The 144179-nt window shown below is 43.1% G+C and overlaps 4 protein-coding genes across 8 annotated transcripts; 2 read left to right on the plus strand and 2 right to left on the minus strand.

The window, feature by feature from the left end:
- Positions 1-13594: 13594 nt before the first annotated feature.
- LOC123995608 (ubl carboxyl-terminal hydrolase 18-like) lies at positions 13595-17249 on the minus strand. 2 transcript variants are annotated; one of them, XM_046299236.1, is made up of 11 exons: positions 16918-17074; positions 16606-16749; positions 16046-16142; positions 15784-15914; positions 15597-15676; positions 15338-15472; positions 15072-15167; positions 14813-14977; positions 14507-14635; positions 14356-14399; positions 13595-14236 (listed from the first exon to the last, which is right to left on the minus strand). In XM_046299236.1, exons 2-11 carry the CDS (start codon positions 16670-16672, stop codon positions 14155-14157), a joined length of 1026 nt encoding a protein of 341 aa, XP_046155192.1. In that variant the 5' UTR covers positions 16673-16749; positions 16918-17074; the 3' UTR covers positions 13595-14154. The 2 variants fall into 2 exon arrangements, 1 of the variants encoding a protein (XP_046155192.1); XR_006831866.1 differs by lacking the exon at positions 13595-14236 and having other exon boundaries at positions 14781-14977; positions 16918-17249.
- A 2590-nt stretch (positions 17250-19839) lies between these two features.
- On the minus strand, positions 19840-36187 carry LOC123994503 (protein mono-ADP-ribosyltransferase PARP12-like). 2 transcript variants are annotated; one of them, XM_046297174.1, is made up of 13 exons: positions 35695-36187; positions 27669-27804; positions 27087-27420; positions 26056-26214; positions 25729-25779; positions 25506-25632; positions 25147-25312; positions 24907-25027; positions 24592-24688; positions 22458-22542; positions 22156-22286; positions 21156-21307; positions 19840-21013 (listed from the first exon to the last, which is right to left on the minus strand). In XM_046297174.1, exons 1-13 carry the CDS (start codon positions 35967-35969, stop codon positions 20514-20516), a joined length of 2334 nt encoding a protein of 777 aa, XP_046153130.1. In that variant the 5' UTR covers positions 35970-36187; the 3' UTR covers positions 19840-20513. The 2 variants fall into 2 exon arrangements, with proteins under 2 accessions (XP_046153130.1, XP_046153131.1); XM_046297175.1 differs by lacking the exon at positions 35695-36187 and adding an exon at positions 31317-32293.
- A 1625-nt stretch (positions 36188-37812) lies between these two features.
- On the plus strand, positions 37813-55300 carry LOC123994504 (transcription factor ETV6-like). 3 transcript variants are annotated; one of them, XM_046297177.1, is made up of 8 exons: positions 37813-38327; positions 39729-39861; positions 50475-50639; positions 51706-51840; positions 53367-53954; positions 54102-54244; positions 54354-54454; positions 54764-55300. In XM_046297177.1, exons 2-8 carry the CDS (start codon positions 39825-39827, stop codon positions 54864-54866), a joined length of 1272 nt encoding a protein of 423 aa, XP_046153133.1. In that variant the 5' UTR covers positions 37813-38327; positions 39729-39824; the 3' UTR covers positions 54867-55300. The 3 variants fall into 3 exon arrangements, with proteins under 3 accessions (XP_046153133.1, XP_046153132.1, XP_046153134.1); XM_046297176.1 differs by having other exon boundaries at positions 37813-38168; XM_046297178.1 differs by lacking the exon at positions 37813-38327 and adding an exon at positions 38564-38686.
- Positions 55301-55440: 140 nt separating this feature from the next.
- LOC123994505 (chemokine-like protein TAFA-2) lies at positions 55441-113810 on the plus strand. Its single transcript, XM_046297179.1, has 6 exons — positions 55441-56746; positions 94225-94328; positions 98761-98913; positions 107771-107895; positions 110038-110095; positions 112592-113810. The coding sequence occupies exons 2-5, from the start codon at positions 94226-94228 to the stop codon at positions 110065-110067; spliced, it is 411 nt and encodes a 136-aa protein (XP_046153135.1). The 5' UTR covers positions 55441-56746; position 94225; the 3' UTR covers positions 110068-110095; positions 112592-113810.
- Positions 113811-144179: the final 30369 nt, after the last annotated feature.

Raw genomic sequence — 144179 nt, forward strand, 5'->3', positions numbered from 1 at the left:
CCTATTCCCCTAATCATCATTTAGTCTTCCCACACCTGTTCCCGATCCTTTTCCCTGATTAGAGTCCCTATTTCACTCCTTGTTTCCCGTACCTGCCCTGTCGGATCCTCATTTATATTCACCGTGCTGTGTCTATGTTTTGCCCTGTCGTGTCGTGTTTCCCTCAGATGCTGCGTGGTGAGCAGGTGTCTGAGTCTGCTAGGTTCAAGTGCCTTCCCGAGGCAACCTGCAGTTCTCGATCAAGTCTCCAGTCTGTTCTTGTCTTTACGTGTAGTATTATGCTTTTTGTTTTGTAAAGTTTATTCTGGATTAAATACTCTGTTTTCGCCAAGTCGCTTTTGGGTCCTCATTCACCTGCATGACATGCGAGGCACGCTGAGCCTCTCGCCCTGCCCTCCATTCACCACCCAGACTGTCTCGCATAAATATATGGCGCACCAGCGCTCTCAAACGTGGCTGAGAAGGCGGGAGACGGGCACGTGCCAACACGCTCAGCTCTGCCCTCACTTGTTTGTCATACTCTAGGGGTTTTCCCAGACGTGCCAACTGCAGCGAACATGTTCTCACAACATCTACAGATAACAACAAAGATGAGGAGGAAGCTTATGCAACATTTCCACAAACAACAATATCACAGAATCAACATGCCTCGCCTCTGGTGTTGCCTTCAACAACCACATAGCCGGAAACATGGTGAAAAGCTCTCTGTACAAACAAATAGGATCCTTTGCAAGACAGAGGTGGATGGCTGGCCAAAAAGAGGGCAAAAGCATGCTTTTTTCACATATTCACTGTAGCCAATTCGCCTCAGCTCACATTGCCACAAAAAAATGGCTGCATGTTATTGTCCCACTGATGTAATTTGCGTCCCCAAGACACACATCTAAACCGTGAACAAATGCCTAATCTTATTTCCAGATGTGTAATCTTCCTACCATCACCAAACATGCACTAAGGGTTTCAGAATAAGCGGTGCATGAATGCCTCGTGGACCTTTGTATTATTAAGACCAAAGATACAAAAACATGCTCCCTGCACGACGTTATGATGTTTGCAGCCGCTTTGAAACGGCGATACAGAGTGTTGCTTTTACCATTCTAGGCCTATTGACCAGAGAGATCTACAGAGGTACAGAGCTCCAATGCAACTTTAATGGAAAGCTGTGTGGGTAACTGTGCACTCATTGATGTATGCCTAGCTCTGATTCCACAAAAGCATCCAAGAACACATGAAAATCCTTTCTGCCATGTCATAACATCCAGAATAGGCACAGCTCTATCCGCTCTGACGTCGACGACAGCGCCACATTGTGAATCAGATCAAACGTCTGGGCTAGCCTGGGGCGCATTATATCAGATTCAATTTTGGGTTGAGGCCCCTTCATTAATTTCTGACATTTACAGTTGGAGCAGCCCCCTCTCGGAGGCCTCTTGTATCTGGCTCTCTCTGTGGCCCCAGTCAAGTCAGCCACTCTGGAAAAAACCCAGCAGTGCATCTGACTTGCATTGCCTGGCTCCGCCGTGTGAGTTCCGTTTGGCCCGCATCGCTGGTGGAGTAGAGAGCGGCAATTACCAGCAACTTCTCCCTCCGAGACGAGCATGATGTCATCCCCCGGTCCGCCATAACAGACTGCAGATGAGCGGGGGTTTGGACTAGAGAGGGCTGGGTCTCAAGCCGAATGAATGTGCCTCACACAGGCACAGAAAAGGAGGATTTGAAGGCTTAAAACAAGAAGGATTTGACTGTACAAACTGCAGAAATACAGACTTCTAATACATAATTAATATTTCCTCAATATTAAAAGGTGCTTGCATCACTTTGCGGTGCAAAATCAAAGGTTGTGTAAGAATTGAATTACAAACACGCCGAAAGTAGATATTAGTGCACCAGCTGTCTCAGATAACAACCCAGGCTACAGATGAGTGTGCATGACTGATGTCATAGCTGTGAGAAAGCACAAAATGCCTCCAAGGCAGGACCTCTATAGAGGGCTTCAGCTATAATGAACCACACCCCTGAAGACACAACACTGTGTAAAGGAGAGAAAACAACTGCCTGATGGGGTGTGCTCCCCTGGCCTCTTCTAGGGCTCTGGAGGACATACTGTGTGTGTGTGTGGGAAGCCACAGATAGCCAACTGTATCCTCAGATATCAAAGGAAGGATGAACAATACAGCATAGTGAGGCACACACACACACGCGCACACCACTCCATTGATGACTGGTTTTGGTATCATCCCAGGGGGCTTTGCGCTTTTTAGGAAATGTTATAAAGCCACATCAGAGGCTGTCTCCTCTCCCAGAATGGACCTGTGGGTTACAGCAGGCCTCCTTTCATTTACCCATGTAATTCATCCAGAACTCTCCAACCACACACTCCACACACACTCCCCACCAGGAGTATAAGCTCTTTCTATAACCCCTTTCTAAGAAATAAATATTTGTTTTGCACTATTTAGGAGTGTAATGGCCGTTCCATGATCTCGCCATCACGGTTGACAACTCCATTGTGTCCTCCTCCCAGAGCGCTAAGAACCTTGGCGTGATCCTGGACAACACCCTGTCGTTCTCAACTAACATCAAGGCGGTGGCCCGTTCCTGTAGGTTCATGCTCTACAACATCCGCAGAGTACGACCCTGCCTCACACAGGAAGCGGCGCAGGTCCTAATCCAGGCACTTGTCATCTCCCGTCTGGATTACTGCAACTCGCTGTTGGCTGGGCTCCCTGCCTGTGCCATTAAACCGCTACAACTCATCCAGAACGCCGCAGCCCGTCTGGTGTTCAACCTTCCCAAGTTCTCTCACGTCACCCCGCTCCTCCGCTCTCTCCACTGGCTTCCAGTTGAAGCTCGCATCCGCTACAAGACCATGGTGCTTGCCTACGGAGCTGTGAGGGGAACGGCACCTCAGTACCTCCAGGCTCTGATCAGGCCCTACACCCAAACAAGGGCACTGCGTTCATCCACCTCTGGCCTGCTCGCCTCCCTACCACTGAGGAAGTACAGTTCCCGCTCAGCCCAGTCAAAACTGTTCGTTGCTCTGGCCCCCCAATGGTGGAACAAACTCCCTCACGACGCCAGGACAGCGGAGTCAATCACCACCTTCCGGAGACACCTGAAACCCCACCTCTTTAAGGAATACCTAGGATAGGATAAGTAATCCTTCTCACCCCCCCCCTTTAAGATTTAGATGAACTATTGTAAAGTGACTGTTCTACTGGATGTCATAAGGTGAATGCACCAATTTGTAAGTCGCTCTGGATAAGAGCGTCTGCTAAACGACTTAAATGTAAATGTAAATGTAATGGAAATAGTAAAAACAATACTGCTGGTGAAGTGACTTCCAATGACTGTTGTGTAGTCTTATATGATAGGGAAACTCCGGTATTTGTTTCATTAGTCCATTCTTGACATAGTCCCAACATGTTTTGTTTGTCAGCAATCACATTTTCAAGATATGTAACTTTCAAAATACAGAGATCATCCGCGTATGATGGATTTTGCATCATATGATGCAAAACACAGCTTCATATTGTAAGGGTTTTCTTTAGGTGAAGTAGAGGCGGACCAAAATGCAGCGTGGTGGTTATTCATGTTCTTTCATTTATAAAGACACTACACATGAGATAACTAACAAAAACAACAAACGTGAGAAAACCTAAAACAGTCCCATCTGGTGCAAACACAAAGACAGGAACAATCACCCACAAACACACAGTGAAAACCAGGCTACCTAAGTATGATTCTCAATCAGAGACAACTAATGACACCTGCCTCTGATTGAGAACCATACTAGGCCGAAACATAGAAATACCCCAAAACATAGAAAAACAAACATAGACTGCCCACCCAACTCACGCCCTGACCATACTAAATAAATACAAAACAAAGGAAATAAAGGTCAGAACGTGACAGTACCTATAGGGGAGGGTCTGGGTGGGCGTCTGTCCGCGGTGGCGGCTCTGGCGCGGGACGAGGACCCCACCTTACCATTGTCTTAGTCCGCCTTATTGTCTGCTTCCGTGGCCTCCTAACCACGGCGACCCCTCTAAATGACCCCACTGGACTGAGGGGCAGCTCGGGACAGAGGGGCGGAAGCTCTGGACAGAGGGGCGGAAGCTCTGGACAGAGGGGCGGAAGCTCTGGACAGAGGGGCGGAAGCTCTGGACAGAGGGGCGGAAGCTCTGGGCTGAGGGGCGGAAGCTCTGGGCTGAGGGGCTCTGGTGGCTCTGGGATGAGTGGCACTGGCGGCCCCTGGCTGACTGGCGGCACTGGCGGCCCCTTGCAGACTGGCGGCACAGGCGGCGCTGGGCAGACGGGTGGCTCAGGCGGCGCTGGGCAGACGGGTGGCTCAGGCGGCGCTGGGCAGACAGGTGGCTCAGGCGGCGCTGGGCGGATGGGTGGCTCAGATGGCGCTGGGCAGATGGGTAGCTCAGATGGCGCTGGGCAGACGGGTGGCTCAGACAACGCTGGGCAGACGGGAAGCTCCGGCAACGCTGGGCAGACGGGAAGCTCCGGCAACGCTGGAGAGGAAGGCTCTGACAGCGCTGGACTAAGTAGCTCTGGCGCCTCTGGACTGACGGGCGGGAGCTCTGGTAGCGCCGAACAGGCGGGAGACTCCGGCTGCGCTGGAGAGGAGGAAGGCTCTAGCAGCACTGGACTGGCGGGAGACTCCGGCAGCAGCGCCGGACAGGCGGTAGACTCCGGCAGCAGCACCGGACAGGCGGGAGACTCCTGCAGCAGCGCCGGACAGGAGGGAGACTCCGGCAGCACTGGAGAGGAGGAAGGCTCCGGCAGCGCTGGACAGGCGGAACGCACTGTAGGCCTGATGTGTGGTGCTGGCACTGGTGCTACTGGGCCGAGGACACGCACAGGAAGCCTGGTGCGGGGAGCTGCCACCGGAGGGCTGGTGTGTGGAGGTGGCACTAGATGGACCAGACCGTGAAGGCGTACTGGAGATCTTGAGAGCAGGGATGTTCACCCTAGCCCGGCAGATGTGGGAAGCTGTGATGTAGCGCACCGGGCTAAGCACGTGTACTGGGGACACCGTGCGAACCACCGCATAACACGGTGCCTGACCAACACCACACCCGCCACGGTTAGCACTGCTAGGAGCACTGTAGTGCTGAGATGGCACAGGACATGCAAGGCTCGGGAGATACACAGGAGGCACAGTCTTCACCAGACCCCTAGCACGCACTTCAGGATGAGTATGGGGAGCTGACCCAGGTGCCATTAAATCCCTGACACGCTCCGTCGGGCGAATGTCGTGCCTCATGCACCAAACCAGCAACTCCCTCATATCTCTCTCCTCCAATTTCCCCATTAACTCCTTCACAGTCTCTGCTTCGCTCACCTCCAACACCAGCTCTGGTTCTGAGCTCCTCCTTGGCTCCTCACGATAAAGGGGGGGAGTTGGCTCAGGTCTGACTCCTGACTCTGCCACACTCCCCCTGTGCCCCCTCCCAATACATTTTTGGGGCTGACTCTCGGGCTTCCGTCCGCGCCGCCGTGCTTGCTTCGCCAACTCCATTCTTCTATACCCCTCTTCATACTGCTCCAGTGAATCCCAGGCGGGCTCCGGCACTCCTCCTGGGTCGACCGCCCACCTGTCTATTTCCTCCCAAGTAGTATAGTCCAGACATTGCTGCCTCTCCTGCTGTTGCCCGTTAAATATAGCAGTGGCCAGAAGCTCTCAGAAACTGCAAGACAAGAATGCACATCATGATATCTGTGTGTAAGAAGAACCAACCAACACATACATAAAACAAGATGAACAGATGGCAGGTTAAGACAAGAGAAACTTCTAAACAAGATTACATTTGAAAATGGCTGGGGTGTTTATCAACAGATGACATTCAGGATGTTTATCAATCTTCCTGTGTGACATCAGGTAAAGCCCAGTGTTTCTCAGCCTCAGAAGTAGGAGGCTTTTCATGGTAGACACAGCACTTTCACAGAGGGAATGGTTTTTTGGGGGCCGAAGCATTCAAATGTACGTGACAGCGGCCATTTGACAACATTTGGCCACTGTCCAGCTCATTTCACATCCGCTTAAGTTGAAAACTATTTTTCGAGAGCATCCGGGCTCCTCTTCTGCTGAGAGCAGAGCGGAGCACTTAATCTTCACAGACCACCGCTCAGATACAGCTCAGAGAAGGGTCATAGTAGTTGGAGTAAGGTGAGGTCAGAACCTTAACAAACCTTACTCAACCTTGAACTCTCCTTGTCTCACTCCTCAACAAGTGTGATCATGTGTGGTAGAACTAGCCTGGCTACCATAGAACGATGTAAGGCTTCAGACAATGTAACTTAGCTCAACAGAAGACTGATCATTCGTATGCTACGCTATGTTCAAAATGCCTCCTGATCTTTAGGAGGAGGACACCATTGAGAAGACCCATAGGCCAGTCTGGTCTGGGGTTAAGAGGAAATTACCTCATAATCAGAAGTCCGCTCGGCCAATCTCTGTCAATCGTGGCTCATGATAGATTGATGGTTTGTTGAATGTCTCCAAACACGACTACAAAGGAAGATCTAAAACGACAGTCTAGGCCTAAATGTTAAAAAAATAACTCTGCTCTGTCCTCTTGACTAAGATCACACCCTATTATATAGCTGCCTTTCTCTCTCTCTCTATGGACCTCCACCCTATCAGTCTGCAAGGCTGTGTGTGTCACTGTCATAGTAACTGGTGAGCTATGCCAAGGTTCACATTCCACTGCCATACACCTCCTGTCCTGCCCACATTTTCCCACAGAACTTTAAACCCTGTGAATGAGAGTCTGCCTTTGTTTTCATGCATTTTTCCTCCAGATCCCAGCAACTTCTCCAAGGTAGGAATCCAGCCGGAATGCCAACACCAGCTACCTGCATTAGAGGGCCTTTGTCCAGAAATAGGAGCGGCTGAAGAAGAGAACAGGTCAAAAAGGTTTGACAGTTGATACCTCGGCTCGAAGGAGCCAAGTCCACAATCCTTAGCAAATGAACAGTACATACAGTCTGGATCAATGTTTAAACATGGTGAAGGGGCACAAGCAGAGAGGCAAAAAAGTATGTTTGCACAGGACAGTTTCAGTTTGTGTCACGGGTCACAAGAGCCTCCCCCCACACGTCGCCCTGCACAAATCGTTAACTTTTCTGCTGATGAGAGAACTGATTGCACACATAGCACACTCAACACGATCGCTATCTAAGGTTAGCGTCCCAAATGGCACCCTATTCTCAATATAATGCACTAATTTTGACCAGATCCCTTTGGGAATAGAGAATAGGGTGTTTTGGGACACACCCCAAATGTGTCAGGAGCAGATACAACACTGTGCTGTGGACTTATCACTTCAGCCCAGAGCTTGGAATGATGAGGCAGCCGTTTAGCCCGACGTTCTAATTCTATATGTTCCTGCATGCTTGCAGTACAGTACAGTGAGAGTGACCTGAAGATGCTAGATGAAATAACCATAGTCTGAGCTTCCAGCACTGCTAAGAGAAGGGTTACAATCGCTGCATAAATTCATTAATAATAATATATGCCATTTAGCAGACGCTTTTATCCAAAGCGACTTACAGTCATGTGTGCATACATTCTACGTATGGGTGGTCCTGGGAATCGAACCCACTACCCTGGCGTTACAAGCGCCATGCTCTACCAACTGAGCTACAGAAGGACCATTAAAGTTGTTATGTCATAGCCTAAAGTGGACTGTTCTCTGCAGAAGAGTAATTTGTGATGTAATTCTTAAAGCGATGCACCTATTTCCTGACATGATATGGCAGCATACTGCTCTTCTGATATGAATGTTGTTAAATTAGATAGGCTACATGAGCCATGAGTAACTGCTTGGACAAGAAACCCACATTCTCAAAGTATACTTGAGAGGAATCTAAACATTTGCAATCATTTGCAATACCAGCCAAAATAAAAAGTCACTGTAAGCGTGGGAACCATTGGATGCCGCTGTACATGTTGGAGCAAGAGAATACAGAGGCTTTTGCGATGGCATGCACAGGCAGGGCCAGCTGTAAGGGCCCTGTGTGAAGACAACAGAGAGGACCGTTTCTCCACTGTAACCTGAGAAGGCTCATCTCTCGGAGTGAGACAGATCACTGATCTGGCCTGGAATCCCAGTTTGACAACTAACGAAGATAAGGTGCTAACAGAGGGGTAGTAATAGAGGTAGAATGAATAGCGACTGGGACATCATATCATGTTAGCTGTTAGCCAACGCGCTGAAGAAGATAAGATTGTCTGAGTTCATTTCCTGGGTGACAACAACAGAAAGCGAACCAAATCCGAACCACACCTCTCCCTCAGTCTTTGAATCTTTAGTTATGGTGGTCAGACATATGATACAACATCCTCTTAGAAAACACAGCAGATGTACAGTTTTAGTTTTACGACCCTCACACCAACTAGACTCATTGGGAGCAAAGCTGACCGAGGGGAGAGGTAAACTTCATGAGGTCCAGACTCCCTCTGGAGAGGATATATTTTATGAACTCAGAAGGGGAAAGCTGAAGCCTATATATGACCAGCCTATACATGACCAGAGAAAAGATTCTACTGTTTCCAGACAGTTTAATTTATGAGTGAATCTTAGACAAGGGTTACTAGTAGGAACCTAGGACTATTAGGAATACCATTTAGACAGAGTATCGTAGGAACACATGCCTGCATTCACAGTCAGTCAGTGCTGACATCAATTTGAGTCAAGGGTCATGACCCTAGAAGCAAAGGTGAAGTGTCACAGGCCACCAATCAAAGTACATCACAAGGATACCTCCACAATGAACTGACAGATGGATGTCTCACTGCTCAACAGATGGAAGACCATCTCACAAGAATTAGGCGTTGGTCTACATTTACCACTAGACGGTACAGCTATAATTAATGATAAACCTATTGTGGCAGGTCGGAATCATGCACCTTTCATTTTCAAGAGACAACAAGTGGATAGTGTTTCAGTGCTACATTCCATTATATTATTCTACATTGATACGAATGGAAATATCAAAGTGATCCAAAAGACATTCGCATTCAGTTCTTGTTTGTTATTATTTACATCCTCCCTTCACCATGGTCACCAGGGTCTGCACACTCAACACGGAGAGTGAAGCAGATTCATTTCCTCTTTGAAAACCCATGACATAACCACGACAGCCGGTAGATAAGCTAGAGGTTTCACGATGACAGGTTGACTAAGATTAAAATAGAAGAGTAGGCCTAGTCATAACAGGGTAGAAATAAGAGATGAAAGTCGTGGTCAGTGGACATATGGAGGAACGTAGGCTTTTCATCATGGTGAAGTAGGTGAAAATTCAGCACTACATCAAACTATTCTAACTAACGCCATTGGCAATGTCCTGGTTCTAGATACGAGATGGTGACTGCAAAGGCAACACAATGTGGGGTTTGTCTCTCAATCCTACGAAAGTCATTGTCCTCTGAATAATTAGAAAATATTGCTTTAGACTACTAAGCCCTGAGAGTCAACGGGCATTTCTGTGAATGGAATCCTCTGCACAGCAGCATATACTGTGCAGTAAACACTGCTAAAGAGGAAGGAAGGAAGACTGGACGGATGACACCAGTGATGTAACACCCCTCTTTCACAGCTACTAAGTGGATGAAAGCAGTGAGAAATGCCCAAAGGAAGCCATGTTGAATTCTGAAACTGCCATCTTTGGCAAGACAGACGGAATACTGGGTTGGGTAGGGATATGTCACAAATATTCACTCACATTCTCAAGCAAACCACTGACCTGAGCTCCTGAAATGCACCATAAACCATCCACACTCTCCTAGTAACTGGTACACACACATAAACAAAGAACCCAAAGCATTAGGAAGCCTTGCCCAAAGACAACACTAGCACTTGAGAGTTTCCACACAGTAAAGCCTGTAGAATATCATCACCTACATCAGTTTTTTGGGGCACTCAGTCCGACTTTCAACTTACTCTTGAAAGTTGTAATGGTAGAACGAATGCACAAGGTACAATTTCGAAATTGGGTAGTACATCATCAGTTTTCCTCTTGTCATGTCAGTCATGTCATACCTTAGAGAGCTATTTATAACTTGTCAGAAATGTCCAGATCAAGTAGCCCATGTCAGCTAAAGTTTTTTTTAGCTAGGTTTTTTAGCCCATAGATTTTGTAGTCAAAAAGTCACTCAAATATCACACCAATACACATTAGACATGGCAAAATATGTAGAATTGCAAGACAATTGGCTTTTAAAACGGCTAAATGTTCTCTGAACCCCATGACAAAATGTGTAGAATTGCAGGAAATTAGCATTAAACCTGCAAAATGTTCTCTCTGCCAACAAGAGGGCTGTGAACAGTTTGTGTCATGAACAGTGCTTGTGCCCATTGAAAGAGGGATCTGAGTGAAAAAGTTTGGGAACCTCTGACCTAGATGACACTGTGGTCAGGCAATGAGTTCAGCTGGGCCACATGCTAGTTTAGTCTCTTCCCTCGCTCTTGGCGTGTCAAGAACGGTCACTGTTATGGGCAGAGATAAGTCACCGTGCCAAGATCTTGAAGAGTAGATCCTGTAAACACAATACAGTAACCAATACCCTCCAGACCGACTGAATTCCTTCCAAATACAAGAAGGGTTCATAAGGTGCCTCCCATAAGGTGCCTCCCATAAGGTGCCTCCCATAAGGTGCCTCCCATAAGGTGCCTCCCATAAGGTGCCTCCCATAAGGTGCCTCCCATAAGGTGCCTCCCATAAGGTGCCTCCCATAAGGTGCCTCCCATAAGGTGTCCACTGTCCAGGTGGGTAATGACAGTACAAAGGACAGACGACAGACTGGGAGGCTCAACAATGGTGGTGCAGACATGTAGCGTGTGCCACACGTATGAATAGGAGCTAATGTGTCGCCTGTGTTAAGGTAAGTTAAGTGTACACTGGAGCCACATGATGTGGTATGGAGGGGTGTGTCACGGCAGGTGTTCTCCCCGAGTGAAAATTGTGGCACACGCCAGCCATCCTGTGACTATAAGGGGACATTCACGCAATAACACCTGGTTAGTGTTGGCCTCATTGTAAACTGGGCATCAATAATTAAATTACCACTATAATAGAAGAGAAAGAGAGAGAAAAAGAGGTCTATCATTTAACTCCAAGTTCAGAATTATTTTGAGCGCATTGTTCTGTGTCATTGTCTTACTGCTGTAAGTACTGAAATTGAAAACTGTTATTTCAACTATCAAAGTCAAATATCTATTATTTTTCTGTTTATTCCTCATGTTATTATTTTTCTATTGGTATTGTTGGAAAGTAAGTAAGAATTTCACCGGTTGTTTACGAAGCATGTGACAAATGACTTTTTATTGGATTTTATTCAAAAACAGAGTAGCATTTATAGAGGGCAGCCCAAAAATATACACTGCTCAAAAAAATAAAGGGAACACTAAAATAACACATCCTAGATCTGAATGAATGAAATATTCTTATTAAATACTTTTTTCTTTACATAGTTGAATGTGCTGAAAACAAAATCACACAAAAATTATCAATGGAAATCAAATTATCAACCCATGGAGGTCTGGATTTGGAGTCACACTCAAAATTAAAGTGGAAAACCACACTACAGGCTGATCCAACTTTGATGTAATGTCCTTAAAACAAGTCAAAATGAGGCTCAGTAGTGTGTGTGGCCTCCACGTGCCTGTGTGACCTCCCTACAATGCCTAGGCATGCTCCTGATGAGGTGGTGGATGGTCTCCTGAGGGATCTCCTCCCAGACCTGGACTAAAGCATCTGCCAACTCCTGGACAGTCTGTGGTGCAACTCCTGGACAGTCTGTGAGACATGATGTCCCAGATGTGCTCAATTGGATTCAGGTCTGGGGAACGGGCAGGCCAGTCCATAGCATCAACGCCTTCCTCTTGCAGGAACTGCTGACACACTCCAGCCACATGAGGTCTAGCATTGTCTTGCATTAGGAGGAACCCAGGGCCAACCGCCAACCTAATGGCAGTCAGGCTACCTCTGGCGAGCACATGGAGGGCTGTGCGGCCCCCCCAAAGAAATGCCACCCCACACCATGACTGACCCACCTCCAAACCGGTCATGCTGGAGGATGTTGCAGGCAGCAGAACGTTCTCCAAGGCGTCCCCAGACTCCATCACGTGTTGTCACGTGCTCAGTGTGAACCTGCTTTCATCTGTGAAGAGCACAGGGTGCCAGTGGCGAATTTGCCAATCTTGGTGTTCTCTGGCAAATGCCAAACGTCCTGCACGGTGTAAGCACAACCCCCACCTGTGGACGTCGGGCCCTCATACCACCCTCATGGAGTCTGTTTCTGACCGTTTGAGCAGACACATGCACATTTGTGGCCTGCTGGTGGTCATTTTGCAGGGCTCTGGCAGTGCCCCTCCTTGCACAAAGGCGGAGGTAGCGGTCCTGCTGCTGGGTTGTTGCCCTCCTACGGCCTCCTCCGCGTCTCCTGATGTACTGGCCTATCTCCCGGTAGCGCCTCTATGCTCTGGATACTACGCTGACAGACACAGCAAACCTTCTTGCCACAGCTCGCATTGATGTGCCATCCTGGATGAGCTGCACTACCTGAGCCACTTGTGTGGGTTGTAGACTCCGTCTCATGCTACCACTAGAGTGAAAGCACCGCCAGCATTCAAAACTGACCAAAACATCAGCCAGGAAGCATAGGAACTGAGAAGTGGTCTGTGGTCACCACCTGCAGAACCACTCCTTTATAGGGGGTGTCTTGCTAATTGCCTATAATTTCCACATGTTGTCTATTCCATTTGCACAACAGCATGTGAAATTTATTGTCAATCAGTGTTGCTTCCTAAGTGGACAGTTTGATTTCACAGAAGTGTGATTGACTTGGAGTTACATTGTGTGGTTTAAGTGTTCCCTTTATTTTTTTGAGCAGTGTATATCTACCAATCAAGAGTGAGGTGTAAGACTTAGTTACAAAATTGTCACATTTCTGTAGTGTTGAGTAGACTCAAGCGTCAACTTTAGAAATGCAACATCTAAAAGGAACAGGGACACGCCAGCAAAATAACTGTACATCACCACTGTACACACTGAACACATTACTCTGCTACTGCTCGCGGACTGCGGTTGGGAGATGCCCACGTAGGCTACTTAACCTGTTGCACTGTGCAGACGTCTTCCATTCTGTCAGCGTGCACACGGGCACCATTTCAACTGGTCCTCAGTCTTGGCTAGGGTAGTGGGAACAGTTTTTATTAACTATGTGTGTGATTCCCCAGACAGACAGCCTATACCAGTTGTACATGCACTGTACAGTATATACTGTAAAGTATGTTGAGAAGGAATAGGTGGATTGGAGATATTTGATCTGTGCCTCACTCTCCTTTTCTGAGAGAAAGATGATTAGGCAAATGAGAATAAATAGAATAAAATAGAAGATAAGAAAATAGAAGTTAAGAAAATAACAATAGAGAAGATTATACAAGAACATGACATTTCAATGCATGTCATTCCAAACCATATTTAAGTATGAGTATTGAGAGAGCTTGTGGCACATACGGTGAGTGTTTTAGGTCTTGCAGGGCTCATATCAGTAACTGGGAAAAGACGCAATACATTTTCAGGTGCTAGCTGGGAAAATGACCGTTTATTGCTCTGTTGACAGCATTATATCGGTAGTGAAATCACAACAGAACAGAGTACCGGTAACTACTGTATAAACCAATTGTCAGGCAAATATTATCACCAATGAGTCAATGGCCTTTTTCAGGTTTTCCCCCAGAATACCTCAACTCAGCACTCTCTTCAAACCACCCGTTTTATAGTGGTTTCAGAACACTTTCAGAATGTGTAGACTGGAGCTTACAAGATGACTGTACTAATGACAGGGTGAAGGGTGTTTGCCTCCACCTATTGGCTAAGCTCAGAAAAGCCCTATGAATGTCCAACATATCCAGTATAAACAAAACCTCAAAACATATACACCACATATACTTAAACAAATCCACGTAATTGCACATAAACAATGACCCATTACCCATCATTTTAAAGTGAAAATCATCCAGATAAATGACATCCCCAATGCTAAATGAAGACAACAACCCCTCCAATAGGTAGTTGTGCACTTTGTGTTTGGTCCTTGATTCCTACGGTCTCCAGTCTCCACTCTTTATCCCTTTAGCTCCGTCGGCCTGAGGACCACTCCGGTTGCTTTCCCTCTGGGGTTTGTCTGTAGAGCAGCATATACGCTGTGCCTTCTCTGTTAACAAAGGATAAGACACCTGTCAACTGATGCCATTTCCGCCCCAGAATTGATCGAGGATAATACTGAGAGTTGTCGCCATTCTGAAGAGAAGTCATTTTGTGTTAAAACCTTACCTTAGACTTCCTCCATAGGTGTTCTGTACTTCCTTCCAGCTAACCTGTGTTTGTGCAAATGTTAGGTTACTTTTAATGATACCAAAAAACGTATAGGTGTAATACAAACTTGCTGAGTGGTGTAAACATTCTTCCGCTCATTTTCTCTTACCTGCCGTACAGAACTATCATTAGTGTGGTACCAGCTCTGGTCCTTGTGACGAACGTATGCTGTGTAGTGTCCAAACATGGCAACGCCGGAGTGCACTATGACTGCACACAAACTGTACTGGCTGTCACTCTGGAAGAACGAACAAATACAATTTGATGTCCGTCAGTACAGCTGTACTATTTCCCTCCAATGATGTTGTGATAAAATGTCACTGTGTTTATATAGAGGCCCATGTGTAATTGTTTTATGTGCATAATGTTGTATATTAGCATACCTCAAACAAGTGGTAAACATCTGCCTATCTACCTGTACATAACGTTCTGACAGTGCCTCTGCTGTCAAGATCTCAGAAATGTTCAGGGTTTCTGGGAAGGTGACTTTGCAGTGTAGTTTCCTGGTGTAACCACGGGAATTACGGAATCTCTTCAGGTGAAGACACAAGACAGAGGGCAGGGAGATGAGTTTGAAGCCCTACATAAGAAAGAACAAAATGGAGTAATTCAGTTAACAGGCAAATCACAACAGTCTCTACAATGGAACATCCCTTCAGATATAAAGTGCTGACCTGTTTGGATGGCTTCTTCTCTCCACACCTTTCACAGTAGCACTTATCTCCATCCCTTAGCTCCTGAAGCTCGAAGAAGAACCGCATGCAGTCCTCCTGGAAGACCACAGAATAGGAAAGACACAGAGACTCCATTTTCATTTTAAACAAACCACATCCTCCCTTTGACAGCTATCAAATAGAGCAATGTAACATTATGTGCTAAGTACTTTGAATAGAATCCCAATATAAGAGAAAACTCAAGCCAAGTTTGAGGGAACCCTCACCAGGGAGTCATGGCTCTCTCTTATGTGCATGGGGAGGCTGAGTAGAAAGCTGGTCCCAGTTTCGATGTATTTACATTCTAGACACTGAAGGTATGTCTCCACGGTAACCTTGTACAGAGACTGAATCTCCTGAGCCTGGGGATGGAGAACACAGACAGAGAAACGTCCTATCGTATCATCTCCAACATGCTTTTTGTTGGGTGTCCCTGTTGTTATTTTTTAGTTGATCTAATATTATGTCAATTTAAGTAGTACATACCAAGGCCTTGTCACTCATCTGTTGTTGGATAAGGTTTAGAATGGAGAGGAATACCTCATCTGCATCCTGCTGAACATTGTCTGAGAAACATATTCTTGTCAATGTTAAAGTTGCAGACAGTAAAATTATATTCTTTGTAATTCATAATTTGTAAAAAATGTAATGTAATGACACAGACTACTCATACCGTGGATGTAATTTCTGTCCAGGCAGTGCAGGAAGTCTTTATGAGGAGCAGGCTGGGATTGATCACTCTGCATGGCTAGCAGCACCTTCCTCAGATACAGAGGGACACTCTCCTTGTCAACTGGGTTCCACCTAAGAACATAGCATTCCCAGCACTCAATGCTTTCCCACAAGCAGCCTGATAACTACCAGTAAGCTAACTAATGTCTTCGTTACATGTTGATTCTTAATAGCAAAGTATTGTAACCTGCCACCTGGCTTACCCTTCTAGCAGATCTACCAGTTCCCGGGTGGCAGAGAAGGACTGCAGCAGAGCGTTCACACAGCATGACAGGCCATAGTTCCTCAGACCTCTTAGGTCTATGGGCATCAATATGATCAGAACATAGCTGCATGCCTCAATTCTACCCAGACAGTTAAGTAATAATAATGTATTATGTCTCACAGGAGGTTGGTAATTGATGGTAATTGATGGAGCAGAGTCAGTGGAATGGTATCAAATACATAAAATATATGGCAAATATATGGTTTCCATGTGTTTGATGCCATTTCATTCACTCAGCAGCCTCCTGTGCTTGTGTCCATATTGATCAATGCAAAGTGTGTGGTGTAAATTGCAGTGATGCTACGGCTGATTACGGTCAGATTTTTTTCCTGGTCAAGTGAACAGGAAGAGGGAAAACTCAAGGCCCTATGGCGGCTCAGTAGCATTCAATCATAGGGAAAAGTGTAAAACAGGTCCCGTGATCAGGGAAAAATAACCAGCCCATTGGCTTGTTTCAGTATCTACTTTCCACCATATGCATTCAGTCAAAGCCCGTACCTTGTGACCTACTCTCGATAGGAAGACTCCAACTACGGTAGAACATTGAGCACATTCTTCGTGACATCAGGGCTATCGTTTTATCGTATCTATTGCTGGACTACTGTTGTTGAGTGAGTTAAGAAGTCCAAGAGGTCCACCTCCCTGTGAGTGAAATACAAATGAATAACTGGATCGTCATCATACATTTTTACATAGCTGAGTTCACTTAACTTTGAGAAACTAGGCTAACATTAAGGGTGCAATTTTTGTGAATCCAAAACACTGCATACAACATAATATGTATTTATTTTAAGCAAAGATTTCACTTACTTTATCGCTCATTGACTATCCACAGCCTTGGGAAAAATAATATGGAAAAGACGCGACTTGAGGCGACTACCGCAGCATCACTTTCACTTTCTATTTCTGGCAAAATTTAGGTAAAAACGAAACTAACGAAACCGAGTCCATTATATCGCCATCTGCGGGCCTTTGGGCTAAGTGCCATTAATTTCTACCGATTTCTATCTTATCATATTATTGGCTTTGTGGAGGTCGCCACATACAGTATTTTAAAACAGCATAATAATAATAATAATAATATATGCCATTTAGCAGACGCTTTTATCCAAAGCTACTTACAGTCATGTGTGCATACATTCTACGTATGGGTGGTCCCGGGGATCGAACCCACTATTGACTGTCATTTGCCTGTAAAATTCCATGTCAGGACTATAAAGTAGTTGGCAGCAACAGTAAACAAAAATTGGACTTCTGTTATGTAAAAGGTTGTCCACGTAGTTCTAGACAGCGGTGTAGGCAACTATTTTAAATCAGCATGGAGGCAAACTTTCGCAGCAAGAGACGATATGGGACTTATTATGGGACAAGATATATAACTTTTGGGCCCTCCTTCGGAGCGGTACAGTATGAAACCCACATAGTTGGTTGGATGGCACCCCCTAGTGACAAACCTGATCAAGCTGTAATTTCTTCAATGGAGTATGAGGATGAAGCTCCCAGGGGTTGAGGTCTTCATGGCAGGGGCGTCATTTAATCTAAACCTAGGGTATGGCAGCTCATTTACTCCATTTCTACACAATTCAAAAACTCCCAAATGCATTTAGGAGAACAGCAAAAACAACCTAAATGCACTCCAGCCATTATCACATTGGGCTGCTGTAGCTTCATTCACCTCAGTCGATAGGGGACTTAACATTCTACAAACATGTCATACTGCAATTAGCTACTACGCACTAGCTCAGCACAGGGGTCAAAAGATTAGTTTACACGTCAAGTCAAACAGTTACCTAGCCATCTTATAGAACTGCACTGTCTTCTGGAGAACTGCGTCAATGCTCTCTCTGTCCATAGTCCTAAAGCCAGCTAGCTGGGCAAACAGCCTTCTCACCCTGCTCTGAGCCCTCTGCATGTTCCTAAAGCCAGCCCTCTAATCCTGCTAAACTGCATTTTCCTTTTAATTGGGATTGGAATGATTTTAGTTGCCAATTTTAAATTGTTGGTGTTGCGCTAGGTAGGGTATGGTGACTGCCATATTGCCCAATTGATGCCCTACTTCACAGGTCCAAAACGTTGGTCCCAGATCAGAACGAGGACAATTAGACCCGGATTCGAACGGACCCGGTCAGATTTTTGGACCCGGTCACTTGTTTTTTGAATTATTATAATTTTTAACCAATGATGTATATAAACCCTAGATTGCTATTTATTCATATTGCCCAATGAGAGGTTTTGAAGCCACCGTCCGCCATATTGGTACTCCTCAGATGGAGCAGTCCTCATAGATGGGTTGGTGGTTTAGCAACAAAATTGACAACTATGGGGCAAAACAGAGGGGGTTATCTTAGATTGTTGTCGACATGTTAACTCTATTATGTCTCCAAATGTTTATTGAAAACTTAAATACATTTGCACAATGAGCTTGTTGTCTCTCAAATACATCATGACAGTAGTTGATAAGCTTTTTTGCCATATTAGCATTGACATGAAATCAGTCCAAAACACCTCAAAACAAGACATGGTATCAAGAACAAGATAAAACTAGCTGAAACGAGCCACTTAAAATTCCCCATAAAGCAGCTTCTTGTCATTGTTACCAGCTATCTGATTGCTCAGAATCATAACAAAGTACGGCTTCCGGCCACATCAATGTGCACGCATTATTTATGTGACGTTGTCAACCTACCCATCATTACAATTACAATCACTTGGTTTAATTTCATTCTTGGTGCATAACTTTACACTTACATTCCGGTGTGTTCATAAGAATGAATAAAGTGCTACTTCAATCAGCAAAATTATACTTCTCAAAATATTTACAAAATTGTGATTAATGCAAAGAAAACAGATTATATTATAGGATTATATTCATAAAATGAAGGAAACCCCTAATCGTACAAACATTGAACCGATGCACATCAGCAGATACTGTAAAAGTACTGTACTGTACTATACATGTATAAAGCTTATAATGTACACAACTACTTCATGTTGTGAGGTTCACAATTTGCCATTATATAAAGTGTGCAAAGCTATCTTCAAGGCAAATGGTGGCTACTTTGAAGAATCTCAAATACAAAATATATTTTGATTTGTTTAACACTTTTTGGGTTACTACATGCTTCAATGTGTGTTATTTCATAGTTCTGATCTCTTCTATTATTCTACAATGTAGAAAATAGTAAAAATAAAGAAAATCTCGAATTGACCAAACTATAGTTTGTTAACAAGAAATTTGTGGAGTGGTTGAAAAACAAGTTTTAATGACTCCAACCTAAGTGTATGTAAACTTCCGACTTCAACTGTACATACACTCTAATGCCTCACTGCCACTGCGGCTGGGACTTTCCTACTTTCAGGGGAATACCCCCACTAGGGACCTATCCTACATGTCACTCATGGATCTCAGAGAGAACTAGCTCCACTCGGGAACTCTCCTTATGGAACATACCCTACACCATATATTTACGACCGGTTGTTAGGCAATGGGCCTATTGAATAAACTCAGGTTTTCTGGGTCCGTATCCTATCATTTTCAGCCTACGATTCTCATCTCCCCAAGATGTCAGAATTGGTGGTAACAGATGTAGGAATTGTGCCTACCTTGTTTCTGGTGCCAGCTCGTTTCACTGATTCCGACTCTCTAGTTTGACTGTAAATCGTGGTGAACCCTGCTCGCAGCGCCAACTGTTGGATTCTAAATAAATGGAGTAGAAACTCATAGACGACTAGTAAAAGCTCAAATCAAGTTTATTCACCCAATGGGTCAAACAACTGAATGACAAAGACATATTTACACAAGCACTGGTATTTAAACCTTCCTGCTATACCTTCCCATCCTTACACATCTGGACAGCCAATAGATCTCTGTTGCTAGACAGGACTTTAGTGATTTCTGTTCTTTCTCACTTCATCTGACCTGACCTCAGCCCAAATTCCTCACTCCTCCCCAACTCATGGCTGTCTTGTTGACTGTGGCCGTTCTGACAGAATGTAAACATTCTGCATTTCCCTGCCTCCCTCCCTCCCATGAATAATGCAAAGAAAACAGATGGATTATATTAATAAAATGAATGAAACTCATAATTGCACAACCATTGAACTGATGCACATCAGCAGATACTGTAAAACCACTGTACTGTAAAGGTATAAAGCTTATAATGTACACAACTACTTTTGTTGTGAGGTTCGCAATTTGCTATTATATAATGTCAGTAGCACTACAAAAATGCTTGCATTGTAGAAAACAGAACATCTAGTAATCATAGTAAGGTGCATCCCAATATTATCTGTAATTTGTCAAACATTTAACAGAGTGCTAAATCCATTTCTCTAATTCACAAAAGCATATGTTTTTGCCTCGGTTTAATATCAAAAGGTTCACAATTCACCCCTCGCAGTCAGCCTCAACTAATGACACAGGAGCTGTCAGGTTTAGGTGCAGGGGTTGGTGATGGTGTGTATGTTGGTGCAGGTATAGGCGCTGGTCTGTATACTGGTGCTGGTCTAGGCACTGGGGCAGCCGCTGGTCTGTATGCTGGTGCTGGTCTAGGCGCTGTGGCAGCCGCTGGTCTGTATGCTGGTGCTGGTGCTGGAGCAGGTACAGGAGCTGGACGGTAGTATTGCTGGTATCCTTGTGACCATGCATCGTCCTCACCATAATGGATGAGGTACTCTGGGTATACCTGGTGCTTCTCGAACACCACAAAGATGGAGGGGTTGCTGACGTCATCTACACAGCTGTCATAGAAGATGGTGTCCCCTCCGTCCTTCGAGGGGGGCCGGAGGAAGCTCGAGTGCCCTTTGATGTAATCTCCCACCAACACACGACAGACAAACATGAACCTCGTATTTAATTGGCCAGTGTAGCTGTTGGAGTATTTGGCATCCCTGGCAAAGTAACTCCCTGAAATTGGATGTTAGGGGGATGAAGGGGTAAGCAGTAATCATTCATCACAGGAAAATATATTATATCAACGATATATCATGTTGATTTATGTCAATAATTAGAATGACTTGTAATAGCACAAGCACATGAGACAGCTCACCTTTCCCATAGGTTGTCCCATTTAGTCCACAGATCCGCCAGTCAAAGTTGTTAAGGCAGATGGCATCGAGGTATTTGGAGTCTGTGCCATGGAAAAGCTGTTTCTCCGTCACATTCCTCCCTCTGTTGTTCTTCTTCATGAGATCCCTTTGCCTTGCAATCAGAATAGATCAAATAAATCCCTTTGCCTTGCAATCAGAATAGATCAAATAAATCCCTTTGCCTTGCAATCAGAATAAATCAAATGAATCCCTTTGCCTTGCAATCAGAATAAATCAAATAAATTCCTTTGCCTTGCAATCAGAATAAATCAAATAAATCCCTTTGCCTTGCAATCAGAATAAATCAAATTAATCCCTTTGCCTTGCAATCAGAATAAATCAAATAAATTCCTTTGCCTTGCAATCAGAATAAATCAAATAAATCCCTTTGCCTTGCAATCAGAATAAATCAAATAAATCCCTTTGCCTTGCAATCAGAATAAATCAAATAAATCCCGTTGCCTTGCAATCAGAATAAATCAAATAAATCCCTTTGCCTTGCAATCAGAATAAATCAAATAAATCCCTTTGCCTTGCAATCAGAATAAATCAAATACATCTCTTTGCCTTGCAATCAGTGTATGTCCTCTAGAAGCACTGTAGACAGTGTGCAGAATGTATTGAAAATAAATTATTTGTATTTCCTTTTGAGATTATATTTGTGACAGAAAGTTAGTCGAGAGAGAGAAATATTGTATAATGTGCAATTATTGTGGGTGCAGTCAGGAAGTGAGCATCAGGCTGTATCACATCCGGCTGTGATTAGGAGTCCCATAGGGAGACACACAATTGGCCCAGCGTCATCCGGGTTTGGCTAGGGTAGGTCGTCATTGTAAATAAGAATTTGTTCTTAACTGGCTTACCTAGTTAAATAAAGGTTTAAAAAAAATCTAACATCTATTCTAGACCAATCAATAGGTGATTGTCAATTGAAAGTGTATGTAGTCTGAGGGAACATACCACTGAAAGACTTCCCAAAGGGCTTTGTTCTGAATCCTCTCGATTTGGTGGATGCTGAAGCCTCTCATGGTGTTCTGAAAAAGTCCTTGAATCTCCTTATACTCCACTGACGAGCACGGAAGGTCAATTCTCTGATAGGGACATGATGGGAGACAGAGAAACAGTCATAATACACCATTAGCCTACCATGTAGGGACAGATTGGAGCAGTTATTTTGCCCAGGAACAAAACAAACACTCATCTCCATTGGTCTAAAACAGCAGGTTCCTTGCATCTGGTATGCACTGTATATAATATAATACCTTGTGTCCTGTTTCAGGGGTTTGTGCCTTGTCCCAGTGTCCTGGTAAAGCTCTGAGGTTTGAGTGATTGATCGGAGCCCTTTTTCTGAAATGTAGAAGAACAAAAAGATATTCCTAAAGGTAAAAATGCAAAGAGACATTTGGTTGTCCATTTCAACCACAAAATGTACAACAAAAGTAAAAAAGGCAAATGGTTGCAGATAAATAGTAACCTGGCTAAATAAAAGACTGCTCTTAGAAGTCTGTCTATTTCACCAAATATCAATACATTTATGTATTCTGTTGTTTTGAAGTTCTATAGATTATCAAGATAATCTATTCTTTCTGATGATGTACACACGTTTGGGTAGAGTATTATGCTGTGATCAATTGCTGGAAGTTAAAACTTCAGAGCTCGTCCCATTGTTTCCTATAGGGGAAATATGTCTGTCTATTTCGCCAGATATCTACAAAATGTATATATTTAGATTATTTTCAAGTCTGACAACATAATAAAACACTACAATCTCCTCTTTGTAATGATGTAAGTCTGGGCAGCGAGCTCTGCTGTCATCAAACGCTAGTCTTTCAAATGTCAGGAATTACACATTACTGTTGAGGCTACTGCTCCATTGTTTCGCTATGGGGAAATTCTACAAGGACACGTCTGTCTATTTCGACCAAATATCTCAAAATGTGTATATTTTGATTTTTTTTCACGTTGGACACCATTTTTAATCAGGAGAATCTCCTATTGTTAATGATGCAAGTCTGGGCAGCGAGCTCTGCTGTCATCGATCGCTAGACCAGAAAAAGTCAGAAGTTGCCATTTTTCTATACTTGCTCATTGCGCAGATGTAAGCACACTTGACACCACTGCGTTGTTATTTATTAAATAATATTTATAAAATAAAAAGGGATACTTCTTTTGGTGCCATTTAGGGGAAATTGAATTCTAAGTATCACTTCTATCAAGGATCATGGTAAGACCCAGATGCAGACCGTGTTGAAGTAACAATGTTTATTACAGCAGCAGGGGCAAAGGTACAGAATGGTAGGCAGGCTCAGGGTCAGGTCAGGCAGAGGTTGGTAATCCAGAGATGGGGCAAAGGTACTGAATGGTAGGCAGGCTCAGGGTCAGGGGCAGGCAGAGGTTGGTAATCCAGAGATGGGGCAAAGGTACAGAATGGTAGGCAGGCTCAGGGTCAGGTCAGGCAGAGGTTGGTAATCCAGAGATGTGGCAAAGGTTGATCAAAAACCAGGAGGATGGGAAAAGAGAGACTGGGGAAAAGCAGGAGCTGACACAAAAATGCTGGTTGGCTTGACAAACAAGATGAACTGGCAACGAACACAGACAAACACAGAACACAAGTATAAATACACAGGGGATGATGGGGGAAGATGAGCGACACCTGGAGGGGCATGGAAACAATCACAAGAACACGTGAAACAGATCACAACTTCAGTCAGAAGAGGCTTAGCGAAGGTTTGTTTCAATTCATTTGCTATGGCCTCGCGCTGGTGTCCCAGCTCAGCCAATGTTCCTTTGGCTGTTCTTCAGCCTTGGGTGAATATTTACTTATTCTATTGTCCAGCCTACCAGCGGAGCTAGCTGGTAAATCAAGCTCTTGCTGAGTCGCTCTGGATAAGAGCGTCTGCTAAATGACTTAAATGTAAGAAAAGTCTACCCCAAGAAAAGTCTTCAATGCAGTTTTTTGCTGTTCTTTCAATTAACCTATTGCCTGCAGTTATTTAATAACTGCTGCTATAGCAGCATCAACACCAACCTCCAGGCACTTCTCGTTGTCATCATCAACTAAACCACCCCCACAGATTATCAGAGGACGCTGATTGGTCCGGCTGTACGGTGGAGGGAGAGGGATGTGCTCAAATGGTTTGAATCTGGTCGTTGCCAGACTGTATCCGTGTTGCAAAACAGAATGTAAGTTTGCGTCATCAGGATGGTTCTTAAAAGGCTATAGTGCTACGGAAAAATCAAAACGTGCACCCGGTCAGCTACTCCTCTTCTATAGACATCTTTCAAGGCAAGAGAACACATGAGGAGCCTAGTGGTGAAGTGAGTGAACAATTCCCAGGAGAGTCATTTCAAGAGCAAATTGATCCATGCAAAAAAACATTCACAGCTTTATCTTACCTGGTTTTGATAGTTTGTGCATCAGCTGAAGAGACAAACACAGGCCGTCTTCTCACAACCTTCTTGGTGCTGTACTGCTTGTTTGTTTGAATCATGTCTGAAAAGGAGCAGAGCTGTTGTAACAACAGACAGTTCACTTTACATGCAGATGTCATTGTTTTACCATAGTGACTCCATCGAGAAATCTCTCAATTTGTCACATACAGCAGTAGCTGTAAGAATCACTGCATATCTGTTCGTAATATACTATGTTTGTTGTATATAGTTATAAGGCTGCAGTTGGTTTATCTTCGATATCACGTCATCTGTGCTCACCAGGGAAACTGAATTCATAGGTCTGTGACCCCGCAGTGAACTCTATCACAGCCTTGTTGTCTTCCTGGAACCTCTTCTCCAGGTCCTCACTGGTGATGGTGGCTGCCCTGTGTCCACTGATCTGTAGGGCAAGACAGAAAACATGGAGGTTATGCATTATTTGCATCATTTCTATTTAAAGAGGGACTGAACTCTGTCCTATTCAACCATCACTATTCAACAGTGCTCGTCGTCACTCACTGCTGATGCGTACTGGATCCAGTTTCCAAACTCGTCCTCCCAGAACCAGGCCCACTCCGTGGTGAGCATGAAAGTAGGCTGTAGCACAGAGGAGACGGTGGAGAGACGCCGGGCTTTGTTCAGGCCACAGGTCATCGTATCGAAACATACAGGCTGGACTCCACGACTAGACAAGAGAGAACAAAACACAGCGAACAATCAGCAATCACAATAGGAGAAGCCGTATATCACACTAACTAGAAGCGTATACGGCATTAATAACTCATTGTATTAGCAACTAGCAACATTTGCCCCCATGGACCAAGAGCCCTACGTGTTACTGCCCATTCAAGTGAATTCTGCTTAAAGGTAGAGCCCACCTGTATGTCTTTGCTGGGTCGCAATAGTCCTTCTCAATCACCTCGTTGTTTTGTAGAGCTGTCCAGTTTAGTCCCTCCCTCACCTCCCATTGGTAGGGCATGGTAGAGTGGGCTTTAAAGCACTTATCTGAAATATGAGTAAAGTTAGGTGTTGAAGTCTTGTGTTTATTAAGCTCTAAGCATTGATTAGTCTTAAAATTATGCTTTGAAAATGCTGTCTTACCACCGTGTATGCAACTGCCCTTGATGAAGTACATGCATATTTCAGCTTTATCTGAAAAAGAGAACTGGACATTGCATTTACCATGCCAATAGAATCAACATCTCTACATTTTGATAGCTTGTGACTGGGAACTTGTTCTTAATGTTCATCACTCATCGGATCTTAATACCAGTTAATAATCATACAAATACACTGTAACTGAGCACATAAAATAGTTTCTGCCAAATGTTATCTTAGACGAGAAAGCCATAATTAACCTATATGTTGATTCTTGACATCAATGATGTGACTGCATGACCACCATGCTATGTGCAGTATTGCCGTTACCTTGACTAGGTCTGTTGGACCTCTGGCTTGTGTTAAGGGCAGTGGTGGCAGCAGCAGCAGGAGTAGCAGTATCATGCTCAACCTCTTGGAGGTGGAGCGCCCTGAGTCTGGCGAGCATAGGAGCGGGAAATAGGGGTGCTGGAGTTTCTGCAGCAACCTCTGATAAATGTAAATATATTTTCCAAAAATATAGAATTAGCCTACTCCTGTCTGTACAGACATGAATAAAAGCATTCAAAATAATACAACAGAGAGCCGCAATTTGGGCAGCAAGCGCACCAAACATCCAACTGCTTGTTGCGTTGTGGCCATAGACCTATAATCCATGGAAGGGTCTTGGAACCTCTAACCCTGGCAATTTGACTGGTAAACTCATGAGTACACTCAAGATGCCTGCCAGTCCTGACTTCAATGGACACAACCGATCTGTGTATTCTAATTATATTGTTGCGGTTGTCAGTGAAGAGCAGCTATAGGCCTGTCGTTAATGTCTAAATACAATCGCGGGAAAAACTTAGTTTGAAATGCAAATGTCTCTTGCTGAACAGAGAGGACTAATCTGTCTGCAGAAGCTACCAAATGTTTTCTCAACACCTGCCAATATTAAGCAAAGAACCAGTTACTTTGATTGGCTCAAGCAAATCGGCCATCACCGGTGAGTAGCCTACGTATATTCATGCGTTATCATGTATGGATCTTTATCATTGGGTAAGCCAGTGTCACTGGATATTTTATTTAGTAGCCTATACTGTAGCCCAGGGTTTCTTAAACCATGAGTCGGGACCCAAGTAGGCCCCTGGTCATGTGAGAGGTGGGTTGCAGTTATGAGAATGCATCTATAATCACACACTATTTCTTCTAACTCCTGAAGATATTAGGAAGTAGCATTAGGTTCCACTAAATGCTATGTTCTCATTAATTAAACAAACTCACTTTACCATCTTTACACTTTAGTAAAACTATATTAAGGTATAACACAATATTGTTTAATAACTTATGAGTTAACATGCTAATAACAGTGTCGGCCTTACCGTGAGTGCTCAGTGGGCCTCTGTTAGACTTGTTACTTGTGTTAGCGGTTGCATTAGCTTTAGCTCTTTGATGTTGCCCCTTGCCTTGCATGACACGGTCTTGCTTTTGCAACCACTCAATGTTCATGTACACCGACTTCAGGGAGGCAATGAGCTCGTTGGGCACCCCTTTGTCCTGCAGGATTTTTAATGGGTGGGGTTCGTAGAAATCATGGCACCTGGGACAGTTGCAGCTACCCCTGAGATACATCTCACAGATGTGGAGCCTCTTGCATGTCTCGCCATCCTGGCATTTGCCATACTCTCCAACGCCGTTGTTGTAGTTGTGGCACACCTAGCAGAAGGAAATGTTTGTACGAGAAAAACAATACACACAAACACACATGCATGCACACACACCCATACACATGCATGCATGAGTACACACACACACAATATTCTGGGATATTCCATGTATATATCTGCACACCACAGCACAAGATTGGCGGAACATGAACTTAATTTAGATCATGATCACTAAACACAAGGCCTTAACCAGACAGAGTATACTTTAGCAAAGGGGCCTACTGCAGTGTTACATACTGGTGGTAAGAGGAAGCCATCATTCTGAAGCAGAAGGGTGCACAGCTCAGATCTGTTCAGTTCCTCCAGTCCGTGTTCTTTCAGGACTCTGCTGTTCTCCCCCGAGGTCATGTCATGGTTGAAGCGACATCCTCCTCTGTAGTCAAAAGTAAACATTTTCTTGATACAATGTTCCATCTCACTAGGCACAAACTGGTTGAATCAACATTATTTGTCAATGTATTGTAACGTGAAATCTATGTGGAAAATACACTATCTATGTACAAAATATTGAGTCTTTTGCCCTCAATACAGCCTCAATTCGTCAGGGCATGGACTCTACAAGGTGTCGAAAGCGTTCCACAGGGATGCTGGCCCATGTTGACTCCAATGCTTCCCACAGTTGTGTCAAGTTGGCTGGATGTTCTTTGGGTGGTGGACCATTCTTCTTTTTCTCTCATGATATCCAATTGTGATCCAATTACGATTTTGTCTCATCGCTACAACTTCCCAATGGGCTCGGGAGAGGCGAAAGTCGAGTCATGCGTCCTCCACAACATGACCCACCAAATCGCGTTCCTTAACACCTGCCCGCTTAACCTGGAAGTCAGCCGCACACCAATGTGTCAGAGGAAACACCGTTCAACTGACGACCGAAGTCAGCCTGCAGGCACCTGACCAGCCACAAAGAGTTGCTAGAGCGCCCGGCCAAACCCTCCCCTAACCTAGACAACGCTGGGCCAATTGTGCGCCGCCCTATGGAACTCTCAGTCACGGCCGGTTGAGACACAGCCTGGGATCGAACCCGGGTCTGCAGTGCCTTAGACCGCTGCGCCACTCGGGAGGCAGTGTTTATCATTCTTGATAAACACGGGAAATGGTTGAGTGTGAAAAACACAGCAGCGTTGCAGTTCTTGAGACATTCAAACCGGTGCACCTGGCACCTACTACCTTTCTCCGTTCAAAGTCACTAAAATATTTTGTCTAGCCCATTCACCCTCTGAATGTCACACATACACAATCCATGTCTCAATTGTCTCAAGGCTTAAAAATCCTTCTTTAACCTACATATTCGAAATAGTGTCTCAGATTGACATACAGAATCATTTGAAATGCTCTGAGACCACGTTGCAACACATGACACTCAATATAGTCTAGACAGCAATGAGCTCCATTATAATAATAACCACTAACGTGCAAACTAGTTATTCCACAGCAACCGGATGTCATAAGGTGAATGCACCAATTTGTAAGTCGCTCTGGATAAGAGCGTCTGCTAAATGACTTAAATGTAAATGTAAATCTGACCATTTCTATCGAAATCGGATTGTTTTTTGCAAATTATTTTGATGAGACAGAATTGGCTATAGGGCAAACCATTTTGTGAAGTGAAGTTGGTGACAACTATCAGCCCTCAACAAATTGTTACGATCAGTAGGTTTCCTGTAAAGACCCGTGTATAGAACATGATCTTCACACAAGATCAGAAGATCAAGATTTGACGTGTATCAGATTGCATAGTAAATCTCAAATGCTCAGAACAGGAGTTAAGAAAAGCTTGGAACGCCTGGAGCTGTTTTGCATCACCCCTCCACAGAACAAAAATATCATCAATATACCGTTTCCAAATAATGATGTTAGGCAAGAAAACATTTTTGAGAGGATTGAAAATAGACTATTTCTCCATGTAACCCACATACAACTTAGCATAGTTAGGAGCCATCGGGGATCCCATAGCAGTACCCTTCGTCTGAATAAAGAAATCATTTAGAAACATGAAGAAGTTGTGTGTGAGTACTATTTCAGCCTATGCTATAATGCATACACTGGAAGGTAGTTCTGTGGTCCTTCTGTAGCTCAGTTGGTAGAGCATGGCGCTTGTAACGCCAGGGTAGTGGGTTCGATTCCCGGGACCACCCATACGTAGAATGTATGCACACATGACTTTGGATAAAAGCGTCTGCTAAATGGCATATATTATTATTTATTAGGGTCACGTTGCAGAAGATAATGTTCCATAGCTTCAATGCCGCCCCCGTGTGGAATTTCTGTGTATAACGACTCAACATCAAAAGCAATTAACAAAGTATTCTCAGGGAGAGGATCAAGATGATAGAGATCATACTGTTCTGCGAGTGGTCTAATAAAAAAGTAAACAAAAGTAGATAGAGGGGCTTTTACTGCAACAATGCCCGCTACAATAGGGGCCGTAACTGCATCAATGCCCGCTACAATAGGGGCCGTAACTGCATCAATGCCCGCTACAATAGGGGCCGTTACTGCATCAATGCCCGCTACAATAGGGGCCGTTACTGCATCAATGCCCGCTACAATAGGGGCCGTTACTGCATCAATGCCCGCTACAATAGGGGCCGTAACTGCATCAATGCCCGCTACAATAGGGGCCGTAACTGCATCAATGCCCGCTACAATAGGGGCCGTTACTGCATCAATGCCCGCTACAATAGGGGCCGTTACTGCATCAATGCCCGCTACAATAGGGGCCGTTACTGCATCAATGCCCGCTACAATAGGGGCTGTTACTGCATCAATGCCCGCTACAATAGGGGCCGTAACTGCATCAATGCCCGCTACAATAGGGGCCGTAACTGCATCAATGCCCGCTACAATAGGGGCGTTACTGCATCAATGCCCGCTACAATAGGGCGTTACTGCATCAATGCCCGCTACAATAGGGGCCGTTACTGCATCAATGCCCGCTACAATAGGGGCCGTTACTGCATCAATGCCCGCTACAATAGGGGGTAACTGCATCAATGCCCGCTACAATAGGGGCCGTTACTGCATCAATGCCCGCTACAATAGGGGCCGTAACTGCATCAATGCCCGCTACAATAGGGGCCGTTACTGCATCAATGCCCGCTACAATAGGGGCCGTAACTGCATCAATGCCCGCTACAATAGGGGCCGTTACTGCATCAATGCCCGCTACAATAGGGGCCGTTACTGCATCAATGCCCGCTACAATAGGACGCCCTGCAGGTTTTGTAACATTCTTGTGTAATTTCAGCAAAGTATAGAAAGTGGCAATTTTAGGGTTTTGAATAGCCAAAAAGTAGTGTTCTTTTTTGGTTATCTGACCAGAACTTAAATACCCATCTAGGCCAGTACAGATCGTGTTCTGAAATTGGGCGGTGGGAGTTTCTTGTAAAAGGTGTTGTCTATGACACTCATTTACATAAGCTGTCCTATCCATGAGTACAACCGACCCACCCTTATCAGCAGGGTGGGTAAAGACTGACGTATCGGATTGTAAATCAAGCAAAGCTTGTTTTTCATCCTTAGGTAAATTATGGAAAGATATTTACTCATGTATGTTCTTAAGGAAATGAACAACAACTCTGCAATATGTCTCAATGGAGTGATTGTGATTGGCTGGAGGTATAAAATAACTCTTACTTCTAAAAGGTGTCGGAGTATATACAGGTGAGCAACCTACTATTTCAGTAGAAATACCACGATTAGGGGAGCTTAAGTATTCCCTGAAACGGATGCTTCTAAAAAACTTAAACATGTCTACCTTAACATCAAAATCGTTGCACTGAGTTGTAGGCACAAAAGGCTTGATAAATTAAAGACACTCAGTCCCGTAGGTTCTGGGACCGTGTGAGCGGTCCCCTCTGCAATCTGGTAGTCGTTTCTTCTTACCACGTCGTGTGCGGCATCTCGTCGGTGCGCGGGCCTACGGCCACCTCCGCCCTTCTGTCGGCCCAGTCTCTCGTTGGATAAAATACTGTCACTGGAAGCAGATGAGAAGCTCGTTGAAGAGCGTTGGGCAGATGGGGGTGGACAAAAGGAACCGGCATCTCTCCTGCGTCTGTCATGGAGAGGCGGAGCAGGACCTCCCTCGTCAAAGTTTCTCCAGAAGTAGCCTTTGTCCTTGGCCTTGTCTTTTTTGTCTTGGTTGAATTTCTTGATTTTAAGTTCCTTAATTTCTGTAGACAACTTGTCCTGGAGCGCTTGGTCAGTTTTCATCAGTTCAATGAATATGCCATCATCATTAACAGCTCCTTGCAGAGCTGTGCATTTCTCTTCAATCATGTTATCCATCATTACATTTTTTTGCATCTGAGCTCTTAGAGTGTGTGGCTCTCATTGAGAGCATTGTGAAAACACATAGGGAATTCAACAAACTTTTGGCTGTCTTTCTGAGTGGGTGAATAAATATTGAAATCTCACTGATCAACATCTCAAACAAATATTTAAAAAATATCCACGTTGAAATTACGTGGTGTGCCCAGTGGGATGCGGCTATAGGCCTATACTTAATCCATTGGAAACAGTAAAAATAGGGATCCTACACACTGGGCAAAAAAATGGTTGAATCAACGTTGTTGACATGTCATTAAAAAACATATGTGTAATGTGATGACGCTGAATCAACATGGAAACTGATTGGATTTGCAAAATGTCATCAACGTAGGGAATTTCGTATTTTTCTCACCCAACTTTTAACCTAAATCGAATATGATGGATTTTTATTTGATTTCACGTTGAATTCATGTTAGTTGGCAACTCAACCAAATGTAAATCAAAATAAAACTTTGAACAGACGTTAGTTCTCATTGGGTATTTGATCAGTGCATGATAGTATGCCCAGGCCTTTTTCTTACTGTTGTCACGCCCTGGTCGAAGTATTTTGTGCCCATAGCCCGGTGCGCTATAGGGCAGCCCCCCGAAAGTGCCATGCGAGTGTGGGCATTGAGCCAGGGCGTATGGTGCCTGCCCAGCGGGTCTGGTCGCCGGTACGCAGTTTTGGTCCAGGTTATCCTGCGCCGGCTCTGCGTGCTGTGTCTCCGGGGGCGCTGGGAGGGTGCAGTGCGTCCTCTGCTTGCGCTCCGCTGGTGCCGGGCAAATGTGGGTGTGGAGCCTAAGGGAGAGGTGCGTGTAGTAAGCACTAGATCTCCCGTGCTTACCCACAGCCCGGTTCAACCTGTGCCTGCACTCTGGAGGGTCCGGGCTAGAGTAGTTGTCCAGCCTGGGGAAGTGGTGCCAAGGTTGCGCACCAGAGCTCCAGTGCTCCCCCACAGCCCGGTCCTTCAGGCTCCTCCTAACACCAAGCCTCCTGAAGGTCTCCCCAGCCTGGTGGTTCCTGTGGCAGCCCCACGCACCAGGCTGTCTCTCTGTCTCCTCCCTGCAGGTGGTCCCGCCTGTCCGGCGCTGCTGCCGGAGTCTCCCGCCTGTCCGGCGCCAGAGCCCCTCTGTCCTGAGCTTCTTTTCACTCCCGAGCTTCCCCTCAGTCCCGAGCTTCACCTCAGTCCCGATCTGCTCCTCAGTCTAGTGGGGTTCTGGGTGAGGAATACTAGTCCATGGTTGGCGGCGAGTGTGGACTATCTAGGGACGCAAGGAGAGGGGACTAAGACATTTACTGAGTGGGGTCCACGTCCCGCGCCAGAGCCGCCACCATGGACAGACGCCCACCCGGACCCTCCCTATTGATTTGAGGTGCGTTCGGGAGTCCGCACCTTGGGGGGGGTTCTGTCACGCCCTGGTCGAAATATTTTGTGTTTTTCTTCATGTATTTGGTCAGGCCAGGGTGTGACATGGGTTTTTGTATGTGGTGTGTAGCTTAGTGGGATTGTAGCTTAGTGGGGTGTTCTAGGAGAGTCTATGGCTGTCTGAAGTGGTTCTCAATCAGAGGCAGGTGTTTATCGTTGTCTCTGATTGGGAACCATATTTAGGCAGCCATATTCTTTGGTTGTATTGTGGGTGCTTGTCCTGAGTGTCTTGATGTCCTTGTTCGATGTTAGTTGACACAAGTATAGGCGGTTTTCGTTTCTTTTATTTGTTTTGTAGTGTTTGTTTATTCGTGTTTACGTTTAAATAAACATGGATCGCAATCGACACGCTGCAGTTTGGTCCGACTCTCCTTCACCATATGAAAACCGTGACAACTATTTATTGCAACTACGTTTAGCTGAGCGCACAATGGAAACTTTTGAATGCAATTCGTAATTGAATGCGTAATTATGTAATATTTTGGATAGGGCCTACTGGAAAAGTTATTCAAAGTAGGCCCCCTTGGATTTGTGTCTCCTAAGATTTGTTCTGTTTAAAAAATAGTTGTATTATTTTTTGGTTTCATATTTTTGTTGGGGTTTCTCTGTAATACTCCTAGCCACCTAGCCAACTTCAGAAAATTGCTATCTCCCAACCTTATAGCTGGTCACCAAGAAGCCATTTCAGCTAGCTTGTCTAACTATCTTAGCTGGCATGCCTGCTGGCAATGTTGGTAGACTTTAGAAAAGCAAGCAATTACTAAATGTACTGAATAAGACATTTACGATTTTAGCAGATACAGAAAAGCATATTTATATTCTTTAAAAATGGAACCGGGCACAGATCTGGGGAAGTGTGTCAACATTTCTGCAGCATTGAAGATCCCCAAGAACACAGTAGCCTCCATTGTTCGTAAATGGAAGACGTTTAGAACCACCAAGATTCTTCCTAGAGCTGGTCGTCCAGCCAAACTGAACAACCGTGGGAGAATTTAAGCACTGTATGCTTAAAAATACAGAAAAATAAAAATTTCTGACATAGAATTAAGCATAGTGATTATGGCTCAAGATTGCAGGAAAAGGCAGTGTTGGGGCCTAGCCCCCCCCAGACCACCCCAGAGATATCCTCACGTACCTGGATTTTTTTGGGCATGGATTGTACTTGAAAACCTTAGAGAATAAAGTCGAGACATTTCGAGAATACATTAGAAATGTATTTAAAAAAATAAATAAAGTCAATATTTTATTTTGTGAATAAAGTGGCAATATTTTGAGAATAAAGTTGCAGTTGTATTTCAAGATTAAAGTAGGGGATTTAGTTAATAAATGCATACCTCTCTGGCTCCCTGTTGCTGTGTGCTCTGCCTTTTGAAATGCCTGAGTTAGATGACTGGTGAAACTATACTTTAGAATTGGCTTTAGTAACACGGACATCCTTGCTCTTTTGGCACATAATAACCAAACTATTATAAGTATTAGGACTTGGAAGAGGTTGACTGCCACAGATTGGGTCTTTTCAGAACGAGGAACCACACGGACTTGGATGAGTCAGTTATTTAAGTCAGTGTGGTTACATAAATAGGTAGAGACGAGCAGGTTAAAACAAACAAATGGCCATAATAATCAAATGCATTGTTCAAACAGGCGTCACTGCGCACTCACGCTTATCAATCTAATGTTCTGTGTCCTAAGAACAGCCCTTAGCCGTGGTATATTGGCCATATACCACACCACTTTGGGCCTTATTGCTTAGTTATAGCAGTCAAAATAAGTTAAATCGACATCAATTGATGGAAAATGTTTAACAAGGGTGAATTATCTTTTCTCTTGCAACATATTCTTAAACTAAGAAACATCATTTTGATGGAAAATTTTAATTTTACCTCAGCCTATGTCGTTACAAATTATGGCAATATTCCTTCCTAACTGCTGGATAACGTTATGGAAAAAAAAGGTTTATTGGATAAACTCCTCTCTTGCTGTGGAACAAATGGAGGAATAGTTCTCAGGCCTTGTGCGTGGGTTTTGAGAGGTCATTTGTTTAAAAAAAATATTATCTTCACCTGGCAACCCTGGTGGTTCTCAATATACACCAATAACACCATAAACCAGGGTTCCACAACTGGCAAAAACGGTTGTTTAATATTTGCTCCCCAAGTTTTCTGAGCCAAAAAAAATAATATTTTTTAATATTTTTTTTATTTGGACATAAAATACTAAACATCAGGAGATCAGCTGCAAGTGATTTTAATTAGGGAAATATGTTCCACGTATTCAAAAGCATAATATAGAGAGACTTGATCGTAAACAAATGTAAGCAAGATTTGAAATTATTATGTTTCAGTGAAATATTATATCTGTTTGGGATTCTTGCGGTCAATTTGCAGTCAAATGATTTGTAATTATGATCACTGCCATGAAGCAAAGGGAAAGGCTATGTGCCAAAAGTTCCCCAGAGGAGGCCTTGTAATTAAAATAGCGTCACGGTAACAACAGTATCAAAATTGGGAAGCGTTGAAGTTTCATACCTTCTCCGTCTGAATGGGCAATCCCCAAGCATGAATCGTTTACAAAAATGTAAATTTCCGCATCCCTGGCAATCTTTGGATTTGCACAATCGAACTCCAGTCTTGGCTACCACCCTTTGCTCTCCGTTAAAAACAACAAAACAAAATTTATCTCTATTTTTAATTACATCCCGCACCGAGACTTGCAAGTCACTGTAAACATTTGCATCTAATTCATCGACGTTCATTGATCCACGATTAGCACAAATAAGTTTAGTTATTGTCGATTCCGTCATTTCTTCAACTCGTTATACAGAGTTATATTCTTTCCATATGGTTCGGGACTCTGATGAGGAAATGATGTGTTGAGAAGGAAGCTGGTGAGTGAATCGAAAACGAAACTTAGTATAACCTTACTGGTCATTCCTTCTTCTGCAATGCAATAAAGCGTTCATATTGCACAAAATAATTAGCAAGATCTTGACACTAGCCAAATCAAATCAAATGTATTTATATAGCCCTTCGTACATCAGCTGATATCTCAAAGTGCTGTACAGAAACCCAGCCTAAAATCCCAAACAGCAAGCAATGACGCACGGTGGCTAGGAAAAACTCCCTAGAAAGGCCAAAACCTAGGAAGAAACCTAGAGAGGAACCAGGCTATGTGGGGTGGCCAGTCCTCTTCTGGCTGTGCCGGGTGGAGATTATAACAGAACATGGCCAAGATGTTCAAATGTTCATAAATGACCAGCATGGTCGAATAATAATAAGGCAGAACAGTTGAAACTGGAGCAGCAGCACGGCCAGGTGGACTGGGGACAGCAAGGAGTCATCATGCCAATGTGTTATAGTATTTATATAAATAGGCCTGGAATCTTTATCATTGGATTGTAAATATGAAGGTCTACAATCGCCTGTCTACTGTAAAAATACCAACTATGCCCAGTAGATGTCAGATGCATCCCATCCAAACTGTAGGCCTAGGGAAAATTCATGTCAGTCAAATCACTTTAAGTGATCAGAATTCTTTAACATGTAACTATCAATATATTTCCATGAATTTGTTGCAATTTCCATCCTTACATTTGTACATAATTGTTTATAGTGAGTGCCAGTTGAGGTTGCTGAGGGAAGGATGACTCATAATAATATCTGGAATGGAGTCAATGGAATGGTACCAAACACGTGGTTTACATGGTCAACATTCCGGACATTATTATGAGCCGTCCTCCCCTCAGCAGCCTCCACTGGTGATTGTGCTGTCGTTACCATATGCCAGGGAGTTACACTCACGGCTGTACAGCAAGATTGAAACTATCTCATATTACATTGGTGGCAGAGGTGGGATAGTCTCTGCTGTCTCTGGCCTATGTTGTAAGTGTACCATTGGGCTTCATGCAAAAGTACACATAGGGAGAGTAGGGCTAATTTGCTGATAATAGGCTTATATCCTACATCAGGAGTACCCAGCTCTTACCCTACGAGGTCCGGATACGAGGTCCGGAGCCTGCTGGTTTTCTGTTCTACATATTAATTAAGTCCCAGGTCTAAAGCGCCCCCTCAAATAACTGCCATGGAACTGGCTTTGAGGTCATGAGTTGAGTTTGAGGGGCCTACATGCATAGTATAATTGACAAATGCTATAGAGGGAAAATATTGTTATGAGAGTTTTATTAAAATATGCACCTTTTGGAGGACCCACGGGGACCTCTTGAAACCCCAGGGGCCCTAGACAGCCAGCTGAGGGGAGTTCCTTACTAATTAGTGACCTTAGAGCATCGCTCAAGTACAAGGGTGGAGCGAAAACACGCAGACACTCAGCCCTCCGTGTGTAAACATCATAAGCAATATCCCGATATGGGGTACCCCTTTAAGAAAGAAGTGGCTGCAGAAGAGAGTCTGGCTGCAGGCTAGACTATAGTGTGTTTCTTGAATATAATTATTTAATTGGCTCCCTGGATCTCGTAGGCGTCTCTTTCTAGCAATGAACCATTTGGAGATCTTTCTCTCCAATAAGAAACGCCTACGAAACTCAGGAAACCAATAAGGTAATTCTACGCAAGGAACGCCTTTTTTACCAGGCTGCAGTCAAACCCTCTGTAGCAAGTGGGCTGGGCTCAATACTGAGAATTCACGTCATTTCGCCGTTTAAACATCCAAGTCAATGAGCAGCACCACGGAGATGTCTGCCTTTTTTACCCGTCTTCCAGGAAGAGAATTAACCAACGCGTCGCCGAAATGTAGAGCACAGCGCCTACAGAAAACAAAGAACTTTCACGCGTTTATGATAAACATGGTTATATAATGGATCGATAATAAACCCTAAACGTATTTATTACGTGGCCCTGTAACCCTCCCCAAGTCAGGGAGTCGGGTGTGGGTGTTTTTTTTCTGGTTTATTTCAAAGAGGAGAACGAGAAAAGGAAAGTGGGAAGAGGAGAACTTCCTGAATTTAGCGAGACATGTCAGAATCCTCATCGCAGATCATAACCAAGGTATTTGTTGATTTTATAAAGCAGAATCAAGTTCTAGGACCCCGGGGTGAGATGCGCTTGACGCAGTCGTGTTGTTGACAACTGCATCGTGTGTGTTGGTAATCATCTGTTGCTGAGGGGAACGTTTCGCCGCTGTGTTATATACTACAGCAGCGCCTGGTAAGTCCATCCATGCTGCGCTACAAGTTTACCGACTTCGCAGCACACCTGAGATAAACATTTTTCGTCAGGACGTTCGTTTTCATAGGCTATTGGTGCTTTTAAGACAACTGAGAACTCGGGAAAAACGAGGTCAAATCATGACGTCAGTGATCTTGGTCGGAAAGTCGGAGCTATAGAAAGATGCCCTAAACGATTTATCCCAGTCCGAGCTCGTTTTTTTTCTGTGTTGCTAGTTGTCATGAACGCACTGAAGTCAGAAGTCGGAGATTTCAGAGTTCCCAGTTGTTTTGAACGCGCCATGTGGCTTGTTTGAAAACCACCAGAAATGTGACTATCCTTATATATCGTATACACAGGTAATTCATTTTCTATACAATACATTTTGTATATGTAAACCTGACATGTGTAGGCCTAAAATATGTAAAACAGTTGCAGTGCATAAATGCATGGTGGTTATCATGTTATCACATTACAGTGACAGTCTAAAGATGGCTCTTCAAATTTCATGTGACAAGGAAACTATTTGGGATTGTTGGGATGCAACCCTAGGAGAGTAGGCCTAAAGATATTTTGGAATGATATTGTTTTGCAGAGAAAAGTAGCAGAGTTATTGAAGGCTATATGTATGCCCCAAAACACACACACTCGCACACAAACTCACTCTCTTGCCCCCTCTCGGCCCTATCTGTACCTGAACCCCTTTTTGACCATACATAACCTTGTCAAATCTGGGCTGTACAAATGCAAAATCTTTGATAAGACCTGATATAGTGTATTATTGTTGGCTATAGGCTACCAAAATACATGAAGTATTCTTGAAGAGTAGGGCGGTCTGCATAATAAAATGAGATTAAAAGCTCATTGCTACATATTAACCAGCCACAGTGAGTTCCTAATACAGTAGGCTAATAGGAACTAGCCATTTTAGATTGACCGACCAATCCATGTTATAAGATGCTGATGTTGGCAAACGGAGAGCCTATAAACATCACATTCAGCAGCACTGTTGATGTTCCATAGAAGGTGCAGAGTAGAAAGAGGCAAATGAATGATGTTAGAAGACCATTGTACACAACAGCACATGCATACATTGTCAGTTTGACAGGTTACATTTTGTATAAGTAAATGTGCACAAATACCAGTAAGTTCAACCTCCTGTTTAGTGACTGGCTGCATTGACCATGCAAACACACCAGCATCTTTCACCAAATAAGTCAAATACGATTTTATGAATAAAAAGATTTGCTATGTGTGGGTACCTTATCACTTAGATAAAGAATGTGTAAATGGTGTTATAGTCTCTCGGTGTGGTGATTCTCAGGCTGTTTGGTTTTAAGGATGGTTTCGGGGAGGTTTGTAACTAAGGCATGCTTTGTGTCTCTGTGTATCTATTCATAGAAGGAGAGGCGCTCATTCAGTCCTTCCTCCGTCAGCCCCCTGCCAAACTCTACTTCCTCCCCCGTCCATGCTCCCACGGCCAGGCCAGCCAGCCGAATGGAGGACGAGCCTGCCAGGCTGCCCGTGCACCTGCGTGAGTCACTCACTCAAACATGCAGACACGCACACGCACACACAACTCATGACACCCACAGGCGCACACAGAGAACACATGGCAGTCATAATCAACAAACAAATCTCTTTGTCTTTTCAGCCTGCATTTTTCTTATCCCATAAACCTTTGTTTTCGAGAGCATTTGACCTCAGAAAATGGCAGATTGAAAGCCGTGATGTACTTTAGCTACTTGCATGTCACGTCATCACTCCAACAGGCATCAGGCTCTCCCCACGAGGACAGACAGACCTACTCATGTGTCCCTCCTCTGAGGTGCAGCAGACCCAGGGTCAAGGACCAACACAAGACGTCTTTCCTGGACCATAGCAGAGTCACTGTACTGGAACACTACACAGTGGAATTCAACACAGCAGGACAGTGACAGCCAACACAACTCAGTACACGGCAGCACTGCAGTGTTCAGTACAATAACACCTCAGGGTACTGAAGGACAGCACACAACACAAGGCAGCTCAGTACAGGAGAATAGAGAACAGCACAGAATAATAGCCCAGTGTAATGGAGGAGTATAACATGTAAAGAGTTTAGGAGAAGAAAGGAAGTAGGAGATGGGTTGGGCTGGGGAGAGTCTAGAAATAGGAGAGAGAGTGAGGTATTACAGGACAGGACGGACAAGAAGGAAAGCAGGCAGAAGGCTGTAAATATGAGGCATGGTAAAGGGAATATTTGTATCGGGAGGGCAGATGCGTATATTGATTTACTGTGCTACTTTACATTATTCTGCACTGTTGAGGAAGAGCATCAAGTAAGAATTTCACTGTATCATTTATACCCACGTGACGAATAAACTTCGATTTGAGGTGTTTATTGACCTGACATGGTTGGAAAAGTGAGAGCAATGGTGGAAACCATGTTTTGTACCTATTCTTAAGACCAGTAAAATCCCCAAGGGCCTCAAAAAAGAGGGGAAGGAAGAGGGACAAGGAGAGGAGGGAACATGACAACCGTGTGCTGTCTGGTGGAGCTGACTGCAGGTCTCAACCGGCCACTGCCTGAGCCAATAAAACAACAGGCGGGGTTGGATCACAGCCAGGATATAGACTGGGTGTTTATAGAGTTGTAGAGTCACTGGGCCTGCTCTGTGTGAAAAACTATTCATGTTTAACCAGGCACCTTTTAACATGTATGACTTTTAGGGCTTTGAAGACTAGTGAGATTCGTCTTTGTATTTCTTCAGTGAGTTTAGATATGAATCTTCCCACTGGGCACAGACATCAATTAAACATCTATTCCATGTTGGTTCAATGCAATTTAGTGGAAACAGCGTTAATTCTACCAGTTTGTGCACAATGATTTGTCGTGGGAACTTTTGAGGGTAATTGACCTAAATATTGGCGGTTTGTTGGTGTGTTTGGCAAAGATATGGTACAGTACTCCTAAATTATACCAGTATATTAACACACTTTGTGGTAAGCTCAATATCTGAAAGAAATGACCTGTAGTGTCTATCCACGTGGACCATACAGAGGAAATTCCCCATTTCCACTTCCCCTTTTGTATTGCCATAGAAAAAGGAAGACCGTTTAACATGTCTGTTTTGGTCTGAGGTTGTCTGTTAGGGCCGTTTATCTGGGCGTGGTGAATGTGGTCTGCTGGACCGTGAGCTTCAATTCAACTTTTTGGTTGAATCTTTAGATTAGGCAAGATTTCCCTCGTTTATACATTTTGACTCTGTCTTTAACTCTGTGAAATATATGAACTACCCTTCACCTGTAGGCCTACAGTTCCCTAACCTCTTATTGGAACCTTGTTTGGCTCAAAGCCATCACTCTTCCTGAGAGAAAGAATGAAAGGGGGGGGGGGAGGAAATTGCAGTGTGGGCAGAAATCCGCCTTCTCCATTTCCTGAGGAGGAAGTGGATTAGATCAGGGGGAGAGTTGTAGCCGTCTCCTCACTCTCAAAGAAGGCTTCTCTTCTTTTTACCCCATTTAGCCAGGAGTGTTAGAAACCACCCCACTCTGAATGGGAGAGGATTGCCTGGGTGAATGTTCTTGAAGTGGTGAAGTTAAGAGCTACATTTCTCCATCACATTGGCGGATTTTCACGTTAATCCTCCAATTTCCTGTCTGTTAGCTGTCTCATTGTTGAACTATAGAACATGCACATGAAAAGAAAAATAAGCACAGCTGTAAAACACTTGATTATACTGTTTGGCTGCACTGGATGTCAGCGTTTGAGTGAAGTGGATGACCTTTCAACCCTCAATTCCTTTCCATTAATCGTGTTTACTTAATTGTCTTGCAATGTGTCAGCCTCAAGGTCACCTGCCTAGCAGACACTTAAGAAGCGTAGCAGTGTCATTCAGGCTCACTGCAATAAGGGATTCACTCCATTTACTGACGTCACGACAAGTCGGGCGGGCACTGATGGGGAGGTAACATTGAGACACGTGTGACAAGTTCAAAGAATATGGAGTGAGTGTCTATGGGAATTTGTATGGAGAGTACAGTTTACATTAAACATGGAAGCTTATTGAACATGAGAAATCTCTTGCTGGGTGACGGAGAAAGAAGTCTCGTCTTGGATACTTGGCTTGCTGCTGTTTTTCTTTGTAAACCTTTCTCAATAGATTGAGTTTTCTTTGCTCACAGCTGGGTTTCTACTGTGTGTGTGTGTGTGTGTGTGTGTGTGTGTGTGTGTGTGTGTGTGTGTGTGTGCGCGTGTGAGAGAGACTGTCTTTGTGTACAGGCATGTTGGAGTTGGTGTGTGCTTGTGTATCAGTCAATCTCCTTGTGTGTGCATGTCTACATGTCACTCTGTGAGTAATTGTACTGTGTGTGTGTGTGTGCCAGCATAATAGTTTGTGGAGTCTTTCTGTATGTGTACAGATGTTTGTGTGCATATCAACGGTACAGTACACACAGAAGGGTATTTGAGTGTCTTGTGTGTGTGCAGTCATTGTATATGTGTGACTGTGTGTAACCCAGTGCCTTTCAGAGGGGAAAGCCGTTCTCATCCTCAGGAATTTCCTGAGTGGGCAGACGGCGCTTCCTGAATAAATGTTGTTGTTTTTCCCCCTTCATTCCCTTTTCTCCCTCTGAAAGGGGAAACTATTCTCACATGCCAACAGCCAAGTGGAGAGAAGCCCCTTCTCTTCCTGTTTGAAACACTCCACATGCCATCAGGGAAGGAAGGAGGTTTAGGAGGAAAGTGGGGGTCATAGTTCCCCACCCTAAACCAGGCAGGGAGAAAACCGAGCCCATCAGACAGATTGATGCTTAAAAGACATCGCTATGCTACCCATTCTGCCTAGTGGGGCGGCAGGGTAGCTTAGTGGTTAGAGCGTGGGACTAGTAACCGAAAGGTTGCAAGTTTGAATCCCCGAGCTGACAAGGTACAAATCTGTTGTTCTGCCCCTGAACAGGCAGTTAACCCACTGTTCCTAGGCCGTCATTGAAAATAAGAATTTGTTCTTAACTGACTTGCCTAGTAAAATTAAAATTTAAAAAAAAAAGGGTGGCTGCACTTCCTTTGGCTTTGTTTTGAAGATTGCTCAATAAGAAATGCTAGAGACCACAACTGAAGCCAAACCAGAGTTATTACTTCTAAACAAAATAACTTTTTGGGGTTCTCATACACTTACAATTGTGTTTTGATTATAGCTTGAAAAGTCAATAAGACTATTTGGTTGTGATCTTTGCAAAATAACTGTTTTGGATGCCGCAGTTGTTAGCTAGAATGCTAATGCTCATTGACATAGTCTGTAGCAAAAGCTAGCCAAAGAGTAATTTTACTGGTTGAAGTTGAAATGTTTTTAAAGTAAAATGCAGTTGATTTGTGATGATGACACAAACATTCATACGAGCCTTAAAGGCCCATTTAAAATCCAAAAGTAGTGTGAAATGCTATCAAAAACTGGCGTTCTATAAGAACTTCCCCGCGTTATGCCACCAACTTGTGCGTATCGCTCTCGTGAGGTAATGTTTGCAAACACAGAAATGTGTTAATTGTACCTTGGCAGGTGTTTGTCCCTCCTGAGTCACTGCTGCAACAACAACCACTTCCTCAAAATATTAATTAATTTAGACGGTTTTGCAGAGGAGATCTTTAGTCGCGCTAATTTTGCATCTAGCTAAGGTGTTTGGTGCAGTAATTCTTAAGTAAAAACATTTGCATAAAAAAACTAGTCTGCACTGCATACAGTCTATCGAGCCAGGAAAGTCTGGCTCCGCGCTCTGGACTGATTTCTGAGAACAATACTATCTTTACAGTATCATCTGTAAGCTGTCAAACTATTGTAAATAAAACACAAGCAACACACTGTTTATCAGTGTACAAATCACTTGCTAGTTAGCAAAGTTCCAACTCTGTGTTTGTCAATTAAGCTAGCAAGTAGGGGCAAGCAGGCACACTGAGCAGCCAGGCCACAATCATCTTATAATGTCAGTGGTGAGTTAATATAATAATAATAATATATGCCATTTAGCAGACGCTTTTATCCAAAGCGACTTACAGTCATGTGTGCATACATTCTACGTATGGGTGGTCCCGGGAGTTGTACCAACTGAGCTACAGAAGTCTGCTTCGGTGCTGTTATTTATTTTAATAGATTTTTTTACTTTCTCACCATCTATTACCAGAATGTGAGTCTGTCTGGCAGTGTTTAATAGGGAATCATGTTACAAAACAGTTCGTGGGAAGTACAAGATGCTTGCGAATGGGTTTTGGAATATTAAGCAGTGCTCTCGTCTCATTTTGCCCCCAAAAAGTGTCCGATTCGAGTGATTGACACTATCAAACATAATCAAGTGGCCACTCCATAAAGGGCTTAGGGTCAAGGGTTATTTCAACATAACGTTGGCAAGATCAGTTGTCTTATGTAAACAAGTCTGAGATGCTGTGTAATGGGCAGATCTGTTTCACAGTCTGGAGGTTCTGGCTGCTATGATTGGATAGAGCGCGTGCAGCTGATGGAGCGCAATCAGTACAGCTGCTCCTCTCGTGTGAGTGGGCATGACCGTAATCCATACCCAACCCCCCCCAGTAAGTCACGATAAACTAATTTACAGAACTCTGTTTTGGATGAGACTGTCTTCATGACCAAAATTATCCTATTTACACGTTGTAGATAATTTTGACCCTACAATTGATGTTTCTAACTCATATCGATATAACCAACTTCTCTGGTTTTAAATGGCCTAAGGGGCAGTTGACATTTTTAAGTGAAGCGCCTACTGCAAATGTCATTAGCATAGATGACATGCTAATTTCCATGACATTGTGGTTTAGTACAGAATAATTCTGGATTGAACAATGAGGTCAAACTGAGAACAGCTATTCACTTGGAACATCTCTGAAACCTCTAGCTGGGCTGATGTATGTTCCTAATACATTTGCATAATTTCGTATGCAACATGTCCTATATATGAAACCTTCAATCCTGTAAGGGTCTGTTAACGTGAAACATTGCATTTATTCTAAGTTCTTGGTTGGTATTCTATGGCTCTAAGCTCTCAAGGGCATAGCTGGCTCTGTTTTAGTCTGTTTGAACAAAAACCTCAATCTAGCATGTATATGTTCTGTGGTCTGTTTGCCCAAAGAGAAGGAAAGCATGGTAGCTTGTAGGTGTGCATTTAAGATTCACAAGTGTAGCTTTTTAGGTACAGCATTAGTACAGTACTACTCGTTCCTACATTTTCTAAAAGAGGGTTGGCCTTCACTGATTCTATTTATGCGTTTTTATAAGAGAAGGCAGGAACTTGTTGAAAACAAACTACAGTACATGAGCCAGCTTGCCCCCAATGCACAACATACTATCAAACAGGTTGCGCTACTTCCTGCCCATAAACCAAGCGTTTGATTGGTCATCTGTTTTATGCTTGTTTTGACTGGATGGAGTCCAATCCGGCTGGATTTGGAACACACCGTTTCCGATGAGGTGAAGTATGTAGTTTGCATATTGACCTGGAGCGAGAGAAAGGAGGGGGGATAAAGTGAAGGACAGAAACGGGGAGGGTGAGAGAAGAGGGTGTGAGTAAGGGAAATGTGTAAGGTGTTGCACTCTCATGCCTGACTCACAAGGTCAAAAGGCCTCTTCTCCCTCCTACCCTGCATGAAGAAAAGCTATTTTCAATCAAGAATGGAAGACCATTCAAGAAGGAAAGCAAACATTTGCAGCAAAGGTAAATGACTATAGAGAGCATTGATTCAGGAAACATACTTTTGACCAAAGTCCTTAGCTGTCAAAAGCATTTGCCAACTTCTATAGCATTTACAGGTAAAACTGTACACACACACACACTCTACTGGTCTGACCTTTAGAGGTCTACAGAATGGACACATATTTCCCCTGTATGTTCTGTTTTGCTGAGAGAGGAGTTAAAGAGGTTGTGGAGGGTAACGACGAAACAAGATACCAGTGATCTCATCCCTTCTCTCCTTCATTCATCCCATGCACTTCCGAGTTTCCCTGGCAACAGCGTGCATCACTGTGTGAGTGCGGGGGCCTGCAAATCCACAGAGTGAAAATTATGTGTCATCAGAGAGGATTAGTAGCCCACGGTTTAGTCAAGGGCCTTTCGGGTGGATCCGCCGGTCGTGTTCGAGAGTGTTTCATCCCATACACAAACACGCTGCACACCAGAAACCCGAGATGGTATCCAACAAAGACACGGATGGTGAAACGAGAGGGGGGCTGAAATTGATTTGGTCATGAACACTGAAACAGTAAATCTTCAGTGAAATGTGAAAAGGATTGGGCGAAAGGGGAAACTGCTCTGAGCCTGTGTGGGACATTAAGATGTGGGGCTAATCAAAGAGCCACTGTCATTCTCTTTCCTCCTGATCTTATTCTGGCTGCCTCAGCTTCTCTCTTTCCTCTCTCTCTCTCTCTCTCACCATGTGTTTGTCTGCTGAGTCTTAATATCCGTTTCTCTTCCTGTTGGTCTTCTTTTTTCTACCACTTCTCCGTTATTGTTTCTGGTTCCCATCACTCTCTCTACCCCCCCCTCCCTGCTCTATCCTTTTCTCTCTCTCCACTCTCTCTACCTCCCCCCCTCCCTGCTCTATCCTTTTCTCTCTCTCCACTCTCTCTGTTGCTGCTGACTGTTGATAAACCTCACAGCGTCGCTCCCTAAGCTTACCGTAGGAAGTTTCCTGTGCTGAAATGGAGCCCATGCTGGATCGCTTCCTGCCCAAGCGTGTTTGCCCCCCCCCCTCCGCTGGGCCCTGTGCAGATGGCTGGGTCCAGAAGGCCGGATCTCAGTGGAGTTTTGGCAGCGTTGTGCCTTCCCTCTCTTTCTCTCTCTCTCTCTCTCTCCAGCCGTGGAGAGAACATACCACGGCAGTGACCTCACAGCCAGGGCCTCCCTGCACGCCGTACGCATCACTAAGGTTATGTGATTAAGGGGTCACCCGTAGGCGGCACAGCTGGTGGATGCTGAGCATATGGTAATTAGATCTGTTCTCTTGTTAGGTGCTACCTTACTGATAGTGTTTGTTCATGGGAGGCAATGGCATTGTTCGGTTGTTCAATCTAAAATCTAGAGCTGGCATTAGAATGAAAGGATATGAAAACATATTTCATTGGGACATTCTAAAATCCCTACAAACAATGGGCTGTAGTCCTCATGTTATTCTTGAACACCGGTATCCAACTGTTGTACGATTTACACCTTTACTCATAAAAGGGCTCTTTACTTGTCATATGTGACCCTTTGGGGGCCAATTGGCCCCTTATTGAAAATCCAGCTCAGCTAGATAACCAGATGCATGGCCCCTGTGACAATCTGTAGTATTTTTCAGACTCTGGTTCTGACTTGGCTGTTTGTGGAGACTATCTAAGTAGACCCTGTGTAGTGATGGAATAGGCTGCATAAAACATTCCATTACACATCAAGTTGTTCACTGGCTATATAAACTCAGCAAAAAAAAAACTGCTTTTTTTTCAACTGCTTTTATTTTCAGAAAACTTAACAAATGTAAATATTTGTATGAACAAAACAAGACTCAACAACTGAGACATAAACTGAACAAGTTCCACAGACATGTGACCAACATAAATGGAATAATGTGTCCCTGAACAAAGGGGGGGGGTCAAATCAAAAGTAACAGTGTGGCCACCAGCTGCATTTAGTACTGCAGTGCATCTCCTCCTCATGGACTGCACCCGGTTTGCCAGTTGGGCCAATGGGATTGAGATCTGGGCTCTTCGCTGGCCATGGAAATCACGCACAGAACGAGCAGTATGGCTGGTGGCATTGTCATGCTGGAGGATCATGTTAGGATGAGCCTGCAGGAAGGGTACCACATGAGGGAGGAGGACCATCACCCCTGGTGAGACAAAACCGCAACTCATCAGTGAAGAGCACTCTTTGCCAGTCTTGTCTGGTCCAGCGACGGTGGGTTTGTGGCCATAGGCGACGTTGTTACCGGTGATGTCTGGTGAGGCCCACAAACCCTCCGTCCAGCCTCTCTCAGCCTACTGCAGACTGTCTGAGCACTGATGGTGCGTTCCTGATGTAACTTGGGCAGTTGTTGTTGCCATCCTGTACCTGTCCTGCAGGTGTGATGTTCAGATTTACCGATCCTGTGCAGGTGTTGTTACACGTGGTCTACCACTGCGAGGACGATCAGCTGTCCGTCCTGTCTCCCTGTAGCACTGTCTTAGGCGTCTCATAGTAGGGATATTGCAATTTATTGCCCTGGCCACATCTGCAGTCCTCATGCCTCCTTGCAGAATGCCTAAGGCATGTTCACGCAGATGAGCAGGGACCCTGGGCATCTTTCTTTTGGTGTTTTTCAGAGTCAGTAGAATGGCCTCTTTTTAGTGTCCTAAGTTTTCATAACTGACCTTAATTGCCTACCATCTGTAAGCTGTTAGTGTCTTAACAACCGTTCCACAGGTGCATGTTCATTAATTGTTTATGGTTCATTGAACAAGCATGGGAAACCTTTACAATGAAGATCTGTGAAGTTATTTGGATTTTTACAACAAAACAAATTGAAAGACAGGGTTTCTTTTTTGCTGGGGTTAGTTATGTCCATATGCTATATTCTAGATAAACGTTCCCTTCACAAGCCCTGCAAATCTCTCTTCTCTATCTCAATATGGAGAGAAATGGGAAACTGACAGTCTAAGAGACGTTTCTTTTTATATTGATTGTTCCCAGTATAAAACGTTCTTTGTTTGACGGGTGGGGGGGGGAGCGTTCGCTCAGAAACAGCGCACGGGTTCAGATTATTCCTGTGACAGTGACATTGCGGGCACCGCCGGCCAAAGATAACAGTTGTCCCATTCCAAGAGGAAGTGTTTGAGGCCTGGCGATAAGTGAGACGTAGAAACTGCTGCTCTTTGTCTGGTGTAGGCGTGATGGATGCTACTCTGGTGGTTTGCTGTGTGTGTGTGTGTGTGTGTGTGGTGAAGCACAACGTTACTGTAAATCTGTTCACAGGTTAGAGCCTAGTACACATGTATGAATGTAAATATAGGCCACCCAGGACCCAATGACGTCATCTAGATCATGGCTCTCCAACGCTGTTCCTGGGGAGAGACTCTCCTGCTCCAGACGCCAGAGAAAACAGTTCCTGACAAACAACAATGACTTTTCTGTCAGTGATTTATGTGTTAAACATCTCGTACTCTCAATTGCAAAATGATGAGCAAGACTGAGAAAACTGACTTGATTCAATATGCCGTATAAACCCATGGTAAGGCTTTCTAGCTGATGTGAATTACATGCTGTTTACTTTCTAGACATCCACTGCTCTCTGATTCCCGCGGTTACCTGCCATTGTTTTCCCTTTGAATACTATTGTATTGTTCATGTGTGGGTTTAACGAAAAATGTCGTGATTTTTATGACATCAATTTCCTAAAAGAATGTATAGAATGCACCTGAAGGTTTGATTTAACCACGTTGTTATTGCTTAGGTTACAAGGAACAAGGTTACATTTTCTAAGTCAGGGTCCTGGTCACACATTTCTAGTGAGCGTTGATTTCTGGGCTATTGCTCAGTCACTAATGTGTTTGGGCGATCCATCAGTGCAGATGTTTTGCTCTCGTAGGTTCCCACGGCAGTGAAAAATATTTCAGAGCCTGAAGGGTGAAAAATGTCAGAGCTGTTTCCTCTGGTATTCCTTAGTGTGTCCTTGCCTTTTATGCACTATGCATTAGATTACTCTAATACACATGTAGTTAGTTATACACTATGTTTTAGACAGACTGAGAGAAAGCCACAGGCTTTCCTTAGCGAAATAAATCTACCAAGGTTATCTCACAAATATTGACAAACATTAAGCAAATATGAAATGAACGCGCACTGTATGTGAGCACGCATGACTGAAGTTTCATCTTTCTTGTTCGACACCTCCATTCCTGCACTCTGCTTATCTCACCTCATACCCTCCCCGCTCCCCCCCCCCCTCTCCGCTATAATCTTCGAATCAATCCCTCTTACTTTGATCTCCTTCCCTCATTTCCCTTTTTACTGCCACCTCTGTCTCCTTCCTCCCTCTCTCCCTTTGCTCCTTCCTTTACCCCCCCCCTCCGGTCTCCCTCCTCCCCAACACTTTACTCCCTCTTCTACCACTCCTCTCTCCATCCTATCCCCCCTCGCTCCCTCCACCCCCAGGCCTGCAGCCGGTGTTCTGGAGCAGGGAGGACGTGGGCCAGTGGTTGCGCTGGGCCGAGAGGGAGTTTGCCCTGCGTCCCAACACCAGCGGCAGCTTCCAGATGAACGGCAAGGCCCTGCTCCTCCTCACCAAGGAGGACTTCCGCTACCGGTCGCCCCACTCCGGTACGCCCACCTCCCACGGCCCTTATTAATTCAAACGGTTGCTATGTTATTAGACCGCATTTCTAACAACATGCTCATGTTTAACAATAATTAATACTGAAGGGGGAATGACTTTGGAGAAATGGCACACTGACCTACGATAATGGCCATGTGTTTAGGGCATTCGCTGAAGGTCTTTGATAGACCTTTAGCCTAGCAATATCAGGTGATTTAGCAGCTGCCTTAGTGGAGTTGCTGTCTGTCTTTATTGTTGGGGGGAGGAAGTAGGAGACTGGTTGGGTAAACGGCCGATCAGGAAGTGCAAACCGACCTCAACCGTCACCTGCTAACACCAGGAATTTCCCCTGCAGTGCCGTGTTAAACAGCAGGGCCAGAAAGTGAGAACTGAAAGGGGTTTATGTGTACAAGTGTGTGTGCCTGTGGCGTCTTCACTTCCTTTATGAGAACCATTTCCTTGATGTTCTGACGGGAAGCCTCGCAAATTGAAGTGAAAAACTCCCTCCATTCTATTGATTCTCTTTGAGGGAAATACTCTCTCAGAGCCCTTCATATACAGGTAGCGAGTTAAATCTTTCAGGGTGGCCTAATCATGCCATTTTTACACCATTTTTAAACGGTGTTATGCTAATGCCATCTCTGTTGTAGAAGATACTACAGGCTTTTTTCTTATCGTCTGACACAATCAACCTAGCCTTAACACAGGAATCTAGGAGTGAGTCACATGGTTGGTTTATGACTAGACTTGCCATTAGGATTCTGTCACGTCCATGACCACCTCAAGTAGGCTGCTTTGTAGGAGAACGGATGAGGTACGGAAGTTGCTAGGCAATAATATCAAGTCTTGAAATGGTCTCTTGGCAGGCTGACTCATTAGCAACACTATGACTCTTGTCTTGATCTGTTGGCATCATTTACCATCTGTTTGGTCCGAACATGTTTTAAAACTTTTTTTTGAATCCTTTTGATGACATTGATTGACAGCTGCTGCCCTGTCTATGGGGTGCACCATTGGAGGGGCTCATACGGTAACGTCTGACCTCTAACCACTGACCTGTGTATCCTGCAGGGGACGTCCTGTACGAGCTGCTGCAGCACATCCTGAAGCAAAGGAAGCCGCACGTCTCCTACCCCTCCGCCTACTTCCCCGGCAACTCCTTCCACCCTCTGCCAGAGGGAGCTCTCCAGCACCACAAACTGGAAGGTCAGTGATGTTCATTAGTGCACACTGTAGCACAGGGCTTTGTAACAGCAAATTCAAATCTGTGTTCAGACAAGTTCATGTTGTACATTGCGTTTCCCTCTCCCTACTGAACACCAGCCTGATGGTGTTCTTGAGATCACACCTACTGAAGGAAGAATGGAGAGCGATGATTACAGGAAAGCGTTGAATTGAATGGGGGGAATGCAGTGGCGTTGAGTTCAATAACCTTAGGATGGCTGTTGATTATTGTAACGTGATCTTTGAGAGCCAGTTCACTTGGAAAGCATTTCTCAGACCAATGTGAAATCAACATATTAGCCTATGGGGGGGAAAGACAACAACATTTGAGGCCCACCGTGGAGTTTAATATTGAAGGCATCACCATTGCGTCACTTTCCTGACAATATTATTTTGTTTTTCATCAAACTTGTCTGCCAGAAGAATTTCGCAATTCTGTTCTTGCCTAGGGAAATTTGCCATGTGTAATTCCCCCTGAAGAACCCAACTGATCTGACTTCTGTTTCACAGGAGTTACTCAACAATCTTAGACGGTGGTTTCAATTCAAGTATTTAATTACACATGATTAGCAAAAATCAGTTGGTCATGTAGCAATACAATTGCGAGAAAGCATCTCAAAGTATGCTTTAAGTGAATCTGACAAAAGTAGCAAGTGGTTCAATGGTCTACTCTAGAGAGAGGTGTTTAAGTCTCTGTTTACTATCCACCTGAAAAGAGGAGGGACTTCACCTTCTTCGTGCTACACTTTGGACTCGTTTCCCTGGCATGGATAGATGGAAATAGGAGGAGCAAGGGGAGGAGAGGTGGTGGGTTGGAGTGTTGACAGTGAAACCTGCTCCACAAGGAAATGCTTCTATATTTAAACAACCTTTGGTCTAGGAGTTGAATATCTACAGTTCCTCATCTCTACATGTTTTATAGGGGAAGTGATTGGGTTAGACGATTAAGATGCTCAGGACTTCCTTGTTGTTCGGTATGCTAGTTTTGGTATGCAGAAGCAAAGAGATTTCTTTCTTACTTAGAGTCAAAGAATACTAGCTATTCACATGTAAACACTAAGTAAATGTGTACTGTACATGATATAATGTCCTACCCAGTAGAGGGCAGTCCAAATTAATCACTAATAATCTACCACCCACATACATTGAGAGATGATGAAGTTTGTAAATGTGTGTAGTGACATCTACTGGACATAATGTAAATATGTTTTGAAACATATATCCAAGGGGCTGCAGGTAGCCAAGTGGTTAGAGCATTGGGCCAGTAACCGATAGGTTGCTGGATCGAATCCCCGAGCAGACAAAGTAAAAATGTGTCATTCTGCCCCTGAGCAAGGCAGTTAACCCACTGTTCCCCGTGCGCCAAAGACGTGGATGTCGATTTAAGGCATTCCCCCGCACCTGTCTGATTCAGAGGGGTTGGGTTAAATGCGGAAGACACATTTCAGTTGAAGGCAGGCATTCAGCTGTACAACTGACAAGGTATACCCTTTTCCCCTTCATTGCAGAAACGGTACGGCGGACACCACGCAGTACAGAGCTCCAACCCCAGCACCCACCCACCATTGAGCTCCGACACCGCTCCCGCTCGCCACACCACACCGCTCCACGCCTCTCCCCTCTGGACCCCAACTATCCACGCCCTGGTGCCGAGGACCACCTCCAGACATCCTCCCAGCTGCCCGACAGCAACCACCACCTGCCAGAGGACTTGTACACTCTGTCAGTGTCCCCGGCCGCCCCTAACGGCCGCTGCGCCACACCCCGCGAGGCCCCCTGCCCAGGCAGCCCCGGGTGCCAGGACGCTGCCCCCCCTCGCGTCATCCAGCTCATGCCCAGCGCCATCATGCACCCCCTACTGCTTAGCCCAGGGCGAGGAGGTGGCGCTGGAGACTTCAGGCATGGCCGTGGGGGGCCACCACTTCAGGCCCACCATGAAAACGGGCGTGAGGGGAAGGGCCACATCCAGCTGGCACTGGCCAACCACCATCAGCTCACTCTGCATCAGCAGGAGGAGGCGCTCTACAGGAACCACCATGTCATTGTGCCTGTCTCGCCACCAGAGGAACAGGCAATGCCCATTGGACGGATAGCAGGTAACTAACACTCCTAACTACTCAGGGTTCATTTTAGAGGGGGTGGTCACGGCTTCAACCTACTCTGGAGGAAGTGTGGCTAGAAAACAGTTGAAGTTAACAGGTACTGTCTGAAATGTGTCACCTCTAACGTGTTTGTGTTCCCAGACTGCAGGCTGCTTTGGGACTACGTCTACCAGCTCCTCTCAGACAGCCGGTACGAGAACTATATCCGCTGGGAGGACACAGAGACCAAAGTCTTCCGCATCATGGACCCCAACGGCCTGGCTCGCCTGTGGGGGAACCACAAGGTAACGAACTCTACCCCCCAGTGTTTGATTGGAAAAGGCATTTTCCCGCAGTGCCGGTTTTCTTAAAGTTCTGTGTTGACATTATATCTTGTTCCATTGGTTGTAACAGAACAGGACCAATATGACGTACGAGAAGATGTCGCGAGCACTGAGACACTACTACAAACTGAACATTATCAGGAAAGAGCCAGGACAGAGACTCTTATTCAGGTATGGTAGGGTTTAGTTAAAACCCAATAATTATTTGCAGTAATATATATATATACATACATACATACATACATACATACATACATACATACATACATACATACATACATACATACATACATACATACATACATACATACATACATACATACATACATACATACATACACACACACACACACACACACACACACACACACACACACACACACACACACACACACACACACACACACACACACACACACACACACACACACTTGTCCAGTTTGAGTTAATGATTAATCACTGTGTGTATGTGCGGTTCAGGTTCATGAAAACCCCAGATGAGATTATGAGTGGACAAACTGACAGGCTGGAGCACATAGAGTCGGACACAGATGATCAAATCTACATCAAAGAGGAGTGCTGAGGCCTCTGGGAAATGGAGTCCAATAAAGCGATTAATTACTACAGCCGCTGATGCCTTTCGGAAAGCAGCTCGAACAATCGTTTCAAACCAAGAGTGCCCGGACATTCACTCTATCCAAAACTCAGAGGAACTTGAAGGTGACGTCTCTCTGCCTTTTAAAACTTTATAAGATTTTCTTTCCAGACAAATCTTATCAGTTTTCTGTCTTAATTCAAGGAGTTCAAAGGACCTGGTGAAAAGTATATCTCATAAGACATTCCTTTTCCCTGAACTGCCACAGCAAATCAATCATTTCATGCTTGTCATGTCATATTGTTGATTTTTCGTCCCCACGTCTGCATTAAGTACAAGAAAATGTTGCAATTTGTGCAAATAATGGGAGGGGGTGTGTAGCTGGAATGTTTTCACCACCGAATAAATATTTTTTAATAATTTGTATGGCTGACCTATTTAAACTGCATCTGACCTTATTGTCTGAAGCATAAGTCTAGCAATCATTCCTGAAATGATTGAATTAAGTGATATGTAGGCTAAATATACTGTGATTTTTTTAATTTTTTTTGTTTTTACATAACTGCCAACATCAAGTTTGGAACTTATTCTGAAACAATCCACATGGTGGCAATGCTGCACCACTTTTGACTGTAAAGCAACATAGTTCACTGCACTGTAGCCCAAGTCCAGCTCTGTTGAAGTTCACAAGCAATCAAAGGTCCAATGCCGCCTTTATTATCTCAATGTCAAATCCTTTCCGGGTAACAATTAAGTACCTCACTGTGGGTTTTGTTTTCAATTAAAATGGTCAAAAAGAAACAAAAATAGCAACTTAGCAAAGAGCAATTTCTCATTATCATCATGTTCATAATTTCACAGTATTATTCCACGCTCATAGTGTGGAAATATATATACAACACAAGAAATTCACTTTTTGACTGCACTGCGCCTTTAAGAGGTTTTAATTAGTCTGTGTGATCCAACCACACCTGTTCTCACATAAGACAATTTAAAGGTATACAATATCTACTTATGCAAAACTGGGTCCCCTAAGGCTCACATCTGCCAAAGTTAAATTCAATCTTACACATTACTAGACCAATGCAAATACTACCCCTAAGCTATAATGTCATGTCTCTTACAACTTTCAAAAATCATATTTAATGACATGATGCAATTCAATGTCATGAATCGAAAATCCCATTTGATCGTATTTGCGCAAAACTGAGCAAAGACATTTTTGTGTAGTCTTGATATGATTAACCAATGTAGGCTTATTAGTGTGTTTACGCCAGTGGCGATGGATTGTGTTAGTGGCCTTGTGCCACTATGATGGGTTATTCCCGAGTCTGTGATGAGCGCAGCGGTCGGTAGGTGTTTGTATGATGATAAGTTAGTGCGCACAGTCAGTCTCTGATGGAACTCCGTGGAATACAGACTGGTGCCGCAACTGAGGCAGAAGTAGGGACCATTTAACTTCAATTTTGAGTTTATTACTATTTATTTTATTAGGTTATTTGATTTTCTCTCACTTCAAGTGTGATCACACTCCGTTAAGACTGGGAAAATAATCACAGTGTATTCACATATTGGACAATAAATATCCTGACTATCAGAAAGCATAATAGGACGAGAAAGCTCCTGAATAATTTTCTGTGCTCAGTCAAGTATTTGTTCCAAGAAAACGAGCAGTGTTTCATTTGTGTGCGCGTGGATTTAATTTTCGGATATCTATCACTGTCAAGCAATATTGGACCCGTCCTACACAAATCTAGGCTGTGCTGATGTCGCCCGCGGACAGACGCACCGCTGGATTGTAGCAGTGCCGATGGATTAAAGGGCAACCTTAAAACCTTTTGGAGGGCGCGAAGGGAGCGGGGCAGCAGGTATGAAAGTGTGATTTTAGCATAATTGGTCAATTTTGTGCCCTATAATGATCGCTACTGACACTTAAAAAGTGTGCGCAGTCAAGCACCATTTTTTTTATTGCGGGCTACAAGAGAATTGGTCTACAAGGAGCTCACCTACTAGGCACATGCCATTTCAACGTCTAGTTTTGATTTACATTTGATTGAGTTGTCAACTAACGTGAATTCAACGTGAAATAATCAATGTAACAATGTTATTGGATTTAGGTTCAAAGTTGGGTGAAAAAAAGAAGACCTTTCCTTAGGTAATTACTTTTTGCAAATCCAATCAGTTTTCCACGTTTATATCAACGTCATCACATTAGTTATTGTTGAAATTATGTGGAAACAACGTTGATTCAACCACTTTTTGCCCAGTGGACGTTCTCAAGAAATGCTTAACTTGAATCTCATCAAAATCAAGTCAAGTCTGAAATAATTAGCGCGATAATGACTGGGTTCGTTTTAATCTTGATGTTGATCATACTAGCTACCAGCACGAGTTTAATTACCAGTCAATCGCCCTCATCTCGAGAAAGTGCACCTCGAGTGACGTGTGGCCCTGCATTTATTAGGCTATGCCAACTGCATCCGGTCATTATTTATTTTCTCTCGATTAAAAGTGTAACCACTGAAATTCCTGGCATCATTGTAACTATTTAGATTGTCTTTATAATTAGAAATCACACATCCCTTAAATCATCCTGTCCCCTAAATATGGTTTAACTGTCAATTATTATTATTATTTATTACTCAAGTTAGTTGTCTATTTGGTCTTGGGGCAGTTAATAAGGGAACCATATATGGTGATTCTCCATCCACTCATTTTATGCACAGACATCCATTGGTCTGCCGACAGTGCAACCATTGTTTATTCAGTGGGCTGCCATACACGACAGAGCTGCCTCTTTAACATTGGTCCACTGTCAAGGTCCAATACTAAATAGGCTTGTAAATTAACAAGCTAAATGCATCAGAAGGGCAAGTGTGTCCTCTGGATAGTCATGCAACCTAATGACTAGCTGTTCAACCCAAGACAGTATACCAGAACAAAAGCATAGGGGATTTATGTAGGCCAACTGAAATCTATGATAGCATTTAAAAACAACAGGGATGCAAAACTACAAACATGCTCTCTCACTGTGGAGAAGCCAAATGTGTTTTGGTCTGATCAAAACCTGGGTTTTCAATCAAATAGGTTGTCTCTCTCTTTCTATTTTTACGTGTGCCTGCACCTTACACCCTCTATACCAATTCAGAGGCACACGAGGTGTTCTTGCATCACCACCAGCAGAGTAAAGATTTGAGAGGCTTGCTTGATATGAAATAGACTGCAAAATGTGGTCTCATCCTACTGGTAGTCAGAGCAAGTTAATGACAGCCTTGATACTTACCATGATACACTATAAATGATACAAAGTAAATGTGGAGTCTGAAGAGCATTGTGGTGTTCAGGTATGACGTTATCATAAATCTCAGTCAGTAGAATATCGATGCTGTTTGTCAGGCTGCTACTTCTTAAAATATCCCATATTTGTATCTCTCCTGCTCATCTCGTGTCACACTGACATTGTTAATCAGATGACATGAGCATTTGTCACCAGTGACAATTATATTACACCTCATGGAGAGGGGATATGGATTTTGAAGACTGGAATAATTTGCACTCGCAGGAGAGCGAACACGCACGTTAGTGAGCACACACACACAGGTGCATGCATAGTAGTTAGTCAACGTCAATAACGCCTACTGACAACTGCCCCAACTCCCTCAGACAGACAATTGATGAGCACCTCCTTGGCTCTTATCAGACTGGCTACACTGTGAGGGGACATATCACAGAGGAATGCCCTCCCCAGCTGGGTGACCTGGTGCCAACTGTCGGCAGCTGTCTGGCCAGAGCCGGATGATGATTCTCCAATGTCACATCCCTGGTGTGTACTGTTCCCTTTCCCATTCAGGGCATTACCATTGATCCACCCATCCATCTATGAATCTGAGTGGTTACATTTCTCTCAGCTCATTCCTTTAAATGATCAAACAGAGTGGCAGGTGTTAGGCTGTCGAAAAGACAAAATGAGGCTTTTAAATGAGCAACATTTCTTATTGGTGGGTTATGAACCCTACATTGACCTGCTGCTATGTTAACACGTCAACCCGTGTGGTTCAAGTCCACTCCGGAGCTTTTCTGTGATGTCTGGCTTGACCTTTCAGTAAGAGTCAATGAGGCATCCTTGTTCAGGGGTTCCCAAAGTGGAGTCTGAGGAGGTACTGCGGGGGTCCATGGCAAGACCTCAATATGTCTATACATATATTTTTTAATACCCTTTTTATGAATATTGCTAGCAAGAACAGTTTAATACATTTTGTATGAGATGTGTGGAAAAACTTGAGTGTACAATACAATGTAATATTATACATCCACAATTTATGTTCTTAACCTTATAGATGCCCAACATGGGCCTGGGAGGCTCACATGGATATTTGTATACACAGTACTCCATCATTTACACATTTGTTTCTACTCAATTCTTCTTATATTCCCCCAAAATGTTTTGAACATAATGCAGTGTAATTTAAGCTTTAAAGCGGCAGCTGTTTCACTCTGCCCTATGGCAAAATGTGTATAATTGCAATAAATGAGCTTTAAAACGTCAAAAGGTTAACTTTTTCAGGGTCCGAGACTTGATTAGTCCGGCCATGCACTGCAGAAGTCATAGTAAAACTGCTTGTATGCTATTTTAATCACTTTCTATATAAGAGTTGTGTTCTGATATTCTGAGAGGGTCCCCAATATGTTTGCTATCACAAATGGTATCAAAAACTGACGTTCCTGAGTTGTAAACTAATTCTACGGCCACAGATTGATAAGGGTCACGGAGGTACATGACCTATAGTCCTAATGGTGATTCTATAAAATCAATACATTGTGGATTTAATCTAGTAGACAATTTCTCTTATCAGGCCTAGGTTACATGGGAATATCCTTCAAAATAAATAGATGTAGCCTATGACCTCAAGTACTTTTGTAACAACTTTTAATATCAATGTGACATATCCTTGGTGTCACTTGAAAGGCGTTGGAATGTGATACATTCTATATTTCTCCGCAAAAGAGAACCTATACTGTAGCTCTCGACTGTTCTGGGCTCCATTTTCTTTGTGATCAAAACAAAAGACTTCAGAGGCCAAGCTCTCGCTCCTTCCTCCAGAAACTATAGAAATGTGTGAAAAAAATTGGTAGTTGATTGTCACCCGCTGTGCCTGCGTTTGATGTAAGTCGGCAGCGGGCTTTTTTCCCCCTCTTTCTCTGCCTGTCCCATTCTTTTTGATCAGCCTTTTCCAATTGGAGTTTAAACAAATTCACCAGCCGCAGAATAAATAAGAGAGCAGAAATGCCAAAATAACAGCAAGTCCCGCCCCTCACCACCACCTATCTAACACCCCCCCCACACACACACACTTAACATACACCTCATAGATGTTATTTCCCTCTCTCCTACTCTCGCTCCCCTGCTCTCTATCCAATCAAATGGGCTTTGGCACTCTAGTGCCAGGGTTTTGCTAGGTCCTCCCAGGATCCATTTGCCAATGCCGTGCGGACGCGTTCGTTAGCATCATGTCCGCCTTCATTAGTCTTTGTTTAGAGGCTGAAGGCTTTGTTCCTTTTCCAATTTAACACATTGTCCGTGGTGTTTTCGACAATGTTTGCATCTCTCTGCCTTCCCCTCCCTCTCCATCTCTTTTGTGCTCTCTCACTCTTTTATTCTCTCTCTCTCATTCTCTCTTTCCCCTCTTGTCTCTGGAGAGGTACATTGTATATTTCACCATCAAATAATACAGAGTGAAGCACAGCTGTTTGGCACTGTGTTGTGCATCACATGCTTCTATAAGTGGTGGTTTCAATTTAGTAGGAGGAAAGAGGTTTATTGTAGGATTAGCTATTGTGAAATATAGAGCATTTCTCCATGCATTGAGTCACTTCCTGTTTGTGTGTTCTACTGACTAAAGGGTACTACATTGGCCTATCAAACTGGCCCTGTGAATCGTCTGTTTTACTGTGGAATGTGATGGTTTTAAGTGTGTGGCCGAGTAGGTACTTGCCGTTGCCGACAGCCACTACCTTTTTTAGACCCACAGACAACATTACTTACACAATTATGAAAGAGTAGGTTATTGAACGTGATGCTCTTCTAAGTTCCATGTTGTTGACCAAGCCCACTGGGCAAAAACTGGTTGAATCAATGTTGTTTCCACATACTTTTAAACAAAAATGAAATGACATTGCATCAACGTGGAAAACTGATTTGATTTGCACAAGTCATCAGTGTCTTTTTTTCACCCAACTTTTAACCTAAATCTAATGGCAGGGTGACATGTTTGGTTGATTTCAGGTTGAATTCACGTTAGTTGACAACTCAACCAATTGTAAATCAAAACTAGACGTTGAATTGACGTCTGTGACCAGTGGGATGCTTTGTTACGGTTTCCATGCTCATTACATGCGTACTCCATGTGTGCACACCAATCGAACATAACTATGACCTCTCTCTTTCTCTATACTTGTGATTGTCTCCGAAGATGGCTGGCAGCCATTGCTATCCCAGGATCCTCTTCTGGTGCGATGGCTCTCACATTCCCTGTTCAAAATTGCCCCTTCCTCTGCTACCCCCTCTTCCACCCCCTCCTTCTTCATGGGCCGTCCTCCAGTCGTCTGTGATCCTGTTTCACACCGCTGGTCTGCGTCCGCCTTTTCCCCACCAAGGCCGTTTTATCTCTCCTGCAGGGTCTTAGCAGGGCTCTGCGTGTGGCCCAGTGGCTTAAAAACATGCGGCCGTCACGCAGCTTGCCAGCAAGGCCCAGAGAAGTCGCCACAAATACCAATACTCTTTGGACAGTAGGAAGACAACTTTTCATTGCTTTTTGTTGGTTTGTGGGGCAAATCTGTAGCTACATCAAACTGTTGTTTACCAGTAGGTCTCTGGCTCTTCAAAATTGACAGTGTGTTAACCCTTTGAGCTAAAGCCAAGGTTGTAGCTCCAGGAGGCAATTGCTGTCTTTAGGTCAAAGACAAGGTGACATCACAACCTCCAGGCTGGCAATGCCTGACTAGAGATTTAGACTAGCGCCCTTTACAAATGTCTGGCATCACACATACCTTCAACATAACTTGGGAGTAAAAATAGTTTAGCAGATAGCTCAATTCCTGTTCAAGTAAAATACATTTGTATTTGTAACATGCTTTGTAGACAACAGGTGTAGACGAACAAGGAAATGCTTACTTACGGGTCCTTTTCCAACAATGCAGAGTAAAAAATAAGATAAAAAAGGAATAATACACAGTGACTAAGGAGTAGAAATAACAAGTAAAAATATCATGGCTATATACAGGGAGTAGAACAATAACATGGCTATATACAGGGATTAGAACAATAACATGGCTATATACAGGGATTAGAACAATAACATGGCTATATACAGGGATTAGAACAATAACATGGCTATATACAGGGATTAGAACAATAACATGGCTATATACAGGGATTAGAACAATAACATGGCTATATACAGGGATTAGAACAATATCATGGCTATATACAGGGAGTAGAACAATAACATGACTATATACAGGGAGTAGAACAATAACATGGCTATATACAGGGATTAGAACAATAACATGGCTATATACAGGGATTAGAACAATAACATGGCTATATACAGGGAGTAGAACAATAACATGACTATATACAGGGAGTAGAACAATTACATGGCTATATACAGGGATTAGAACAATAACATGGCTATATACAGGGATTAGAACAATAACATGGCTATATACAGGGATTAGAACAATAACATGGCTATATACAGGGAGTAGAACAATAACATGACTATATACAGGGAGTAGAACAATAACATGACTATATACAGGGAGTAGAACAATAACATGACTATATACAGGGAATAGAACAATAACATGACTATATACAGGGAATAGAACAATAACATGACTATATACAGGGAATAGAACAATAACATGACTATATACAGGGAATAGAACAATAACATGACTATATACAGGGAGTAGAACAATACCATGACTATATACAGGGAGTAGAACAATAACATGACTATATACAGGGAGTGAAACAATAACATGGCTATATACAGGGATTAGAACAATAACATGGCTATATACAGGGAGTAGAACAATAACATGGCTATATACAGGGAGTAGAACAATAACATGACTATATACAGGGAGTAGAACAATAACATGGCTATATACAGGGAGTAGAACAATAACATGGCTATATACAGGGATTAGAAGTACTAAATCGATGTAATTGAGGTAGCTATGTACTCTACATACAGTATAGGTATGAGTAAAGTGACTAGGCAACATAATAGACATTAGCAGCAGCGAGTGTGTGTGTGTGTGTTTTGGGGTGTCAGTGTAAGTACTGTATGTATGAATGTGTGGGTAGTGGCCAGTGTGTGTCCATCGAGTTGGTGCAAGAGAGTTGGTGCTAGAGAGTTGGTGCTAGAGAGTTGGTGCTAGAGAGTTGGTGCTAGAGAGTTGGTGCTAGAGAGTTGGTGCTAGAGAGTTGGTGCTAGAGAGTTGGTGCTAGAGAGTTGGTGCAAGAGAGTTGGTGCAAGAGAGTTGGTGCAAAAAATGGTCAATGCGTTTAGTCCGGATAGCCATCTGATTAGCTATTCATCTGCCTTGTTTAGAAGTCTTAGGGGGTAGCAGCCGTTCAGGGTCCTGTTGGTTCCAGACTTGGTGCAATGGTACCACTTGTCATGCGGTAGCAGGGAGAACAGTCTGTGGCTTGGGTGGTTGAAGTCTTTGGATAAAAATGTGGGCCATCCTCTGACACTGCCTGGTATAGGAGGTCCTGGATGGCAGGGAGCTCCGCCCCATCGATGTACTGGGCCGTACACACTACCCTCTGTAGTGCCTTGTGGTCGGATGCCAAGGAGTTTCCATACCAAATGGTGATGCAGCCAGTCAAGATCTCTAGATGGTGCAGCTGTAAAACTCCTTAAGGATCTGAGGGCCCACGCAATATCTTAACAGCCTCTTGAGGGGGAATAGGTATGGTCGTGCCCTCTTAACAAGGGGGAAGAGGCATTGTAGTGCACTCTTTAAGGCTGTGTTTGTGTGTTTGGACCATGATAGATCCTTAGTGATGTGGACACCGAGGAACTTGAAGCTCTTGACCCGCTCCACTACAGCCCTGTTCGATGTGAATGAGGGCATTCTCAGCCTTCCATTTCCTGTAGTCCACAATCAACTCCTTTATCTTGCTGACGTTGATGGAGACGTCAGCAATATGCTGTCTGATCGTCGTCTGTGATCAGGCCTACCACCGTCATGTTGTCGACAAACTTAATAATGGTGTTGGAGTCGTGTATGGCCAGGCAGTCGTGGGTGAACAGGGAGTACAGGAGGGAACTAAGCACGCAAACCCTGAGGGGCCCCCATGTAGATGGTCAGTTTGGCGGATGTATTGTTGCCGACCCTCACCACCTGGGGCCAAGCCCATCAGGAACCAATTGCAGAGGGAGGTGTTCAGTCCCAGGGTCCTTAGCTTAGTGATAACCTTCGAGGGTATATGGTTTTGAATGCTGAGCTGTAGTTTGATGAACACCAGTCTCACGTAGGTGTTGAGACACTGGACCTGTACTGAACGCCATCCTTTAGACATCTGCAACGTCAATATATAAACTCATTCCAGCTGGCATTCTAGAATCTAAAAAACGGACATTCTAAAATCTAAACAGTCTAGAGAGGGTCACTCCTTGTGATTTGCATGGATATGTCAAGTGGAATGCTCCATGACAGATCTGTTCATTTTGTCTGTGTTTACAGTATGTGCGCTTGGCATCTGTGTGTTTCAGCCAAAAAACTGTTCATGGATATTTGTGTATACATACATACTATATGGATGCCTATGCATTTCATTCATTCATTTCCGAAATTATTGGCACCCTTGATAAAGAAGATATAAAAAGATATAAAATATAAAAAGACTGTATAAAATACAGTGAGGGGAAAAAAGTAGTTGATCCCTTGCTGATTTGGTATGTTTGCCCACTGACAAAGAAATTATCAGTCTATAATTTTAATGGTAGGTTTATTTGAACAGTGAGAGACAGAATAACAACCAAAGAATCCAGAAAAACGTTATAAATTGATTTGCATTTTAATGAGGCAAATAAGTATTTGACCCCCTCTCAATCAGAAAGATTTCTGGCTCCCAGGTGTCTTTTATACAGGTACCGAGCTGACATTAGGAGCACACTCTTAAAGGTACTGCTCCTAATCTCAACTTGTTACCTGTATAAAAGACACCTGTCCACAGAAGCAATCAATCAGATTCCAAACTCTCCACCATGGCCAAGACCAAAGAGCTCTCCAAGGATGTCGGGGACAAGATTGTAGACCTACACAAGGCTGGAATGCGCTACAAGACCATCGCCAAGCAGCTTGGTGAGAAGGTGACAACAGTTGGTGCGATTATTCGCAAATGGAAGAAACACAAAAGAACTGTCAATCTCCCTCGGACTGGGGCTCCATGCAAGATCTCACCCCGTGGAGTTGCAATGAACATGAGAACGGTGAGGAATCAGCCCAGAACTACAGTGGAGGATCTTGTCAATGATCTCAAGGTAGCTGGGACCATAGTCACCAAGAAAACAATTGGTAACACACTACGCCATGAAGGACTAAAATCCTGCAGCGCCCACAAGGTCCCCCTGCTCAAGAAAGCACATATACATGCCCATCTGAAGTTTTCCAATGAACATCTGAATGATTCAAAGGACAGCTGGATGAAAGTGTTGTGTTCAGGTGAGACCAAAACTCGCCGTGTTGGAGGAGGAATGTTGCCTATGACCCCAAGAATACCATCCCTACCATCAAACATGGAGGTGGAAACATTATGCTTTGGGGGTGTTTTTCTGCTAAAGGGACAGGGCAACTTCACTGCATCAAAAGGACGATGGACAGGGCCATGTACCGTCAAATCTTGGGTGAGAACCTCCTTCCCTCAGCCAGGGCATTGAAAATGGGTCTTGGATGGGTATTCCAGCATGACAATGACCCAAAACACATGGCCAAGGCAACAAAGGAGTGGCTCAACAAGAAGCACATTAAACTGTTACTCCTACCCCCTACATTATGTTAAAAATCGCGCAACATTTCAGCGCCCTGCTTCTCATGCCAGGAATATAGTATATGCTTATGATTAGTATGTGTGGATAGAAAACACTCAGACGTTTATAAAACTGGTTAAATCACGGCTGTGACTATAACAGAACGTGCATTTCATCGAAAAGCGCAGGAAAATCTGATCACTGAAAATTGGAAAATATATCAATGCGCCACTTGCATGTATTGTCTATGGGAAAGCAAATTACCTGGAGCCGAGATTGCAATTCCTACAGCTTCCACACAATGTCAACAGTCTTGTCATTTGCCTAGGCTTTGTTTCTTGGTCAAACGAAGAAGAGACAGCCCATTTCTTCAGGTCTCCGACCGGATATTTTGGTTGAGATTTCCCAGGACATTATTTCCAGACATACAGCTATAGAATACACATCGCCTCGTGATCAATTTGATCGCTTATTAACGTTTACTAATACCTAAAGTTGCATTACAAAAGTATTTCGAAGTGTTTTGTGAAAGTTTATCGTCAACTTTTTTTATTTAAAAAAATGACGTTACGTTATAAGACGCTATTTTTTTTTTGATCATACAGTCTTCATAGATCGATATCTAGGCTATATATGGACCGATTTAATCGAAAAAAAGACCCAATAGTGATTATGGGACATCTAGGAGTGGCAACAAAGAAGATGGTCAAAGGTAATGAATGTTTTATATTTTATTTGTGCGGTTTGTGTAGCGCCGACTATGCTAATTATTTTGTTTACGTCCCCTGCGGATCTTTTGGGGTGTTACATGCTATCAGATAATAGCTTCTCATGCTTTCGCCGAAAAGCATTTTAAAAATCTGACTTGTTGCCTGGATTCACAACGAGTGTAGCTTTAATTCAATACCCTGCATGTGTATTTTAATGAACGTTTGAGTTTTAACGAGTGCTATTAGCATTTAGCGTAGCGCATTTGCATTTCCAGATGTCTAGATGGGACGCCTGCGTGCCAGGTAGGAGCAAGAGGTCCTGGAGTGGTCTAGCCAGTCTCCAGACCTTAATCCCATAGAAAATCTGTGGAGGGAGCTGAGCGTCTGAGCGTTCAGAACGCTCTGCCTGAGCGTTCTGGTGCAGGTTTTTTATCAATGATCTCTCTGTACTTTGCTCCCTTCATCTTTCTCTCAATACTGACTAGTCTCCCAGTCTCTCCCACTGAAAAACATCCCCACAGCATGATTTTGCCACCACCATGCTTCACCTAGGGAAAGCAAAGTACAGAGAGGTCCTTGATAAAACCTGGTCCAGAGCACTCAGGCAATAGGACTGGGGTAAAGGTTCACCTTCCAACAGGACAGAAACCCTAAACACACAGCCAAGACAACACAGGAGTGGCTTCAGGACATGTATTTGAATGCCCGGACTTGAACCCGATCAAACATCTCTGGAATGACCTGAAAATAGCTGTGCAGCGACACTCCCCATCCAACCTGATAGAGCTTGAGATGATCTGCAGAGAAGACTGGGAGAAACTCCCCAAATACAGGTGTGCCAAGCTTGTATCGCCATATCCAAGAAGACTCGAGGCTGTAATCGCTGCCAAAGGTTCTTCAACGAAGTACTGAGTAAAAGGTCTGAATACTTATTTCTGTTTTTTTAAATGTCTATATTTTCAAAAATGTCTAAACCTGCTTTTGCTTCATCATTATGGGGTATTGTGTGTAGATTGATGAGGGATTTAAAAAAAAATCCAGGCTGTAACGTAACAAAATGTGGAAAAGGTCAACGGGTCTCAATACTAGCCTATTGGCATGGAGGTGGCGTCTAATTGTAGATTTGGAGACCCTAAGATGCGACACACACACACACACACACACACACACACACACACACACACACACACACACACACACACACACACACACACACACACACACACACACACACACACACACACACACAGCAGAGGCTGGCTTGATCTGGCACTCTGCCTCCCTCAGGCTATTTAACCCGGGGACTGTAACCTAAAGACTTTACCCTCAGAGACTGTGGCTCTCAATCTGACCACTTTCCTGCTCTTATCTGGTGAAGAGGCCATTTTAATAGCTTACAGCCAGTGCCCTATCAGGCAGCTGAGTGTAGTGAGGATTCAGATAAGGCTGACATGGAGTCAGGCGTGAGTAACAGGATAAGAAGACCACAGATAAACAGGGGTTGAGTCTTCTCCAAGGGAAAACACTGGCCTCAGGAATGCGGCGAAATATTAATAAGGAGACTCCATTCAATTAATTAAAACTAACATTGTTCCTTGGGTTCCGGGAGCCAGCATGAATAGCATGAACTATCTGGTAGTCAAATCCTGTGATATAGCAGTCAATGGAATTGGCAGTTAAGTGTTTGTATGTTTTGTCTGTGTGCAGGCGTGCCATGTATGCATGTTTTTGTGTGTGTATTATTATTAAAAAAATATAAAATTCGACCACTTTATTTGTTTTGTCATTTTTTGTTGAGGTTTGCGGGTACAATATCAATTAAAATTAATATATTTTGGCTGCCATTGAAAAGAAAAAGAATAGTAAGAAATACATATATAGAAATGACCATATTGAGGATATTGTACTAGTAAAATTGGTAGTTAAATAAAAATAAATATAAGAGGTGGGCCTACACCACCAATGGCTCTAACAAGAATAGAAAGCGGAGTGGGAGGCCCCGGTGCATGACGGAGCAAGAGTACAAGTACATTAGTGTCTAGTTTGAGAAACAGTCCTCAAATGGCAGCTTTATTAAATAGTACCCTCAAAACACCAATCTCAACGTCAACAGTGAAGAGGCGACTCCGGGATGCTGGCCTTCTAGGCAGGGTTGCAGAGAAAAAGCCATATCTCAGACTGGCCAATAAAAAGAAAAGATTAAGATGGGAAAAAGAACAGACACTAGACAGGAGGATTGGGGAAAAAAAAGAGTTATGAACAGACAAATCTAAGTTTGAGGTGTTCAGATCACAAAGAAGAACATTCGTGAGATGCAGAAAAAATGAAAAGATGCTGGAGGAGTTCTTGAAGCCATCTGTCAAGGAATGTGGAGGCAACGTGATGATTTGGTGGTGGTAAAGTGGGAGATTTGAACAGGGTAAAAGGGATCTTGAAGAAGGAGCGCTATAACTCCATTTTGCAAAGTCCTTGCCATACCCTGTGGACGGCGCTTAATTGAAGCCAATTTCCTTCAACAACAGGACAATGACCCAAAGCACAGCTCCAAACTATGCAATGACTATTTAGGGAAATGCAGTCAGCTGGTGTTCTGTCTGTGCTGGCCACTCCATTATAGTCACCGGATCTCAACCCTATTGAGCTGTTGTGGGAGCAGCTTGACCATATGGTAGGTAAGAAGTGCCCATCAAGCCAATCCAACTTGTAGGGAAAAAAAAAAGTTTGAAGGACACATTTATGATTTAAATTAAAAATCATTATTTATAACCTTGACAACGTCTTGCCTATATTTCCAATTCATTTTTCAACTAATTTCATGTATGTTTTCATGGAAAACAAGGACATTTCTAAGTGACCCCAATCTTTTGAACGATGGTGTATATACAGTGCCTTCGAAAAGTATTCAGACCCCTTGGCTTTATCCACATTTTGTTAAATTACAGCCTTATTCTAAAATTGATTAAATTGTTTTTTTCCCCGTCAATCTACACACAATACCCCATAATGACTAAGCAAAAAAAGGTTGAGGTTGTAGCTCATTTATATTTAAAAAAAATGGAAATATCACATTTACTCAGACCCTTAACTCAGTACTTTGTTGAAGCATCTTTGGCAGTGATTACAGCCTTGAGTTTTCATGGGAATGACGCTACAAGCTTGGCACACCTGTATTTGGGGAGTTCTACTCATTCTTCTCTGCAAATCCTATCAAGCTCTGTCAGGTTGGATGGGGAGTATTGCTGCACAGATATTTTCAGGTCTCTCCAGAGATGTTCGATCGGGTTCAAGTCTGGGCTCTGGCTGTGCCACTCGAGCATTCAGAGTCTTGTCCCGAAGCCACTCCTGCGTTGTCTTGGCTGTGTGCTTAGAGTCGTTGACCTGTTGGAAGGTGAACTTCACCCCAGTCTGAGGTCCTGAGCTCTCTGGAGCAGGTTTTCATCAAGGATCTCTCTGTACTGTGCTCCCTTCTTTACCTTGATCCTGACTAGTCTCCCAGTCCCTGCCGATTTAAAAACATCCCCACAGCATGATGCTGCCACCACCATGCTTCACCATAGGGATGGAGCCAGGGTTCCCTTAGAGATGGTGCTTGGCATTCAGGCCAAAGAGTTTAATCTTGGTTTCATCAAACCAGAGAATCTTGCTTCTCATGGTCTGAGAGTCTTTAGGTGCCTTTTGGCAAACTCCAAGCTGGCAGTCATGTGCCTTTTACTGAGGAGTGGCTTCCCTCTGGCCACTCTACCATAAAGGCCTGATTGGTGGAGTACTGCAGAGATGGTTGTCCTTCTGGAAGGTTCTCCAATCTCCAAAGAGGAACTCTAGAGCTCTGTCAGTGTCCGTCGGGTTCTTGGTCACCTCCCTGACCAATGCCCTTCTCCCCAGTTTGGCTGGGCGGCCAGCTCTAGGAAGAGTCTTGGTGGCTCCAAACTTCTTCCATTTGAAGAATGATGGAGGTCACTGTGTTCTTGGGGACCTTCAATGCAGCAAAAATGTTTTGGTACCCTTCCCCAGATATTTCACTCGACACAGTCCTACCTCGTAGCTCTATAGACAATTCCTTTGACCTCATGGCTTGGTTTTTGCTCTGACATGCACTGTCAACTCTGGGACCTTATATAGACAGGTGTGTGCCTTTCCAAATCATGTCCAATCAATTGAATTTACCACAGGTGGATTCCAATCAAGTTGTAGAAACATCTCAAGGACGATCAATGGAAACAGGATGCACCTGAGTCATAGCAAAGGGTCTGAATACTTATGTAAATATGGTATTTGTTTTTTATTTGTAATATATTTGCAAAATGTATAAAAACCTGTTTTTGCTTTGTCATTTGGGGTATTGTGTGTAGATTGTTGAGGATTTTGTTTTATGTAATCCAGTTCAGATTAAGGCTCTAACCTAACAAAATGTGGAAAAAGTCAAGTGGTCTGAATACTTTCCGAAGGCACTGTATATATACTACATGACCAAAAGTATGTGGACACGTGCTCGTTGAACATCTCATTCCAAAATTATGGGCATTAATATGGAGTTGGTCCCTCTTTGCTGCTAAAACAGCCTCCACTCTTCTGAGTCAGGCACTGATGTTGGACGATTAGGCCTGGCTCGCAGTTGACGTTCCAATTCATCCCAAAGGTGTTTGATGGGGTTGATGTCATGGCTCTTTACAGGCCAGTCAAGTTCTTCCACACCGATCTCGACAAACCATTTCTTTATAGACCATGCTTTGACGGGGCCATTGTCATGCTGAAACAGGAAAGGGCCTTCCCCAAACTGTTGCCACAAAGTTGGAAGCACAGAATTGTTTATAATGCCATTTATGCTGTATGGTTAAGATATGCCTTCACTGTAACTAAGGGTCCTAGCCCGAACCATGAAAACAGCCCCAGGCCATTATTCATCCTCCGCCAAACTTTACAGTTGGCACTATGCATTCTCCCGGCATCCGCCAAACCCAGATTAGTCCGTGGTGAAGTGTGATTCCTCACTCGACAATGTGTTTTCACTGCTCCAGAGTCCTATGGCAGCGAACTTTACACCACTCCAGCTAACACTTTGCATTGCTCATGGTGATCTTAGGCTTGTGTGAGGCTGCTTGGCCATGGAAACCCATTTCATGAAGCTCCCGACGAACAGTTATTGTGCTGACATTGCTTTCACAGGCAGTTTGGAACTTGGTAGGGAGTGTTGCAACCGTGGACAGACAAATATTTTACGCGCTGTGTGGTTCAGCACTCGGCGGTCACATTCTGTTAGCTTGTGTGCTCCTAGACGTTTCCACTTCACAATAACAGAACTTACCGTTGACCGAGGCAGGGCAGAAATTTGACTAACTTGTTGGAAAGGTTGCATCTTATGACGGTGCCATGTTGAAAGTCACTGAGCCATCAGTAAGGCCATTTTACTGCCAATGCTTGTCTATGGAGATTACATGTCTGTGTGCTCTATTTTATACACCTGCAGCAACAGGTGTGGCTGAAATAGCCGAATCCACTCATTTAAAGAGTTGTCCACATACTTTTGTATATACAGCTCTGGAAAAAATTAAGAGAAACATTCAGTTTCTCTGGTTTTACTATTTATAGGTATGTGTTTGGGTAATTTTAACATCTTTGTTTTATTATATAAACTAGTGACAACATTTATCCCAAATTCCAAATAAAATTATTGTCATTTTGAGCATTTATTTGCAGAAAATAACAACTGGTCAAAATAACAAAGTGTGTCCGACCTCGAATAATGCAAAGAAAATAAGTTCATATTCATTTTTAAACAATACAATACTAATGTTTTAACTTTAACTCGGAAATCAATATTTGGTGGAATAACTCTGATTTTCAATCACATCTTTCATGCATCTTGGCATTCTCTCTGCCAGTCTTTCAAATTGATGTTGGCTGACTTTATGCCACTCCTGGCGCAACAATTCAAGCAGCTCAGCTTTGTTTGATGGCTTGTGACCATCCATCTTCCTCTTCACCACATTCCAGAGGTTTTCAATGGGGTTCAAGGTCTGGAGATTGGACTGGCCATGACAGGGTCTTTATCTGGTGGTCCTCCATCCACACCTCGATTGACCTGGCTGTGTGGCATGGAGCATTGTCCTGCTGGAAAACCAATCCTCAGAGTTGGGGAACATTGTCAGAGCAGAACCAGGACAACCTTGTACGTGGCTTGATTCATGCGTCCGTCACAAAGACATCTGCCCGATTTCCAGCCTTGCTGAAGCACCTCCAGATCATCACCGATCCTCCACCAAGTCAGTGTCTCGAACCCACTGTAAAATTTGGTGGAGGATCAGTGATGATCTGGGGGTGCTTCAGTGGTCTCTTCATTTTTGTCCAGAGCTGTATAGTGTTTGCATGTATGTGTTGGACTTTATGGATTGTTTAGTTGTATGTGCTAGGCTTTAGCTGAGATGATTCTTTATGGAGTCAAGTATATTTGTCCAGGCCTCAATTGTTCCTTCACTAGCTCCATTAATTCTCGCTGTTGATAATTCTAATGTTCTAACTTGTAATTTTAACTGGCGAATTGGGAGAGAGTGGGGTGATTGCCATCTAAGAGGCAACTGCCAACAGTAATCTTCTCTGATTGATTGAGAGATTCAAGGAGCTATCATTGTGAAGTCACATAGTAGATGCAACGCATTGAATATTTACATTCATGCACTTCAAAATATGTATATTTTTACTATGGCCCAGAAGCATTTAACTGCAGGGAACTCCCACATCATATGAAGGAAAGTGCCTACCTGATTTAGGGGACACAGTGAGCAGTTGGGAGTTGGGGCCAATTTAATTGTAAAATGTATCCTTTGTGTTAAATACAGTCTGTGAACAAACTTGTATAAGTTGATGGTTGGGACTGCGTGATGCCATGGTAATATTTTTCCATCTTGTTTTACAATTTAAAGAGTTGTTCCGATTCACTTAGATCTGTAGACCATACTTGTTTAATGGCTAGCTCAGAATATGAGCTTTCCAAAAGTTGTTTATATATTACAGAGATCAGTCCTTTAGGGGGCCCAGATAATATTTATTTTTAAATCGCATCATTGGATGCGATTTGGGTTTCCCAAGGGCTCCATAGCCAGCATAGCTGACCTAAATTGATAATATAGAAATAATGAGTTGCCTGGTAATGTTTATGAGTATTTCAAATCTTGGAATGTTCTCAAACCATTACTATCCATGATATCGGCAAGGGTACAGATGTCACGCTCGTCGTAATGAATAGTCCAAGGCGCAGCGTGAGTAGAGTTCCACATATTTTTAATCAACCGAAACTCAGCGAAACAAAAAAGCACAAACAAAACGTGAAGCTACTGGTGCACACAGGCAACTATCCGTAGACAAGATCCCACCAATAACCATGGGGAAGTGGCTACATAAATATGATCCCCAATCAGATACAATGATAAACAGCTGCCTCTGATTGGGAACCATATCAGGCCACCATAGAAATACAAAACACCTAGATGACCCACCCAAGTCACTATCACGCCCCAACCAACACAGAGAATAAACAGCTTGCTATGGTCAGGGAATGACAACGGATTCCACATTTGGACCATGGTTACATTGTTTTTTACATTTTGCACTAAATAGGAATTGTGTGAGCAATAATAGGACCGTAGTTTCCATTGTTTAAGAGATATATCAGTGAAAACCACCTCTTACAGGTCAGTAGAAGACACCATATTTCTCTCTATACTCAGCCAGGGGGGGAAGAATCATGTCAAAACCAATTTAGGATGGGACGAAATGCTAGTCCATGGAAATACAATTTAAAGTTTGGTACGGATAGTCCTCCCTCTTTCGAACTTTGTTAATTTTATCCAGGATCTCTTACCTTGCAATATATATTTTTAATCCACACTATGGATTTCATCCCAATAGCCAGAAGGGAGAGACAAGGGGAAGCAAACTACAGAAATTCAGTCATGGCAATATTTTCATTTTGACAATAGACATTCTGTGATATTAGTCCATCTACTGAGGTTGGATTGAATTGAGCTTTCTGTTAAAGGTTCTGGCAATGATTGTATTTATTAAGGAAGGAAATATATCTATTCCCAAATATTTAGAATGGAAAACATTTGGGATTCCATAAGTGGAGACAGGGTACTCCATCATGGTCTTGAGGCAGCAGGGCAGATTTGGTTAGATTTATTTCATAACTTGAGATGGCGATGAATTTGTCTATGATCTTCAAAGTCTTTGGGAAGGTTTGAGAGGCATTGTCTAAGTGAGATATTGTCTGCGTATAATGAGATGACGGGATCCGTAGAATTGAGAAATTAGTGTAATTTCTTTTGGTTATCGAATTGCTTGGGCCAAGGGCTCCATAAACAATAACAATAGCAGAGGTGAGATCAGATCACTTTGCCTGCTATGTCTAGTTATTCTGAATGGAACAGAGCAGGTATTGCCTGTTATTACTATGGCTGAGGGATTGGCATATATTTTAATCATATTAATGAAATTGAAGCCAAGTGCAACCAAAGATATGACCATTCTAGTCTATCAAAAGCTTTTTCTGTGGTCACATTTTTGTGCAACAAATGGCAAATCAACACACTCCCTGGGTAAATGTCAACCCGGGTCCTAACGAGATCTGCGGCTACGGCGGAGCCCACACTAGCACGGACGCTTCACTCACGCTCTCATTTGCATTCTACCGGGGTGACTGTACCAGAGATGATTCCACAGGAGAGAGCAAGAAGGAGTTAGGGAACGAGAGAGAGAAAGTGAGAGAGGTGGAGGACGAAGAAGAGGAGGTGGAGGAAGAAACTCTGAGGAGTTCAAAGCCACGTCTTTGGCCCTGTAGCACCCTGTCAACCCAGGCACACTTCCTGACTGTCAGAACATGCCAGACATGAGGGGAAGAGAAAGAAATCCAATCACACCAGCATGCACATACAGTAACATGCCGCGAATGCATAAAATCAAGGCTTCTTGTTGCTAAGCCAATAGCACAAGCCAGTAGGCTCCAAGCTTTGGTTGGTTGTTATGGTTGCAGGCAGGGACTCTAGTCTAGGTCACACAAATCATTTAGCAATGAAGAAGTTTGTCACTCGTTAATCAAGAGAAGCCAGTTCATGCAAGAAACCAGAGTGATAGCATCAGCTAATATTGCACCAATTACATTCACTACCGGCCATGCGCTGGAGTTGATTGGTTTACTCGCTATGCATGTCTGTTTTCTGTTATTCCACCAGCACCCCAGCCTCCACCTGTTTGGCTCTTCTTTTTCTTCAGTCAGGGGGATTTGTATAGTATACATTATTCACTGTCTGTAATTATTATTATCTTAACATGATGCATGCTTTATCTGTACATTGTCAGCCCCTAAAGGGTCACACGTTGGCAACATGCAGGATGTTGGGTAAAACCACGTACTGAACACACCAGGGATCATCAACTAGATTCAGCCACTGGATTTTTTTATTTTTCTTGAGCGGATAGTTGGGGGGCCGGAACAGACTTACTAATCATTTGTAGGCTGCAAATTGACCGCAAGAAGCCCAAACAGATAATGTTAGACTAAAACATGATCATTTTAAGCCTTGCGTACATTTGTATACGATCGTGTATCTTTCTATAATACTTGGGAATAGATTTTCTAAATAAAAATCACTTGGAGCTCATTTCCTGTTGTTTTTCAGTCTTCAAAAAAAAAAAATGTAACCCCCAAATTTTGGGAGGCAGATAAAACCACCCACAGGCCGACGATTGTGGAACCCTGCTGTACACTCTTACAAAAATGGGTTTCAAAAGGGTTCTTCGGCTGTCCCCATAGGATAAACCTTTTTGGTTCCAGGTAGAACCCTTTTTGATTTCAGGTAGAACCCTTTTGGGAGACTGAGACTGAGACTTCTATCTGGAACCAAAAAATATTATTCAAAGGGTTCTCATAATGGAACAGCCGAACAAACCTTTTAGGTTCTAGACAGCACCTTTTTCCCCCTAAGACTGTAGGTGAAATTTGAGTGTTAGCCTAAACTGCAGAGTGAGCGAAATCAGACAAACTGATGTAAATCTGTTTCAAGTGTGTCCCATCACGTGTCAAGTGTTGTTGCAAGCTACTTATCTGCAGTTAACGACAAACTCAATGTGTGCCTATAGCAGATAAATCTGTATATGGATGGTCGTTCAATCTCAGTAGTTGTCAAGGACAGAGCTTCACCTTCTGTCCATGCATCAGGCTTTTCCCCTCACTATCAGTCTGCTTTTTAAACAGCAAATCCATAATCCTATCAATAAGCTGCAAACCTGTGGCAAAAGAAAGGTGGGTTGCTGTTATTAAAGGTTGTGAAAAATGTAGGTCTATTATGGCGTCTTTGCAGTGTACAGAGTGCGAAGGACATTATTGCTGCGTAGCTGGATTGTATTTTCTTCTTCGTAGGCTGATTCGGTCATGATATTATGTTCATCAGTATTATATTATGTCCGTATGCCAGTCCTCTATGCTCATATGCATTTCTTAGGCCGTGCTGATATGGAGCTACCCAGACAGTGCCACACGCCACCAATTTGCAGCAGCTTTCTGGAGGTGTCACTTTTCCTCACCAGACTTTATTTAAAGGCACAAGATCAGACACGTATTCAGCAGCATCTGCTCAGCGCAGCATTTTTCTGTTCTGTGTGTGTGCTAAGATGACACAAGGGGAAATAGTGTTCTATTTCAGAAAACATTCTTATTCAGAAAAGGCAAACAATTCATCAGAAGTCCTTCTCAAAAGAAATAGGCCTATCTATTGAACCTATTGTTTGATATTATTGCAGAAATATATTTTTTTAAATAGAATCTTAATATTGTTGGTTATAGGCTATACATTCACAAGCTGCCAGGACAATTGTACCCCGCACCACTATCCAGAATGCATTTGGATAAAAAGGGGCAATTTGGTTTGGATCATACAGTACATCAGTGTTTACCCAGGCTCAATTGTTCATCATGAAAATGTGGGCTGAAAAGTTGATATACTTTGATTTTTCTCTTGTAATTCTTCAGCCTGTCCCTCACAGCCCTCTGACTGTGTAGGCTACCACAGCGTGCTCTCAGACAACAGTTCCCACTCAGGCTTGCTTAATGATGCCCCCCAGTCATGGCCTTGTGTCCACTGGTGGCTTTGGAGAGCGACTGCAAGTTCCAACAACGCATCAACTTCTGTCTTCTTGCCTTACAAACCAGACAATCATTTTGGGGTCTCTAAACATTCCCTGAATGTAGGTGTTCAGTGGTAGGCAAAAGGCGCAAAACATTTTTTTATCAGAAGTTTCCAACTTTGGGTTGTCAAGATCACATTCTCTGTCAAAAAGCAAGCCGAGATCTCCCGCTCAGGTAAATCAAACAAAAAACATGACTTAAAAAATGTAAACCTATGCAACATTAACGTAATGCAAACAGTTCTGTAGGAATGCGGTTTACCACTGGGCACAGACGTCAATTCAACATCTGTTCCACATTGGTTCGCAACGTCATTTCATTGAAATTGATTCGACCAGTGTGTGCCCAGTGGGTTGTGCCATAGGTTTAATACATTGTCATAGTATATTGGCTATGCTTGGCCTGCCAATGTTGTTCATCTCAGACCATATTATACTTCAAAACTCAAGCTTTGATAACAAAATAGGCCTAGATCAGTTGTAGCATCACTTGCAAGGTACAGCTGAGCATAAATTGAAGTAATTTACTGATCATTTTGTTTTTTACTTTATTGGACTGATGGTACCTGCAAATTATCAGAGGGAGGAGGGAGAGAGCAGTAGATGGTCCACCTCTCACAGTCCCTGCTCTCTCCTTTCCTCCGGTGAGACTCACCAGAGAGAGGGGTCATCATCTTCCACCTGACGGCGAAACTCCAGTCGCACTGCATTATTTCTGCCTCATGCACAAATTCATGTTGTTCCTATGACCAGAGAAAGTTAAATATCCCTTGCTATTAAAATAGACCCTACGAGCTGCTGATAATAAGACCTTGAACTGGTGATTCCCCTTTCTCTGCAAGGGCCGCGGCTTTTGTGGAGCGATGGGTAACGATGCTTCGAGGGTGACTGTTGACGTGTGCAGAGCGTCCCTGGTTCGCGCCCAGGTCGGGGCGAGGGGACGGACGTAAAGTCTATGCTGTTTACATACTCATACATTGTAGCTGCAGCGCGAGTGGAAGTAGGCAGAAGAGCGTTTTATGTTCCGTTAATGTGTTGAATGAAAACAGTGTTGACAGTGTTGAATGAAAACAGTGTTGACAGTGTTGAATGAAAACAGTGTTGACAGTGTTGAATGAAAACTTGAACTCCCTGATAAAAAACATCAGCTCTTTGCTGTAAATAGGAGCGCAGGGCTTTATCGTTGGCTTTTCAACAGAAATGTTGGGTGATTGACTAGGAATGCCTTGAAGATGGACCAGTTGGTGACCACTGGTCTAGAATGGTTCAGAGAACAATGGGTGGTGGAACCTGTGGGACATATCTGCTCCAAACTGCATGTCTAAATCACTTTCAGGTTCATTTACTGTAAATCATGTTTTAAATCAGTCCTATTAGAACATTCTAGAAACGGGCCACAAACAGATTAACAGCCTGGTCATTGATCACCCATCAAAGATGGCTGCCGCTGCTCTGTATTTGATGCTCTCCTTAAACAGTTGCACCTCACAATAATTAATAAGTGATGTCCCACACAGAAATAAGTTTAGTCATTTGGAGGTTTGCTCCAGTTTGGGGGAGGGGGGGGGGTGTTAGACGTGTTCTGAGTGATAGTAATGAGCTCCTGGAGACAGGCTCGGCGTGCTTCCCGTCGACACGGCAACCAATTATCGGCCCGCACCTGTCCAACTTGGTCGCAGCTGTACGGAACAGTGAAGTAGTCAGGCTGCATGCTCCAGTCCCTCCCGACAGAGCAGCGAGCATCGAGCACTGCTTCCAATTTCCTATTCCTGGTTGTAATGAAGGTGGAGCCTGTTCTGATCCACAGCGATCAGCTCTCCATTTGAGCGTCAGAGCCCATCACATTCCCCATCTTGTCTTGCTAAACACCCAACCCACCCATCTACTGAGGCTGCTAGTGTTTGTCTCTGATGTCCACTCAGACTAGAGTATGCTGCTTTTGCCTTCAACAAACTGTGTGTGTGAGTCTTAAATACTGTGCACACAATAGAAGCCACAGCTGGCTGAGTAAAAAACAAAAAAACTACAACCTGTTAACATCTAAGTATCATGTCGATAAATGTATTTAACGTTGCAAGGAATTGTTTGCAGACGCTCGCTGTTACATGCCACGCAAAGGTCCATTATCACCCCCCCCCCTTATAAATAATACATTTAAATGACATGCATTTCCAGAATGGCGGATATGGATTGTGTCTCTGGGTCACATGGCCTGTATTTTGAATAAGAGAAAATAAAATGTATTCCTTAAATGGCGGATTTCATATTTTAGCATTCATTGTTACATATTACTTTTCTCTGCACAAAGAGAGCCCCGGCCACCATGTTCCTAATCATTTAAATCCACATGCAATCTCACTCAGCCATCTTATCCAGGCCTGGCCATCCATTAGCTACTTCTCATTTCAGGGAGAAGCTGCAGCCCCATTAGTTCTGCCATGCTCGGCTACATTTCCATATCGTTCCATTTCAGTGTTTTCAGCCTAGAAAATGGGAAGAGTTGGGGATTAATTCCAACTAATCCTCAATTTTTCTATTGCCTTTAATTACTTGTTCTGGCCTCTGACATTCTCAATGGTCTCCTGCAATAACTTGACTTAGACACGTTCCCCATTGTGACTTTAAGAAATGTTTGCTTATTTCTTTGCTTCTTTCTGTCTCTCTGTGTGTGCCTGTCTCCCTCTCTCTGTCTCTCGCTCTCTGTCTCTCACTCCCTCTCTTTCGGTTTGTGTGTGTGGTCTCCTATAGTTTGGTAATGAGTGACACCTTGTTCTGGTGGATCCTCATTTGAGATGACTAGCTAGGCAGGTCATTTTTAATTTCTGGACCATTTTCATAAAGATTTTAGACAGCTGATGTAGACTGAACGGATGCTTGTCCAAGTGGTCTACTTAATGATCCCTAAATGTTACACTCAAGCTCTGTAAGAGTCTTCTGTCAATGTCTAACATAGCTGGTGGGAGCCACTTGCATAGTACTGCAATGCAATGTCAGACACCAGCTAAAAGGACAACATTATAATGTGCCACATCCTCTGTGTAGAATCCATGTATACATTTTTTCATAGTGAGTCATCAAGGCGTTGGAACAAGGCAATGACTCCTCTGAGCCACCACGGTGTTGTGATAGCCCCCTTGACAGCCCTCATGAACAGCACACTAGTCACCGTGGCCATCCATGCAGAGCAGCCGTTTATGCCCCTTTGCGTTCAAAGGAGGCCCCAATGAAACGCGCCGATGAAAGTAATCTAATACCACAAATTAGCCTGTCACTTAGGCCGGATTATAACCCCCGCGAGAGCACGAGCTCAAATAACTTCTGCTTCGTTGTTCCTGGATGTAAATGGAAGAAAGAGGGAGGGAGGGGGTAGAGGGAGAGGAGAGGGAGAGAGGTGAGATGGAGGGGGAGAGAGGAGACGGAGGGAGGGGGAGATGAGAAGGAGGGAGGGGGTGATGGCGGGAGGGGAGAGAGGAGACGGAGGGAGGGGGAGATGAGAGGAGACTGAGGGAGGGGGTGATGGCGGGAGGGGAGAGAGGAGACGGAGGGAGGGGGAGATGAGAGGAGACTGAGGGAGGGGGAGAGGAGACTGAGGGAGGGGAGAGAGGAGACGGAGGGAGGGGGAGATGAGGAGACTGAGGGAGGGGAGAGAGGAGACTGAGGGAGGGGGAGATGAGGAGACGGAGGGAGGGGGAGAGGAGGAGACTGAGGGAGGGGGAGAGGAGGAGACGGAGGGAGGGGGAGATGAGAGGAGACGGAGGGAGGGGAGAGAGGAGAGGGAGGGGAGAGGAGAAGGAAGAAAAAAGTGTACCATTTCATTTTAATCTGCTCAATCGCTCTCTGTGTAATTAAATAGACCCTCCCCCCATTAAAATAAGGCCTGCTTGTTCCATTTGAACACACCCTGATTCCCTTCTGGACTTCGAGGAGCCTGCCTCGCTAATCTAAATCAATGCCTGGTTTGCCCCAGCCACCCACTCCAGCCCTATGCCTATGTAGCTGTGCTGACATGTGAGGGAGGTTGACACAAGTAAGAGAAAGAGAATGAGAGGTGTTGTTGATTCATGGCCTGCTCTGGCAAAGCTTGTCATAGGCTGTGCATTCGGAATGGTCAATGGCACTGACCTACAAATTATCACTGAAGAAAGGTTTTGAAGCCTGGGTTTGATAAGCTGTCAGGGTCACACACACTCACATGCACACACGCACATGTGTACACACACACACACTGATGGAGTGAACAGAAAAGCATTGAGGGTGACATTGGCTGAATTTGTCAGCCATTCTTATGGTAGATGGGCTTGAGTTTACACACACACACACACACACACACACACACACACACACACACACACACACACACACACACACACACACACACACACACACACACACACACACACACACACACACACACACACACACACACACAGAGAAAACACACACACAGTTAAGTTCTATTCTGGGGAAGGGCTGCTCACCTTGTCTCTCCCACCTATCAGTCTTACCTTGAACCTCTGAACAAATGGTGCCCCGGCTTCAATGGGGGAAAGAAGTAGCCGTTGAAACATTGCTCCACAAGGTCTCTCTACTTGCAGGCAGGCAAGGACAGCAGAACACACAAATCTCCAGTCACTCTTTTGAATAGCGTCTTCAATAGCTACAGTTACAATTACGCTACTGTATATAACATCAGATGAAGACAGCGACTCTTCTATAGAATCATGTCAGACTAATCACCGGCTTGATCATGCACATGATCTTGATGAATGATAATGATATGATGACATTTTCTGCAAGGTGTTACTATTGCAACTGAGGTACTGTAAAATCACACCTCACGGTTCCTGGACAGCTTGACAATGTGGCAGGCAGGGCGCTTTACAACACCTTTTTAAACAGTTAATCCATCACCAAGGTTGTCGGTACAGATAGCATAATAAAGCCCTACCATTGTCTTAGAAATTCTTACATCTTGAATACTTAAAAATGAAAACTTCAGTACCAAACAACATACAGTACTACCCATTATTTGCTGTGCATCAATTTCCCATCCCTGGCTACGGTTTACTGCGCAATAAAGCAACATATTCAGTTCCATGTTTTCCAGGAAGTGATATATTACAGCTTCAGTTACAAAGTTATTAAGAGTCGGGTGCAGAGTACTCAGAAGATAATTGGCTAACAGGTAGAACAGTCAGTCTCTGTGGCTAATTAAAGGCATTAAATAATCACCTGTCACTTCTCGCCTATCCTTGGTACGGAAATGAAGTTTCATCGAGGCTCCTAAAAATAGAGTGCTCCCTCGCTCTGACTCCTCACTTTTCACCTTCTCTTTCTCATCAAAGAGGAGCTCAGCGCGCCCGAGCACGGCTTAGACACTCTATTCATGTTTCCTCTCGCTTATTGGCTTCCGTTAATCCGAGGTGGGAATTTTTGGTTTCCGATCACACCAAGTTAGGCTAAGAAAATTGAGCCTGTGACTTTGAATGCCGGATGCGGCCCCCGGGGGGATACATTGTGTCGTTATTTACCGGTACAATATCTTAACTTTAAAGGCCCAGTGCAGTCAAAAATGTGATTATCCTGTGTTTTATATACATTTCCACACAATGAGGTTGAAGTAATGCTGTGAGATTGTGAAAATTATGATTAAGGACCTTTTTAGTGTAATAGCTGTTTGGAAAGAGTGGCTGAAATTTCTGTCTGCCTGCCTGCTGTCATCAAATGAGTTAATAGACCAATAAGAAAGCGTGTTCCAACCCAATCTGTCAATAAGAGCTAAACTCAGCAAAAAAAGAAACGTCCCTTTTTCAGGACCCTGTCTTTCAGGCAGACAGAAACCCTGTCCAAATAACTTCACAGATCTTTATTGTAAAGGGTTTAAACACTGTTTCCCATGCTTGTTAAATGAACCATAAACAATTAATGAACATGCACCTGTGGAACGGTCGTTAAGACACTAACAGCTTACAGGACAGTAGGCAATTAAGGTCACAGTTATGAAAACTTAAGACACTAAAGAGGTCTTTCTACTGACTCTGAAAAGAAACACCAAAAGAAAGATGCCCAGGGACCCTGCTCATCTGCATGAACGTGCCTTAGGCGTGCTGCAAGGAGGCATGAGGACTGCAGATGTGGCCAGGGCAATAAATTGCAATGTCCTTACTGTGAGATACCCGAGACAGGGCAGACAGCTGATCATCCTCACAGTGGCAGACCACGTGTAACAACACCTGCACAGGATCGGTACATCCGAACATCACACCTGCAGGACAGGTCCAGGATGGCAACAACAATTGCCCGAGTTACACCAGGAACGCACAATCCCTCCATCAGTGCTCAGACTGTCTGCAATAGGCTGAGAGAGGCTGGACTGAGGGCTTGTGGGCCTGTTGTAAGGCAGGTCCTCACCAGACATCACAGGCAACAATGTTGCCTATGGGCACAAACCCACCGTTGTGCAGGCAATCTCAACGCTGTGCATTACAGGGAAGACATCCTCCTCCCCCATGTGGTACCCTTCCTGCAGGCTCATCCTCCCATGACCCTCCAGCATGACAATGCCACCAGCCATACTGCTAATTCTGTGCGTGATTTCCTGCAAGACAGGAATGTCAGTGTTCTGCCATAGCCAGTGAAGAGCCCGGATCTTAATCTCGTTGAGCACATCTGGTACCTGTTGGATCAGAGGGTGAGTGCTAGGGCCATTCCCCCCAGAAATGTCCGGGAACTTGCAGGTGCCTTGGTGGAGGAGTGGGGTAGCATCTCACAGCAAGAACTGGCAAATCTGGTGCAGTCCATGAGGAGGAGATGCACTGCAGTACTTAATGCAGCTGGTGGCCACACCAGATACTGACGGTTACTTTTGATTTTGAAAGTAACCCCCCCCCCCCTTTGTTCAGGGACACATTATTCCATTCCTGTTAGTCACATGTCTGTGGAACTTGATCAGCTTGTATCAGTTGTTTAATTATGTAATGTTCATACAAATATTTACACATGTTAAGGTTTATGAAAATAAACACAGTTGACCGTGAGAGGATGTTTATTTGTTTTTTGCTGAGTTTAGTTTTCAGTTTTTCCTCTCCCCACTCAGACTACTCCCAGACAGTCCGAGCACAATTCGTGCTTGAGAAACTGCTCTTTGCTAAGCAATTTGTATTTATTTTGAGCAATTTCCATTGAAAACAATCACAGTAAGGTTCTTAATTGTTACCCAGAAACGATTTGATATTGAGAGACAAAACGGCTGTAGTGGACCTTTTTAAAGGGAATGTCGTTTCAGTCACACCAGATGGAGTCTGAGGTAACAACTGTTTGGAGGGATGTTAAACAGCCAAGCCCATGAACACAACTCTACTGTGACACATAAACCAAGTCAGTGCATTAACATGTCATCCTGAGGTGCCTGGAACTAAATGAGTTCTTAGCTCTCCTGTCCGATCGCATCAACAGCTCCTTAAATGACGTGTAATATTAGTCTTGTTTAAACCATATTACTGCTACAGGTGTGAATGTGCCTCAGCATCTGTGTACCCACCAGCTCTCCCAGGTGTCTTGATTGAAGGTCACTTTCCCTAGTGGGCAATGTTGGATGTGACGCCCTCATGACAGTTTCTGGTTGCAATGATGTCATAATGACTGTTTTCAATCATGACATCCTTACAACCAAAAACTGTCTTTGCCGGATGGGCCCTTGACCAAGAGGGGTGTTCAGGTCTCTAATTAGTGCCAAATTACCGTCCTAGTTGCATCACCGACTTGGATTCTACACAACAATGGTGGTGGATCAGGAATGGTTTTCTTTACTGTGTCCTTAACGAGCCCCATCTTGTAATTGCAGATAATAGGTCATTTCATTGTCTTTTGTTCTAAGAATAATCGATGTAACCCCCGTCTTGTGGTGATTCTGTTGGGCTGCGTTGATGCCCATACGGTGGTTAAGTGTTTGTGAAAAGCGGCCTACCTTTAAAAGGTCAGACCACTTGGTACCCTCTGTTTTATATGTTGCTACTGCACCTCAAGCAAATACTGGGGGAAAACACTCTGAAGCCTCGGTGGTTCTATACAAGGATAAATGACAGTGTCTAATGCTAGCACACAGCATGTGTACACACAGCCTACATACACGCATTCACACACATATACACACCCACGGCCTCACACTCTACAGGCATGCCCACATGTACACTCCTGCACACACACCTTCCGTAACAATCTGCATCATTCACCATGATTGGATAATTCAAGTGGCTCTCCGTTTTCGACATGTTGTCAAGTGCCAGATCTTTGAAGTCATTTGCTCCCCGCTGAACAGCTAGGACCTATTCACCCTGCAGCACTAAGGCATAATGTGGAGCCATTTCTCTATGGTTGCATGCCATTTCTCTATGGTTACATCCCAAATGGCACCCTAGTCCCTACATAGTGCACTACTTTTGACAAGAGCCCTATGTAATATAGGCCTATAGGGGATAGGGTGCCATTTGGGATGTAACATATGTTCCCTACCCAATACACTGCTTTCTTTCTGTAGCATCGTCATATGGGGTTAGGTTGTAAGGGGATGGAAACATTGCTTTAACAAAATATTGCACATGAATATTTCAAACGGCTGCCAAAGCATGTCAATAGTCATAAAGAGTGTTGCACTTCTGAAGAGAGAATGGTAAAGGGAGATGAAATATGCTGCATACAGTCAGGGAAGACATCCCACATCATACCCTCATCTATTCACGATACATGTTATTGTAATAGTGTAATTGATGCAGCGGTGCAGCCCGAAGGCCTTGCCATAAATAGATGACAAAAGCATAATAAAGCAACATGATTAAACATAAAGGATAATATAAAGATGAGAAAAATGCCACATCAAACCAATAGATTTTATGACGGACACTGAAGACAATGGTGATATGTGGCTAGATAAAAGGGACACAAATATTTCAAGGATCTAACTCTTTGAGACTGGTGGAGACCAGTGTCTGAATTGCACAGGAAGTGACTATCTGGCGTGATAATCTATCTCCGCAATTTGATTGTATTCTAACGTGGTCTGTTTGCGCAGACAGCGCCAGCCTGGGGTGGCGGTGCGGATGCTGCCTGTAAATAACACAAAACTCGACAGGTCATTACTAGTACAGGCAGATGATGCACACTTCCTCTGAGGATGCGACAAAGGTCACCCACAACAATAATCACCACTTCATCATCAATATCAGCTGTGCACATGAGAAATGCCCCGAGGAGGTAGGCCGAAGCTGAAACTCGCGAGGACAATAAGTGTCACCTCCAACTACACACGCAGCTACACATACAAATGTTTCTAAAAACACGTTTTCCCTTTGTCATTACGTGGTGTTGTGTGTAGATGGGTGAGAAAAAAAGTAAGTAATATTACCATTGTTATCAAGTTAGACAAGAACAATATGCTTTAAAGAAAAATAGCTCTTGCTGGGTTCTTTACAGTTATTTCAGTCGCATCAATCAAGAAGACAAACTTAATAAAGCGCACAAAAGAGCATAACTAGTGAATGCAAACGGCAGAACTCAAAGACGCTATTTCATAGTCCCCCCCCCCGCTATATTCATCTCTCTCTGATCAATCTTTTCATGTGGAAGTTATTATTGGGTAGCAGTCAAGGAGCCCATCCTGTATGACTACTTCCTGTGCTACCCTTCATTAAAGTAAACACTCAAAAGATATGCAATGCCTTACTACTAAAATGTTTAGACCACATTCATTCATAATTCATAAAGCCTCGGCCAAGAGAGCAATTTACGGTCCATTCCAAAATAGACCATTGTACTATGACCTCATAACTCATAGGAGGAGGAAGTGGGAAAAGGAGAGCAAGAGAGGCAGCCATCCAATCCATTGGTGTGAATGCACTGGTTTCTCCTGATTGTTAATAGTGCCAGAGTGAACTTGATGGGAAATGGATTGAAATATCACACTGGCCCCCGTACGCCTGTCTGAGACGGGGTTGAATGTTGCAGCCTGCTACGTTTATGAGCTTGCCCTCTCAAATGGCTTCACATCGCCGAGTGTCATTACGGAAGGTCATTAGGACGGTTACCACTCGGAAAGGGCACTCAGCGTTGGTGTCGGGTAACGGGTGAACACTTTGAAAGTGAAAACTTTTTGAAAGGGTTCAAACTGAAGTCAGGTCATGCATTTAGGGGTCCATGCATTTATGTCAGTTACTTACAGTATATTGGGAGGCTTCTACATGTTGTTTGTCTTTTTCATCTCTGCTGGACATGCATCGCATTAGCCAGTGTGACCCGGTTAGTTCAAGATAGACATTGAACCAGATAATATTTTGTGACAGGGTTTGGTCATTTTGTTGATCGTTTCGACCTAAAAATCACAGGCTGTTATGACTGGTGTCACGCCTCGTTTACATTCACATTAAAGCAGGATCTGTGACAGAAGGTTCATGAAAAGTGTTTGGTGTGGCGGTCGGGGAAAAAGCTTTACTTTCGCTTCATAGCATCAGTGGAGAACATCTGTGTAGCAGAGATGCTTGTTCTGTGACCGTGCAATCGGCCCACTGCAGCTGTCCGAGGTGACAGTCGCTGTCATGGTCGAAGAAAAGAGAGGGGGGGGTGAGAGAGAGAGAGACTAGAGAGACGAGAGAGACTAGAGAGAGAGAAAGAGAGACGAGAGAGAGAGAGAGAAAGAGAGACTAGAGAGAGAGAGACTGGAGATACTAGAGAGAGACTAGAGAGAGAGAGAGAGACTACAGAGAGAGAGACTAGAGAGACTAGAGAGAGAGAGAGACTAGAGAGAGAGAGAGAGAGACTAGAGAGAGAGAGAGAGACTAGAGAGAGAGAGACTAGAGAGACTAGAGAGAGACTAGAGAGAGAGAGAGACTACAGAGAGACTAGAGAGAGAGAGAGACTACAGAGAGAGAGACTACAGAGAGAGAGAGAGAGACTAGAGAGAGAGAGAGAGAGAGAGAGAGAGACTAGAGAGAGAGAGAGAGACTAGAGAGAGAGAGTGATACTAGAGAGAGAGAGCGAGACTAGAGAGAGAGACTAGAGAGACTAGAGAGAGACTAGAGAGAGAGAGAGAGAGAGACTACAGAGAGACTAGAGAGAGAGAGAGAGACTACAGAGAGACTAGAGAGAGAGAGAGACTACAGAGAGAGAGACTACAGAGAGAGAGAGAGAGACTAGAGAGAGAGAGAGAGAGAGAGAGACTAGAGAGAGAGAGAGACTAGAGAGAGAGAGAGAGAGAGAGAGACTAGAGAGAGAGAGAGAGAGAGAGACTAGAGAGAGAGAGCGAGAGACTAGAGAGAGAGACTAGAGAGAGCGAGACTAGAGAGAGACTAGATAGAGAGAGACTAGAGAGAGAGAGAGAGCGAGACTAGAGAGAGAGAGACTAGAGAGAGCGAGACTAGAGAGAGAGAGACTAGAGAGAGAGAGAGAGAGCGAGACTAGAGAGAGAGAGACTAGAGAGAGAGACTAGAGAGAGATAATCCCTGTATCAAATCCAGCTCCAGAGAGTGGAAAGTCCAGGTTTTTGCAGTTTAACGATTTCACTCGCTTGTCTGCCAATCTCTCCATCCACAGCTTTGTCTGTCTCCCACGCCACCCTCTACCTCACTTTATTACGCTGTGGCTTTTATCATATGTTGGGCCATGTATATAGGAATAAAAGCCTATGTTTGTTCGCCGAATGTGTCAGGGCTCTTTGTTGTTCTGGCCTCACAAATCCCTCTGTGGGCTACTGTGTGTCATCTCAGAGAGGTTTGCACAGTACAGTGGCGTAGGAACAGCACTCATCATGTGTGGCTTAACTGTGTGATAGCTTTGCAACTTCAGCAGATCTTTCCACTATGTAAATACAGATGTAGGATCTTAATTTGATCTCTCTGTTCCATGGGAACTGTCCTGCAGTACAGGAAATGTCAAATTTGTCATGTATTTGAGGTATACAAAGATTTCTGAAGTTTGTAATTTCCACTTTGAAATGTTTCAAGTCCCACAAGAATGTCCATTAATTATAATTCACATTTCCTGTTGTTGCAGGATTATTTTTCTGCTGTAGAAAACTGGCTCAAATTAAGATCCTACGTCTGTAATTCTTGATGAATAAATGTCTTCCCTTTCCTGAGTTCTTTCTTCTTTACAGTATGTATGTAGGCCAAGGTCGACGGAGTCTTTTGCCCACATTATGAAAACTATTATAGTTTGGTCCTTCTAGCCGGGTATATCAGTGACGTGTTACGTGGCAAAATATTTTTAGGTTTAACAAATAGGACAGAATGATTTGACATGTATCCCGTTGATACAGTCTGTCTTCACAAGGGAATACAGCTTTTCCGCTATCTGTTCCCCTTGGCAAACGTGGTCTTAGATTTCAGCCCCGCTCTTAAATTGTTGAATCTCGAGTTTCTTAAAAAATAACCTAGTTATGCTATTCATCCCTCACAAAAGTTCTAAAACTTGCAGCAGCTTGACCCGTTGGCTGTGAGAATACTCCATCGCTCGTCTTTGTTCTTATATCAGCCTGAATAGACTTACTGATGCAAACACTCACTCTGGGTTGAAAGAGATCTTGGTATGTTGCTCTGTCTGTAGAGTGCCAGCATCCCACTTTTACCTCGGGTCAGAATCCATCATTGTCTGTCCATGGGGAAGGCTGACCTACAACCTTCTCCTCACCACAACGGCACAGGGGGAACTTATCAAAGTCTGTGAACACGACCTTGCTCTCCACAGATCAGCCAAGGAGCTCGGCAGAATCTAGTAATGATTTTGGGGAATAGGTTAACTTTCAGTGGAAGGCTGACCATAACCACATGCTGACCTAATGACCTGTTGGAACCACAGTGAGGACCAGCCTCGTAAGCACTCCAGCTTAGCTTGTGGATGGGAATGATTCATATGGTCTTCATCCAATCACAGTTGGCCTATTTAGTAATACTATTCAGTCTAGCCAATAATTGTACTCTAGAGTATTTGGTGTTCAAGAACAGTTATTTGGCAAATACTCAGTTTACTGCTACCAGTGGCAATGCTCTCATATCAAAACCATGCATTATGACACAGTTTCATATATTTATGTAGAATATAGTAATTAACATGAATATGTGCAAAAACAGCATAATTACATAATTATGTCATATTTGCATTGGTAATTGTAGGTGCTCAATGAAGACAAGTGTCATTGCTGGTCATTAAACAGTAACAGCATTTAATATTCAACTCCTGACTTTATGACAACCTGCTAAATGTAGATATTATCACATTAAAAATGTAATAATGTATATTTACATCTTATTAATGCAACATAATATAGCTTTTTTTTTTTACCTTTGTCATTATTTAATTAAATCAAAATACAGTCAATTCCCTTGTTTTTCATTTGCATTCACTTCAGCTAATTTTACATATAGATCAGCTGTGCATGCACATTTTTTCTGAGCGGGAAAACTTTTTGTGAAGTGGTCCTTCCATAGCAAATGACACCGCTCCACTCAGCAAGGTCACGTTGAGTCTTTTGAAAGCCTGCTCATTGGTCTGTAACTATTCCATTTGTTCCAGAGAGAGAAGAAGTCAATAGAACAGGAAGGGGCCTACGAACAGAGTTCACAGGAAAGGAAAACTATTTCTTGCTTCATTCAGTTTTAAACTAATGCACTTTGTACTCTTGAAAGAAAATCAAATCTATACTCCATAGGCCATACATCAAACAACAGACCTTACTGCAACAGAGATATAAAAAGGGAGAAAAGTCCCATTCCAGATGAATTTGAACACAGATTTCAATTAAGGGAAACCACTGAGGTGGCACAAGTGAACAATACTATGTTCTTCCAATGAACCATTTTAATAGAGGTATTGTATCGTTAATATCAGCGCACATCCATAGAGTAGAGGCGAAAGAAAAAGAAACTCATCCGCACAAACCATATTTTAATTATACAGTACATTTCTATGTGGTTTATTACTGTTTGGTTTGTTTTTGCTCTCCTCTAAACTTTTGTGTGATATTCGTGTTTTGTGCCTGCAGCAATCAGCGGCATACATTATGCATATTTCCTCTGGGTCTATTCTGTGACAAAAAGCCATGCATTAAACATGAAGTTGTATTTGAATAAAACCCACAAATTAGAACTTGACGCTTGCACTTTGACACTATCTTAACTCGAAAATAAGTGTGAGTCTCCTCCTTTCTGTCTAAAACTACAGTACAATTAAAAAGAGTAATTTCACACAGTGGCGATGTGGAATATTTAGGTAACTCAAATCCCTCATGTGAGGTAGTGGTCTATGTGAGTGTTCAAGGAGGAGTGAAAACCTAGGAAGGGGATGAATAGTTTGCTAAATCAACACTTTCACTGATCCCACAATCATTTTTTAACATTCAGTGAAGAAGGTGAAAATGGGGTTGTTGACTAGAAAGAGGCTAATCATGCGATTGTTTGTACTGTGCATGGCTGACTGTGTGGTATACTGGCACAGCTATGCAGCGTCATAGTAACATCCACTTATTATGGGAGTCGTGGAATGAACAGTCCATTTTTACAAATCTTGTATTGAAACATGGAATCCTGTGCAAGGCCACCATGGCAGCTCAGTGCTATATTAGAGTGGTCCGTCTTGTATCTGTTTTATCGACCGGCCATCTTTTAATCACTATTTCCACACTCAAAGGCCGGCTCCCGTTTCATGATTGCAAAAATAAAATGAACTACATGAATAATCTGATAATCCCTGTGAGAGATACGCAATCTATACGTCAATGATCGAGGCGGAGAAAGACAGGGGATGTTGAAAGAAAAGGGATAACCGAAGCATGTCACTGTCTCTGCCTCGTGGCATCTGATACCTCGCCTCTTCCAGTAATTACTGCACCACTTGTGTCTTGTGTTTTGAAATTTGATCATTTCCCTGTCAAGGATAGCAAGCAATGCCAAATGGTTTATGTATTCCGTCCCCATCTCAACCACACTTCATTAGGGAGAAAAGGAGTGCAAGGGTAAGGCTGAAGGAAGGGATTCATTCTGAGTTGAAGAACCCATGCTCCTCTCTCGTCTCCTCCCTTTGTGGAGCCACAGCCCACGGGCCTGTCAAGGCCTCTGCCCTGCTGAAATGGTGAGGGCCCGTGTGGGGGTGGCAAAGGGCCTCACCTGCTCTGAGTGGCCCTTTGGCTCCTGTCATGGAGAGAGAGGTAATTAGGAAATGTGGTAGAGATGGAGGTAAAGCAAGTGAATGAAACTGGAGATTTAAAATACATACATATATATATATATATATATTTCACCTTTATTTAACCAGGTAGGCCAGTTGAGAACAAGTTCTCATTTACAACTGCGACCTGGCCAAGATAAAGGAAAGCAGTGCGAAAACACAACAAAAACGAGTTACACAAACAAACGTACAGTCAACACAATAGAACAATCTATGTACAGTGTGTGCAAATGTAGAGGAGTAGGTAGGTAAGGCAATAAATAGGCCATGGAGGCGAAATAATTCCAATTTTAGCATCAACACTGGAATGACAGATGTGCAGATGATCAAATCAAATCAAATTGTATTTGTCACATTCACATGGTTAGCAGATGTTAATGCGAGTGTAGCGAAATGCTTGTGCTTCTAGTTCCGACAATGCAGTAATAACCAACAAGTAATCTAACTAACAATTCCAAAACTACTACCTTATAGACACAAGTGTAAGGGGATAAAGAATATGTACATAAAGATATATGAATGAGTGATGGTACAGAGCGGCATAGGCAAGATACAGTAGATGGTATCGAGTACAGTATATACATATGAGATGAGTATGTAAACAAAGTGGCATGATGATGTGCAAGTAGAGAATAGAGATACTGGTGATGAGGGGATGGGCAGATAAAGATAGAGAAGGAGATAATGAAGGAGAAGATAGAGTTGAGTAGTTGGCTAGTGTGTAGGCTTCCGGTGTGCAGAGGTTGGCCTGATGCCTGATGCAATTGAAAGCACATCTCCTACAACACTAGAGAAGACGCTACTAGAGGGACGCTTGGTGTGCCTTTCTTGGAAGTGGATTTGAAAAGGCAGGAGCAGAATGAATGTGAACCACGGGATCTCAGTAGTCAAATGTCTACCTCTTTTCGCACTGATCCAAATGAACACGATTGGTGAAAGTAATATGGCAGAGACCAACGGGATGATTCTCTTTCACCTGTCCAGTTGTTACAGATCAACGTCGATGAATAATAGCTGTGTGGAGAGAGGAAGTCTCCTAAGACCACTGAGATGCAACGGGCATGTTTTGGATGACCTAAATGCCTGACGTGCGAGATGCTGAAGTAGACAATGAGATGCTTGTGTATAAGTGTATAACAATTGTTAAAACAAACTAAGTGTAGCCGTACATCTCTCTTCACCCTCTCTGTTTTTCTCTCGCAGGATGAGTGAGAGACACACACAGCAAGGAAGTAAAGGGTTTCTACTTCTAATGGTCTGCATGGTGACTCTGCTGGAGATGGCTAGACCAACCGAAGGTCACAAAGGTAAGGACAGTACGGTACACCTGTAAGAAGGGGCGTGTTATGATGACCGTCTGTTGGCTGTCATGGACAAATTGGAGCATGCTCATTGCCTTTTGGCAGATGCCTACGTGTACTGACTGTACAAAACATTATGAACAGACTGACCAGGTGAATCCATATGAAAGCTATGATCCCTTATTGACGTCCCTTGTTTAACAATAAGTGTAGATGAAGGGGAGGAGACAGGTTAAAGAAGGATTTTTTTGCCTTGAGACAATTGAGACATGGATTGTGTATGTGTGCCATTTAGAGTCTAAATGGGCAAGACAGAATATTTACGTGCCTTTGAACGGGGTATGGTAGTCTTTTTATTTTATTTAACATTTGTTTAACTAGGCAAGTCCGTTAAAGAACACGTTCTTACATAAAATGATGACCTAGGAACAGTGGGTTAACTGCCTTGTTGAGGGGCAGAACTACAGATTTTTACCTTGTCAGCTCGAGGATTCGATCTAGCAACCTTTCAATGCTCTAACCACCAGGCTACCTGCCGCCCCGGTGCCAAGCGGACTGATGGAATACTCTCGACACCTTGTCGAGTCCATGCCCCAACGAATTAAGGCTGTTCTAGGGGCAAAGGGGGATGCAACTCAATATTACCAAGGTGTTCCTTGCTAATGTTTTGTACATTCATCCTGCTAGTTTAGGTGATGTCTGATCTGAGCCTTCACATTATAATAACTTGTTATAGCCTATAGTATGCCTAGATGTTTTATCTTAGGTCATAGATGATTAAATACGCCTGATGTTCCATCGGTAAAGGATTGTGTGATAGGGATTAAATGTGTGAAAGAGATGTAATTCTAAATACTTCCCTTATCTTGTTAAAACAAGCTGGGACACCACTAGAACCCAGTGAGATCAATTATGGTATCTCAGTAACATTACAAGTGTGGGGCAACTCAAATGTTTCAACATCATTGGTTTCAACACTGGGAGCCTCACTGACAATCCGCTGTTGCAGATAATTGGCAAGGTGATTCCGTAGACATGCAGGATGGCCATTCGTGGACATGACAGAAAATATGTAGCTTTCTTCTGTCTGTCGACCAATTAAAGTAGGGCATGGGCCTCCAGCGTGTGGCTTTTGATTGGCAGCGATCCTTACTCAAGGCGCTCATCATTTCTGCCGGAATTGGATCAGAATAATCTCGCACACGTTCAATTTCTATCTGATAGCTTCAGCAGCCCTCTAATTTCCCTCGGGTGTTATTTCTGTTGCTGTAAACCTGTTATCATTCCAGGGATGAAATCAATCCAGAACACATTCAAAGTCAAAAAAATACATTCTTCCCAGAGAACACAAGAAAAAATGTAATTATACCATTGAAAAAAATAACCACACTAAGTAAATATTGTTGGTCTCGGCAAGCAAAGAAATTGATTTTCTAATGCACTTTGTGTCCTATTTGAGTGCTCGCAATACTTTTTTTTATTAGTGGCTTCTGTCAGCAAAAAGCTGCATAAATTTGTATATCTTCAAAAGACTCTTCCCTCTTTTCGCTTTGACGTGTCTGCTTTAATTTGCTGAGATGTGCAGCAAGAGCGATCTGCCTCGCCTTCCGAGTTGCTCTCTCTGGTTCACCTTGTATTTGCCACTGTATTGAGTTGTTTACACGGTCAAGGTGTAATACTGGAGAGGAACAACAAGAGCACTTGACCCTATGGGCTCTCCTACCGGATACACATCCTTGGAATGAGATGTCCAAGGACCTTTACAATCCTTATCACCACAATGGTCCACTGTCCTTGTAAGGTCAGTGGAGGAATGTTTCTGATCATCTGTCTTTTTCCTTGTATTGCAAGTATTGATTCAATGGGAAAACACTGGACACATACAATTAGCACTGAGACTAAACATATAGCTTTAGTTTGTCCAATGGTTTGTCCAATTATTGTCATAGACCATTAGCGCATTGCAATAAAATGTACAATGAAGCATGGTCTCTCACTCCAGAGGTTTACGTCCTATTCAGCCTACTTAAAAACATTATGAGAATGTCCTTATCCCCCCCATTATACGGGAGCAATTCTATTTGAATTATAGGCAACCCAGAGTGAGTATCCTATTATGTCTGTAAGTGTATTTTATCTTCTTTGTAGATTTCCAGTGTTTGTTGGGAAATCAGTTGGCTGGTAACAGTGCAAATGGATTCCCAGAAAATAAACATTGTTCTTTTCCTCAAGAGCACAGTTCCCGACCATTTGGGAGTCCTATCTTTCTTTCTTTTTTTCCTGAAACAGCACAATCTATACTTCTTGGTCAAGAATAGACCAATTACCCTCTGGAAAATACATTTTATTTAATCTGATTTGTAGTGTGCCTTGAGGATTTCACTTCATAGACTGTCCGCTTCAGTGGAGCCCTGCAATAAAAGGTATCTTATGAGAGAGAGAGGATGTGTTCACGACCAATTTACATGATCAAAATGATGACAAAACAGTCTTCTATCTATGGCCCAAGCTTTACGGACGTCAGATGCAGAACACCATAAGGATCAATGATTTGAAAAGCTATTTGCACCACTGGCTGTCTTCACTTGCACTATTTCTATAATTCCATATTCAGAATTGATTGCCTCTCAAACAGAGAGAAATAATGACTATATACATTTTTTAAGTGAATATAATCATGAACTGTAGTGTTGGTTCCACTTTCCAAACACTGAGAGAATCAATTTGTAGTCAGTCATTGCAGAGCAATTACACGGGTCACCAGTTCTTTATCACCTTGGAATATGCTTTTCACCAGTGTATATACTCACTCACTCCTTTCCCATGCACCGGCCCAGCAGGGAAAGGCGCTTCTCTGGGATTCTGGGAAAAGACTCATTCCCAAGTACATAAAAAACCTCTGTTTCATAGCAGGACAGCACAGTGGTCATATGGCTAAAGCTCCAAATATACTCCAAAAAACTATTCCTCTCTGTGAAGCATGGCGCTACTTTTACATAGATCTAAGCAACGCCGTCAGAAACGTATTTGTCTTTCATATCTTTTTTTATACAAGTGGAGTGTGAGTCAGACTCCCGCTACGTTCAAGCGATTGCGCCTCAGTTATTTTGATGAATGAGCAGGGACAAGGGGGACGGCGAAAGCAGAAGCGCTATCAAAACTTGTGTATTATCAAAAAAGAGCTCCACCTCCTTCCTTTTCACTTCCTGCTTGCCTTTTGATCTATAGGCCTATATCTAACACCTCTCGATAACATGGCACGACTAATATAATAATAATAATAATATATGCCATTTAGCAGATGCTTTTATCCAAAGCGACTTACAGCCATGTGTGCAAACATTCTACGTATGGGTGGTCCCGGGAATCGAACCCACTACCCTGGCGTTACAAGCGCCATGCTCTACCAACTGAGCTACAGAAGGACCACTCATCTGCTTGAACTCCTAACAGTTAGTTTGAGGAATCTCACCGTAGCAATAATACTATTATCAAATGATAGATTGAAGCCATTGGAAACATTCAAATGTTAATGATTGAGGTGTGAGTCTTCCACATTGTATTCCAGTGATGGTGGTGTTGAGGGTGTTACTTTAGGTGTTGATGCAGCTGCAATACAGTCAACTCAATACCCTACCTCCTCCTATGACATTTCTGCTTAATTGAAGAAAAAAAAAACATAACAAGGCATGCAAAAGCAATTTAATTAAATATACTTGGCTGGCTTCCCTGGTATAAAGTACAGCAATCAGTGGGAAGGTTCCACAGCACTTTTCATTTGTTGTTTACCAAATGAGCAATAACTGCCTCTGCAGAAGGACGGACTCCTCGTGAAAATGTCACATGTAATTAAAAGAGCAGGGAGCAGTACAGTCCCTAAATAATTCAGACAATGTAGCGTGAGCTAGAATTGGCTCAACATACTGCAGCAAATGCACCTTATTTTCTGGAGAACATGTAAGAAACTACTTACTGAGAAAGTGATTTTTCAATTGTTTTTTGAATTGCAAAATAGCCTACTAATTCATTGGCTGATGCTTTCAGTTGCAAACTATTTTAAAGCTTAATCATAGTTATTCTGTACCTTCAGGGTTGTGGGTACCACATAAGTATTAGGTAGCCTCCCTTAACAGGTATATCCCTCCAGTGTTCTGAATATGTGACCAGGCTGTTAGTCAACCTAATACAAAGTTAACTCTACAATGGACATATAGTAGGCCTACTTCATTGCCTGTTAAAAACTAACCCTTGATTCTAACTTTTTTTGCAGTCACACAGCATAAGTAATACAAAGGTATTTGCGTTATGGCTCTTTTTTTGTGCTGCACTATGACATTAAGCTGAGTTTTAGGCTATGTGGAAGTACTGCTGCGTTATTTTAGTTACGGAGTTATCAAGTGGCTAATTCTGATTTCCATCTGTTCTATGTTTTCTACAGTGCATCAAGTCAGAACCGGCACTTGCGAGGTTGTGGCTTTGCATCGATGCTGCAACAAGAACAAAATAGAAGAACGCTCCCAAACGGTTAAATGCTCCTGCTTCCCTGGACAAGTGGCCGGGACGACCAGAGCTGCCCCGTCTTGTGTAGATGGTACGTTCCAGCTGAATATTTAATGTTCTATCGATGTGTCATTTTTTGCTGATGGTCTGTTCCACTCGGACTAATCTGAGGAGGTTAAACTGAGATCATTAAATCTTTATATGGTGAGCTCGCACCGTCTTCCTTAGTGAAACTGCTCTTAAGAATTGATGTTAATTTTGTAATGCTTCAGACCACAAGGTGCTTAGTCATAGCCATCCACAGAGGCCTCATTTATACTTTGTTTTATTCTTAAACTTTACAATACACTTTACAAGTGTTAAACTGTAATTAAATGTGTTAAAAAAAGTGTTTACCAGAAGTGCTCCTGTGCCATATCGTCGTATCCTCAGGGGAAATTAGTTTGGTCTTCTGCAATTCCTTACATTTAGTGGAGTCTGGTGCTTTACGACAACTCTGTACTGTCTCTGCCTTTTACAGTAATGGTCTTGCTGAATTGTACTCCTCCTCTAACTCCCTATAGTGCTGTAGAACCATGTGATCCTATTAGAATGAGCTGAACATGCCAAATACACTGCCTTCAGAAAGTATTCATACCCCTTGACTTTTGTTGTGTAACTCTGTGTTGTCTGTTCACACTGCTATGCTTTATCTTGGCCAGGTCGCAGTTGCAAATGAGAACTTGTTCTCAACTAGCCTACCTGGTTAAATAAAGGTGAAATAAAAAAAAAATATAAAAAAATAGCCTGAATTGAAAATTAATTACATTTAGATTTTTTTTGTGTTACTGGCCTACACACAATACCCCATAATGTCAAAGCGGATTTATGTTTTTCTACATTTTTACAAATAAATAAAACATGAAAAGCTCAAATGTCTTCAGTCAATAAGTATTCAACCCCTTTGTTATGGCAAGCCTAAATAAGTTCAGGATTAAAAGATGTGCTTAACAAGTAACATAATAAGTTACAAGGACAGAGATGGCCGCCTTGCTTCGCGTTCCTAGGAAACTATGCAGTTTTTTGTTTTTTTTACGTGTTATTTCTTACATTAGTACCCCAGGTCATCTTAGGTTTCATTACATACAGTCGAGAAGAACTACTGAATATAAGATCAGCGTCAACTCACCATCAGTACGACCAAGAATATGATTTGCCGGGGATGCCGTCTGGGCAACCAGGGGTGGATTTTCGCGACGCGGATCCTGTGTTCTGCCTTTCAAACAGGACAATTGAATGGATCCCATGCGGCAACCCAAAAAAACGACTCCGAAAAAGAGGGAAACGAGGTGGTCTTCTGGTCAGACTCCGGAGACGGGCACATCGTGCACCACTCCCTAGCATTCTTCTCGCCAATGTCCAGTCTCTTGACAACAAGGTTGATGAAATTCGAGCAAGCGTAGCATTCCAGAGGGACATCAGAGACTGTAACGTCCGTTGCTTCACGGAAACATGGCTCACTGGAGAGACGCTATCGGAGGCGGTGCAGCCAGCGGGTTTCTCCATGCATCGCGCCGAGAGAAACAAACATCTTTCTGGTAAGAAGAGGGGCGGGGGCGTATGCCTTATGGCTAACGAGACATGGTGTGATGAAAGAAACATACAGGAACTCAAATCCTTCTGTTCACCTGATTTAGAATTCTTCACAATCAAATGTCGACCACATTATCTACCAAGAGAATTCTCTTCGATTATAATCACAGCCGTATATATCCCCCCCAAGCAGACACATCGATGGCTCTGAACTAACTTTATTTGACTCTTTGCAAACTGGAATCCATTTATTCGGAGGCTGCATTCATTGTAGCTGGGGATTTTAACAAGGCGAATCTGAAAACAAGACTCCCTAAATTTTATCAGCATATCGATTACGCAACCAGGGGTGGAAAAACCTTGGATCATTGTTACTCTAACTTCCATGACGCATATAAGGCCCTGCCCTGCCCTCCTTTCGGAAAAGCTGACCACGACTCCATTTTGTTGATCCCTGCCTACAGACAGAAACTAAAAAAAGAAGCTCCCACGCTGAGGTCTGTCCAACGCTGGTCCGACCAAGCTGACTCCACACTCCAAGACTGCTTCCATCACGTGGACTGGGATATGTTTCGTATTGCGTCAGATAACAACATTGACGAATACGCTGATTCGGTGTACGAGTTCATTAGAACGTGCGTTGAAGATGTCGTTCCCATAGCAACGATTAAAACAATCCCTAACCAGAAACCGTGGATTGATGGCAGCATTCGTGTGAAACTGAAAGCGGGAACCACTGCTTTTAATCAGGGCAAGGTGACTGGTAACATGACCGAATACAAACAGTGCAGCTATTCCCTCTGCAAGGCTATCAAACAAGCTAAGCGTCAGTACAGAGACAAAGTAGAATCTCAATTCAACGGCTCAGACACAAGAGGCATGTGGCAGGGTCTACAGTCAATCACGGACTACAAGAAGAAAACCAGCCCAGTCACGGACCAGGATGTCTTGCTCCCAGGCAGACTAAATAACTGTTTTGCCCGCTTTGAGGACAATACAGTGCCACTGACACGGCCTGCAACGAAAACATGCGGACTCTCCTTCACTGCAGCCGAGGTGAGTAAGACATTTAAACGTGTTAACCCTCGCAAGGCTGCAGGCCCAGACGGCATCCCCAGCCGCGCCCTCAGAGCATGCGCAGACCAGCTGGCCGGTGTGTTTACGGACATATTCAATCAATTCCTACACCAGTCTGCTGTTCCCACATGCTTCAAGAGGGCCACCATTGTTCCTGTTCCCAAGAAAGCTAAGGTAACTGAGCTAAACGACTACCGGCCCGTAGCACTCACTTCCGTCGTCATGAAGTGCTTTGAGAGACTAGTCAAGGACCATATCACCTCCACCCTACCTGACACCCTAGACCCACTCCAATTTGCTTACCGCCCAAATAGGTCCACAGACGATGCAATCTCAACCACACTGCACACTGCTCTAACCCATCTCGACAAGAGGAATACCTATGTGAGAATGCTGTTCATTGACTACAGCTCGGCATTTAACACCATAGTAATCCTCCAAGCTCGTCATCAAGCTCGAGACCCTGGGTCTCGACCCCGCCCTGTGCAACTGGGTACTGGACTTCCTGACGGGCCGCCCCCAGGTGGTGAGGGTAGGCAACAACATCTCCACCCCGCTGATCCTCAACACTGGGACCCCACAAGGGTGCGTTCTGAGCCCTCTCCTGTACTCCTGCTCTTAAAACACACTAGTTGGTTCTCAGGTCCACCGTTCCTGACCCAAACAAACTCGAGTAAGCCTGAGAACATCAATTTTGACCTTGTAGAACCTCACACAGATGCAGAGATTCGACCAGACATCACTGTCTTTGCCTCTAAAGTTTCTGGAGCTCAACTCGGCTCTCATCGCTCTGAGAGGTTCTCAAGCTGGAAAGCTCTCAATCGAGCCACAGCACGACTCATTCATGTTGCAAGATCCTTCCATGAAGGTGCAGGCAACACCAGCTGCAGAGGCTGGCATGACTGTAATAAACCATGCGGTACAAGTGAGTTGTCACAAGCCAAAACAGCAATCATTCACTGGGTGCAACATGAAGCCTTCAGAGAGGAATTCAAATGCATTGAAAAAGGAAAACAGTGGAAGCAAGTCCAGTGTCTCACTGACACCTTTTGGAAAAGGTGGAGACAGGAGTACCTGACAACGCTGCAGAGACGCAGAAAATGGACAGCAGAAAAGCTATGTGTAAAAGTGGGAGATGTTGTCTTATTGAAAGACAGTCAGGCACACAGAAATGACTGGCCAGTCGGGCTTGTGGTAAAAACCTTTCCCAGTACTGACAAAAAGGTTAGGAAAGTAGAACTAAAAATTGTCAAGCAAGGAGCTGCTAAGGTGTTTCTGAGACCAATCTCAGAGATTGTTGTTCTTCTTTCTGAAGCATCCTAGAGACAAAAGATAAAAATAGAAAGGACATTATTTGTTTCTTGATATGTTTTATTTCATAGTGGCACAATTTCATTATACCAGGCGGGGAGTGTACTGCCATCCTGTTAGAAAGTAACAGATTATTTTATTACAATGGTTAAATTGGATTTTCATTGTGTTCAATGGTGTTATTTGCCCCCTAGTGGCGCTTTCTGGTACTTAGAAAGACCACGCAAACAGGAAGTACAGAATTTGTTTTGCACGCATAGAAACAGCTACAAACAACGCTACGGTGCAGGTCTTTCAATGTAGTTATTTCTTGTCACGCTTCAGCCTTGGAAAAATATTTGTTTGTAAGTTCGATTCATGCATTTAGCTAATGATGATAATCTTGTTATTAATAGAGTTGCTTACATATTAATGTTGGTTGCATTTACTCACAAATTGCAATGCCTTTAATGTATGTCGTTAGCTGTATTACTTTGCTCATGCGTCATGCAAACGAATTGTAAAATATACAATACTGTAGTTTTGTTACTGTTTCTAGTGTAATATGCTTTGTTATTCTACATAGATGGTTATACATTATTAGAGTAATGAAAGGAGCCAATTACCATATGGTTAACAATTAGCTATATGGTTTGGCATCATGCCAGATGCATGGTACCTTAGCGTATGCTTTGTATTTATGCAACTTCAAATGTTTAATGTACAGCTACAGTATGTCGGTGTGAATTGAACGCTAAAGTATATTATTTTCTGTATTTTGCAGTTTCACAACATAAACGTTTTCAATATATTAATTCAAGAAAAGTCACCCCTTGGGAGTTTTAATGAAGACTTAGTTGTTAGTGTCTGTCTAGTTTTGCATGGGAACGCAACTCAAGGGCAGAATACCCTACATTATTCATCTCATATGCATGCGTATATACTGTACCCTATATCATCTACTGCATCCTTATGTAATACATGTATCACTAGCCACTTTAACTATGACACTTTGTTTACATACTCATCTCATATGTATATACTGTACTCGATACCATCTACTGTATCTTGCCTATGCTGCTCTGTACCATCACTCATTCATATATCTTTATGTACACATTCTTTATCCCCTTACACTGTGTATAAGACAGTAGTTTTGGAATTGTTAGCTAGATTACTTGTTGGTTATTACTGCATTGTCGGAACTAGAAGCACAAGCATTTCGCTACACTCGCATTAACATCTGCTAACCATGTGCATGTGACAAATACAATTTGATTTGATTTGGACTGTGTGCAATAATAGTGTTTAACATGATCTTTGAATGACTACCTCGTCTCTGTAAGGTCCCTCAGTCGAGCAGGAAATTTCAAACACAGATTCAACCACAAAGACCAGGGAGGTTTTCCAATGCCTCTCAAAAAAGGGCACCTATAGGAAAAAATGGATACAGAATAAAAAATATTACAAAACATGCATCCTTTTGCAACAAAGCACTAAAGTAATACTGCTAATAATGTGTCCTGAATAAAAAAAGCATTATGTTTGGGGCAAATCCAACGCAATACATCACTGAGTACCATTCTTCAAGCACGGTGGTGGCTGCATCATGTTACGGGTGTGCTTGTCACCGGCAAGGACTAGGACTTTTTTCTATGATAAAAAGAAACAGATTAGAGCTGAGCACAAGCAAAATCCTAGAGGAAAACCTGGTTCAGTCTGCTTTCCAACAGACACTGGGAGACAAATTCAACTTTCAGCAGGATAATAACCTATAACACAAGGCCAACTATACACTGGAGTTACCAAGACAACATTGAATGTTCCTGAGTGGCCAAGTTACAGTTCTGACTTAAATTGGCTTGAAAATCTATGGCAAGACTTGAAAATGGCTGTCTAGCAATGATCAACAAACAACTTGACAAAGCATGAATCATTATTTAAAGAATGTGTAAATACTGTATAATCCAGGTGCGCAAAGCTCTTAGAGACTTACCCAGAAACACTCACTGCTGTAATCGCTGCCAAAGGGGATTCTAATGTGTATTGACTCAAGGGGTGTGCAGCACAAGAGGTTGGTGGCACCTTGATTGGGGAGGACGGGCTCGTGGTAATGACTGGAGTGGAATACATGAATACACATGATTTCCAGGTGTTTGATACCATTCCATTTGCTCCGTTCCGGCCATTATTATGAGCCGTTCTCCCCTCAGCAGCCTCTACTGGTGTGAATACTTTCTGAAGGCACTGTACCTATAGGACGTGAAAGTAGATGTTGTGAATCTCAGCACCGTTTCAATGAGTGTTATCTTCAGGCACCCAGAAATGTGTTGTCTTTTCCCATCAGAACCCAATTTTGCGCCTTCAATGCAATGTCTGGCCCAAGCCGGATTCACCTCACGTTGATACCGTACGACTTAATCCTTAAATTACTGACAGATCAGGGGTATAAGTGACTGCTCCTTGTTTTGGAGTAAATCTCATGTGTGGCAAGCAGGGAATGTGTTACCGTGAAATAAGTGTGAAATTAGATATATATTTGTTTCAAGGCGGCAGCTAGCCTAGTGGTTAGAGTGTTGGGCCTGTAACCCGAAAGGTTGCTAGTTTGAATCCCCGTGCTGACAATGTAAAAATCAGTTGTTCTGCCCCTGAACAAGGCAGTTAACCCACTGTTCCTAGGATATAATTGTAAATAAAAGTTTGTTATTAACTGACTTGCCTATTTAAATAAAATATGTGGTGAGCAAAGTATGCCAGGAGTGCTCTTGGCTTTCTAAAACTTTCTTCTATTCTCTTAACTGTTTTCTGGATTCATAAGAGGCTTTCAATGTACAGGATAAGAATTTCAATATACTGTCCATCGTTAGAGGCCTAATGCTGTATTAATGATGAAATCAATGTACGTTTGCATGTGAACTGTAGATTTGAGTGCTTCAAAGTTGCCAGTAGAAAGAAATGTACTTGATTTGCATATCTTGATTTAAATTTTTGTTTTAAATTTAACTAGGCAAGTCAGTTAAGAACAAATTCTTATTTACAATGATGGCCTACCCCGGCCAAACCCTAACCTGGACGATGCTGGCCCAATTGTGCGCCGCCTTATGGGACTCCCAATCACGTCCGGTTGTGGTAGACTGGAACCGAACCAGGGTCTGTAGTGACGCCTCTAGCACTGAGATGCAGGGCCTTAGACCACTGTGTCACTCAGGAGCCCTCATGGTAAATGTGCTTCTTCTGAGACATAAAGCTGACTGCTGCATCTTGTTTCCTTTCATTGCATTAAATCATACAGCCTCTCTGAACCACATTCAAGGTTTAGTTACACTTCAACAGGCCTCACTGCAAAGTCAACTCAGCTTTACATATCCACTGTCACGTTGGTATGGATGATTCGGGAGACCGATGCAGGAATGCGTAATAGGGTTTTTAATTTCACTGAAATTACAGTGTGCCGTGTAAAGGCATGGGGACAGAAACCAAACAAACACGTAACAAAACACAGGGTAGAAACCCAAAACTAAGAGCGAGAAGCACCTCGAATAAATAACAAGCAGACAATGATTAACACACGGGACGAAACCCGTAATCATCCACAATGGCACGAAAGCCCAAAACACAGCCCAAAACACACAGCACAGGTACTCACACGCACCAACGGACAAACTAACAATAATCGACAGCACAATGGAAACCAAAGGGCACACTTATACAAGTACTAATGAGTGGGAATAGGGGACAGGTGTGCGTAATGAAAGTTCCGGAGGGATCAGTGACATCCACAAAACCGCTATATAATTCCACAAGGCTGAAGTTTTGACCACAGAACAGTGAATTCACAGCCCTCCCAGTTTTGCTTAGCTCACATTATATTTGCTGCATTCCTTGTGCACCTGGTATCATATTCAAAGCTCACAGATTAATTTGCTAGGCTCCACACCTGTTCCCTTGTATTGCACAGTGAACGTAGGTGATTAACAGAGCTGTGTATCAGAATGTTAAGACTGATGTATCATTGTCCCATAAAGCTTTCTATCCATGTACAGTATCATGATACTAGGTCTACGCGAAGTGAGAGGGGAACACACGTTTCTGCTTTGAAATCAATAGAAAGTACACAGCAATCACTATGCTTCCTAAGGGAAGGGGGCGATTTGAAACCCTCACATTTTCGAAAAAGGCACTTGAAGTTAACTTACATCTATGCCATGTCAGTCCCAGAACATCACTTACCAACACTAATGTGGCAGTCAGACCACCAACCAGGCAGAAAGAGCTGCCTCAGTTTGGGATTGAAAAGCAGTTCACACCTAAAGTCTGGCACCAGATGCGTTTAACCTATTCGATGACATTTGAGTATTGACATTCTCAGCAAATTAAAGCGCTGTGCCAATGGCGCCCAGTTTGAAGTGCTCCACGGGTGATCTCTGAAAAATGATCAGCACTTAACCTTTTAATTATGTTTTTTATACGTCTAGGGATTACCTGAGCTCTCATCTCAGTTTGAGCCTGATCACCTGCTCAAAGCATTGTTAAGTGTTTGAAACGTATCCTGTTCCAACAGTTTGCTTGGACATCAAACCGTATGATACAGCCAACGTTGTACAATTACTGTCACTTCTAAAGGTGCTTTACACAATATTGCTGTTGTAATCATGCCTGTGGGATACAACAAAGTGTATCTTACATGTCACAATATTATTTTTTGCCAATATTATATAAATATTTGACTCCAAAAATAGGTAGGTAAAGTAAGCGGTGGTTCTCGTCTCTCTGCAGCAGACATAGTGAGAAATATGTTTGGAACATCAAATGGCAATACATATAGAATCGTGAGAATCGCAATGCATATCGTATCGGCACCTAAGTGTCGTGACAATATTGTATCGTGAGGCCTCTGGAAATTCCCAGCCCTATTGTTTAGTAAAACAAGAAACATGTCTGTTCCTGTTCCTGTCTCCCTAGTATCTCTCAAAGCTGCTCATTGTAACGAAGTCTCTGTTCTCCCCTAGCCTCTATAGTGGAGCAGAAGTGGTGGTGTCAGATGCATCCATGTCTGGATGGGGAGGAGTGTAAAGTCCTCCCAGATCTGAAGGGATGGAGCTGCGCCACGGGGAACAAGATAAAGACTACCAAGGTAAGGGTCATCGTAATCAACACATTGCACTTTAGACAGTGGCAACAAGCCATCGAATTTCGTTTCAGCTGTACAGTCGTGGCCAAAAGTTTTGAGAATGACACATTCATTTTCACAAAGTCTGCCGCCTCAGTTTGTATGATGGCAATTTGCATATAGTCCAGAATGTTATGTAGAGTGATCAGATGAATTGCAATTCATTGCAAAGTCCCTATTTGCCATGCAAATGAACTGAATCCCCCCCAAAACATGTCCACTGCATTTCAGCCCTGCCATAAAAGGACCAGCTGACATCATGTCAGTGATATTCTCTCGTGAACACAGGTGTGAGTGTTGACTAGGACAAGGCTGGAGATCACTCTGTCATGCTGATTGAGTTTGAATAACAGAAGCTTCAAAAGGAGGGTGGTGCTTGGAATCATTGTTCTTCCTCTGTCAGCCAGAAACACGTGCCATCATTGCTTTGCACAATAAGGGCTTCACAGGCAAGGATATTACTGCCAGTAAGATTGCAAAAAAATCAAAATCAACCATTTATTGGATCATCAATAACTTCTCGGAGAGCAGTTCAATTCTTGTGAAGAAGGCTTCAGGGCGCCCAAGAAAGTCCAGCAAGCGCCAGGACTGTCTCCTAAAGTTGATTCAGCTGCGGGATCGGGGCACCACCAGTACAGCGCTTGCTCAGGAATGGCAGCAGGCAGGTGTGAGTGCATCTGCACACACAGTGAGGCAAAGACTTTTGGAGGATGACCTGGTGTCAAGAAAGGCAGCAAAGAAGCCACTTCTCTCCAGCAAAAACATCAGGGACAGACTGATATTCTGCAAAAGGTACAGGGATTGGACTGCTAGGGACTAGGGTAAAGTCATTTTCTCTGATGAATCCCCTTTCTGATTGTTTGAGGCATCTGGAAAAAAGCTTGTCCGGAGAAGACAAGGCTCACCTTGTCTACCATCAGTCCTGTGTCATGCCAAAAGTAAAGCGTCCTGAGACCATTCATGTGTGGGGTTGCTTCTCAGCAAAGGGATGAACAATGACTTTTTCCTGCATGATGGAGCACCTTGCCATAAGGCAAAAGTGATAACTAAGTGGCTCGGGGAACAAAACATCGATATTTTGGGTCCATGGCCAGGAATCTCCCCAGACATTAATCCCATTGAGAACTCGTGGTCAATCCTCAAGAGGCGGGTGGACAAACAAATACCCACAAATTCTGACAACTCCAAGCATTGATTATGCAAGAATGGGCTGCCATCAGTCAGGATGTGGCCCAGTAGTTAATTGACAGCATGCCAGGGCGGATTGCAGAGGCCTTGAAAAGGAAGGGTCAACATTGCAAATATTGACTCTTTACATCAACTTCATGTAATTGTCAATAAAAGCCTTTGACACGTATGAAATGCTTGTAATTATACTATAGTATTCCATAGTAACAGCTGACAAAATTTTGAAAGACACTGAAGCAGCAAACTTTGTGGAAATTTAACATTTGTGGCATTCTCAAATGACTTGTGTAGAGTACCAACATAGTAGGGGTCATAGTAGTCCTCATAGTAGCCAAGTACAGTCAACATCAGTTTAAAAAGACACCTATATGTTTCTCAACCTATTGACCTTGCCTATTTGTATCATTGGTCAAGGTCAACCAGTTTAGTCTGAAATTACAGCACTCTGCCGTGCCATTGCTAAAACTGTCTAATGTTTGCAGTCACTACTGGGACCCTGGGGGCCTATATCTGAGGGGTCGACATGTCTCCTTAGCACTATCAGAGCCATTTTGAGGACCGAAACGTGCAAATTACTCACTCCAATTACTTGCTTTTAACGCAGTAACCCGATGCCCATATCCTTCCCTGGGTTATGACGACCCCTAGACTTGAGTTCTGCCTCCTTCAATGTACTTAATTATTTAAACTGGCCACACCACACCTGTCTGGAGCCTGTAATTATCGATCCGGGGATTACTCGGGACCTCAAAATGGAATGGGGTCTATTTGGTGGACAGTGTTGCTGCAGCAGTATTGATGGATTGATCAACCATAATAACCTCACCCACATGTTAATTTCGCTTGGGATGAAATTTAAAACTCATCTCTTCACTTCCTCTTTTTCCCCTGTCTTTGTTCACACGGAACGCCGGAAAGATCTCATCGGACAGGGATCAGCTCTGGTAACCCTTGATGCCACGGGAACCGAATCAAGGTGATGCAATCTTGTGAGATACATTTTATTGAATTGGACCAATATCAACATTAATCTTCATTGTTTTCTGAATTCAGACTATAGCCTTTAATGCAAGTATTGAATATTACAGTTTAAACATAATCTGTATCCTACTGTGTCAAGTTCTGGTGAGAAACATTTCTATTAGTTTGAACATTTGCTTAATGAGGAAATAAGATTTACACCATGCTCCTTAATTGTACTTATTAGGATGCAAGTAATGACTATTCATGGATCATTTATGGTTTAAATAGATAAATTCAACAAAACAGCTGGGGAGAGTGTTCTAATTGCTTTACCTGCCATCCAAGATACTTCAACATCTTTTAGAAGATGGAAAATACATTGCTTCCCCATAATGTGATTATGCCATCTCAATAAAATTGCCTTACATTAAAATGGAAGCGTATTTCCATCTACTACGCTAATGTGCTTCCCTGCCACGGGCAAAACCTATTGAGAATGCAGGAGAATGAACAGGAGAATGATTATCTAGCATAACATGTCCAAATAACCCATTTAGCCATTATAGATTGGAAAATGATAATTGTACAGTGAATAATGAGCCGAGCCAGGTTGGGTATCTTTCTGTTACAGATTTCATGAGTCACCCGTTGACCCATGCAGCTATAGGCCTGTTTCGCTCATTGTTTTCACTCAGCCTTAGGCTTAACACAATGTATGTGATTGAATATGAATCAGAAAGAGATTGAGTTAAATGTTTTGAAGGCAGCCTGAAAAACCTTCAGAAGGTGCCACATTCCTATTTAATTCCTCCTGTCTTCTGTTTATGACGATGATCTCAGTCGATGCTTTCATATTCCCCTTCTGCGACTACTGAGATGCCGTTAGATCTGTCTCGTGTAGGCTCCTTTCTCTGCTGACAAAAACCGGTGCCTGCTCTTTGTCTTTGTAGCATGGAATTATTCTCAAATTAGTACCACATTAATCACAGTGACAGCTCGGAAATGTAAATGGCTCATTGAGGGGGAGAATTTATTGCAATATGAACGACAAGAAGGCGCTCTCTCCTTACACATATGAAAGTGGCGTAATGCTAACCTAAATATCTGTGGAATTTACGGAGTGTGTTTGATATGATTATGAGAGATTTTTTAATATGAAGTTAGGCGATGCCTGGGGGTTGTCACAATTTTTCCCCCACTATATTTTAAGCTAATTTATTCCTAGACAGAGAATACAGTGTATTCGGACAAATTAAAACAGGCCTGTCCACAGTCAAATAGCTGATTGGTGAATTAGCAAAATTAGTCTGTCAAAGTGCCTGTTTTCTTTGCAAAGTTCAGCAGTAAAAATGTAGCTTGACAACTCCCGTGGCATCTTCCCTCAGCTGTCAGACTTGCCTAGTCGGTAGACAGTCTGCAGGAATCGATAGTGGAACGTCGTTATGAAGGTGTTATGGGTGTTCCTCGCAAGGCACGTTTCTTAAGCCCTTTCCGGAATGTACTTTTGCCTGAGCCGAGGAGCTGTCAGTCAGGGCCGGAGCTTCATGACGGGCAATTTAATCTTGTGAAGGGTCCGAAGTGCTGAGAGTATCTGACAGCATTAAACTAGGGGAGGCAGAAAACCTCAGTCTGTACGGTAAGGCAAATTCTATCCACACAAATCCTCAAGATAAAAACACCATCCCTGTCAGGATAGGCCAGAATCTGATATGGAATGTGGAGCAGGAAAAATTTGAATGACAACTTAGCCTAAACTGCAAAACATATTCTCTGTTTCAATTGTCTTCAAGGAATTTCCTCCCCCTGAGCCTACCACTACAAATCATTTCCCAGCACGGATGGGGATAGGCATTTAGTTGGAAAAGCACATTTTTATCCAGGGGAAATCACTTCTGCCTTTCAAATCTTGATTTAGTATTATGCTTATCATTATTGTTTTACCCCTATCTGGAAAAAGAAGTGGACAAAATCATGTGTGACTTGTGCAGCCAGTGTGACAGAGGTAATTTCAGTGGCTGAGAACGCTAATGAGTTTGCTTTGTTTGTTGACCACTGTGAGTGAAGACGCTAATATCTCCTGATAGCTTTTCTTTGCTCACTTTATTGCCTTTTCTCATTAAAACTAGCAAAGAAAACCAACCACCTAATTCATACAAGATTAGGTCATGAGATTAAGAATTGTAAACTTCTCAAAAAAAGGTCATTTCATAATGAACCGTAAGCTTTCCATGCAAAAGGCCTTGTGATTACTTTGCACCACATTACCTCAAGCTGACTCTGTAGTCACTAAGGACTGAATGTGAGAACACTGTTTTTTTCCTGAAGAAACAATGCATTTTGAATGAATCTGTTCATGAACCTTTATGTCTACACTTCAAAGACACTCTTTAGAATCCTTTTCTAACTCAACAACTGGGTGGTGAAAACACTGATGTTGGCTGTATTGCACATACTGTATTAATTGTGAGATGGATTGCCTGATGTTCAAGGAAATGTGTTTGTGTTACAGGTGGATCAATAAATGTTACTGGGTCTTTACCTGTGGAATACCATCATGGACTCCAGAACATTGCAGCGACCCTTTTTGTAAATAGAGACTCCCTCTATTGGAGACTATACTATGAATCTTCTGGAAGACTTACAAGCACAGGGTAACAAAGGACATCTGGATGAGAAGAGTGGACACTACTAAATGATTGCTCAGTAGAGGGGACCTTTATTTTGAAAAGCCCAGACATGACTATCACTACATTGGGCATCAGGATGTCTTTTTATTCTCTAACATTGTTCTGCTTATAGTGGATTACAATGGTGAATTTTGCCTAAACATTATTTGTAAAGTGATCATTTTTTCCCCCCTTAGAATGCGTTGTGCATCATTACTGTAACAGAGTATCATCAATATCAAGAATTTCCCCAATGAATATTAGGGACGAGTCGAATTCGATCCAGTTTTTAACAATCAAATGGTGGTCAGAAAATGGGAAGAAGAAGAAATATAAAATTGGTGAACCTTATTGTATTGAGCCAATCGTTGAACATGCAGGGTGATTTTCAAAGATACAAGAAAGGCACAGGTACTGGAATTGGCGTATGTACACCTCCATATTTCTTAAATGGGTGGCCATTATTATGGGTGGCCATTCTCGATGGTGCTGCGTGCAGGGAACATGGCTTATTCAAAAGAGAGTTGCAACCAATGACCAACCAATGGCAAGTGAGAGAATGTGATGTATCCAAGGAGAAATACATGTAGACTACTGATGTATAGGGCAGACTACAATGTAGCACCAAAACTGAAAACTGAAGTTCATGTTTGATTTGCATGTTTTATTCCAAGGGTATTATCTTTCATTTGGGGCACTAGGTACATACTTTTGAAAATGTACACATTTAATGAATGTGGTGCGCAAATGAGTTACCCCTCGTGTGCTTAGCGTTTGCTTAGGTTCTTTTGAAAATCATCCTGTCAACTGCCAGTGGATCCAGTTAGTTTGTTTATGTTGCACATTGCAGAGGCTCAGATTCGAATGTCCATGTAAAGTTTATGTTAATGTATGCCAGCTAAAATGCATTCATTCTACAATACCGGCTATAGTCCATGGGGTTGGTAGGGGCCGGGTAAGTACTTTTTCAAATTAATTTCTGATTCGCTGATAACTTTTCAGCAGGTCTCTGACGCTTCCTTCGTCTGTGCAAGTGCTAACATCTTCGAATAATAAACTGTGGTTGTGTCTTAACTTAACGCTTGTCATGTGACCCTTAACCTCCTCAGGTGTAGGAAGAAGAAACCAGAGATTGACTCTGTTTAGCTAAGCTTCACACAGTGTAGGCTACAATATGAAGCTGATAAGGCTTCATAATGATTATGTATCAGTCCTTAGATTATCTCTATTGTGGAATGGAACATCGATTCCTTTCAGATTCCTCTTTATGTGCTATTCCACAACACATAGTGTACAAAAAAACAAATATGTGTACACACACACACACACACACACACACACACACACACACACACACACACACACACACACACACACACACACACACACACACACACACACACACACACACACACACACACACACACACACACACACACACACACACACACACACACACACACACACAGTCTTGTACAGCTAACCAATTTAGTCACATTCAAAATCCTACTTTCCCTAACCCCTAAATCTAACTCTAACCTGTACCCTTAACCCAAAAAGCTAACCTTAACCCTAAAACTAACCCTAGCTCCTAACCCTAAACCTAATTCTAACCTGAACCCTAAACCCCCAAGAAATAGCATTTCACCTTGTGGGGATGAATAAAATGTCCCCAGTTGGTCAAAATGTTTGTTTGTTTAGTATTTTTGTGGGGTCTTCTGGTCCCAACTAGAATAGTTAAACACATACGCACACACACACACACACACACACACACACACTTTGAAAATGTACATTTAAAGATTTCATTAGCCATGACATGATAAAAACATAGCAAACGACAAATCCTAAATTGGTACTGTATGGGACATTTTCAACCATTATGAATGCAAAGCCCACAAACTCAAAGTCAATGTCACCCCCACTCAACAACCTACCTTTTCAAATCCCCCCCCTCACCCTAATGAATAGCATTGTTTGCCTTTGATGGGCAGACAAACATTGATGTCACCAGAGTAAATACATCACACCGAGAGAGGAGCTAATGAAATCTAGGGGTTATTGAGTTCCAAGAACATGACAGCCAGGAGAGAAAAAACCTTCATAAAATCACAACTGAAAAGGCATGGAACTGCGAGAATAATACCAGTAAATGGATGGCGTACTGGCATAATGTCAACATAATAATAATGCTTTTCTTGAAGCTCTTTAAATGTGTATTTCCAGTGCAGTAATTCTATGGGTGTATAGTTGCTTTGGGGCAATATAATATAGAAAAACAGCATGTTCACTTAGATTGTCAGTTGTATGGAAAGGACTAGGCTCAAAACAGTAAGCTACTTATTTTGTTTTCTTAGGACATGGCAATATGGATCCTTTACTGTACTCTAGTCTACTTGACGAAGGTACGATGTACGGTAAGGTTCAAGGAGGCGCCTCATGTTTATATAGTTCATTTGGCTCCTCTTCAGATTTTCATGGACACATGTTTTATTCTTGTACAATCCTTGTACGATTGACTCATATCATCTCCCAGCAGCCTCAATGCCCTCTCTTACTGAACCACTGAGGTTTCTTTGCAACGCACCGCTTCCGACGATGTCAAACACCACCGTCTTGAATGACATGGCTTCCCAAGCCTGCTAACACGCTCCCACTCTGCTGCACCGAGCGTCTCAGTTTGTCATGTTTTGCGGAGTCCTCTTAGACGAGCAAGTGCTTCCTTTAAACACAGAGCTTCACCTTCGATTACAAAGGGCGCCCCATTCAGAACAACACATGTTCTCCACCATCAGAAGGCCATGACACCCCGCGAGCCTCAGAGCGTTAAAACAGGTTGACATTTTAACAACCCTCACAGATTCTCCACCACTTTCTGACACGTCTCAATGCTGTGACGGGAAAGGTGAGGGAGGTGGTGGAGTTAGCAATGAAAGAGAGAACAGTGAGCAGAACTTAGACGCTCTCTCTCTCTCTCTTATGCTTCTTGATTCAAATGAGGTAAAGGCATTTGTCTCGTTCTTTTTTCCCCACTGCTGCCATTATAAGTGCACATCAAAGGAAACCCGTTCCTCTCACCATATGCGGTATAGTTTCATAATCTTACGTGGGTTTTGTAATTAAATGCTCCGCCAGGGGAATGGAGCGTGTCGATTCTCTGGGAAAGGAAAATTTCATTAAAGAAGCTCAGTGTAAAACATTGGTGATGCTATCGCCAGCTTTGTACTTTTATTTCATTTTATAGTTTTGCATAACCAAAGGACTTGTCAGGCTTACAAGTTGGAAAAGGTATAGATATGGAATGAATCGTTCTAATCATTTTAAGACAGGGAATGTTGATAGCCTATAGATGTTTTTCCTAAACTTTCCTCAGGCTTGGAGATATGGGTTTCAGCGTGGACTAGGAGAAGAAACAACATATGGGTAGGAGATATGGGTTTCAGCGTGGACTAGGAGAAGAAACAACATATGGGTAGATTATTTGGTCGATTATAATCTTTTTGGATAACGCATTTAGCCAGACGATTTCTTATTTCCATGACTAGACAATTCATAGTATTTCATTTTGACAGTAGGTGTAGTGACTAGTCAACAGCATGTGTGGAGAACCAGCAAAAGGACACCATTTCCTGTTCCTAATAATTACAGGCTGAGCACAGTTTCTCTGGACCCCCGCAAAGTGTTGTAATCGTCGCTGAGAAATAGGCAAGTTAGATGCATGACAACTGTCTCACCTACTACCCCATGTAGATTGGACAACACAAACAATTCACTTGCTACATGTGGAAATAAAAAAAAATCTGGGTTATTGTCAAATAATTGTTGTATTTTTTAAAATAAAATGTAGACATAGGTTTGAGATGGGTGCATGGGCCCCCAGAGTTAGTGCCTTGCGGGCTGCAGGGGTTTCTGCTACGCCAGGGCTAATAATAAGAGCTCCCAGGTAAGCACAGCTCTAGGATCAGCAGTGCACCTGCACTTTAAGCACAAAAAACAGCTTTTATATTGATGCATTCTGTAGACCCAGGTCCTAATACACTAATTGCTAATGGTCCCTACAACCTGCATATTGGACAACATTCTGCCACTAGAACATTTTGTCCTACTCATCAATTTCACTGTTGCAGCCTGGGCCCACCAAGATGCACAAAGACATTTTACAAAGTCAAATTTCAAATTGCCCTCCTCTGACCTGCTATATTGAAGCAGCTCCCTGACGGACTGAACGAGTCACAGCCTGTGATTCATTCTGCTTCTCAGCTGCTAATGATGATCACCTGCTTGGTCCCCTTTCTTTCTCAAATGCTTTAAAATGAGCTTGTGCACAGCCAGCAGCCAGAGCCCTCATTAAATCTTAATCATGCATAGACACACACATATACATTTGATCTTAATTTGACCAGTATTGTTGCAGCTAAATAATCCTGCAGCAAAAGGATTTTAACATTTAGTCCATAATGTTGCTTGATCGGTGGTTAGGCTATTAGCTTGCCAAAATGTGGCTACATGAAAAGTGCAATAATGTTAATTTAACTGGTTTTTTTTAGTGCGGGTTTTCAGTGAAATTATAAATTGTGAAGCTTATCTGCATTTCCTGCAGCACAGGAAAATTCTCAGCAACAAAAGAGTGATCAAATGAAGATCTTGTACACACACATACACAAACGATATACACACAACCTCTATCAGAGGACCCATGATTTTTCTGTCTAAGCTCCTTTTCTACTGATGATGGTGAGATCAAAGATCAACATGAGGCATTCGTCATCATCAAACGGCACTCCCAAATGCATCCGTGGTTTCACTACATCCGTGGTTTCACTACATCCGTGGTTTCACTACATCCGTGGTTTCACTACATCTGTGGTTTCACTACATCTGTGGTTTCACTACATCTGTGGTTTCACTACATCCGTGGTTTCACTACATCCGTGGTTTCACTACATCCGTGGTTTCACTGCATCCGTGGTTTCACTGCATCCGTGGTTTCACTGCATCCGTGGTTTCACTGCATCCGTGGTTTCACTAGAGGGGTGAGATACCACACGTTTGTGTGTGTACATGTATTTGTATGACAGAGAGAAATTGACTTGTATTTGAGGTTGTAAGTATTTGAAGTTGGTTTGGGGGTAAAAAAACACATTATTGCTCAAGGCAGCAGACCACAGTGCTGGCAAAATAACCAATAAGGAATGTGATTTACTGTCTATTATAAACTGGGTGGTTCGAGCCCTGAATAATGATTGGCTGACAACCATGGTATATGGTTGTTATTTTTACTGCGCTAATTACATCGGTAATGTCACAAGTGTAGAGAAGAGTAGGCAGGAGGCAGTTGCAGGTTTAAAACTACCGAGTTTATCAAAGCACCAAATATTTAAACAAAATACTTTGGGAACAAAACCCAAAGTGCAAAATAATAAAATTCTCTGGAAATAGTGGGATCGAGTCCTCAGGAAAACAAGCAACATTTACAATGACTGACAAAGATAAATGACAGAGGGAGAAAATATACAGTGATAGAGTTGGGGATTGGAACCAGGTGTGTGTAATGATGACGGGACAAGTCCGGAGTTGATGAGTGAAGGGTGTTTGCCAGCTGCAGGGTCGGCAGCAGCTGAGCTGTACAGGAGGGGAAGACAAATACACCACGGCTAAGAGATGTATCCAGGCACTCCGCGTTGCATTGCGCTAAGAACAGCCCTTAGCCGTGCTATTTTGGGGATATACCACACCACCTCGGGCCACTTTGGAATGGGGGGATGGGGGAGGATCAGGAAATGACTGAGCAGAAATTTGGGATAATGTTACAACATAGACAGGACACATTTGACTATCCCAGCCCAATTTCAACAGTGAGAGCGAGAGACACTAATTAAGACCATGACGGATCATGCTGGGCCGGCTCATTCCCCCGAGCTCACCGGAACATTGTTCATATAACACAGTGAGGGAACACACTGGTAAAACACAGGAAGCTGAGGAGATTCATTCCAGTGATAGATTAAATACTCGCTCCCCCCCCCACCCTTTCTCATACGCCTTGCCTCTGTGTCAAAGTACAGGCTTGGCTGTGCTCTCCACATTTCATCAGTGCACTCTCTAATCAAACGCCTAGGGAGGTCTGCAAAGTTATCATCCGCTCGGCTGATACCCCTGTACTTCCATAACCGTAAGTGGATAGGGTTAGTGAACACGATAACGTGTTATGGTTAAATTGGAGTCTCTCTCTACAGTTGTCATGGCAAGATGGGATGCCCTTGCTATATTTGTAGGCCTATGTTGGAATTTTGATCCCACTGGGCACAGATGTCAGTTCAATGTCTAGTTATGGTTAACATTTGATTGAGTTGTCAACTAATGTGAATTCAACGTGAAATCAAAAAAAAAAATGTTATTTAGGTTGAAAGTTGGTTGAGAAATAGATATGGCCTTAAGTTGATGACTTTTTGCAAATCCAATCAATTTTCCAGATTTATTCCAAATCATCACATATACACTGCTCAAAAAAATAAAGGGAACACTAAAATAACACATCCTAGATCTGAATGAATGAAATATTCTTATTAAATACTTTTGTCTTTACATAGTTGGATGTGCTGACAACAAAATCACACAAAAATGATCAATGGAAATCAAATTTATCAACCCATGGAGGTCTGGTTTTGCAGTCACACTCAAAATTAAAGTGGAAAACCACACTACTGGCTGATCCAACTTTGATGTAATGTCCTTAAAACAAGTCAAAATGAGGCTCAGTAATGTGTGTGACCTCCACGTGCCTGTATGACCTCCCTACAACACCTGGGCATGCTCTTGATGAGGTGGCGGATGGTCTCCTGAGGGATCTCCTCCCAGACCTGGACTAAAGCATCCGCCAACTCCTGGACAGTCTGTGGTGCAACGTGGCGTTGGTGGATGGAGCGAGACATGATGTCCCAGATGTGCTCAATTGGATTCAGGTCTGGGGAACGGGCGGGCCAGTCCATAGCATCAATGCCTTCCTCTTGCAGGAACTGCTGACACACTCCAGCCACATGAGGTCTAGCATTGTCTTGCATTAGGAGGAACCCAGGGCCAACCGCACCAGCATATGGTCTCACAAGGGATCTGAGGATCTCATCTCAGTACCTAATGGCAGTCAGGCTACCTCTGGCGAGCACATGGAGGGCTGTGAGGCCCCCCAAAGAAATGCCACCCCACACCATGACTGACCCACCGCTAAACCAGTCATGCTGGAGGATGTTTCAGGCAGCAGAACGTTCTCCACGGCGTCTCCAGACTCTGTCACGTCTGTCACGTGCTCAGTGTGTACCTGCTTTCATCTGTGAAGAGCACAGGGCGCCAGTGGTGAATTTGCCAATCTTGGTGTTCTCTGGAAAATGCCAAACGTCCTGCACGGTGTTGGGCTGTAAGCACAACCCCCACCTGTGGACGTTGGGCCCTCATACCCTCATGGAGTCTGTTTCTGACCGTTTGAGCAGACACATGCACATTTGTGGCCCGCTGGAGGTCATTTTGCAGGGCTCTGGCAATGCTCCTCCTGCTCCTCCTTGCACAAAGGCGGAGGTAGTGGTCCTGCTGCTGGGTTGTTGCCCTCCTACGGCCTCCTCCACATCTCCTGATGTACTGGCCTGTTTCCTGCTCTGAACTCTACGTTGACAGACACAACAAACCTTCTTGCCACAGCTCGCATTGATGTTTCATCCTGGATGCGCTGCACTACCTGAGCCAGTTGTGTGGGTTGTAGACTCCGTCTCATGCTACCACTAGGGTGAAAGCATCACCAGCATTCAAAAGTGACCAAAACATCATCCAGGAAGCATAGGAACTGAGAAGTGGTCTGTGGTCACCACCTGCAGAACCACTCCTTTATTGGGGGTGTCTTGCTAATTGCCTATAATTTCCACCTGTTGTCTATTCCATTTGCACAATAGCAAGTGAAATGTATTGTCAATCAGTGTTGCTTCCTAAGTGGACAGTTTGATTTCACAGAAGTGTGATTGACTTGGAGATACATTGTATTGTTTAAGTGTTCCCTTAATTTTTTTGAGCAGTGTATTTTTGGGGTTGGAATTACGTGGACACAGCATTGATTCAACCAGTTTTTTCCCAGTGGGATGTTGGGAGTCCAACTGACATTCCATCAAAATTATAGATTTCTATTTAGTCTAGTTTAGTTTCTATTCAAATCAAATATGTGAAGGGCAGCAATCAAGAATGATTGGTTTTAGAGTTGCATTACATCCACCCTAATTATTATTTATAGCAGTTCATTTTATGATAATTTTTCTGGACACAGAACCTTGCAGTTAGAGGAGCAGTCAGTCAATTATTTTGGGGTAAAACACCAAAATTGATTATCAATAGAAACCTTCGTAGGTACTAACTTACTAAGCCAAAATAAATGTATTAAAAGCGTCACATTATTCTGGTGTGAGCATGAGAAATCAACCAAAAAATAAATGTATGCAATAGAAATCTGGCCATCTGGCATAAGATAATGTTTTGGGGAGAAAAGACATTTAACAAAGCCATCTCTGCATTGTCTGTCATGCGCCGGACATTTCTCGCTTTATTAATGTGTGGAAAATGGATTCATTCCCTGTGAAAGGGGTGGTAAATTAGGTGTTGGCTCGCAGTTCAACCAATTGTAAATATATAAAGCAAACGAATGATGTTTTGGATGAGCCGGTGACCCTCCCTATCACTGTCATCAAGCATAATATATATCTGTCTAACAACGCATCCGATGGAGGAGAAGCAGACACGACAACGGCTGCCACAGTGATTTGCACTGCTATTGTATCGCCCATTGTTGTGTTATGAATGTATCATTTGCGAGAACCCTGCGTTGAATACCCGGCTTGCAACAACAATGGTGAAAAGAGATTGACAATAACCAATTTAAAATGAGTAGAATAGCAGGGTTTTCAATGAAAGCAGGCCTTTTCAATAACTGTCACATTTCTGGTGTAACATCAGAAAAGCGGGTAGTGTCTTTGTTGGGTTTGTCAGGTTCTTTGTTTTCTGGCCTGTTTCTTTATCTGCATGATGAAAGCATGGTATGAAGGCATGCCGTTCAATTTCTGATCAAGGCCTAGTGGCCAAGTTGTTTTGTGGTGTTGGTAGATGAATCTGTCGCTAATGAATTATGGTGAATCATAATCAAATATTTGTTATACGACTGCCCTTTTCTGTTACCCGTTCAGTTTTTTTTATAACCTCTAATATTATAATTCAAACTTTTATGGGTGGGTGTTTGCGGGAATTTGCATGTATGATACTGTATAATTAGTAAACTACCATACTGACCTCTTTTTCCTCTCAAGAATGTTTGAACACACTTATGAATTATTTGACAATACTGAACTACCTGCCCTCATCTGTGTGCATCAGTCTCTTGACAACATCCCAGGTCATGACCTGGACATTACACTAAGGAATCTGAAAGAAGAAAAGCATGATCCTTTAGAATGCGATGGAAGCCTGGCCTCTGATAGCCCTAAAAATGAGGTTGTCTCATCTTTATTGCGATAAACCCTCCACTGACAGTGACCTGAGATGAAAGCAGGAGGCACAAAGCCGACACAAGTTCAGATAAAGTTCTCTGCGGGTTCGCATCAGAATCGCCCCACCCACTCACCCCCGCCTAAACCTCTCTTCACCTCCACACCGATGCAGTGAGATTGAATAGGGAGGGAAGGAGGTTGTGGGGCTGAAGGGAGAGAAAAGTTCCTGTGCTTTCATTACAACTTTCTGGTTGATCCCACAAGGGGGCCTTGGATGGTGCAAAAGACACTGGGATTGACGTCTCTAATCTCTCCGGCTCCCTTGAACTCTACCTCTCCTTTTGTTCTTTAAGCCTGGCCTTCGCTCATTTCTACAACTCTATTTGCGCTCAGGTCTTGGTTCGAGGAAGGGCGATGGGAGGGTGGGGCTTAAGGAGAACAGGGAGGAACCATGGAAGCGGAACAGCAATCGGCGTCATGGCTGGAGCACTCGGTTCAGCGTCCTCTGGAGAGATGAGCTGGTAAAATGTATTCTGTCTGATTTAGGTTAAAAAAATTAACTTGGCTGGCTGAGGTGACCCTATCACAGAGGCTTTAGAGAATTCAGAGGGGAAGACTTTTGTCACGTTCGTCGTGGTGAGAAGACCAAGGATGATATGTGATATGAATACATCTTCTATTATTTAATGAAGAAACATGTAAACAAACTACAAAACGAACGTGAAGCTATAAATATAACGAGTGCTGACACAGGCAACTAGACATAGACATAGACAATAACCCACAAAATACCCAAAGAGGATGGCTGCCTAAATATGGTTCCCAATCAGAGACAACGATAAACACCTGCCTCTAATTGAGAACCAATCTAGGCAACCATAGACATATATAAACACCTAGATGATAAAAAAGCCCATAAACCTACAAAACCCCTAGACAGTACAAAAACACATACATCACCCATGTCACACCCTGACCTAACCAAAACAATAAAGAAAACAAAGAATACTCAGGTCAGGGCGTGACAACTTTGATCAGCTGTTTCGTATTGATCTGCAGCGGACTGCGACCAGGCAGATCGCTTTTATGTCCCAATAAGTTTGTTTCCTTGTCTCCTTTGCTACACTCCAAATCTGTAAAGTGTGGATAGGCAAAAGCAACATGGCAGCAATATGTCGTAGTCTTATACATGTTTAACTATCTAGAACAGATCAGTGGTGGTTCCAAAGGAAAGAAGGACTCTTTATTGAGAAACTCTTTATTGGGAACCCACAAAATGAAAAACCTACAACAAAACCCACAAAATTATGGTAGAGAGTAGATGTAGATGTATAGGACTACCTCTTAGAAGGAATCCCCTTCTTTCTCCTTCCACTATTGTGTATATTAACATTATTTGGCAAGTTGCACACTGTTACTCTGTTACTTGTCCGACATTCATCACCAAATGGGGCATCCACACACACACACACACAATGAATCTCGCCCTCCTTTTCCTAATTTCTCTACTTCCCATGATGAGTGGATGCAGCCTACTGATTCATTGTGAACTCTGCTACTCGATAACAGATGACCTCATTACAGTATAGGCCCCTGTTTGTTTTGCAGACAGGAGCCTTAGTGAGAGGCTGAGCTGAAGTGGGTACTGGGACACCTGTATGAATACATTAGACCCTCTCATTTCCACGGCTCCCACCTGGTGCCCTCATGCCGTACCACACCGGCCCTTTCTCCAAGAGCCCGGCGCTGTGAGTGCCGAAAAGTAATCAGCCAAACGGCAGGCTAGCTAGCTTCCCCCTCCCTTATGTACCCTGTGACACACAAAGAGGCTATAAACCAAACGCTATGTGTTCAAGCCACAACTGTTTCCCTCATCTGCTATTTCACCATGTTGATGTGAAGACACGCTTATGGGGAATCCAACATGTTCATTTGTAACACTGTAATTAGTTGTTCAGTGTTTTACTAATCTTCTTTTGATTCAACTTTAAGGCCTAGGCTATGAATAGACATGGGGTGCATTGCAAATCAGTCCTTGTACACAAATTACAGTAAGCCTACATGGTCAAAGAAAAACATCTTATTTCCATAGAGGATGAAGGACTAAAATACTGTAGGTCAAAGGGAACTATACAAACCGGCTTCGCTCAGAACAAATCCTTTACATTGTTTAGCCTAAATATAATATATATGGCTGTTTTTAGTTTAAACAGTCCACAACAATCTAAGGTGAGTTCACAAATATATTTTCATTCCTACTGTAAACTAGGGGGGTATTGTTTTTTCCCTCCAGAACATACTCCCTGCCAATCATTCAGCCTTGCAACTACACAACAAGTCTCGTTCAGATGTGCAGACGTGGTAAGAGGAAACCACTATTTCAAATCCACTCGCTTGAAAACATGACACTACAACAATCCCCTAAAGTCTATTCAAAGTTTTCTCGGCATCTCCAAGACAAGAGGATGAAAAGACTGGAACACTGTGTGCTGGTTTGCAGGCATGCAGCAGTTGAATGATCCCATCTTGAGGATCAGGTGCCATAGCAAATTTGACAGCCTCTCTCATCTCCGCATCCTCCTATGCAAAAACTGCATGCCTGGTCTTCCCCTCCCCAACGCTTGAGAGGGAGCTGGAGAGGGGAAGTGCTGCAGTCAGATCTTGTCTTCGGGCAAAGAGAAGCCCTTCTCGCCGCTGAGAGCTCTGTCAGATCTCAACAGGAAGTGTTGATGCAGCGGAGCTTGCGTGTGATCTTGGCTGATCGCGCTAAGCAAGGGAACTGTCTGGCCGTGGTCACAGATGGTGTTCGGTGCCTTTGGCAGTTTATAGTCTCAGAGCTTCCATTAGCTTTCAGTGCTAACAGTGCTTGTGTTGTAATTAAAACTGGGAGTAGACACCGGCAGCTTGACATGACAATATTGAGCCATTTCGGTTCGTGCACTTCCAGGAAGCCTTCGAGGAATATTCTCCTGGAAGAGTTTACCTCTAGTGTGGAGTAAAGTAGATAGATGTTGAGTGTTTAACAAATGATGTCATTCTAGACAATATTACACACATGACGTAGGCCTATCATATAGCCTAGTAACTTTTAACAAAATAATGATGGAGGCACTGCGTGGTAAAACAGTTGCTGCATGGCCTGGAAGCGCAGGTTCCATTGTATTTCTTTTTTTTCTCTATAAAAAAGATAAGGATGAATATGATGGCATGATATATGCTATGATGGATAGGAATGCTATATCATGATTATTGTATTCTCTATGGTCCTGAAGAGCTGCACACCTCCAGGGTTCCCACAGTTCCCTTAAAGCACACCTTCAGATCCATGGGCAGGGTTCTAGAAAACGGTTGCCTCTCATTCAAAAGCTTTCACTGCTAAAGAAGACAGCTTAAATGGTCCAGATGAATTAGCAACACCCAAGTCATTTTCATTGCAAAAGCTACTGGGAAATGGAATTCAGGGAGAGGGAGGAATTCTCTGCACAAACTCCCCCGGGGCTCTGTCAGTGTGGAGGGGGACTGGGGAATTGGTGGGATAGGGGAGGGAGTCAGTTTTTCCAGCGTGCATATCTCTGCTCCTCCACCCACACACTCTTTTCTTTTACAGAAGAACAAAATCCCAGCAGAGCAGTTCCTTCCTCTTCCCAGAATATGTATGTCATTTTGTGGCAAAGCAGCTCGTCTTAATTAAACAATGGCAAGTTTCTGCTGTGTAGCCTGACAGAGGAAGAATGTCAGAAAGTGTAATCAGACGAGACCCCAGTTCATTAGCAACGTAAAGCTAGAGCAAAACAAATATATATTTTAGGAAGAAGAGAGATGTAGAATCTCTGGCAGATATGGTACATGATCCTGGTCTGGAACATACCTTCCTTGTCACAGAGATTTCAGTGGTAGCTATCCCCAAATGTATACAGTATGTGAGAATGGGAGAGAATTTCATTGAGAGTTTGTGGGATGTCCTCCTCCACCAAACATTATTTATTGGAGACATTGCATTGCCGCTGCTGCCTTAAGGCTTCCCCATTATGGAGTAGATGATACATTTCATTCTTAAAGTTATGTAACGGCGTTCGTCTGTTGAAGAAAGAGAATCGGACCGAAATGCAGCGTGTAGGTTACTCATGACTTTAATGAAAGAAATGACGGTACATGAAATAACTGAAAGACGAAAACAACAAACGGAACGTGAATCTATTACAGCCTATCTGGTGAACACTACACAAAGACAGGAACAATCACCCACGAAATACAAAGCAAAACTCAGGCTGCCTAAATACGGTTCCCAATCAGAGACAACGATAAGCACCTGACTCTAATTGAGAATCGCCTCAGGCAGCCAAGCCTATACAACACCCCTAATCAGCCGCGATCCCAAATAATACAAACCCCAATACGAAACACAACATATAAACCCATGTCACACCCTGGCCTACCCAAACATATAACAAAAACACAAAATACAATGACCAAGGCGTGACAAGTTATTTGTGAAATGGCCTTGAACAAAGCAACTTAGAAATAAATGGACGATGACGACTTACCAGGTTACCATCTTCAACAACTGCCGAATCCTACATACCATAATGAGTGTGGCTGCTGTACATTTGCATCTCTTAGAAACTGTAATTTTCCAGAGGGATTTGAAGCCCGCATTTTTTGTACACATCGCATTCAGTACTACTGCCCACTAAATGAATCAACACATAGGCTACAAGCTTGTCATTGATAGAATATTGCTGTTCAAATTGTTGAATTGAATATGCTAATCTAATGGGATGAATACTGCGCTATGTACTTCCCTTGTTCCTGATCTATAGATAATTCTACTATGCTGCTAAACAATTAAGTCAAATAGAGAAACACACACAGGTTGGTGGTGGCCGGTAAGGTAAAGTGCATCACAGATTCCCGCCGACACCTTTGCAAATGTGATTTATGCTCACCTCCACAGCATGGGCCCCCAATCTTTAATTACCGTGCAAATTACTCGCCGCTGTAATTCATCAGTACGCAACCACCCTTACCTCATTTCCACACTTGTTTAATGAATAATTGCTTTCCTGGAAAACCGGCTTCTCCCCTTGTAATGGCGGAGGCCTCTGAGGGTATTGGCCACTAATGTCGAGCGCGGGCTTGCAAATTTGACTCGAGCCCAGATTGCTACCTGCACTAATGAAATGTACGGCAATAAGGATGAATTGTCTTTAATTGCACAGACCTTTACATCTTCATGTCGCAGGGAATCACGTATCGTAATAGGGCCGTCTGCATCCTCTAATTGTCTACACAGGGAAGCAATCAATGCAAGTTAGTGTTTTATTTTTCAATTCAAACAGTGGAAGATTAAAGGGGACTCGTTGACTGGCTGGGTTGGACCCCAGCTAAACATGAGCCATTGACCATAGCCTCTTCAGTGTTTGTGCGATAAAGCCCACTAAATTAATTATGAGAGGCCTCGTAAAACACAAAGACATTTTACTGGGTGAAGGGCCTTATGATACCCTTGAGTCTGCTGGGTAATACAAATATTTTATCCCCACATACCTTAGAAACAACCTATTTGAATCTTTTTGTTTGAACTGTTATACAATGTAACCAATGTTATTATTGAATAACTTTCAAGTTAAATGAATGAATGAATGACCAAAAATAGATCTATTTTCAGTTTCAAACTTTTATATCTCCCTGAATAATCAAGGTACTCATGATATTGCACAAGACCAAAAATATTTTACAAAAGACAAATGCCACTACCACTGTTTATTACACAAACAGTAGCCTGCCGTTTTGTTCTCAGTGGCCCCTGCCATTGCACCCCGGGAGCCACTGGGTCTGCTGGTTGTGGAAATGGCCTTTTGTCCAATCAATTACCAATCAATTACCCAACCGCTAAATTGATTCTCAGCAGTAATCATTTGGGCAGAAATCCCAAATCAGTAGGGTTTTTTTATGTGTTAATAAGTGAATGTTCTATCACTAGGACCTTGGTCACAGTCTACAGCTCTTAAATTCAAATCTCAAATTCGAAGCCAGCCACTGGTTTAAAAAGGAAATCTTCCTCTCTAAACAAGGACTGAATTAGACCTGGAACTTCAGGTGGCGCAATTAAATACCAGAAAACCAGCAGTAGTCAGGACCTCGTACGGTAATATCAGAATACCTATATATACGGTGAAAAGAAAATATAGATGACTAAGCTTGGATTGGTTGGATCATTTTTGCCTTGGAACAACAAGAAGAAAGTGCGTGTACACTGTAGAAGGAAATCAAAGCATTCACTCTACTCTAAACCCTGAGAGATTCTTCAATGCAAGGCTAGTAGCTACACTGTCAATAAATCATCACTTGAAAGTGAAGTGAGAATCGACACACCAACACACTGGAAAAAAAGAGGTACCGTATACAGTCATAAAATAGTGAATCATGAGTGGGTCTTTATTAGCTCTTCCATGGCCACTATTTATTCACTATGGCACTATGTTGAACTATAAAACCAATCAACAAATAGGTAACAGCTACAAATCAAAGATCTCTTTTACCACCATTGATGAGGTAGCCTATTATTTGAGATGCACACAGTAACTCAGCAACACTTGCAAAAAGTATAAGAGCCAAAACTCTGATGAGAACTCCAACTCATTCCCTTTAGAAGCCAAGCTTCTTACCAGCAGAATAATCACAACAAAGTATCCCAAGACAAGCCGGTGGGTAACCTAGCCTACAGTACCTCTGGGAGAGGGTTTTGAAGTGTAACATTTTCCAGGGTTAACCGGTCGAAAGGCTGTCCGCCAGCTATTTTTAATTGCCTCCAGGGGCCGTTAGCTTGGGTCATTCGTCACGGTGGCTTAGTGCTGTGTCTGCACACCTTGTTCCAAGTCCACACTAGGCCTGGGGACCATGCAGACTACGCTGGCCCCACTCAACTCATCCAATCTGGATTGGCGGCTAAGCGAGGGAGGCAGCATCCACAGTAAGATCTGATTATACCTGCCATCGCGTCAGCAACATTTGTGGGTGCTTGAACTCAAGCGAATCATCTAGGCTGGGAAAGGGAGGTGGTGGCCTATAACGTGTTGGGTTGTTTGCATTCTTCTAGAACAGTACTTGAGGCCCTCGGTTACATACTGCAATGCCAATGAGTAGTGTGTTTTTAGCCAAGACTGTGGTGGAGAGATTGAGAACAGAGTCAATTGGAAGTGGTTAGATTTTAATTACTGCTTTGTCCTGGGCAAATACAGAGAGAGTAAATGTGGACTGTGGAGGTCTGTGTTTTTGAACAGGACGTGATTGTGCCCATTGTGATCTTAGTCTTCTTCCATTTTTTTTTGCATATTCTTGGACGGCTCATCTGTTTTGCATTTCCTTAAAGAAAATCATACTTTATTAATTTACTTTGTCCAATAAAAAGTAATTTCTTTAAATGTACTAAACATTATAGTTCAAAAGTGCTATAAACTAGCAAATACATGCGGGACTACAATAAACAAATTGTGTTTTGTTTGTACAGACAATCATGAGAGTTGATTTGAGGGAAGACTAAACAATCAATCATTTGTAAAAATAAAATAAAAATACATAGCATTACAATTTGGTTATAAGGAATGAGAATACAACATTATCAAGTGTGGGTAATGCTAAAACATCTATCCTGTATGTGCAGCAGGCACAAACACTCTTATATGCCAAAGGTATATTATCATGACTAATTTGAAATCATAGATCAGTTTGAATCTTTCAACATATATCTTCTGAAACAGGAAAACAAGATGGGGAACACAACAAACAGAATATACTGGAGGGATACCTAACCATACCTGACTGAAGGTAAAGAGTCATTTCTAAAAGAGAATGTGATGTATTGTCCCATCGCTCCCTGTTCAGCTGAGCCCTGGGCTGAGCTTGGCCCTCAGAGAGACCCAATCCCTGATTATTTTTCACCTTGTTTACGATTGCACACCTCCGCGGCGCTCCTTCCCTCCATCCCTCGCTCCATCTCCCTCTCTGCATGGGCCCGTCTCATTACGTCCATCTCAAGAAGTCAGTCAGCGGAAAGAGGGAGCGAGGGAGGAGATTGAACGAGGGGGAGGCAGGGAGGGGACAGGTAATACAGGGACCGGTAGGGAAAGCACCGGTGAAGAGATAGGAAGAGTAAAAGTCGATAGTTGAGAGTTTGAGAGTAGAGGTTGTTGGATGAGAAAGTGAGAATGTTTGCTGTTCAAAACGGCACGACAGGTGAGAATGTTTACTGTTTTCAAACTGCTAACAGTGTTATATTGAAATAACCCCTCTAACCCACAGGCAGATTGGATGGGATATGACAAAAGACCATTTGTAACACTAAGACATGATAAGTCATGATTTGCATGATGACAAGTGTTTAGAAGCTAATGGGTTGTCTTATATAAGACTGCCATGACAACCAGGACAGGGATAGACTAGCCTACATTTCCTCAAAGAACAAGGTGCATTTGGAAGTCAGCATACTCTGACTTCCAAATCAATATTTGAAGGAAAAATAGGTGAGTTGAATCAATAGGCCTATCCACCTTATGCAGCCTGGCAACAAGGGTGCAGGCAATTTGTTGCGGTTGTTTTCCAACTTCTGGCGTGTTGACACACAGGCGATTGGTGATTAAATATAAATGACATGTAAAACCTATTAAATAACGTGCACAGAATTTGAAAGATATGGTAATTCTCTGGTGAGGAAAATTATCGTTTTCAACTAGCATAAGCACTCGGAAGCCGGCGTTAGCGTAATAAGCATTCTCACAGAGATAACATGGTGGGTTAGCTAGTTAGCTTTGTCACACATTAGATTGCAAAATATGCAAATATCCAAATGTTATCGCCATAAAACATTTTGGAACAGTTTCTCTCTTTTGTCATTGACATTCTGTGTCTAACAACATTGCCTTTCAAGCATTGATCTTTAATTGAAAAGGATTATAGCCTGTATGGTTAGATACAATCAAATAAGATACAATTAGATAGTCAAATAAGATAACTAGCTAACCTGCCATGTTATCTATGGAAATGCTAATTATGCTAACGTTGGCTTCCGAGTGCTTATACTACGTGAAATTTTTTTTAAATGTTATGTTCTCAACAGAGAATTGAAATATCTTTCTAAATCTGTGCCCATTTTTAAATAGTTTGACAAATGTAATTCATATTTAACTATGGTTTCCCTTGTTTGTCAATGAGCTAGCCGGTAGTAGAACAACATTTGTGTTCGATCAGGAACTCAGTCAAGCGGGCAGGACTACATAAGGTGAATAGTTTGGAGTGATTCAATCATAACTTCAGTGAAAAGAAGATAATTGTGACTGCACTGGGATCTGTTACTGGAGGGACTGAGGATGTCGCTCAACACAAGGGATTGGCACAGTTGGGCAGAGGTACAAACCTCAGTGACAGTTGCACTGGGTGTTTTGCCGTGTCCTCTGGGTATACTGTAGGATGCTCTCCTGGTGGCACACAATGCAGTGCCAATGCGTTCTGGGTTAAACAGGTTTTGAGAAGCTGTGTGGTGATGTGACATGAATGGGTTTATAAACTGTTCTGTGTGGGCTGGAAAACAAAAAATAGCAGTGCGGCTGTATGTAGCCCATTAAAACATACTTCTGAAGTGAAAAATATACACAGTATGGAGTGATAAGCAATTATTTCCATAATGATAATAAAGAATACGGAATGCTACAAACTCAATTGATTGGTCATTTTTCTTCCTGTTCAACTATCCTTCGACACACCGTACAGCACTAGCTTATTACTGTACACAGGGGGTGTGTGACTGTGCGTGAAACAATGTGCTGGGAGGGAGAATACAGGGAAATAATAGCAATCTGTCCCCTGTGCTGTCTGCCGAACACCTGTGTGTCAAAATGAGAGGGATCCATTTTTCCACATTACTAGCTGAAACATTACCATGGCACGTGTGCAGAATAGATAAACCTCAAACCTAGGAAAAAAGCCTGGTTTTAGGGGAACAAAACCGATCTGAGACAATGATGACATGTCCAAGTGTGTTGTTAGGTGCATTCTCCCACAATTTTAAATCATACAGTACAATGTCAAGTAATTCATACAGAGGCACTTACATGAAACACCAGGTGTATGGTGTAAATATAACCAATTGTGACTGACAGAGGCAATTTAAATTGGCTGTTCAAAGACACAACACATGATTTTGATGTGACACACTCAACACAACACAATTACAGTGGGGTAGCTGTCCTGTAGTCAGTACAGTACATTGATTAAATTGGCCTTACCGTATTATTTATGTTGTTCCTCTTTCTGTACAACACAGCTAACATAACCCTCTGCCCCACCAGAGAACCAGTGTCCCAGAGAAACTTTTCTCTCGCCACAGTTAGGACAATTAGCTCGCCACTTTCTCTGTTTCTGGAGCAGAACTAATTAAAGCTGAAAAGGAGTTCCTTCACTATCCATGCACAATGTGTCTACTGAATGTATGCGAGGATATAAAAAGGCTTCTGCTGGATGTGACAATTTTCGAAACCTGTCCATTACGCTGTCTTTTTTTATTCAGAAACTTCTGCAATTGTGTTTTTGTTTTTCTGTTTTAGAGTATCTGAGTTACTTCTGCATGTTGTGATTGAGTCATTCACTTGCTTGTCTTAGTGGTTACACTTTATTTTACAGTATTACTTATTAGCTAGTATGTAAGTACTTTTAATATGGCAATTTTATTTCTTTTTTAAGCACCACTAAGCATATTTTGGAAGCAGGAAGTTGCGATAATGCTGAACTGAATTGAATCTTTGTTAATACTTTTTAGTATTTTTTTCTACCATGACTCTGGGTATCACCATTTTTAAAGCCAAGGAATAGAAATAATAGGCTTTTTATTGAATGTCGAGCATTGGAAAATGAATGACTCCCTGGGTGTGTTTCTACCCCTGGATAATTCCAGTCTGTCTGAACACGGAAACAAGAGGTGATCAAGCTGAGGGTAAACATATCTGCAGGTGCAGCAGATGTTTTAAATCATGATTCGTTGAGTCATGCTGGTTTCAGCTGACGCAAGAGGAGACAACTGCGATGCACTGTGCTTCTGAACACTTGAGAATCCCAATATTGTATTATTGGGCAAAACTTCCTCTGCTACATTTTTGGCAGGTTGGCATTCATTATCATGAATCTTGACCTGGAGGCAGCTCTGCAGAGTGGTCACTAAGCTAGCAAAGCCAAAAAGTCATAAAATTGGATTTTAAACCTAACCCTAACCTCAGCCTGGTCTTATAGACTGGACGTAACAGAGTAATACTTTTAAGACACTCAAATTGGTATGATATGTTACGTTTGGTGTGGTTACATAAGACAGATGGTTACTTAGGCCAAAAACGAAAGTAGGGCGGTTGGTCGGGGTGGATGGGTCAGAGTATAATGCAAACTTCTAGCAATCTTACTTTACGAATTCAAATCTCATCACGGACAATTTTTGCATTTTAGCTAATTAGCAACTTTTCAACTACTTACTTATTTTTAGCTACTTTGCAACTACTTAGCATGTTAGCTAACCCTTCCCCCAACCCTAACTCTTTTAGCCAAAAATTCCCTTAACCCTAACCCTTTTAGATAACCCTAGCCTTAACCTAACTCCTAAACTCAAAACTAACCCTAACCCCTAGTCTAGCTAACATTAGCCAGCTAGATAACGTTAGCCACCTAGCTAGAATTCGTAACATATAGTACGTTTCGAAAATTCTGAACATATTGTACTTTTATAAATGTGTAGCATATAATACAAATTGTAATTCGTAACATATATGAAATGTGTGATGGACATCCATAAAGTAATACATACCATACGAAACACTATAAATCAAGTTAGAGTAGCTTGTCTAACTATCTTAGCTGGTATGCCTGCTGGCAAGGTTGCTAGACTTTAGAAAAGCAAGCAATTACTTAATGTACTGAAGAAATTCCTTTTAATCTTTTACCCGTATTTTTGCTGAGATGCAGAGAAGCATTCTAGTTTTTTTATTTTTTTAAAGGCTCACCAGTCAGGAGGATACAGACAGCTCAAGAGGTATGTTTAGATATGCAGACAAATACTTGGTTTAAATGTAATCTGGCACTTTATGAGAATATCATGATGTATATGTATTCATGATGATGCCATGATGTGCCTTTATGAATGATGGGTGTCATGATCCCATGTACTGTGCTGTAATTTTGCACTATGATGTAATATCCTTGTAACAATCGTCTGTGGAAGAAGGTGTGGACCAAAGCGCAGCGTCGTACGTGTTCATACTTTTATTTCAACGGAACACTGAAATAACAAAAATAACAAAGAGAATGAACGAAAACCGAAACAGTCCTGTCAGGTGCAGAAAGACACAAAACAGAAAACAACTACCCACAAAACACAGGTGGGGAAAAGCTACCTAAGTATGGTTCTCAATCAGAGACAACGATAGACAGCTGCCTCTGATTGAGAACCACACCTGGCCAAACACACAGAAATAGAAAACATAGAATGCCCACCCCAACTCACACCCTGACCAAACCAAAATAGAGACATAAAAAGGATCTGTAAGGTCAGGGCGTGACAATCCTAGACATGTTATTGCAGTATATTGAGATGTGTGATTTCCAACAGTCAGAATGACACCCTCATTAACAATTGAACAGGTAAAGAGGTATGCGTAGATAACCTACGCAGAAAAATGGACATATATTTTTTTACATAGAATTAGGCATAATGATTATAGCTCTAGATTGCAGGAAAAAACTGTTTCAGGTGGTTGAAAAATACTACATTCTCTGACTTTCCCCTCCATCTTCATGTACTTCGTGCCCCATCTAAAATAATGGGTGCATTATATCCCTGGCTGCATAATTGGGCCAATGAAATATTAACAGTATTTTAATATTTCAGTGCAAATAATGAGGTCTCTTGACCTCTGTATTTAAATGAGAATTTAGGGGCATTTTTCCCCTTGTCTCTTTCTCATTTCCTGAGAAACTTTGGAGAGTGATGAAGAACCTGTCGTTACATAATAAATTAACACAATAGAAAATTCATCAAGAAAATGAGTCATAAAACCAAGTGCTTATTGTGAAAATGTTGAATCCATCAAATTAGAAAATGTCTGAATAGCTGGCAAATCAATTTCATTTGAAACCTTTCTAAATATACAAGCACATCTAATAACTCAGGGAAGTAAAAGTATTTCCAGGTGAGAAGGTGAGGAGTGTGTGCATCTGAGTATGTGTGTGATTCAGTGTGCGTGTGCGTGTGTGTGTGTGTGTGTGTGTGTGTGTGTGTGCGTACGTATGTTTGTCTGTGGAGAGAGTAAGGTAAAGGGTCGGGCATGAAGCATCTGACAGCTTCATCAAAGAGGGACAAACACCGACGCCCAGACACAGGCTGAAGGTCGGCCACGCCGTAATGGCTGGCCCCAGCTCCCATTTGTCTAAATCAGGACGTGTGCGTTTAGCAATCAGCCGCAGGTAAAAAGGCATTTGGCTGGCTGTCATACCCAGTCACCTTCATCCACGCCTGTATCGCCCAGTAACCCTGTCAGGCAGGAGGCTGGACGCAGCCCGACTCAGGTAGCACAATAACTCTTATCATCAAGAGCAGCGGCGAGCCAGATAGACACATTATTATTCTGAGACACACATTCCATCCCAGGTACGGCGGGTGGAACACAGAAAGAGAGAAAGAGGGGGAGACAAAGGAAGAGAGGGTTAGAGGTAGAAGAGTGGGAGGGGGGACGTGAAAAGATAGGCAGGTTTTCAGTAGAATCAAGCAGAGAAAGGATGAGAGAAGAATGGAGAGATGGTACAGCTGGGGAGATTGGGGTAACGAAAGACGACGCAAGAAGGAAAGGGGAAGGAGAAATAATGGCAGGTAGATTTAAAGAGGGAGATGGAATGAGACAGAAAATAAAATGTGAAAAAACTGGAGGGAAGAAGATAGTGAGTGCAACAGCTGAGTATACGGGTGAAAGAGAGCTAATTCTCTGAGGTGAGAAAACGGTTAGGCCTATGTGTTCGGACACAAACACAGACACATCCTCATGAGTACATAATTCATCAAGAGGGACTGAGGTGGATATTGATCTTTTTGAGGTAAACAATATTTACCCTGCACACATGCATTTCTCACCTGCAATCAGATACGGCGCAAATGACCTTTTGCCGATTTGTAATTATATAGGGGAATGATTTCCTGGCAAAGCAGCCCTATTGATAAAATGTATTTTTTAACAATGTGTTGTTTAGCTGTGTGAGGCATCTATGGCAGTAAATACAGGGCAGTGTTACATTTAACTGTTTGCTTTCAGTAATGAGATGTAGAGTAGAGTAGACGTTTGCAAGTCAGTTTGCCTAAGACCTGGACTGGTTCCATTCGGTTTCTCATTTCAAATCCAATAAGCACTACAAATACACCTTGTTATTAAATGGTGACCGAATTGCACAATACAGACGCAGGCTGAATGCAAAAGTGATTTGATAACCACTCTACCACATCTTTTCCTCATCTCCATCTCTATGACAGCCACCAGATGACTTGGACTTTACCTAGCCTGTTAAATCTAAAAATATACTTTTCACAGAGTCAGTTTTACCACTGAGGCTTCCCATCTCAATACTTCACAGAGCTATCTCTCTGCCCTGCCCACACACAATGACACCACGGTCGCCCCCAGCTCACTAAGGGAGCAAAGAGGCAGGATTAAATACCTTCAGAGACTAGGCGTGGGTAACCAATGATAGGGGCGACCTCAAGCCCCCCATTTCCTGGGAGATGACTTGAAAGCAAAGTGACCATGTCAGGGACAGGATGTCCCTCTCACGACATACAAAGTCTCTACCTAAGCCTCCCTGCCCTCTACCCCCTCCACCCCTTTTCCCCTGGCCTGTATAAGCCCAAGCACCTGGCCACAACTGGGAGAGGGGCCAGCAAGTTACACACTGCTCTTTTTATAGACACTCGCTGAAGCTCAGCCAGAAATGTGGACCAAGCATTAATCATGAATTTCAATTTGCCACTAATTTCATTCATCTCCGTCTGTGATACCTCTGGGTTTGCGATTCCAGATTTTTAAGTGCCACCACAATCCCATTGGTTGGTTTGATTGCATACCTGAAGGGTATAGAAGCATAAACAGTCGGAAAATATGTGCAAATGACTTTCTCTGGTTAAATGCAGGGTTTTTCAACAAAATGCAGGGTATGTAAGTCAATACAATATACTGAGGATACCACTAAGACTGTCTGGTTAAGTTTGGTCAAGTCCAATAATCAATTGGACAAAGGAACGACCCACAGAGTAGCCGAATAAATCTATTAAAAAAGTGACATACTGGAAGGAATAATCTAGTATCCAATGCAGCAGACATTACTGAAGTCCTGTTGTTGTACTATGGTTTCTTTTAAATCTGGCTTTTTGTATTTGACCTTCTCTTGAAATTCTGTAGAACCCATTTCCTCCCAAACACTACATATTTCCTAGCCTGAGCAAGACCTAGACCAGTGATATGATCGTCTTTAAAGGATAGCCTAGCTCAACAGTATTACCAAAATGACTACGCTCATTCAGCAGTCCTCTACTTGCAAGCAATATAAAAAACAACTGTAAAATCACCATTTACAAAGATGTAGTAAGAGAAAGATTTAAAATCATATCCTGTCCAACAATAAATGGTTGACTTGTAATAAAGTCAGAAGTGGGAAATTTGTTGATACCCAGAGCTCAATTTTCCTTTCTGGTGTCTCTGAGATGTATTTCCTGTAATGAAATGAGGCAGATGATGAAGACTTCAGGAGGTATTCGTCTCACACCTGTTCTCTCACATCTGACCATCTCCCTGTCTGACGAACCCCCTGGGGTCTGACCTGCAGTTGGAAATATAGTCAGATACGTGCTGCGTCTGGTAAACAGACACAGTGGGTGCTGCTGGCATTGAGGAGAAGTAGAAGTTGAGATATTCCGAGATATCGGCCGACACAAAGACAGATGATTCCAACAGAGATTAACAGACAGAAAGATGAGCAGACAGAAGGTAATGTTCCTGACACATTCCTTCTCTCTGCCTGAGGGACTATGCATGTGTTTATCGAGCATCAGCAAGTCCTTTTGTTTCGCTTAGTCCGACGTTGCCCCCTGTCTAAGGCTCCAGTGGTTTACATATTCCATTCACTGCCCTGAGACGCCACTGGGAGAGGAAAAATAGCCCTTGGTGCGGTGCATCTTGCTTTGTGCGGTTCACATAGCAACGGGACACTCTAACCTCTTGAGGTCGGTCACCCGGGAATTCTGGGAAGCTCAACTGTCAGATCTGGCAGCCACTCAGGCGTGGATTATGAACCGGGGGGAGAAAAAGACCAGCGCACACACTGTAGAAACTAGTGCTCCACACACACACACACTATAAAAAATCCGCATCCACCTCTCCATAACTGCCTCAACCCTCCCTGGTGACTCAGTTTGATCCCAGGGATGAGATTGCTTCCTTGCAGATACTGTACCCTGTCTTAGTATGGGCTGTTTTACCAGGGTTAAATTGATACCCCAGGGAGAAACTGGGGGGTAAGGGATCAATGGGTATGAGAGATGGGGTGTCAAGGGATGCAATTAATCTCTATCAAAATGCTCCTTTTAGGTGTAATTAGAAATGATCTCAACACGGAGAGATGGGAGAGCCAGGATTACAGCGATGAGGACAGGGTGACATCTGTATACTGAGACAAGGGGTAATTTGTCTCTCTAACGAGGATGTAATATTGATTGGGATGCAGGCTGACTGAGATCATGCAGTACCTCACTAGCATTTTATTTTACAGTCAAATTGATTGTCAAAGGCAGAACAGGAATAACAAACACTGGCAACGCAATCCAGCCTGCATGTGTTTATTATACTCTTACAATGAAATGTTCACAGTGATGATAAAAACATTTATTTGAAAATGTATATTTTGATATCTAGCCCTACTAATATAATATATGCCATTTAGCAGACACTTTTATCCAAAGCAACTTACATTCATGCATACATTTGGGTGGTCCCAGGAATTGAAACAACTAACCTGGCATTACAAGCGCCATGCTCTACCAACTAAGCTACAAAGGACCATGTTACCAGGGCAACACCTCCATTCTACAAAGACCTAGCCCAATAATAGACTAAAAGAGCCTAACGTTACTCCTTATAGTCCAAGGACCTTAAATGTTCTGTTAAGAGGTGAATTGACTCAGGCATCCAAAACAGCCAAATACTCCATCTAAACGAGAATAGTTTCTCAATTGTGGTACGGTTCTAGAAACATAAAGTGTTCTACTTTCATGTCTTCTGTCGGTTTCCGTAAACGAGCGCTGTAACAAATATGGCTGTGTGTGAAGCCTAACCTTTAATGGTATGTAGTAATTCTTTTATTATTTCTCGCTGTTGTGAAACATGTTCCTTATATTTCCAAAACCATACCACAAGCATTGCATTTTAACATTCAGAATGAGTGTCAGAGCTCTTAACAAATCCCCCAGCCAGAAGATACTATCACCAATAGGCGCTAAAGGTAATTAGCGTCTATGAATGGGTTAAGTGCACAGTAATCAACAATTGAGACATATGCTTAACCGACGTATCCAAATGTGCAACACTCTAGTGAATGCTATAGGTGAATGTTTGGGTGGAGGCCCTTCATTGCTTGGGGCCCCCCTCGCCTCATTGGGGCTGCAGGGGCCTCCGGTAGTACACCAGTGATTGTCAGTACTGTAATTTTCAAGGCAAAAACCTGGCCAAAAACAGGCAATCGTTTTATTTGATGGAGAGCACTGGTTAGACTCCAAAGACAAGAGGTAGCGCTAAAGCATGTACTGTACAGGCCTACTTACTTAGAATTCCGGCGGGTTACTTCCTGATAAGGCTCTTTATCCTCGTGAGCCGAACCTTCCTCATTGGCTCGTAGCAGAGTCATGCTATCGTCTCTAGGCTTGGGTCATTGTGTAAAAAGACATATCTCACTCACTATATATCACTCTCACTAGCAAAGGTAGAAAGAGTGACATGACATTCCCGAGCCTGCATCTCCAGCAATTAATAGGGCGTTCGCCATCATTAGCCTCGGTGAACATGAATAAAACAGAGTGTTTGAGTGGGCCACGAGAGGTGATTTAAATGCAAAGAGGCCTGGGTTCCCGAGCAATCCATCTCATGAACCTGATTTTGGACTAAATGTTTGATTCATAATCGCCTGGTAATGACTTTCCCGCCAAAAAGGAATTGCGTCAGAGTCAGATTTAATCCGTACCTTGTTCAGATGATATCCTATCAAAGCCTGGAGGGGTGTTCCTCTTACCCACGCGATGGCTTACGGGTAAGAGGAAATGACAACCACCTATAAAAGGCTATTATGAAATCACACCGTTTAAGGAATGACTTTCAGTTTCATTTCCCTATGTCCTCAAATTGCAGGCATATTAGCCTACACACACAGGTAGACTCTTCCAAGCGTGTCGACTTTGGCAAACAACACAGACAGGTATGACATGCATGGCGCACAAACAAGCATATTTTCTTTCTCGTCCTCTCTCTCACACACACAGGGACTAAGACAGACATAGACACACACACAAACACTTTCCTCATAGCCAACACCCATATTTCACCGTAACTCTAAAGGGCCTCCTCCTGTGACAGTCATTAACTGTGTGACAAGTTCCAAATCGTCAACTCACACAATGTTGTCAGATTTCACTGCTTATGAGTTTTTCAGCTGCGGTGCAGCTACCTGACAGGAGGCGTCAAGGAGACTGCAATAAGCAACCCAAGCCTCTCCATGGCACCATGCCTCAAATAAATAGAGTACAGATGTAGGATCTGAATTGGATCACCCTGTTGCAGGAGTACTTTACTGCAATCCAGGACCTTTTTAAATTGTAGTCTATTTGAGGATTAAAAAGGCTTCTGAAGTCTGTCATTTCCACTTTGAAATTTCAGACTTGATTTTCCCTTATGAAAAATGTATCAACGCCTACAAAAATGTCCATTAACTGTAATCCAAATAATAATTCACATATCCAGGATTATTTTCCTTCTGTTGCAAACTGGCTCAAATGAACACCCTACATACCGTGCGTAGTGTGGTGCCGATTTGTTTCTTTAAAGATGAAACATGACGTCATACAGACACATTGGATAAGCTAAGATCAATGAAAACATGACTTGGAAATACTAACAAGGTCAAGCGCTCGGTTCAATACTATCCGAGCCTTCTGCCCTGCCATACTTGTCGTTTTACCTTGAACTACACTAGAACCTATTGCTCATGCCCTGTTTAGTGTAAGGAAAAGGAAAATATGACCTTCAACAACAAACGTTCTTGCGTTTATGATTCATACCATGGCCTACCATGACCTTTTCATGTCTTGTGTTGAGTGCGTATGCAGTTGTGTGTTTGTTTATGTGAATGTATTCAGACCAAAGACAACCCTGCATTAGCGTTCAAAATGAATAGGAATTGTGTGGCGTTCATCACCAGCTACTGTTCCTCAGCTGAACAGCTCATTCTTGTTGTTGATAGACATTTATGAGAAAGAATTGTACAGTAACTGTTGATTACTGGACTAGGTTGAACCAGGACATACATTCAAAACAGGGAACATGCAGTACATGAACAATGATCACAATGTTTTGCTAAGTTTTGTCTCCATGCATTACACAAAAAGTAGCCTTATACTGTATTTCTCAAAATTCTTAATTGACTGAAATTCCAACGTCGGCACCAAACCAGCAAGAACAGGGCTGTCCAATCCAGACGATATGGAGATCAAACACCATACCAGCCAGCCAAGACCGGCGGCAGCATGTGCTACCCGCTACCCCCAGCCGGCTCTTGAAAGGCGACACAATTCCGATAAATGTATTCCTGTCAACATTGCTGCGATGCGTTTTTAATACAGCCCCCAGAGGATTCAGGGCACAAACAGGCAGAGTCAAACTCAATTTCTCACTGCAGAAAGAGAAACGTGACAACTGCCTTATGCAGGTCAGGGACAGTCAGGGACTAGCTGTCCAGACAGCCCGTCTGGCCCCAGTCAGATATGGCTGAGGAAGCGATGTCCTATGAACCTGAACAGGTTAGTGGGGATCTCAACTCCAGGGACTAAAAAGTCAATAGCATGCCGTGTCCATGTATTTCTCGTTTTATAGTTTATATAGACTCAAAGATCAGTGAATGTTTATGTCATGGTAACTGGGCGAGCTTGCGTCAAATATGAGTAGATGCTTGCAGGATCACATCTAATCTCAAATTGGGTTTTTAAAATTACCTGGTAACAAGGGTTATGAAATATGGATGTTAAAATGGACAGATGTCAGCCTTCAGGTCAAAATGTAATTTAGAGCTCCTTCAATCATTAAATAATAATCAATGTGGTTCTGTGTGTCATACACTGACATTACCATACCCGTAATATCATGGCAGAAAGTACTCATGCCCATTGACTTAGTCCACATTTTGTTGAGTTATAGTCTGAATTCAAATTGGATTTTTCTCACAAATATACACAGAACACCCCATAATGTCAAATTGACATAATTATAATTTTTTGCTAGTTTATTGAAAATGAAATACAGAAATATATCATTTACATACGTATTCACACAACATAAGTATTCACTAATTACAACATGGAGTCATCTTGGGTAAATCTGTATCAGTTTTGCACATCTGGATTTGGGGATTGTCTCCCATTCTTCCTTGCTGATTTTCTCAAGCTCCGCTGTTCACCACCGGTTTCCATCTAACTTAACAATCTTCCAATCTTTCCAGGGATTTTCAATGGGATTCAAGTATGGACTTTGGCTGGGCCATTCAAGGACTTTCACATTCTTGTTCTGAAGCCATTTCGGCGTTGCTTTGGCTGTATGCTTGTCATTGTCCTGTAAGAACGTAAAACGTCAATCTTCACTCCCGGTCTAAGGTCATTATACACTCTAAAGCAGGTTGTCATCAATGATTTTCCTGTATTTGGCTCTATTCATTGTTCCTTTTATCATTAGCAGTCTCCCATTCCCTGCCGCTTGACCATAGTTCTTTGCATTCAAGCCAAAGAGTTACATTTTTGTCTCATCAGACCACAGAATATGTTGCCTTATGCTCTTAGGTTTTTCACTTGCCTTTTTCTCTGGAGTGACTTCAGTCTGGCCACTCTACCATAAAGCACAGATTGGTGAAGTGCTGTAGAGACTGTTGTCCTTCTGGCAGGTCCTCCCATCTCATCCAAGGAAATCTATAGTTCTGCCAGAGTGGTCATTTGGGTTCTTGGTCACCTCCCCGACCAAGGTCCATCTTACCTGGTAACTCAGTTTGGTCGGATGGCCAGCTCTAGGCAGAGTCTGTGTAGTTCCATATTTTTAGAATTTCCCAATTTTTTATTTATTTTATTTGTATTTATTTTACCTTTATTTAACCAGGCAAGTCAGTTAAGAACACATTCTTATTTTCAATGACGGCCTGGGAACAGTGGGTTAACTGCCTGTTCAGGGGCAGAACGACAGATTTGTACCTTGTCAGCTCGGGGGTTTGAACTCGCAACCTTCCGGTTACTAGTCCAACGCTCTAACCACTAGGCTACGCTGCCGTAGCTTTCCCAATGCTGGAGACCACTGTGTTCTTGGAAACATTCGACACTCTAGAAATTGTTTTATACACTTCTCCAGATATATGCCTCATCACAATCTCTCTGTGATCTGCGGACAGTTCCTTGGACTTCAGGGTATAGTTTTTGACTGACATGCACTGTCAGCTGTGGTATCTTATATAGACAGGTGTGTTTCTTTCTAAATTATGTCCAAACAATTGAATTGGCCACAGTTGGATGATCAAAGGAAATTGGATGCACCTGAGCTCAATTTGGAGTGTCATA

This window comes from Oncorhynchus gorbuscha, linkage group LG14 (genome assembly GCF_021184085.1).
Source record: "Oncorhynchus gorbuscha isolate QuinsamMale2020 ecotype Even-year linkage group LG14, OgorEven_v1.0, whole genome shotgun sequence".
Taxonomy (NCBI): domain Eukaryota; kingdom Metazoa; phylum Chordata; class Actinopteri; order Salmoniformes; family Salmonidae; genus Oncorhynchus; species Oncorhynchus gorbuscha.

Excerpts from the sequence above, each read along its gene's own strand:
- LOC123994505 (XM_046297179.1), top strand. The coding sequence starts at position 94,226 with ATGAGTGAGAGACACACACAGCAAGGAAGTAAAGGGTTTCTACTTCTA. Across the intron at positions 94,329-98,760 it reads ACCAACCGAAGGTCACAAAG|TGCATCAAGTCAGAACCGGC; the intron begins GTAAGGACAGTA and ends TGTTTTCTACAG. Across the intron at positions 107,896-110,037 it reads ACAAGATAAAGACTACCAAG|ATCTCATCGGACAGGGATCA; the intron begins GTAAGGGTCATC and ends AACGCCGGAAAG.
- LOC123994504 (XM_046297176.1), top strand. The coding sequence starts at position 38,136 with ATGTCAGAATCCTCATCGCAGATCATAACCAAG. Across the intron at positions 39,862-50,474 it reads CAGGCTGCCCGTGCACCTGC|GCCTGCAGCCGGTGTTCTGG; the intron begins GTGAGTCACTCA and ends CTCCACCCCCAG. Across the intron at positions 53,955-54,101 it reads GCCCATTGGACGGATAGCAG|ACTGCAGGCTGCTTTGGGAC; the intron begins GTAACTAACACT and ends TTGTGTTCCCAG.
- LOC123995608 (XM_046299236.1), bottom strand. The coding sequence starts at position 16,672 with ATGTCACGAAGAATGTGCTCAATGTTCTACCGTAGTTGGAGTCTTCCT. Across the intron at positions 15,168-15,337 it reads GAGAGAGCCATGACTCCCTG|GAGGACTGCATGCGGTTCTT; the intron begins GTGAGGGTTCCC and ends GTGGTCTTCCAG. Across the intron at positions 14,978-15,071 it reads AGAAGAAGCCATCCAAACAG|GGCTTCAAACTCATCTCCCT; the intron begins GTCAGCACTTTA and ends TTTCTTATGTAG.
- LOC123994503 (XM_046297174.1), bottom strand. The coding sequence starts at position 35,969 with ATGACGGAATCGACAATAACTAAACTTATTTGTGCTAATCGTGGATCA. Across the intron at positions 25,780-26,055 it reads GTCCAACAGACCTAGTCAAG|ATAAAGCTGAAATATGCATG; the intron begins GTAACGGCAATA and ends TCTCTTTTTCAG. Across the intron at positions 22,543-24,591 it reads GCACAAACTATCAAAACCAG|AAAAAGGGCTCCGATCAATC; the intron begins GTAAGATAAAGC and ends TCTACATTTCAG.